Source organism: Electrona antarctica (assembly GCF_951216825.1).
Source record: "Electrona antarctica genome assembly, chromosome: 21".
NCBI classification, from domain to species: Eukaryota; Metazoa; Chordata; class Actinopteri; order Myctophiformes; family Myctophidae; genus Electrona; species Electrona antarctica.
This window is the reverse complement of record NC_136802.1, coordinates 34,929,062-35,073,240: the sequence shown is the minus strand read 5'-3', so window position 1 is coordinate 35,073,240 and position 144,179 is coordinate 34,929,062. Positions and strand designations below refer to the sequence as shown.

Below are 144,179 nucleotides of genomic sequence, written 5' to 3'. Positions count from 1 at the left end.
AGCATTGTCATCATAAAAATTTCTAAATGATGGAAAGAGCTTCTCGGTGAAAGTGTGTGTGAAGGTGTGCAGGTGTGTGTCAGGATCAGAGAATGACAGCTTTCCTCTGTTCCAGTCCAGCTGGACTCTGATCCTCTGAGGTTTCTGCTTCAACGAGAGATCAGTGATATCAGTGACTTTCCCGAATGCTCTGTATTTACCTTTAAAGAGCTCTAACCTCCAGTATTCACCACTGATTTCTCCCTTTCTTGGGTGAGACTCTGCTAACACACCCAGATCCCAGTTTGTATTGTCTCCAACCTCAACTTCCCAGCTGTGAACACCTGAGTTAAAGCCCTCAGAACCCAGGACATCATCAGGGTGGCCAAGCCAAAACAACAAAATAGTCTAAATAGTCAAACCTCTCCGTGTTGTTAGGAAGCAGCAGCCTCTCTTCATATTTCAAACGTCTCATGCTGGTCAGATCATCAGACACGCTGTTCCTTGTACGGGCAGTGTTGGGATCCAGAATGACCGGGGTGTAGGAGACAATGTCCTTCATCTTGTCCCATACTCTGAAGGCCAGGTTTCCCAGGTGTTTGGTGACGTCTATCAGCGCTCCCGAGAGCGGCGGTGGGTCCTGCAGGGTGAGCTGGACTCTTTCCATCGTGGTCTTGTAGTTCTGCAGGAACGAGACGTCGTGGTCGTCGGCTCGCAGCTGGTCCTCGGTGGCTTGGATTGCGTCTGAGAGGGACGCCATGTCTTTGCTCAGCCCATCTCTCCTCTTCTTTATCCCCTGGCTCTTCTGTGCCTCTTCAACCATCAGAATGGCAATCCTGGTCTCCTCTTCCTCTTGTAGGAACTGATGAAGTTTCTTAAACTGTTCCTTAATCTGCGTCTCTGTGTTCTGGGCCCGAACCTTGAGGTGATGTTCTGTTAGGTCATAATTAGTTTTAACTTCATCAAAGACCAGCCAGTTTCTGCTTTAAAGGCTTCAGTAATTCCTGGACTTTCTCTCTGCAACGCCCCGACGCTTCGCCCACAGGTAAGAACTTGTGTCCGGCGTGTTTTTCGGAATCACGACACACGAGACACGCCGGCTGTTCATCGCCCCGACAGAAGAGCCTGAGCTTCTCTCCGTGTTCGGCACAGAGATCCTCCGAGCTCTTCTCCAAGAAATTCTCACACAGGTTCTTTAACACCAAGTTTGTAGGAGGATTGTTACTGGAGGATGTTGTTTTACAAACAGGACATTCATGTGTTGGTCTTCCTGTCCACCATCGCTGCAGACAGCCTTTGCAGAAGCTATGGCTGCACGACAGCAGAACAGGATGTTTAAAGATGTCGCAGCACACAGGACAGGTGAGCTCCTCCTCTTGGCGAGTCAAACGAGAAGCCATGTTGTCTGCAGTCACACTCTTCTGACGTGGAATGTTCCCTGAGGCTGTTACAGCTGGAAGACAATTCAACATGATTAATAATTGATAGTAGCAACAGTAAGGCTACTTCTTCTAGTTATACAGTAGTCCACCTGCCCCGCCCCCGACTGCATGTCATGGTGTCAGAGGCAGCTTGTGTGTTGAACAATATCAAGTCCACTAAGCACTTTACAGCTTTACACCGAGTTGTTTATTAGAGATGTTTATAACCTAGGAGTGAGAATTATTATTACACAACTACTATACTTCTAGTATTAGCAATACTAGTATTAGTAATTAAGTAGTGCTAACAGCAGTAGGACTATTAGTTGAATTAGTTATGGTAGTAATAAAACTGTTTCTTTGCAGTAGCCTGGTAGTAGTAGAAGTAGTAATAGTTGTGTTGTAGTAGATGTAATAGTAGACTTTAGGCCTAGTTGTTCTGTTGTTTAATAAAGTATCAGATTATGTATTCTTACCTCAGATTGAAGCAGCTTTTACCAGACCTGTCCTTCCTGCCTGCCTGCCTGCCTGCCTGCCTGCCTGCCTGCCTGCCTGCCTGCCTGTCTGTCTGTCTGTCTGTCTGTCTGTCTGTCTGTCTGTCTGTCTGCCTGCCTGCCTGCCTGTCTGCCTGTCTTGAAGTTGATCTGGTAGACTGTTCAATTGATCCGTTTATTACTTGATCGACTGAAAGATAAATCAAATTAATGTAATTCTGATCAATAATTGTGATGATGTAAAATGTTGTTCTGTCAAGTCTGACTGACTCTCGTGACTGAACAAGGAACTACAGTATAGCACTTTTTCAGCAACGCCCTGTTTCACACGCAAGCATGGACGCACGCACGCACGCACGCACGCACGCACGCACGCATGCACGCACACAAACCAACAAACAAACAAACAAACAAACACAAAAGGGTGCAATACCTGTTTCTCTGTCACCATGGAATGGCCACACATGCAAAATATGCAAAATATTGTGACACTCTGGCTGGTCCATGTTGACTTTACTTTACTTGACTTTACTTGTTCATAGCTGTGGATAGCTATCCAAATAGAGATCAGTGATTAGTTGTTGTTGATAGGATAAAGTAATGTAGAATCATAGGAATTATTTTATAACCATGTAATACTGAATAAAGCTTGCTAATTATCTGTCAATGGTACTTTATTTGTTTATTTTGATGGGACATTGCATATAGAGGGTATATGATGGGACATTGCATATAGAGGGTATATGATGGGACATTGCATATAGAGGGTATATGATGGGACATTGCATATAGAGGGTATATGCTTTGTTTATTTTGATGGAACATTGCATATAGAGGGTATATGCATATAGAGGGTATATGCGGTATATTAACATTGCATATAGAGGGTATATGCATATAGAGGGTATATGCGGTATATTAACATTGCATATAGAGGGTATATGCACAGGCATGAAGTGAATGGGAAATCGAGTGGCAAAGTGACTTGGCAAAGTGAGTTTAATGTAGTTTAACGTTGTTTAATGCAATCAGATAGGACTATTCTGTTTGGATGTATGGGCTGTCAAGGCCAGAAAAGTAGTTTTTGCCACTCAGTAGGCGTTCCCGCATAACTTCCGGGTATGATGATGTCACGCGCATACCCTCTATTAATGGACATTAGCCTACATACAGTTGGGTGCCACCGATATTGTCCCTTATCATTTTAAAAAAATCCTCCAGTTTTATGAAATAAATATTTTCACGATTTTTCAAAAATAGCTTGTAGATCTGCTATTTTTCAATAGCTAAATTATAACAATGTTTAAAACACCAAAAGGGGTTCCCGCCCAAAATGGGTTAACTGTCCTTTTGCGCAGATCACTCAAACCTCAGCAAAAAGAAAAGGACAATATCGATGGCCTCCAACTGTATGAATGCAACGTAAATACACCAGATTCAGCAAAGTTGCTAGTTTACATGCTAAGGCCGCTCTCAAAACATAACAAAGCAGGCAGACAGTGAAGCACATTACACTAGGAAAGCATAAAATCATACAAACAAGAACAATGTACACCGGTATAAAGTGCATATGGTTTAGGAGCATTTGTGTAGGGCAATACAGGTGAGCTAGTTGGGAATAATAGTGATAGTAGATGGATAGATAGTATAGAATTTACATTTTCAATTTTCAAGAGTGTACCAGGCTTGTTTTTTCTTTTTTTTGCAACTGAATGGCTGGAGAATGGAAATGTAGAGTTTACATAGAACTTTCCTTAATGATTATATCTGGTTTCAGTATGTATTTTCTCTATTATTAAGGTTATTGTAGCGGCCAATTTGTATTGGTGGTGGGGAGGGGGCGGGACCGGGGTCGCAAGACATGGCCAAAGCATTTTCGGGGGTCCCCAGACAAAAATGTTGAGAACCCCTGGCTTAGGGTAGTGTTGTATATGAGAAGGATTTACCAGTAGTCCATTAAGGGGTTTTAATATACTTGTGTGGGTTAAAGGTGTTTATGTATTTATTGTATGCTATCTATGTATAGTTGTCTCCACCAGGCCGAAGGCATGGGGAGAGAGTATGTTTTGCACTCCGTCCGTGTGTGTGTGTGTGTGTGTGTGTGTGTGTGTGTGTGTGTGTGTGTGTGTGTGTGTGTGTGTGTGTCCGTCCGTCCTTCCGTCCGTCCGTTACCAGCTAATCTCCGGCACAGTTAACCCGGTCGATGCCAAACTTTGCACACACACTCCCTGGATGCCAACGATGAACCTCTGCCCCACATTTTCCAGAACGGCCTGTTATAGCGCCACCATGAGGCAGCTTTTCACATTTTGTACCTAAAACTGCACCGATCTGTGTGAAACGTTGCATGCACACTCCCTAGAGGCCAAGGACAAACCGTTGACCTGCATTTTCCGCATCTGCCTTTTATAGCGCCACCAGGAGGCCGACTTTTGTAAAACACATTTTTTGATATTACTCCTCCAGATTCTGTCCAAAAATCTCACAAATCGTTACACAGTATCTCTATGGTCATGTGCTCAAGTCGGATCTGTCCGATATTTCATATTCCATCCTAATTGGCTATAATTGGCTTTCACAGTTTGCAAGATTGCCCCGTTTTGAACAAAAGCCTCAAATCATGAACGCAGCATGCAATTTACGTGAAATCTTTCACACATTTTCTTACTAGGCTGAGGAATATATCCCACCCTTTTCACATTGGCCTGTTATAGCGCCACCAACAGGTTGATTTTTGCAAAACACATTTTTGGAACAAAATGCCTCAAAAACATGTTTATATTAATCCTAAACATTTTGCCAAACATCTCACAGTCCTATCCTCCTGGTGGAGACCTGTGCCCAGAAGGGCACTTTTTCTAGTTATTGTATGTTTTTGTATCCCTTGTAATGGTGCAGTTCAGGTTCGACTGTGTTTAAAAGGCTGCCAGTTATCTGTCTCACACCAAGACCAATTGGAGGTAGAAATAGGCCTAGTGACACACTACACACAGAGAGCTGCGTTCCACACACACACACGCGCGCACACACACACACACACACACACACACACACACACACACACACACACACACACACACACACACACACACACACACACACACACACACACACACACACACACACACACACACACACCACAGCGATTTGGAATGGAATCTCGGGCTGGCAGTGGTTGTGTCCAAAACACGCAGACACACCGCGGTGAGTGCCAGCCCTTTTCTTGAACCAAGTGAAATGTCAATTCCAAACTAAAGTCGCCGGCTCAGAGGACGTTCTGGCGGATGAGTCATCCGCACCGAAGGAGAAAGGGGAGTCAAAAAAGGAAAAGGCAAGGAAACTGCAACAGAAACGGCGCAAAGATGCATGTGTCACAAACATAAACGACGCGCTGCATTCTTCCAATTATCGCCAGTTCAGAGTTGAACTTCGGAATTTGAACCCGGCCGGAGGTCCCCGAAAACCAGCATCAACACATTTTTGATCAGCTCAAGTCCATCAAGGAATCTGAGAGTATCAACGAGGACCAGATTTGTGAGGTTCTCGAAAAAGCTGAGAAACTGCAACAGAAACGACGCAAAGATGCATGTGTCACAAACATCAACAACGCGCTGCTTTCTGACAAGGGTTATCGCCAGTTCAGAGTTGAACTTCGGAAGATGAACCTGGAGGTCCCCGAAAAACAGCATCGACGCATTTTTGATCAGCTCAAGTCCATCAAGGAATCTGAGAGTATCACCGAGGACCAGATTTGTCATGCTGTCAATGAAGCTAAGCATTTCTGCACATTGTGCGGACAACGTATAGGACGTACCGAAGAAGACAAAGGCACCGAAGGTACCGAAGAAGGCAAAGGCAAAGGAGTATAAAAGTCAACAGATGAGCGACTCCCATTGTTACGTGCGCAAGCAGAGCGCGCAAGTATTGTGGTCGGCTGGACCAGAAGTGGTATGTGTGTATCGTACGCCTGTTTAATTGGCTGTTGATGGTGACGTAATTAAGATATGTTTCAACGTTTGGTCAGTAAAAGCAACCTTTTTTGGCTTTTGATATTGACGTAAGTAAGATAGGTTTCGGGTTACATACATGTATGCATACATACGTTACCTTTTACCCAGCCAACATTGAAACATATCTTACATACTACATGCGTGGCGCTTTCGGTCCAGCAGACCACAGAATACTACTTCAGGTTATAAACACTTTATAAAAACTTTTTTTTGAGTGGTGCAAACCACTCCAATAACCAGCTTTGTCTGTATACGTGTTTGTATACGTGTTTGTGTCTGTGTATGTGTGTACCTGTACGTGGGACCCAAAAAAATGAGCATGGTTACTATGGTCACTGACATTACGTCAGACCACAGCTGATCAGGCTATATAAGACCTTGCACCACTCAGTTCACACGGGTGTGATTTTTGTTTTACATACGCCACCTTTTATATATATTCATATAAGTTGTGTGATATTCCTATAGAAATTTCTCTTATCTGTCCAAAGCTTTCTTTTAAAAAAACTTGTTTTAGTATTTCATTTGAATATTTGATATATATATTACTATAGGTATATAGTAAGTTAGAAGAGGTCAGCAGTACTTGCTATTATAGTTATAGTTGTTCTAATGTTTACATACTGTGACATACTGTTCGTCAAATGTGCTGCATTTAAGTTTGATAATAAAAATGTTTAATTGGCTGTTGATGGTGACGTAATTAAGATATGTTTCAATGTTTGGTCAGTAAAAGCAACCTTTATTGGCTTTTGATATTGACGTAAGTAAGATAGGTTTCGGGTTACATACATGTATGCATACATGTACGTTACCTTTTACCCAGCCAACATTGAAACATATCTTACATACTACATACATACCACTTTCGGTCCAGCAGACCACAGAATACTACTTCAGGTTATGTATACGTATTGTTACGGCCCTATGTGGCCTTGGTGTTGTTGTGATTTGTGTGTAATCCACTGTCAGTGTTTTTCAGTGCTACATGGTGATTGGAGGAGTGGCTTGTTTGGAGGCACACCTGGGCCTCATCTCATCAGCCAGCCACCAGCATAAAAGGCTGGGAGAAGCTCCTCGTCAGTTGTTACCATCCGTCACCGGTGCTGATCTTGTTGTAGGCTGTAGGCTGTGTGCCACAGTAGGCTATCTTGTTTCTAACCACTTTCTTGTGTTCCAAAGAGGGAAGCGATTGGTAAGGGTGTGCTGCCATTTCTTTTATTCCCCTTTTTGACTCCGTTTATGTTTAGTCAGGGAGCCTATAATTGTAATTTCTTTTTGGTGTAGTTTAGCTCCTTTTTCTTTCCAGTTAGGGGTTTTTGTTTGTTGTTTTGGCTTGGCCACCCTGATGATATACACGCTTGCCCCATGTTCTAATTATTGTTAAGCCTTCTTTTCTCAATAAATGTACACATTTTTGCCTGAATGGGTTTGTGATCCTTGTGATAGCCACATATATTACTCCTTTGGAGCCTATACCCAATATAGGGTCACAAGGTCGTAATATATTTGGGGGCTCGTCCGGGATCAGCAGCAGGTGTTAGCGGGTGTTCGGATGGTAAAATGGCACAAGTGATCACAAGTGATCCTACTTTTGAAAAGTTGAACATGTGCAGGACAGCAGACTTAAACATAGTTGCTGACCATTTGAGGGTACAGGCAGCTCGCCCTCATTTAAAAGCTGAGCTGAAGGCCATTGTGTTGGCACAGCTGGTGGCTAATGGGCTCATTGTGTTGCCGCCTGTGCCTGAACCTCCTCAGGTGGAGGGGGTTATGTGGGTGGTGGGGCTGACCAAGCTCAGGTCGAACCTCCTCAGGTGGAGGGGGGTGCTCAAAGTGGGGCAGTATCACCCATGTCCTTGGGGGGGATCTACACTAGACGGTGCACGTTTAAAGGTGCGCTTGGCTCGCCTTCGACTAGGTGCCAAAGACAATGCTTGCTGCTGTGTGGTTGCGAGGAAGGAGGAAGACCCTTATCTCCAGTGCTCAGAGACAGATGCCAACTCTCAGTCCCACAAACTTCAGAAGACCACTTCCAGGCTGAAGCCAAGGTATATGAAATGGAGCCAGGTAGACTGTGCTACTACTACCCCCCCCCCCAGCCTGGTCATGGCATTGCTGAGTCTGCTGACTGTCCAGATGAGTCCAAAGGTCAACCTCCACACGCTAAGTAAGCCTATCATTTTGAGCAAGTTGTCAGTTTGGTTACTTTAACATTTGTCATCTCCTTGTTCAGTCGGACACAGTCTGGTGTGGCTGTATGTGCAGAACCTGGTGGTTGTGTGAGATGGACAAGTTAACTTTGAATGACTTTGTGATATTCATCGTTTCCAACTGTTTTGCTTTGTATGATGTGTGTTCAAAGTGCCTCTGTTTAGTAAACCTAGGGGTTTATTTTTATGGGAGGAGGTGTTACGGCCCTATGTGGCCTTGGTGTTGTTGTGATTTGTGTGTAATCCACTGTCAGTGTTTTTCAGTGCTAAATGGTGATTGGAGGAGTGGCTTGTTTGGAGGCACACCTGGGCCTCATCTCATCAGCCAGCCACCAGCATAAAAGGCTGGGAGAAGCTCCTCGTCAGTTGTTACCATCCGTCACCTGTGCTGATCTTGTTGTAGGCTGTAGGCTGTGTGCCATATCTGCTTAGTGCTATATTCTTTATTTACTTAGTGTTTAAAGTACAGACCACAGTAGGCTATCTTGTGTCAAACCACTTTCTTGTGTTCCAAAGAGGGAAGCGATTGGTAAGGGTGTGCTGCCATTTCTTTTATTCCCCTTTTTGACTGTTTATGTTTAAGAGGACGATGTGGACGTTCTCGCTCCCTGACTGTCAGGCACTGGACCAGGAGTTCCACAAGCTTCCATCTTCTCTTCTTCTTCTGGTACCACTGTGCTCTGTACCACAGCACTGTTCAACAAACAATTTTTTTTCCGTCAACCACAGCAACCTTCAGCATCACTACATGGAACTATTCAACTGCTCTCGCTTTCTTCTTAAAGCAGAGGACCAGCACAAAGCCACCTCCCCAACACTAGAGCCATGCTCTAGAGAATGTATGGCATCAGAGGACCAGCCCAAGGCCACCTCCCCAACACCAGAGCCATGTTGCAGAGAATGTATGGCAGCAGAGAACCAGACCCCTCCAGCGCCTCCTACAATCACGTGCAGTCCAACAGGAGAGGACCCACACTCCACACCACCGCCTCCTTTACCGTGCTCACCAACCCCAAATCAGGTAAGGACATTAGAGCCCATTTTCTCATAACCCCAATGTATGACATAATTCATAATATAATCACAACAGAATTTGTTATAATAATGTTGCAATAGTGTGCAATCCATCTCTCTCAATTTTGCAATTAGAGCCCAAGACGATTTTTGAGTCCGAATGAAACCAATTGGAGGACATTTAACTTATTAAAAAAAAAAATGAAATTAAAATATTTTTCCCTTTCAGGGTAAGAAACTGCCGTTCTGGATATCGCTCCGAGCCAGCAGACAGCAGTGCACTCACGTGTTACAAGTATCAAGTGAAAAGGATGGCCTTCCAATGCACAGCTACTTGGCCAAACCCGGCATGCAATCTGGCCTTCCCAAACCCTCTGTTTTCCCTCTGCCTCCGTGGAGGACGTGGAGGGAAGGCACCATTAAGTCCAGCTTCAACTACCTGCTACTTGACCCCATGTCAGTTCTATACAGACACGTCTCTTAATGGTATCATTTTATTTTTTCAAGTTTTTATACCACAATTTTGTAACCCAGTGTCTATCTAATGTAATCCTGCAGGGCTCTACACTCCCTCTGCCAACTTGGGGAGACTTCATACTTCCTTCAGTGCATGAGGAGTCCACACCGCTTCTTAATGGTATCATTAAGTTTGTGTTTTTTGCGAGCTTTGCGTGAGATTTGTTTTTTTCTGTTTTGTTGTTTTGTTACCGTCAAAGATATTGAATTGTGGTTCGACTTGACTCAAGTGTCAGCCACGTGACTGTGCTCTCTGTGTTTTTTTTCCCCTATAGTCGCTGTAGTGAAGTCAGTAGGAGTTAAAGACAGAGCCAGAGGGATGAACAATAGGAAACTACTGTACAACAGGAGAGGACCTGCATCACCCAAGGCCACCTCCCCAACACTAGAGCCATGCTCCAGAGAATGTATGGCAGTAGAGAACCAGCCCAAGGCCACCTCCCCAACACGAGCCAAGATCCAGAGAATGTATGGCAGCAGAGGACCAGCCCAAGGCCACCTCCCCAACACTAGAGCCATGCTGCAGAGAATGTATGGTAGCAGAGGACCAGCCCAAGGCCACCTCCCCAACACTAGAGCCATGCTGCAGAGAATGTATGGCAGCAGAAGACCAGCCCAAGGCCACCTCCCCAACACTAGAGCCATGCTCCAGAGAATGTATGGCAGCAGAGGACCAGCCCAAGGCCACCTCCCCAACACTAGAGCCATGCTGCAGAGAATGTATGGCAGCAGAGGACCAGCCCAAGGCCACCTCCCCAACACTAGAGCCATGCTGCAGAGAATGTATGGCAGCAGAAGACCAGCCCAAGGCCACCTCCCCAACACTAGAGCCATGCTCCAGAGAATGTATGGCAGCAGAGGACCAGCCCAAGGCCACCTCCCCAACACCAGAGCCATGTTGCAGAGAATGTATGGCAGCAGAGAACCAGACCCCTCCAGCGCCTCCTACAATCACGTGCAGTCCAACAGGAGAGGACCCACACTCCACACCACCGCCTCCTTTACCGTGCTCACCAACCCAAATCAGGTAAGGACATACCCCAATGTATGACATAATTCACAATATAATCACAACAGAATTTGTTATAATAATGTTGCAACAGTGTGCAATCCATCTCTCTCAATTTTGCAATTAGAGCCCAAAACGATTTTTGAGTCAGAATGAAACCAATTGGAGGACATTTAACATATAAACAAAAAAATGAAATTAAAATATTTTTCCCTTTCAGGGTAAGAAACTGCCGTTCTGGATATCACTCCGCGAGCTCCGAGCCAGCAGACAGCAGTGCACTCACGTGTTACAAAAAGTATCAAGTAAAAAAGGATGGCCTTCCAATGCACAGCTACTTGGCCAAACCCGGCATGCAATCTGGCCTTCCCAAACCCTCTGCTGTTGAGATTCAATCTGGCCTTCCCAAACCCTCTGTTTTTGAGATTCAATCTGGCCTTCCCAAACCCTCTGTTGCTGAGATTCAATCTGGCCTTCCCAAACCCTCTGTTGTTGAGATTCAATCTGGCCTTCCCAAACCCTCTGTTGTTGAGATTCAATCTGGCCTTCCCAAACCCTCTGTTGTTGAGATTCAATCTGGCCTTCCCAAACCCTCTGTTGTTGAGATTCAATCTGGCCTTCCCAAACCCTCTGTTGTTGAGATTCAATCTGGCCTTCCCAAACCCTCTGTTGTTGAGATTCAATCTGGCCTTCCCAAACCTTCTGTTGTTGAGATTCAATTGCATTTGCAGGCCATCATGCATCCACATCCAAGACAGAGGTGCAACCTCTGCTGGGAGAGCTTTCAAACCCCTGCAGACCTTGCCCAACCCTATGTTTCCCACGGAGGACCACCGGCCGTGCTCGGACCTACCCAGCTCGCATTAACTGCAATGAGTGTTAACTGCAACCGTTCCTTCAGAAGCAGAAAAGCTCTAGGGATGCACATGGAAGTTATAATAAATTCTTTGGGTAAAAAAGAATAAAATAAACTGCCATTCTGGAGTCAGACTATGACAGCCCAGGAGTGCTTCAAGACGTTCGTCGGTGCCATATTTATGGTGCCGAAACATGGACAATGAATAAGGAGTTTAGGGATCGTCTTGAAGGAACATACACAAGACTCCTCATGCGTGTCCAGAACCTCTCATGGAAGGACCATCCCACTAAAGCTCAGATTTATGGAGGCACCCCCCCCCCCATCTCAGTTGTTGTGGCAGAAAGAAGACTCCGCTTTGCTGGACACTGCCACAGAGCAAAAGACCAGGTCATTTCGGATATTCTTCTGTGGAGACTACCCTGCCCATCAAGAGGAACAACTTAACAAGACCTGGCTCTCACATTTCCAGATGTTCTGAGTAGGGACACAGGACTGACTGTGAATGAACTTGGTGTGGCAATGACCTGTGGAAGCAGGTCTCTGCATTAATAAATGTTTTAACAAGCATATTGTACTGTTTTTAGCGTGCAAATAAATGAAACAAAACAAAACCATTCTCAGAGTCATTGTCCATGGTCTTATGCATATCAAACTGGGGGTCCTTGAAAATAAAAGGTTTGAGAACCCCTGCTGTATGTTCACAGGTGATGAGAAATTGAAAACCAATCAAAAGTTCGTATCAAAGAAAACAAACTAATAATGGATGGGTTGAAAATACTGCAGCAAAACATATGGTATGGAAGCGGGTGAGAAGACACAACCATCTTTATTCCAAGAGGAAATGGCTTCTGTGTATAGTGAGTGAGTTTTACTGAAGCAGCATGCCAGTGTGGAGTTTATTGACTGTGGACGCAAGATGTTTAAAGCTTTGATTAAAATTGATGCCGTTTATTTCTCTCTGCTGTCTGTTATTACATTGTTTGCGTGTGCACGACTGCATGTGTGCGTGCGATTGAGACGGACACAGAGAGAGAGAGAGAGAGAGAGAGAGAGAGAGGGGATGGAGGGAGGGAGGGATTGAGAGGGAGTTAAATAGAAAACTTGTGTGTACAGTACAAGAGTACATACATTGGAATACGACCACCAAAGACTATGAATCATCTGTATATTCCTGCACTATCTGCAGTTCTGCACCATATAAACATATACTTTTTAAGGTGCTCTTACTATCATTATTTTTGTTCAAATAAACCTATAGGCCTATTCCCATTGCTATATTAGCCCATGCACAGTACATCTTAGTCTATGTACTTTAACTTGAGATACAGTGTACTTGATATGTATTGTGTACTGCCTGTACTGTAGCATACTTTATAGATAGGCTACGAGAGACATCTCGGCGGCAGCAAGGTCAGCCTTGCTGCAGTAGGCACGCTATTCTGTCTCATATCTTATTGTCACGTCATTATGATCCAGCACTATATATGTTTCCTGTTTGTGTAATAAACTTGGTGAACCTTAGCGTGATACTGTCTCGTGTCCGTTAATTTGTTCTCCCGGGCCCGCCGCCGCAGTCGCCGTACCAAAGGAATACTTCAACTGGATTGTCACACACCACCCAGCCTGCACACACTACCTGTCTGTCAGAACCAGACGAGGGTCCAGTACTTAGAGATTACAACACCCATAGTATCAGTTCTACAGATTGTTTAATAACTGTTCACGATGCAACTCAGATTTGGACCCAAATACAGAACTGAGCAGGTGAAATGCAAGATGATTTAATTGCCAAACCTGCAGTATTTTTTATAATCAGTGTTTCTAGGCATAGTAATATTTGCAACAGGGTGGTGGGGTTTTTGGTCCAATAGCAGAACATAAAATATGCTTCCAAAGTGCGCAAAAAATAATCAAACCGATGGATGAGATGAGACCTACAGAACGTGGATCAAACAGGGTGAATATTGGTTGTAAATATTGTGTGGATATGGATGCTGGGTTTTTCACGCAACGTGGGGGGGGGGGGGGGGGTTCCAGGTGGTCCCCAGCTAAATGAGTTGGTAACCAAATGAACCCTTATAGATCTTGAACTCCTTGTAAAATGTTAAATGAATCCATTTCATGTTACGCAGTTAAGATTTGTTCTTTGAGTTATTCACTTTTATATACATTTCTGGCTTGTGACAAAATACAGCAGGAGTTTGTACACTACAGAGAACTTTTAACATAAAGTCCAGAACTTAAGGGTATGTGTTACGACCCCCTGTCTAGGGTAGGGGTAACCAACATAATAATGAGGAGACAGCTTTTACAAAAGATGGTTTGTTTTATTATCTCTCACTTTTTCTTTGGACAGAGACAAAAAATTGCATAATGGCTTCAGGGTGTCAGTTTACATTATATAAAACATGCTAACTAAGAAATAAAATTACCCCTAACTAAAAGTCCCTAATGTATGATAAACAAAAATACAATTACTAAACCTAACTAACCTAACTAAGAAAAATACAATAAATTAGGTCACAAAACAAAAGGGACTAAACACCCTTACAGGATACACAAGGACGGTGTAACATTAAATAGGGAAATATAAACAGACATGAATAACAATAGGGAATTGGACAATAACTAAGGAGCTGACAAACACTAAGGGTCACATAACTAAGAACTAACACAAAACAAAGATAACAAAATATAACTTACTCAGACAAACCAAAGACAAACTAACTCACAAAACTAACAAATGCAAACAAAAGAAAAGGGCAGCATGGGTGGAGGACAAGAGGAATGGAATCTCCGCTGCAAACATAAGCTGTCATCCTCACAGCAGTCAGGACAGACTGAGCACTTTTATAGACAGCAGGGCCATTACCCAGCTGCTGGGAACCAATGAGGGAAAAGGGGCAGGTCCAGGTAGGACCTGTCAATGATTGCAGCCACCTGCTTTCAATCGTCATCAGCACCACACTCTCCATTCACCTCCATTCATGACCTTAGAGAACACAAAAGGGAAACAATATAACACAGGCCACCAACATTTCCAACTCATCACAATTATCCCCAAATTAACTAAACACAATAATAACAATATTAATCATAAGGACAGCGGTCCGTAACACCCCCCACCCAAGAAAAAACCTCTCCCCCCCAAAGAAAGAAGCTTACTTCCAGGTTGGGCAAAAACATGAGAAAGGACATCTTCAAAGACATCACCAACTCCTTGTGACAAAATTCCAAGTTCAAATCCTGTATTAGTAATGATCACATAAGTCTTCGAGTCAAGTTTCTAATTCGTCTTAAGACGACCAGAGCATTATAATCAAAATCACAGATAATGGGCTAAAACCCACTCTGAAGAATTGCAAAACCAACCATAAACTGTTTTTCCAAAAAAATCAAATCAAAATGTTTTCAAACATCAAACAAGAATAGATATTGTTGGAGTAACAGATGGGATGGTCAATACCTGTTTCATCCTCCCACACTAGTACAACTGTGGCCCCACTGCCATTCACATCCGCCTCTAACTAGCTGGCGTCTGGAAGCTTGGGACAGGCGGGACAGGAGAGCTACCTAGGAGAACTTCACAGGACTCAAAAGCCAGTATGCTTATGTATGACATTACAGTACAGATCACAAAAGTCACGAAAGCAAAAACAAAAATCACAAAAGCAGAAGACTCCGACACACAAGCAATTAAAGGAACCTGCCGAGATCCCTTAAAACAAGAAACCGAGAGCAGACAAAGTTCAACATTTCAACGAATCCAACAGCACCAACGTGATCTAAATACAACATGAGGTAAAGACAAAGAAATCAGGTTTAGTGACATCACCTTTTCAAAAACTGTGGCACTGACTGCCCCCCCCCACAGATTCTAGATAACAAAAGAAAATTGATTATTTTCGATCAAATCAAACATTTCTGCTTGGGCCAAAGAATCCAAGTGCTGTGAACAAATAAACAGAATTTTCAGAAACTCAGAATTATGCAAGCCATAGAGCCAATATAGAGCTCTTAGGATGCAGCAATCACTTTCTGGTGAGCAAAACACAACAGACACGAACAAAACCACAGGAGCAGGTGATGCATATAAATTTAGGATAAGGGAAGGATTGAAGACCAATCAATCATCTGGACTCTGGAGGAGTACCGTGGAGGAGAATTTGTAAGAATGTAATAGAGTACAAATACTCAAGAAGTCAGAATTAAGGACTGTAAACCTTTTAAACCAGTGAATATTAACTTTATCTTTACTGTTATAATGTTAAACTTATAAATCTGTATTAATACCTTTTAAGGATAAATACTCTAGAGGAAAACTATAATACTAAAAGGGGAGACTTAGGCAGAGTAGAAGTAAGAGAGTATACCAGAATACCTTAGAATGAGTTTGACACCAGACACGGAAGAAGACAAGTCACACCAGAGCTAGGGATTTTCCATTTGATATATATTACAAATTACATCGGGAGAGAAATGGCAGGTCCGTACAGCGTTAAAACGATCTCTCCCTGACACATCATCAGTGACAACATTTTATACTACATAAGTCATAACATCCTTTGGACATGGGGAAGTAATGTATTTGAGTTCAGAGGGTAACCCAAAAGTGAATTATGGCGACACCTATTGCCGGGAGGCCTACTTGGGATACGTGGCAAATTATACTTCCGGTAAAATCCCGGAAGAGTGACCGAAGGGAATTGTAGTTCTTTAAGTAAATGTAGTTCACAGCCCAAGTTACTGACAACCAGCTAACGTAACTAGGAGACAATTTGTCTGCTCTAGCACCGTACCAAGGCCGAATAACATGTTTTTCACCAGAGGGGCAGATAATGCAAGACGTCCAACAGGAGAAAACAATCTTTTATCTTACTCGCTGACTGGGGGAGAGTGAGATTTAATACTATCTGTTTTACGCTGGGGCAGAAATGATATGTAAACTCAGTGGGATACAGGGCATGAAAAATACATAGTTATTGAGAACATGGAAACTACCATCCACCAAAAATAACAGATCTACAGATCTAATAACTCAAAATTATCCATCAGCAGGTATCAAAATAAAAATTAGTACCTCCGTACAACTGCAAAAAGAACAGAAAATGAATTGGTCACACTTCAGTCACTTAATCACAGTATTGGCTTTCACAGTATTGGCTCTTCATGTTCACTACGGACAAATGACATATGTGTGAGAATACTCAGAACAGATAAACCACCAAAGTAACCAAAATTCAATAGTACGTGGGGATATGCCAAATACCCTTTCACATGTATGAATTAATTACTAGAATTTAAGGCAACGCTTGAGCATTTCAATACCCAAATGTACAAACATATGAAAGAATAATCACTAAGGACAATTCAAGTGGAAAAGGTCACTATAAGGGTATTTCGAGTGGAGAAAAACAAAAATCAGCAATTACCAATAAACCGACTTCAATTTGAGGAGTGGGCCAACACAGACAAATAATGACATGTTCAAATAGAGCGGGAGGGATAACCAGGTTAAGTTTACAAATAACTTAATACTAGAAACAAGCAAAATGTGACAATACATTTCATGAATGCCTAAATGGCCAGACAAAATTTCAAAGCTCAGAACTTCATAACAAAAAAACAAAATTGAGGTACCACAACCTGCTGGACCGAATTCCACCCGAGATTGCCAACAGCGAGTGGGAACGAAAAGCCTCTTTATCAACATCAAAATCAGTCCTAATGGGAAGCAACAGTAACCCTCTGTCTAGGCTTGGTGGCAAAAGGATTTACTAGTTGATCAAAACACATGAACACATTATCAAGGTCACTTCATCACAGCCTTTCCCCGCTTGTGCACAGGTCAAAGCGCAAGCAGGAAATAAAACCGTGACGCCCGTACTCAACGACTGATCCAAAAATCGAACACAACGCCACCGCCTGGTAAAAACAGACACAAGTACCCACCAGTACAAAAGAGACCAGGGGCTAACGCAAAAACACAGAAATGCAAACCGGAGCACTCAACAAATTAATTTCCACTCCTAACACTAGAGCATCAGAAACATACAAAAACAAAAACGTATCTGAAAAAACACATCATTAAGAATGATACAAGTTGTATAGCTCCCATATCACATATAGGATTGTGATCAGCAACCTAACCTGACAGAGAGACAGTGCCTTTCAGAAGGAAGGGGCAAAAGCATTTCCCCATTTCCCTTGCCACCGGTGTCAGGGAAAATCAAGGAGGACAAAACTAAATTAACCCAACCCATTTGGCTTTTCCTTTGGACTCCGATTATCTTAGCGCTGCAGAGTGGGACACACCAACCTGAGGGTGACCCTCTAATGGCAATAACAACACTCACAAGTCTCCAAGGAGACAGTACAGAACAAGGTGGGTTTTAACACAGAACAATTCAAAAATGTCCCCACTCTGCCACCATAGGGTCACGGCAGACAGAGGGGGCAAAAACCCAGACAGATGTGTCAAAATAAATTCATTACGCACGCCACCACATTAACCACCGTATCTACTTTCTGCTCACCGAAGTAGACACGATACAATCAGAAAGGCAGGATTTCAAAGATCTGATGAATAGTCAACACTTTGCTCATGGAGCACTAATTATCAAGAAACAAAATTACACACATTTGATTGGCAGAACCAAACCACACTCAGAAACGTAGTATGTTTTTAACATCCTACTCTACACTCTGGTCAATAGACAAGACCACACAAACCTCCCGAGTCTTTCCCACTCATCTGCATTGCAATAACCAACACCACATGTTTCTTAGCCAATTACAGTGGTAGCAATGCCCCCAAATTATCACAAATACGAATTAACCTCTGTTCCTTTGTAATGAGGAACTAAAGAAATATGCTTACTGATGTCGAAGTTCGTTGCACCCTGCTGGGTGGTGGTAGAAGAATCTCCAACTCCTGCCAAGGCAGTGAGCTGGGCTGGGGGGGGCGGACGTCTCTCGAGCTCCATGGCCCTAGTACAAGATTGTAGCGCCTCCACATCCTTGAGACCCAGAGAATCGGAGACCCCCCCCCAGCAATGGCACTGGATATCATCGAACTCACGTCCAGAGGAGAGGAGGAGGACCCCCCATCAGAGTACGCCGGGGAATGTGAGGCTGTCCCCACACTCCCAGCCGGCCGCAGGGACATGGCACCTTCTCTGGTGTTACACTCTGCACGATACCTCTCGGAGAGTTTCTCAACAACACTGTCTCAACTCAGCCTTAACGGCACTTGACGAAACCTGGAATATTACAAATTTAAACCAGGCTCATAATTCTAAATTTGTAAAGTTATTTACTCAAGTGGGAAAAACTGGGGCTGAATCTATTGCCTCCTCTATATTCACAGAGAGATTAACAGTACTTTGTCACAACTCAAAACCCTATAACTAATCTGCCAAAACACAGAGAAACACACTACTAGTTGACTACTCACCAGACAAAAAACAAAACGAACCAAGCCAACCCAATGCAACCCTTCAACAAAAATCACTACCATCAAGAAAACACTCAAAGTATCAAATTCACACTAAGCCAAAAAACTAACAAATACGAATGGACCTAGTCAAGGGGGTAATTTAGATCGAAACAAACTACCAAATAATTTTTTGGGAAAAATTTGGAATACATTTATTTTTCTTCAAAAAAGATTCAGAATTATTAAATAATATCAAACAATGTCCTACATACTTTTACGAGCGGACGAGCCCCCAAATTATGTTACGACCCCCTGTCTAGGGTAGGGGGAACCAACATAATAATGAGGAGACAGCTTTTACAAAAGATGGTTTGTTTTATTATCTCTCACTTTTTCTTTGGACAGAGACAAAAAATTGCATAATGGCTTCAGGGTGTCAGTTTACATTATATAAAACATGCTAACTAAGAAATAAAATTACCCCTAACTAAAAGTCCCTAATGTATGATAAACAAAAATACAATTACTAAACCTAACTAACCTAACTAAGAAAAATACAATAAATTAGGTCACAAAACAAAAGGGACTAAACACCCTTACAGGATACACAAGGACGGTGTAACATTAAATAGGGAAATATAAACAGACATGAATAACAATAGGGAATTGGACAATAACTAAGGAGCTGACAAACACTAAGGGTCACATAACTAAGAACTAACACAAAACAAAGATAACAAAATATAACTTACTCAGACAAACCAAAGACAAACTAACTCACAAAACTAACAAATGCAAACAAAAGAAAAGGGCAGCATGGGTGGAGGACAAGAGGAATGGAATCTCCGCTGCAAACATAAGCTGTCGTCCTCACAGCAGTCAGGACAGACTGAGCACTTTTATAGACAGCAGGGCCATTACCCAGCTGCTGGGAACCAATGAGGGAAAAGGGGCAGGTCCAGGTAGGACCTGTCAATGATTGCAGCCACCTGCTTTCAATCGTCATCAGCACCACACTCTCCATTCACCTCCATTCATGACCTTAGAGAACACAAAAGGGAAACAATATAACACAGGCCACCAACATTTCCAACTCATCACAATTATCCCCAAATTAACTAAACACAATAATAACAATATTAATCATAAGGACAGCGGTCCGTAACAGTATGGGAAAAGTAATGCCCAGACCAGACATGGGATTGATGGGAACCAATTTATTTTTTCTAGGCACTTTTTCTTGGGTCACCACACGGCCTACTATAGCATCCCTCGATGAATTGGGGAACATTAGGACATAGCAGCTCACAACGGGGCAGCTCACGTCGTTGTAGATCGGCTATGACGTTTGATGATATTGCCGTCAAACATGTCTAGGAATCAGTTGACCCTGATGAAGGCCCATGCAGGCCGAAACGCGTTGGTCGTGTTTTTAACCCTTGTTTTTAATATTTAATGAATTAATGAAATAAAGGATTTTTTCTACTTCTACTGGACAGAGCTGCCTTGGACCCTCTTTTAAGTTCGCCACCTTATATCCCCTTCCACAGTGACATTGACTCAAGGTATAGAACTTTTTAAGAACTCTTGTGCTTTGCTATATGAAACCCTCTCCAAAGAGCACCTGTCTACAGTTTTCTCTACATACAGAACACAGTGAGAACATAGCAGCAGGTACCATGCGCAACTGAGGGTTTAAATACACACATGGATAACCAGACACAGGTGAACACAACTGACAATCAACACAGGGATAGGCTAGGGGACTAACAGGACACAGGTGGAGATAACTAATGATCACAGAGAGGTGAGGCAACACAGGTAACAGTAACTATAGGGCAGACAGGAAACACTAGGACCAAGACTTCAAAATAAATAAAGGAAAAAACGCAAGGAGACAGATCCTGCAGTGCATGCAAGGTACACAAACTCCACTTTAAGATTCTCACTACTAGAACTAGTAGCTAAATTGGCCATGGAGACTGTATAGTCAGAAGAAATATCTGTTTGTGCAAATTAGGCATGAAAGCTGTGTGTTGTTGAGATGTTGAAGTACAGGGACATTGAACTTAAGTTGAAGTGTAAGCTAATTTGATGTTAGAACTTCCCTGAAAAGCCCCGTTCAATACAACTGTCTCATCGATATTGTCCTTTATTAGTCCTTTACCCCCCACCTAGTGGTGGGGGTTGGAACTACAAGTTCACTTCGCAGAAGGCTGTATTATAGGCTATAGTGATTAGCCTACTGAAGTTGTATTAGTCTGAAACTACTCTAACATCTATCTATCTATCTATCTATCTATCTATCTATCTATCTATCTATCTATCTATCTATCTATCTATCTATCTATCTATCTATCTATCTATCTATCTATCTATCTATCTCTATGGTCTACTTAGGCATTACTGTACATTTATTTTACATTTAGTTTGTATTTTTAGGTTAATTTGACCCAGGACTTAGTGCAATGTTTAAACGTTAGCCTACACTGCTGGCCTGTAGCCTATACACACATACACATCTGCTAAGCAGGGATATATTGTAGCCCACAACAGGCTTACATTTGGACTGTTTCACATTTTACATTTTGAGTTGACTATAGTAAAGCGCGTGCGTGTGTGTGTGCCTCGCGCGCGCTGGAGGCTACAGTGCACTGAGTGCAGTAGGTCCGTTAAGAGCAGCCAGTCACCATGAAATGTGTATTCTTATGGTGGAGCAGGAGGAGCAGCGCACGCGCGCGCGCATAAACGCATGCGCGCGCGCACACACACACACACACACACACACACTCACACACACACACACACACACACACACACACACACACACACACACACACACACACACACACACACACACACACACACACACTTCAATTCAATTCAAAGGGCTTTATTGGCATGATAAAACATACGTTTACATTGCCAAAGCAGAAAGCACAATATACAACAATACAGCAATACAATCAAAACAAAAATGATGTAGGCCTACATTTGAAAGTCAGAATATTCAATAGATCAATTTCTATGTACCAAGATCACTGGATGCAGGTATAGTGCAGGAATATACACAGTGATTAGTCTTTAGGGTGGTTGTGTTCCGTTTGATATCCTTCTCCTATCACACACACACGCGCGCGCGTTGAGCCAAACCAACAAGCCGGAAAGTGTAGACCTCTCAAGAAAGAAAGAAAGAAAGAAAGAAAGAAAGAAAGAAAGAAAGAAAGAAAGAAAGAAAGAAAGAAAAAGTTGCATGGGCTACAATACAACATCAGCCTACTTTTATTGGGGCAATCTCTCGTCTCGAGTTTCCACCGACGCAAGGAAGGACAGACGACGCGTCAGTGGTTTGGAGATTGCAGCGCGCATAGCCATTATGCTGCTGGCGGTAGCCTACTATCTGAGCATTGATTGACGGATGACGGTAGGCTAGGAATAATAAGGTCCTATAAGGATATACAGTAGGGCTGTTATATATGCCTGGTTGATTTATATATCACAATTAACTCAGCGCACAAGGCGTCGCGGTCGCGGGAGTCGGGACACCAAATGAAAGCAACAAGAGTCTCTTCATGTGTGCATTGTCTGGACTGAACTGTATAGCCGCATGCTGTAGGCTGCTGTGCTGCATGTGTCACATCTGGAGAGAAGAGAGAGTGACGGGTGATCACCTCGAGAGCATGATGAGGATGATGATGATGATGACTATGGTCGTCGCGTGAGACCGGCGACCGCCGTGTTGGAGCTTGTTAGGGGGGGGGACAAACCACGTATCCTCTAAATGGATTTAAAAGATGATTGGTGGTGCTGAAGGAGGAGTGTGAGCTGATGATGGGAGACCAGCACCGGCGTCGCGGGGGGCGCAGCGGGAGGCTCGGCAGCCTGGCGACCGCGTCCAAGTCCCGGCTCTCCAAGGAGACCAATAAGCTCCGGCTGCGGGTGTTGTTCCTGGATGACAGCGAGCGCACGTTCGAAGTGGAGGTAAAAATACGAACAAGTGAGAAATAACGAGAGATTAGTGGTGATGTTTATGGGGCTGCGATATCAATTATCTTTAGCCTATTTTTTACTTTACTTTATTACTGTGTGTGTGTGTGTGTGTGTGTGTGTGTGTGTGTGTGTGTGTGTGTGTGTCTAATTGACTAATCAATTAGTTTGATGAACTCCAATTAGTCGATCAACTGTTATTCCCTATAGATCAGTTGAAGAGAATATTTATGCTAAAATTTCAAAGATAATTATGCAACATTTAAAAAAAAATGTGGTAAGCTTGCAGTGCTGCACTGTGAGCTTGTAGATCTGCTGTTTAAAATATAGCCAAGGTAACTTTAGGCTGGTGATGACCCCCTGTAAGCCCAGCTCCAAGGACCCTTGGGGGTCCCCGCGGACCCCACTTTGAGAACCACTGCATAGACGATTTACAAGCTCACACAGGCATTATGATGTGTGCTTGTAAGCCCTATCTCTTCCATTTTTTTCTCTTCCATTTTTCGGCAGACCGATTCAAATCAATATAGGCTATTAATTTATTTTTTTATATATATATAATCAATTAAACCGCTTTGTACTGAGCCTTTAATAAGCTATAAAAAAAATAAGCTATAAATAAATGAGAGAGAGAGAGAGAGAGAGAGAGAGAGAGAGAGTGTGTGTGTGTGTGTGTGTGTGTGTGTGTGTGTGTGTGTGTGTGTGTGTGTGTGTGTGTGTGTGTGTGTGTGTGTGTGTGTGTGTGCGTGCGTGCGTGCGTGCGTGCGTGCGTGCGTGCGTGCGTGCGTGTGAAGCACCTCCATTATCCGTACACATACTTTTTTTTTCATCTGCGGGACCCTTGCGGCCACTATTCGCATCTTTGTGTGTGTGTGTGTGTGCGTGCGTGCGTGCGTGCGTGCGTGCGTGCGTGCGTGCGTGCGTGCGTGCGTGCGTGCGTGTGTGTGTGTGTGTGTGTTGGAAAGATTATATTTTCTCCTCCTGACCCCAATCTTTTCCCCTCCTGCAGGGCAAAATGCCAATTAGCCCTCAAAAGAGGGTTAGATGGACGGCTGGCTTAATGGACAGTTGTATAAACAGACCTGTTTATGTCAGAACATCACATATACTGCTGTGTGACGCTGGCTACTGGATGTACATCATATCCAATCGGACTGTATTTAGCCGTGGTGGAAAAATAACTCACATTTTGTACTTGAGTAAAAGTACATCAACTGCAATATAGAAATAGGCCTACAAGTAAAAGGCCCGACTCACACCTTTACATCTAGCATACAACATTGATGCATGCTTGTTGTATGAGATGTATAGCGGATGCAAGCTCGCAATGCATTTCCAATGGGAGTCACATGGTTTGACACAACATTTGTGTTGTATGGCTTTCGGCTGTGTTTCGACTGCCCCCCTCCCCCTCATACAACACAAATGTTGTGTCAAACCATGTGACTCCCATTGGAAATGCATTGCGAGCTTGCATCAGCTATACATCTCATACAACAAGCATACATCAATCTGTTGTGCACGTGTGAGTCGGGCCAAAGTCCGGAATTCAAAATTGACTTTAGTAAAAGTACAAAAGTACTGGTATATCAAAATGTAGGCCCTCTTAAAGTACCAAAAGTAGAAAGTACTCTTTATGCAGAATATTATGTCTCATTTCAAGTTTTCAAATGTATAGAAAATAGAAATCTTTTGAACTAGCAGATCTACAACCTCACAATGCGTCGCATCGCGAATCAATGTGTGCTTGTAGATCGGCTATTTTCAAAAGGCCAAAATGTAAAGGTATAGGGCTGAAGTGGTTAATGTATGTTTTGTAATAGGCTACTAATCCAAATCTACAAAGTAACTATAGTAACTAAAGCTGTCAAAATAAATGTAGTGGAGTAAAAGTACAATATTTGCCTCTGAGATGTAGGGGAGTAGAAGTACTAGAAATTAGAAATACTCAAGTCAAGTACAAATACCTCAAAATGTAGCGTCGCGCCTGTCACAGACATGCACAGAGCAAGTTCAGTCAGGAAACAGTTGCCGTTCATTGGGCCGCCTCAGCATCACACTCATTCACATGATTCACCAACGTTCTTTATTTCTTACACTGCTTGGCACGCAGCGTCAAGGGTTGGATTGGGGGTAAACCCCTGTGAAATAATGACATGTCCAGTGGGTGTATACAGTTGTACATCATGTGACATACTAGCATCATGTCCAGCGGGTGTATGTTTTCATAAATGGTAAATGGTACATTTATATAGCACCAAACTCGCTTTACAATGTGCATTACATTCACCCATTCACACACCGATGGAGGTGGGAACCATGCAAGGCACCAAGCTGCTCATTGAGAGCAATTAGGGGTTCAGTGTCTTGCTCAAGGACACTTCAACACTTAACTCTGAGGCTTCATGCACACAAAAAGAACAACTGTTCTGTGCTCTGCCTGTGTTTCATGGCCGCCTCAATGCTTTTCCAATGGAAGTCACGTGGTTTGACCAAACACTTGTGTTTGATTGCCCACCCTCCCCCCAATCAAACACAAGTGTTTGGTCAAACCACGTGACTTCCATGAAACACAGGCAGAGCACAGAACAGTTGTTCTTTATGTGTGTATGAAGCCTGAGTATAAAACATGCTCTGAAAATGCATGGGGTGCACCAATATGTCCACTTAAAGGAGCATTCAGTGATTTGAGTGATTTGGAAAACCACCCAGTCCGCCCCTGTAACAAAATGTGCACATGCACGCTCTACAGTGGGGGGAAGTGCAACAGGCCAACAGCATGTGCACCAAGGCCCGCCCCCACTCGATCATGATTGGAGGCATCCTGATTGGATGAAGGCTTTGCCACCCGCCACCAAAACTGAAACTAGGGTTTTTTGACCGCAGGGGCTCACTGGGGACAGGGAGGAACTCCTTATATGGTCAGCACACTCTATAGTAGGGAGGATTATCCAGAAAAAAAGAACAAATAAGTGATATTTAGATTAAGTCAAATCACTGAATATACCTTTAACTGATGTTCTGCTGCATCTCGAGCTTGTGCATCTGCTACTTTTAATGCTTTTGTGTGGAGAAAAAAAAACACAAAACATTAAAATATGCAGATAAGAGGTTTCTGCCTGACAGCGATGCTATTATATCTAATCATCACTGATTCATGTCAGAAGTGTAACAGGGATTTAAAATTGCCCGCTGCAACATTTTGTGTAAATGGTCCATGTATTATTATAGTGCAATATACAGGCTCACATTCACACACTGATGGCGGAGGCAATCAGGCAAGGTACCAACCTGCTCATGAAGAGCAGTTATAGGTGCGTGCGTGTGTGTGTGTGTGCGTGCGTGCGTGCGTGCGTGCGTGCGTGCGTGCGTGCATGCGTGCGTGTGTGCGTGCGTGCGGGCATCCATGTATCTTTTATGAACTTGATAACCTTGTGGTCTAACTTAAGCGAGATCGTGTTTCCTGTGTGTGTGTGTGTGCACGTGTGTGTGTGTGTGTGTGTGTGTGTGTGTGTGTGTGTGTGACTGTGTGTGCGTTCATGTGTTGGGTATAGGAGATCAAGCTAAAAGAGGGTGTGGTTACTTGTCCGTGTTGATAGCCGGTTAGGTCTGTTTCTCTAATCGCACACAGCTGCTGTGTGTGCATCTCTCTGTGACACGCATACATGCGCACGCACGCACGCACGCACGCACACACACACACACACACACACACACACAGAGTTGCCCGCTGTGGTGATAAACACAGATGCAGGGTTGGTTGTCAGGGCTTGTCTGTGTCGCCATAGCAAAGGAAGCTTCACACACACGCCCATCTACCCCCATGACATGATAATTATCATGAGACAGTGACAGAGAGAATGGGGAAGAGGGAGAGAGGATAGAGAAGGATGGAGGACAAAGTATGTATAGGGCCAGATTGATATTGTAGAATCGTAGATGGTATATTGTGAATACGTATGCAGTGGTGCAAAGTAACAAAGTACAGTTACTTGCAATGCAAAAGTTGAAGCCATCGTTCTCACGATAATAAAAATCTAAATATATTTTAAAACAAATCTTGTTTAAAAAAGAAATCTGCCTAATGATGATGTCACTGGTGGACGGGTGTCCGAACTGCCCAAAGCCCTCCTATGAGACACAGACTGAGTAGGGAAAAAATGGTGGTGTTTTATCATGAACATTAGTGAGGACCAATTATATGAAGACATGCATGTTGAAAAGTGGTGAAGTGGTCCTTTAAGTACTGTAGGCCTACTGTAAGTTTGAGGTACTTTTACTTTACTAAAGCTGCTGTTGTCTCTCCTAATGGTAGGCTGCTACCACATGAATACAGCATGTGGACGAAATCATATCCAACGACAACGTTAAAGATGGAGTGTCACAATTCTTTTTTCATGTGTCTATGAGGTGACAGTACTTCATTAGACACCCTGGAGTCGTTTTTATGTGCAATGATGTATTCCCTTTGTATTTAGGGTTTCTTCCTGGAGGCTGAACCCTTGACAGTCAAACGTGCCAATGAAAAAAACAGTAATATAGTGACATCACATTATCAGCCCCTCCCCTAACCCCTCCCCCTTTATCATACAACTACAGCTGTGGGTGCGGCTTAAGTTCAGGTGGATCACCACACACCAGGCAAACCAGGCATACTTAATGAACTGGTGGGGGTGCCCACATAAAAACGACATTTTAACAAATACTGTACACTTTTTTGAAAAACGTATTCCTCCTTATATAACATTAAGACCTGATGATCATGTTTTAGGGTGGAAAAAAATCATGGCACTCCATCTTTAAACATGTTCAAGAGGCTAAATCTCATAAACGGTGGTCCGTGGGCTCAAATGCAGAGTAAATCATGGACATTGAAATGAAAAGGGTTGAAAAGCCCCGGCCTACTCAACTGTACAATTAACAGCCTTTCTAGTGGTTGTTCCATTGTCCCCCTCCTGTCACAACATCTCACCCACATCTTGCTGCTGTGTTCGCACATTGCACTTCGCCCAGCAAACGTGGGACTTTTATTGTCATTATTAGCCAGGTTTTGAAATAGTTTGGGGGCGTTTAATTATAATCTGTGGCAGGTATGTGTCTCTGATGTCTTGATGTAGTGGTCAGGTAGTTAGAAAAGTGCAGCTCAGTTTACTTTCCAGCTCATCTTGCAGACTACAGTGGGTGTTGTATAGTCTGTTGTTTTCTCTTGGGAGCCAGAGCTGCCTGTGACAGGACTGCATGACTGCATGCAGCCATGCACAGACAGTCAAGGATTGCCTTCACAATGCCTTCAACTTCACAATGCTCAGGTATTGTAATTGTGTATTCTTAGTTGAGAGCCAAATAAATGATAAATGGTGCATTTATATAGCGCCTTTATCCAAGGCGCTTTACAGAGATTGTGCATTACATTCACCCATTCACACACACATTCATACACCGATGTCAGCTGAAACCATGCAAGGCACCAACCAGCACGTCGGGAGCAATTAGGGGTTCAGTGTCTTGCTCAAGGACACTTCGACAGTAACTCTGAGGGAGCCCGGGTTCGAACTGGCAACCTCTTGTCCTTTTCTCACTCCTTTTCGCTGCTTCTCTTTGTCTCTCTGTCTCAGAATCAACTTCATTGTCACATTTAGAATGTAAAGAAAGGGGGGGGGGGGGGGGGGGTGATGAATTGTAAAGTATTGGAATCCAATTCAAGTGAGATTTGTGTTTAGTTATTGCATATCTTGTTGTATTATGGTTAAAACATTGAGAGCTTCTGCTCTCTGACAGTGCCTGCTGTGTTGTGGGGTAGCTGTGGAATTAAAGCCTGATCCGGTCAAAAGCCCGGGATCTATCTCTTTAATGGGTAGCCCCCGGTGAGGGCCGGTGGTCAGGCCTTGTTCAACAGTCTGATGCTATTCTAACGGTGTCTCTCTGTCTGTCTGTCTGTCTGTCTGTCTGTCTGTCTGTCTGTCTGTCTGTCTGTCTGTCTGTCTGTCTGTCTGTCTGTCTGTCTGTCTCTGTCTGTCTGTCTGTCTGTCTGTCTGTCTGTCTGTCTGTCTCTCTCTCTGTCTGTCTGTCTCTGTCTGTCTCTGTCTCTGTCTGTCTCTTTCTGTCTGTCTCTCTCTGTCTCTGTCTGTCTGTCTCTGTCTCTGTCTCTCTCTGTCTGTCTCTCTCTCTCTGTCTCTGTCTGTCTCTGTCTGTGTCTCTGTCTCCGTCTGTCTCTGTCTCTGCGGGTCCCTCCTTCAGCAGAGTGTCCTAGGAGGGGAGTTCTATAACAAGGTGTGTGGTCACCTCAAACTCCTGGAGAAGGAATACTTTGGACTGGAGTTCAGACATCACACTGGCAGCTATGTAAGGCACACGCACGCACGCACGCACGCACGCACGCACGCACGCACGCCCGCACGCACGCACGCATGCATGCACGCACGTGCACTTGTGACTAATAGCTGTGACTAATAGCTGTGTCTTTCAGGTGTGGTTACAGCTACTGAAGCCCCTGGCTAAACAGATCACATGTAAGTCAATATTCATGCAGCTAAAATATACATTTTATATTAATTAGATATACTTTATTAGTCAGAAATGTAAGCAGCAAGAGGTACAGTAAGTAAGACATTAAAGCTAAATGGATAACACAAAACAGTCCTGGGGACCACTTTTCTCTCTCTCTCTCTCTCTCTCTCTCTCTCAGACACCAGTGATCTATTCTTTAGGTTCATAGTGAAGTTTTTCCCTCCAGACCCTGGACAACTGAAGAGAAGCCTCACCAGGTAATACTGTGTGTGCGTGCGTGCGTGCGTCCGTGACTGCGTGCGTGCGTGACTGCATGCGCGTGTGTGTGTGTGTGTGTGTGTGAGAGTGTGTATGCGTGCGACGTGCGTGCGACGTGCCTGTATGGCAGCAATGTATCTAAAATATAGCTGAGTAGTTAGAACTGTAGTCAAAGTCAAACTAAACTCATTAAGTCAAATTGCATAATCATGTCGTTGTCAGTGGCACACCTGCTTCTACACCCCCTGGTGGCGGATCAACAGTAGAGCAGTGTATAGTGTAGTATGATGCTATTTCATGGTTTTACTACATTGTGTGACGTGTGTGTGTGTGTGCGCGTGCGTGCGTGCGTGCGTGCGTGCGTGCGTGCGTGCGTGCGTGCGTGCGTGTAGGTACCTGTTTACCCTGCAGATAAAACAGGACCTGTCTAACAGCAGCCTGACGTGTAATGATAACAGCGCCGCCCTGCTGGTTTCTCATTTACTGCAGTGTAAGTACAGACGTGCTCTCGTGCAGTAGGCCTAATATATACTTAGCTGATTGGAGACCCCCAGGGCTCTCTGCTAGGTCCCCTCCTAATTTCCCTCTACACTAAATACTAGTATACTACGGGTGTAACAATACATTTTAACAGCAATAGGAAAACGATATGCATCATGATCCATGGTTGACGATAGGATGCATGGACGATGGACCAATATTATTGGTTCAGTCATGGCGATATGATTGCATGATTTAAAATCAATTACAGTAAGTATTTAGCAAAACAAATAAATCTGTGTGTTTTTTTAAGGGAAGATGTACAGTATTATTGTAGATATAAACACAATGATTCTCTGGCAAATACATCGACAATGTAATATTTGAACACATGGACTAACTCGCCTCTTGACATGATTACACACATTTATATTATCAATAGACCAAGTGTAGCGATATGGATTGGAAAAGTAATGAAACCCCACTTTCTTTTTATTTCTTCTTAAGGCTCATTCGTAGTCTGGATTTTCGGTGGTGAGGTGACCACCGCACTACAACATGACGTCACGAGCCGTGGTTAAGAGCAAACCACCGCCACCGCCCCAGCCCTTCTCTCTGTTTTTACTCACCACTGCTCAACGTTATTTCAGCTCCGGTGGTCACCTCACCACCGGAGCGGTGGTCACCTCACCACCGAAAATCCAGACTATGAATGAGCCTTTAAAACGCAGTACTTAGTATCGATACAATTGATTATTTTCATTGCCAATACGATACGATGCGATACAAAGTCAAACGATGTGTTGCTTGTTTTCATATCGATGCAGCTGAATGGTTGAAATTAAAATCGATGCATCGCTACAGCACTATACGGCAACCTTCCCCGTGTTTCGTCACTAGTCCAATCCAGAAGAACACAGTTTGCCGGCCACTGCTACAGAGCTGACAATGAGGTTATATCTTCCCTTCTTCTCTGGAGTCCTGCCTCAAAGCAGACCAGAGGTAGAAAACTGTCGTTCCCTGATGTCATCGCTATAGGGACACATGCATCAGTAAGCAGGGGATGAAGGACCGGAAAGTGTGGCGTAGCATTGTGATCGACCGCGGTCGCAAAATGATGATGACAGCCCTACTAACAGTGGCGTGCACAGACATTTAGAGGGGCAGGTGCTCAAGTTAAAAAAGGGCACCTTGTGCAGCGCGTGGAACCGGCCGGTTGCCTTAATCCATTTTGGGCGGGAACCCGTTTTGGTGTTAGCATTATGTTTTTTTTGGGGTTTTTTTTCCAAAAGGGCACATTGCCAAAAGGGCAGGGGGTGCTCTAGCACCCCCTAGTGTCTATCTGTGCACGCCACTGCCTACTAAATAATCCATCCTGATGTGTATCCTACAGCAGAGCTAGGGGACTATGATGAGGACGAGGACTGTCATCACCTGGAGCTCAAACACTACGTCCCCAACCAGGAATATCTGGACCACAAGATCATGAAGTTACATAAGAAGCACAGGTGCTCCCTTCCTCCCACACACATTGATTGATTTGAATACTTGAATTGGCCGGAAATGTAAACAGCACGTTGTACAGTTAGACATTAATATGTGCCTTGATTTTTTTCCACACCCTAAAACATGATCATCAGGTATTACTATTTATTATATAGGGAGGAAGAATGTTTTCAAAATAGTGTAGAGTATTTGTTAAAATATCATTTTTATGTGGACATGCCCACCCGTTCATTAAGGGTGCGTTCGGAAATGCGCACCGGGAATGTGGTCAGTTTGTTGAGTGTGGTGCAGGCGGTGACGTCACAGTGTGCCTTATTTACGAACGACCACAGCTGTGACGCATTCACACCGCCGACACCGCACAACCCCAGCTTCAGGGTAGGGTCGCTCAGTGCGGGCACTCGGCACACCCGGTGCGCAGCGCACTGGATTTTCGAACGACAACGCACCGAGTGCACTGAATAAACGAACGACCAGTGCGTTCAGGGCGCATTTCCGAACGCACTCTAAGTATGCCCGGTTTGCCTGGTGGGTGATGATGGTGGGTGGTGACAGGGATGTGCACAGATAGACATCAAAGGGCGCTTCAGCCCCTGCCCTTTTACCTACAGTATACTATAAAAACAACTGCCCTTTCCAGACCACGGATGCAGCATTTACTATGGTGGAAGAAATGCAAAGGCCACTCCTTTCCATGCTTTTTTTACCCAAAGTCTCCTCAACTTGAAACTTAGAGCATATATGAATAGAGACGTCACCCGAGTCCTCCTCCCATCCACTTGCATTAAGTTGCTCAAAAGCGCATGAGGCGATTTCACTCCTCCTTCCTTGTAGGAACAGAGTGCATTCTGGGATTGATTGGGTCCAAGCACATGAATGCGCTGCCATTGCACTGAAACCGCGTTCACGTGTCATCATGAACGTGCGCAATGATAGTCGACGGACCAGCGCGTTCATGTGTTTGGCCCACGCTGCAATACCAAATTCGGCCACTATGTCCATTGCGCCTCAGGGTTTCCTCCGGGTGCCGTCTCTATTCATATATACTCTAAGACTTGAACACAGTATTTTGCGTTGAACAAATTTGTTTAGAAATCCATGTCGTTGCACCTCAGCCCCACTAGCTAAAGAGTGCTGGGGTTGCGCCCCGAAAATAGCTGATCTACAAGCTCTCAACGCGTCGCAGCGCGGCGCGTTGTGAGCTTGTAGATCTGCTATTTTCGCTAGCCCCTGCCCCTCTTAACACCCACTGCACGTCCCTGGGTGGTGAACTGGTGATCCACCTGAACTGAAGCCGCACTCACAGCTGTTTGTTGTTGACATGATGAAGGGGGGAGGGGTTAGGGGTTGAAAACATGGAGATAACGTGGAAGGTTTCCTCCTCCTCCTCCTCCACAGAGGGGCGACTCCGGCGGCGTCAGATGTCCAGCTGCTGGAGGTGGCCAGGAAGCTGGACATGTACGGCATCAGACCTCACCCTGCACACGACGGGGAGGGGATGAGGATCAGCCTGGCGGTCACACACTGTGGAGTACTGGTGTTCCAGGTACATCAAACCTTAACCCTGACACACTGACCCCCTTTGCACCGGTTGGTTCCCAATGGGAACCGGTTCAGTTCTTTTTGGTTCTTAGTCCATGAGCCAGAGCTCCAAAATTTGTGGGAAAAACTAGACCTATATTAAATTGTTTATAGGATCAATACAAGCAAATTAATACATGATAACCCTTCCACACTAGTAGCTTTTTCATACATAATGCCTCATTTGCATATTTAAAAATGTAAAATTTGTAATACAATAAATCATTGTCTTCGTGTAAGTACTCTACTCTTACTGAAGGTGCACATGTGTTACTCTAGTGTTTCTCAAACCTTTTTTGGGCCAGTGCCCAATGGGCTCTATGCAGCCAACACTTCCGCGTTCAGTTTGGGCCGCCGGAACGCTTCCGGTCGGCAATCAGGTCTATGAAAAGAAGCCAACCCCCAAGTCGCTTATAACAAGCGGACATGGCAACACCGGAGAAATCCATGAAGAACTCTCGTTTTTAAGACGTTTCTAACTCATGTCATCATGTCAACGTCGCAACACAAATAATACAAACTATGAAAAACTATGCCATCACATTATCAAATGAAATAGTGTTGTATAAAGTACTGAACTTTATTCCTACAAAATCACGACCATACGTTCAAAGTGAATGAGGAACGCGGAAGTGTTGGCTGCATAGAGCCCATTTGAGACGGTAGGAAGTGAAGTATAGGCGCTGTGTGTTCTGTTCTGTGCACGGCACGGGGTCCCTGACAGGGAAGTATAGGCGATGTGTGTTCTGTTCTGTGCACGGGGTCCCTGACAGGGAAGTGTAGGCGCTGTGTGTTCTGTTCTGTGCACGGCACGGGGTCCCTGACAGGGAAGTATAGGCGCTGTGTGTTCTGTTCTGTGCACGGCACGGGGTCCCTGACAGGGAAGTATAGGCGATGTGTGTTCTGTTCTGTGCACGGGGTCCCTGACAGGGAAGTATAGGCGTTGTGTGTTGTGTTCTGTGCACGGTACGGGGTCCCTGACAGGGAAGTATAGGCGCTGTGTGTTCTGTTCTGTGCACGGTCGGGGTCCCTGACAGGGAAGTATAGGCGCTGTGTGTTCTGTTCTGTGCACGGGGTCCCTGACAGGGAAGTATAGGCGCTGTGTGTTCTGTTCTGTGCACGGGGTCCCTGACAGGGAAGTATAGGCGATGTGTGTTCTGTTCTGTGCACGGGGTCCCTGACAGGGAAGTATAGGCGATGTGTGTTCTGTTCTGTGCACGGCACGGGGTCCCTGACAGGGAAGTATAGGCGCTGTGTGTTCTGTGCACGGCACGGGGTCCCTGACAGGGAAGTATAGGCGCTGTGTGTTCTGTTCTGTGCACGGGGTCCCTGACAGGGAAGTATAGGCGCTGTGTGTTCTGTTCTGTGCACGGCACGGGGTCCCTGACAGGGAAGTATAGGCGCTGTGTGTTCTGTTCTGTGCACGGGGTCCCTGACAGGGAAGTATAGGCGCTGTGTGTTCTGTTCTGTGCACGGCACGGGGTCCCTGACAGGGAAGTATAGGCGCTGTGTGTTCTGTGCACGGCACGGGGTCCCTGACAGGGAAGTATAGGCGCTGTGTGTTCTGTTCTGTGCACGGGGTCCCTGACAGGGAAGAGACTCTGTGAGAAGAGTGGTGGAGGCAGGCGGATATGAAAGTGTTTCCATTTTTGTATCAAGGAAAAAGGAAAGGTTTTAGTTGTTGTTTATGTTTGAGCACCTCTCTGATAATGGCACATTATGGGCCCTATTATGCGTGTCTTAAGTACCAGGTCTTATTACTTAACTTAAGACCTGGAGGCGTGATCAATGCCATTTGGCTATTCTGAGTGGCCAAACAGCATTGACCACGCCTCCAGGTCTTAAGTTAAGTCATAAGACCTGGTACTTAAGACACGCATAATAGGGCCCTATGGCTCTTATGATGTGTTTCATGAAACCATTAGTTGAGAGTTATAGAACGTCATTCAGCCCAGGATGCTATTGAGTGACTGAATGGACTAAATACGACTAATGGATTGGAGTGACGGGAAATATTATTATAATCCCAAAAGTACAAACTCTGGAATATCTACAAATGGATGAGATGGAGGAAACTGCACTGTACAAAAGTATTGGCATCAAACTGTACTTATAAAGTAGAAAGTACTCAAGACAGCAGATCTACAAGCTCACAATGCATCACATCGCAACGCATTGTGAGCTTGTAGATCGGCTATTCAAATGTCTATATAGGGCTGAAGTGGGTAATGTATGTTTTGTAATAATAATCAAAGTAACTAGTAACTAAAGTTTTCAAATAATTGTAGTGGAGTAAAAGTACCGGTACAATTTTTGCCTCCGAGATGTAGTGGAAGTATTGGAAATTGACGAGGTGTGGAAATCAGCAGTCAGTAGTGTAGTGCGTGTATGCATGAATGGAAGGTATGTGTGCATGTTGAATGTATTAACCCATTTAGGGCTGACGTCGAAATTTTTAAAATGTTTTCAAAATCCTGACAATTTTCTTTCTGTATCAGTAATATTTCATGTCAAGGACCCCAAAAATTATACGTAATATGCCGCCGACCTCCCCAGATGCAAAGATTTGAGTTAAAATGTTCACTCTGTAATAATATATATTCAAAGATTTGAGGCACATTTTCAAGATTTTTCAAAAATAGCAGACCTACAAGTTCATAGCGCGGCAAGAGCGGCACCAAGTGCCGCGCTAAGAGCTTGTAGATCTGCTATTTTAAAATAGCTAAAGTATAACATAATGCTTTAAAACACCAAAAGGGGTTCCCGCCCAAAATGTATTAACAGAAAAGGTGCATAGTGGGAGAAGCATAGATATATATAGAACTCTAGATGGCTCAAGGCGGAGTTTCTGACGTCGTTCACCCGGCAGCCATCTTACTTCGGGGCTACAGTACAGTATGTTCAATGGCAGCTCAAACAGAAACAGTCATAACTCGCTCAAATCTTGACGGATTTACAAACGGGTTGGTTTATTACAAAGGTTGTCAACGTGGCTATGATTCAGGACGCTTATCTGCTTAATTTTTTTTTATATGAACGTCGTATAAAAGCATATAAGTATGCGGACGTCTCTGACGTTTATAACAAACCAAACCGTTTGAAAATCGGTTGAAAATTGAGCAAGTTATGGTCATTTAAGAGTACATGCCCCATAGACACAATGTTATGTGGCCCGAGGTAAGATGGCCGCCACGTAACGACGTCGCTCTCCATTGGCCAACAGCGCGGGTGAGCTATCTAGAGTTCTATATATATCTATGGGGAGAAGTGCAAGAGAGCACTGAACACAACAGAGCTGAGGAAGGGACTGGGGAGACGGGCTTTTAAAGGGCGTTGCGTCGGCACCGGGCCCAGGTGCCGCCACTTGACTGATTGTGACATCCTAGCTCATGCTCCCCCAATCCACTGAAAGACAAGGAGAACAGAAATTAGGATAGCAAAGCAAAAAAAAACATAATCAACTAAACCAAAGTGTACTATAAATATTATTATATACTATATAACCCATTCTGGACGGGAACCCCTTTTGGTGTTTTAACTAAGCATTATGTTATACTTTAGCTATTGAAAAATAGCAGATCTACAAGCTCGTAGCGTGCCACCGAGTGGCGCGCTACGAGCTTGTAGGTCTGCTATTTTTGAAAAATCGTGAAAATGCGGCACAAATCTTTGACGTCAGGCCTAAATGGGATAATATATAGTATATCATATATAGAAAGCTACACCAGACCACATAATATAAGATACCATACTTCTAAATATACAGTATATACCATAATATAGTAGTACAATACAATATCCTACAGCATACCTATACAGGGGACCGTCACAATCTTTTTTTTTTATTTATTTTTATGATCAGTACTTTATTTGGACTTTTTACAAATACAGAAAACAGAAAACAGAACGAACACAAGCAACAACAACAACAACAGAATACGTATGCATGGACATTATGTATGAACACAGAAACATAATATAAAACAAGGATAGACAGGATAAACAAATAAAAATAAAAATAAATCAAATTAAAAGTTTAAATGAGTTTACACGACCAAACACGCAGCATCGTCAACCGTATCATATGTATACTAATACAGTAAGTAAACAATCAAAAGGGCATTGCCTGACCATGGATCACATCAAGGACCTGCAACATGACTGAGGAACACGTTCCACTTCCAATCATATTTATCCAACTGATTATTCATCTTAAAGGATAACCTCTCCAAAGCAGCCACAGTACCAAGCTGAGTGAACCATACATGTGCTGGAGGCAAAACCTCAGACTTCCATTCCTCACCGCCACCAGGGGGCGCCAAAAGTCCCAGACCGCCACCATATATATCTTTTTTCATTTTAGATATATATATTTTTTTTACCATGTTATAAAACACGAAAAACACGTCCTTGGCGCTCCAGGACATCATGAAAAAGAAGTTAAATAAGTCCTTGGCGACCATTGAGTTAACAATGATTTTTCTGCCCACCATTAATGCTGTATGAATCCAGTCAGCTAGAGGTGTGGGGAGGTGTTTTGGGACCGTCACCGTCTATACTGTGACTTCTGTCCCGTTTGTCTCTCTGGGCTTTCAGGGAAACACCAAGATCAACACGTTCAGCTGGGCCAAGGTACGGAAGCTCAGTTTCAAGCGCAAACACTTCCTCATCAAGCTGCACGACAAGATTGGGGTGAGCAGCTGTCAATACACACAACTAAATGACAACACATGCCTATAGACGGCATGTATGGCTATCAGGGCCGGATTAACACCTCTGAGGGCCCCTGGGCACTGAAGCTTGAAGGGCCCCCCCTTCACGCGCGCACAACATTTTTGCTGTTTTGGAGCCGTTTTGGGACAATTTTATGCCGTTATATTGGCCTATCTAGCGCATTGTTGCTGCTTTACACACAATTGGACTTTTCAGCTGCCCTTCTCACCAACAATAAAACACTAATCTTTTTAGACACTATTTATTTCATTCGGATTAGCAGGGAAATGTGGAGCCCCTGGTGCCCAAGGGCCCCTGGGCACGTGCCCAAAGTGCCCATATGGTAGATCCAGCCCTGATGGCTATACTGAAGAAAGAAAGAAAGAAAGAAAGAAAGAAAGAACACTTTATTGTTTAAGCTTGATATGAATATCTATGTGTGTACAAGCAGTTATGTTTACAGTGTGTGTGTGTATGTGTATGTGTGTGTGTGTGTGTGTGTGTGTGTGTGTGTGTGTGTGTGTGCGTGCGTGTGAGTTTAAAATGTAATTTTAACCATCCCCCCCCCCCCCCCCCCCCAGCGAAACTGGCATCCTATAATTTGTATAGTTTCAATATACATATAATTTATTTTTTGGATATTATAATGTTTAGGCTGATGCTGGGTTCTTGGTTTACATATGAAATACCATGTATTTTGTCACGGTGCGACTCAAGAGAAGTAGGACCCGAGTGCAGAACAGACAGGCTGCAGGAGCAGAGCCTGTAGAATTTCTCCTGATTTGTCTCGCTAAAAAAAGCCATTTTGATTGGGTCCAATATTTAGTTCAGTGACCACGGAGCTGTGTTCACATTCACTCTCCCATTGGAAATGAATAGACTACAACATTCTTCCAGCTCAGTGGCCTTGTGGTTAGAGTGTCCGCCCTGAGACTGGGAGGTCGGGGTTCAATCCCCGGCCGGGTCATACCAAAGAAGACTCTAAAAATGGGACCCAGTGCCTCCCTGCTTGACACTCAGCATCAAGGGTTGGATTGGGGGTAAGTCCCTGCGACATACCAGCGTCATGTCCAGGGGGTGTACTTGTACATCAAGCTGCCTCACGCTACAGAAACAGGAGATAGGCTCCTGCCCTATGGGCCTCATGGCTACAGAAACAGGAGATAGGCTCCTGCCCTATGGGCCTCATGGCTACAGAAACAGGAGATAGGCTCCTGCCCTATGGGCCTCATGGCTACAGAAACAGGAGATAGGCTCCTGACCTATGGGCCTCATGGCTCGGCAAGGCTACTTACTACAACATTCTTCCCGTGTCCGCCCACTTCGCCCACATACGGGAAGTAAAGCAAAGATCGCGATTCTTGCTATTCGCCTCTTGGACATAGGTAGCAACAAATAGAACAGACAGGAAACACTAGGAACATAACTACACCATAAAAGTACACAGTTCGTGACAGCATTTGATGTATTACCTCATGTTTACCTTGCTTACTGTGAATCGCTCAATATTTTAACCCATTTTGGGCCGAACCCCTTTTGGTGTTAGCATTATGTTATGCTTTAGCTATTGAAAAATAGCAGATCTACAAGCTCGTAGCGCGCCACCGAGTGGCGCGCTACGAGCTTGTAGGTCTGCTATTTTTGAAAAATCAAAGAACCACTGTCAGGATGTAGAAGACATTTTTTTAATCTGATCTCAGTTCAAAATGGGTTAATGTCTAAATTGTGAGTGTGTGTGTGTGTGTGTGTGTGTGTGTGTGTGCGTGTGTGCGTGCGTGTGTGTGTGCGCGCCACAGCCCTCTCACAAGGACATCGTGGAGTTCTCCATGGCGGGTCGTGATGTGTGCAAGTCCTTCTGGAAGGTGTGTGTGGAGTACCACGCCTTCTTCAGGCTGCCAGAGGAACCGCAGCCCCCACACACAACCATACTGTCCTGCAAGGGATCCAGCTTTAGATACAGGTGCACATGCACACACGCACGCGCGCACGCACGCACGCACGCACGCACGCACGCACGCACGCACACACGCACACACACACACACACACACACACACACACACACTACAGTGTATTCACTTAATGATACTGTTTTTCTTTAGATTTTTTTCTAATCAAAGTGATTGATTTGTGTGTGTGCGTGTGTGTCTGTGTGTGTGTGTGTGTGTGTGTGTGTGTGTGTGTGTGTGTGTGTGTGTGTGTGTGTGTGTCTGTGTGTGTGTGCGTGTGTGTGTCAGTGGACGCACGCAGAAGCAGCTGTTGGAGTGCATGGGGCCTGGAGGAGAGAGGAAGCACACTCAGTTTGAGAGGTGCGAACAACTCCCAAAAACATTAATTCAGTTCAATACGGGGCATAGCAGTGGCAGCTATGTTCTGGTTCCACTCAGATCCACTCATGTTTCCCATAGAGATTTCCAAAAAGCCTAGAATCAATGTGAATCATCATGACCATACCATATTTTTCTTCTTTTTTTTTTTTTTTTTCACTGTTCGAGGTTCTGTCTTTATTAACAGCAAATGAGCAAAACACCATAGCTTATCAAGGAATGAACACTCGTAACCAGAGCACACACAACAACAACAACCCAGTTTCCCTCCTGGCACATCCACATAACATCCCGTCACTTCCCTTCCCAGTCCCGGAAGTCCCACACCACAGTCACTCCTATAGGCTGAAGCCGTAGCAAGCCGCTACAACACTAGGCTATATCATTCTTCTCCATACCATATTTGATTATCGAATATTTAATTATATGATAGCTTATACTAGCCATATTTCATTTCATTTTCCACAGAATCAAATGTGTTATTGTCATGATTAACCAGAAGCCCGGGTGGCTTGATTCTAGGCTTAAATGTGAATTTGAGCGGAAGCTAAAATGGCCAACACTTGGTGGCGGGCTTTAGATTTGACAGCACTGGGTGTGTATTTAGGGGGCACTCAGGTGCAGTGATTCAGGTTAGACACAGGGAATGGTGGGAGCACACCGTTCTTACCAGCCAGCAGCCAGAAGCAGACAAAAGAACAGGATAATCGCTACATAGTATTATTATCACTGGTATGTTCATCTCATTGGTACAACTCTGTCAATAAATACAGCTAAACTGAGCTCTACGACTGGACATCCATCTGTCATGTTTCTGTGTGCACTGCTGCGTACGATCACTTCCACTGTGTGCACTGCTGCGTACGATCACTTCCACTGTATGCACTGCTGCGTACGATCACTTCCACCACCTGTGAAGTAATGTGCAACAAAGTTTGGAAGGTGAACGATTGCCGTTACAACTGCTATAGCCTTGAAGGCCTACAGTGTCCAGTCAATACCGCTGTGGTGTCTTTCTGTGTCCTTCTTTCTCCAGGACGGTTCGCCACGCAGACTACGACGCCAGACAGTCTCGCTCGTCTCCCGACCTCCTGACCGACGTGTCCAAACAAGTAATCACACCGTTTCTTTTTAAATCAAATACATAAATACACAGTAGAACATAAATGGTGGCTTAGGAAAGTGTTTTGTTAGAGACTTAACCCTTTTGGTGTTTTAAACATTGTTATAATTTAGCTATGGGAAAATAGCAGATCTACAAGCTCATAGCGCGCCACCGAGTGGCGCGCTACGAGCTTGTAGGTCTGCTATTTTTGAAAAATCGTTAAAATGTGGCGCAAATCATTGAATATATATTTCAGAGCGTCCCTGGAACTACATATTTTGAGATGGGGGTCCGTTGCCCAATAGAGATAATGCTGGGGGTCCTTGACATGAAAAAGGTTGAGCACCACTGACATAGGTTTTTCAGAAACATTTTAGGATTTAGAAGCCTTTTTTTGTATCGACCTCAGTCCAAAATGGGTTAATTTAAACCTGATAACATATACACTGGTATACCGTGTGTTCCTGTGCGTTCCCTCCACAGATGTACAACCATCCGTTCCACCGGCCCTGCAGAACTCGGGTGGTCCGCAGCCAGGACCCCCTGGACCCCCCTGGACGCACACACAACGACTATGTGGAGGTCCCCGCGGGGGTAGGGGCCAAACGCAGCCAATCGTCCGTCGAGGTGGCCCAGAAGCCCCTGCACCCGACCTCTGGCCACGAGGCCCGTCGTCCCCTGTCGCCGGCGTCCTTCGACCAGTCGTCTCCCGCGCCCAAGACGCGGCCCTCCGCCTCCACCTCGGCGATGGAGGAGGAGGGGCGAGCGCCGGGGAGGAGGCCGGGAGGGAGCGGAGTGGCGCAGCAGCGCCAGGCGCAGCGCCTCGCCGGCGTCTACGGCAACCGCTCCCGCCGCGCCAGGCCCCACCCCCAGCCGCACCCGGACGCCGCGCAGCAGCTGGTCCTCCTGTACCCCAACAGCCCCGCCTTCCAGTACCGCCCCGTCCTCCCCGTGTTCCCGCTGGCGCCGCCGCACTTCCCCCGACACTACGGCCACCTGCGGCACGACCACATGGCCGTGTCCTCCCTGGAGCGCTTCCCACAGCAGAGGCGGGACTACGAGCGGATGGAGGGCCTGGCCTGGCCACGCCACCCCTCCCTCCTCTACTCTCCGAGCTCCGGCCGCAGCACGTCCTCGCTCTCGCCGCTCCGGAGCCGGCGGCTCCGCCCCTCTGGCTCCGGGGGTGGGCCAGGATTGGCGTATCCGCCGGGGAGCGTCGGGGCGAGGCTATTGGACGCCGGCCGCCGGAGGGGCACAGAGGCGGGCCACTACAGCGACGACTCCCGCTTCCTGCCGGGGTTGCCGCGGCGCGCCGCCAGCCAATCGGACGTCAAGTTCCACGTGGCCCGCAGCTCCAACCCCGCCTTCGACCCCGCCTCCGAGTTCCGCCCCCTGGGCTACTACCCTCACCTGATGCGGCCCTCCCGCCCCACCTACCTCCCTCTGAACTCCTCCCTCTTGCCGGAGCGGCCCACGTCGCTGTGCGTCATAGGGGGGGCCGGGGGGTCGACGGGGAGCTACGACTCTGACCCGGAGGTCTTCTACTCGTACTACCACTCTCCACCCCCGCTGGGCGGAGTGGTACGGCCCAGCAGACGGGCCAGGATGAGGCACTCCTCCGGAAGCCTCCAACTGGACGAGGAGGAGGAGGAGGAGGAGGGGGGAGAGGGGAGGGACGACCGAGGAGAGGGAGGTGGAGGACGGGTGAGGATTACTCAAGTCAGGCTGTGAATGGAAGCGTTGCAACGCGGAAAATAAACAGACGTGTGTGTGTGGACAAAATAGAAGATCTACAAGCTCACAGTGCAACGCATTGCAAATCAAACTGAGCACACACAGATCCCAGTGCAGACTAATCTGGACACACACACACACACACACACACACACACACACACACACACACACACACACACACACACACACACACACACACACACACACACACACACACACACACACACACACACACACACACACACACACACACACACACACACACACACACACACGCTACAAACGGATGGGGTGGAGAATTCCCTCTTCTGACACGACGGACAAACGACACTCAAAACTCTTCTGTTGTGCCATGTTATGTATAACTTATGTTGATGTGCCAGTTCAGCGATGTAGCTTTTGTCAAACATCCCATACCAGGATGAAAAGTAACCTACATCATTCTGAAAATACTGAAGCTAACTCTCCCACAAGCTACTGGGAAGTGTAGTTAAGCTGGTGGTACCTGGCTACAGCCCAGCTCTGCACGGAAGTAGGCTATAGTATGAATTAACATGATGGTAATTCTGTGAGCAGTTAGTGCTCACAGGCAGATAGGAGAGCTTGTTTTGGTTCAAAACCCTGTGTACTGTATGTGCGAGGTTTTACAATTAAGCTATTTTTACAATACAAAGTTTTGACAAATATTTTCCATGCTTTTAAACGTTTTAGAGAATCGTCAAAAAAGACAAGGACCCCCTATTATGTTGAAAATACAGATATGCTTAAGATTTGAATTGAAATTAAACTTTATATATGGACAGAGAGAGAGAGAGAGAGATCTAAAAGCACACAATGCGTCACATTGCGACACATTGTGAGCTTGTAGATCGGATATTTTCAAATGGCCAAATTGCATATAGAACAGAAGTGGTTAGTGTATGTTTTGTAATACTAATCAAAATTTACAAAGTAACTAAAGTTTTCAAATAATTGTAGTTGAGTAAAAGTATAATAATTGGAAATACTCAACTCAAGTAAAGTACAAATACCTCAAAATTGTACTTAAGTACAGTAATTAAGTAAATATACTTAGTTACTTTCCACCTGCCGGTGTGAGCACAGAATTAGGGCGTGTGTTGTGTGTTCAATGGTTGCTGAGATTGCAAGTTTTAATAAAGTGCGTACGTGCGTGTGTGGATGTGATTTAACTATCTGTAAACTTATCAAGTCATTTATTTCGGCAACACAGTGTTTAAGTGGTTGTAATTGAGGCTTCTATCAACCAGCATATGTACTTTGAGTGGGCTGAACTCCTTTGTCAATACATGATGCTCTCATGGCAACGTGCCAGAGTTTCAAGTACTTGACGGATCACCAGCGTTGAAGCCGCAACTCCAGTGGCAGCTCTCTACTGGTGGGCCAATAGATCGCTGAAGTGGCATCCCCTCGATTCCCCTGGTTCACGGAAGTAATTTCTCTATGGAGAATAACATGGGGTCATCTTAAAATCGTTTCATATAAGCGTTGTGGTCCAAAAATAAACAAGCTGTCTCTGCGTTATTGTCAGGGAGGTGTCTCTGTATCGTTTGCGACAGTCAGTCACTCATATATGATAGTCTGTTTCTAGTGAAAATGTGACTAATTCAGTAGCAGTAACAGTTTTCAGTTGATTCTTCATATCCATATGAGTGAAACGGCCGGGATGACATGTTTATTTTTCAAACACAGTTCTTATATGAACTATGGGGATTACAATGCTAATAAAAGTACATGAACCCGTGGATTTGTGCCCTCTACCGATATTGACGTCATACTTCGGTGCTCTATGCACACCCATATTGGACTTTGTGTCCCTCCAGTCCAGATTGGCCAGTAGTACCCTACCCTACCAATATTTTAATGTTTTACAAACGTTAAATCTATAAGTTCTTCCTGAAGGTGGGGTGGACGGACGTTCAGTGACGTCATGGCGCAAAAGCGTGCCAAAAAAGTGACCGCAACGTTGCAGACCGCGCTCAAACGCCGCTTGAGCCAACCATAGCCAACAGTGGGTAATTACGGCAGACTTCCGGGTGCTTCAAACGCCACTGAGCAACTTCCATTGAAGTTGTCCCGTCTGAGTGGTCTATAGATTAGGCGTCCTAAATGGAGCTTATTTTGTTGTTGGAAAACACTACAAACTCTTCACACTTGGGGGCAGTGTTGAGCAGCTAGTGGAGAATATAAGTTTAGACTTAAAGAGTAGGTAGTGTGCCAGTACAGTACAGTGGGTGTGCCAGTACAGTGACAGTACAGTAGAGGGTACAGTCAAGGGACCCCCACACGGTAACTGTCATTACTCAACTGTTTCGGACACTGGGCGGTTTGCCGGAATCGGGCAGGCACCCTGTGGGTGCGTTCCTGTGGGTGCGTCCCCCTCCCACACACACAGTTACACCACTCACTTCACACGGGTGTGATTTTTACTTTACCGGACCATCTCCACTTTTCAATATGTTCTTTGTACTATGTACTTTTAATATTTTGAAACTTTAGTTACAGCTACTTAGTAGATTTGAATATTATTAGGCCTACAAAACATAGCCAACATTAACCACGACAGGTTGTGAGCTTGTATGCGTCATTTTCAAAAAGATTTTCTTTTTATATACATTGTGAAAACACGTGGCATTGGATATTCTGAGTTATTTTACTTTTGGTACTTTAAGTACGGTGCCAATACTTAAAGTAAGTATGTTGAAATTTGCTGCGATTTTCTAACAGTTTGCTTTGTTTCTAAACCTACTCCATGTTTACAGGACATCAACAATAAACCATACAACATTCACAGACATACACAGTACATTAACGACAAGAAAGAACAAAATGGGTATTATTTCAATCAATCTTAAATATTTATTCATAAAACTCTAAATCCCGCTAAAAAAAGAAAAACTGAATTTATTTAAAATCGTACATCTGTCATTTTTACAACTCCCCCCCCCCTTGACAAAAAAAGCACTTGTGGATCCCTTATGATGTATATTCATGTAATATATATAAAAAGATGAAAACATACAATGACCAAATGTTACAGTGTCTTTGGTACACAACAACACCAACACAACCTTCCACTACAGCTCCCTTTCATTGCAGTCACGCGGTTCCCATGGTTACGGAAAAGAGGAATAACTTTTGCAATTTTGAGGAAAAACAAACAAACCATTCCATTTGTACCAGTGCTGTACCTTTAGCTTAACTTCAAAGGACAACTTTAGTTTTTTTCAACCAAGGTTCAGGTTTTAGGTTGTTTTTAGACAAAGTAAAAGATGAGTATATATATTTTTTCATTTGCTGCTTTCTTTCGTTTTAGGGATTTTAGCTGTTTTTGACAGGGGGCGGGGGCATTCGAGCATGGGGCTAAATATGTATTTATTTACAATTTTTTTACAGTGATTTCTTTTTTTATTATTTACTATAGTCTACTATACCCCAAGAAATTAGAAAAATTAGAAAGAAATCTGGCCACAAAAGATCACGGGATCTACTGAATGTGTCAAACTGACATATTGAGCCTGACAGTGTGGCTTCCACCCCCTAGGCTACCTTCACATTCAGTAGATCCTGTGATCTTTTGTGGCCAGATGTAATTTCTTGGGGTCTAGTAGGACTATAATAAATAAATAACATTTTGTAAAAAAAAAATACATATTTAGCCCCATGCTCGAATGCCCCCTGTCAAAAACAGCTAAAATCCCTAAAATGAAAGAAAGCAGCAAATGAAAAAAAAATGAACACTCATCTTTTACTTTCTCTAAAAACAACCTAAAACATGAACCTTGGTTGAAAAAAACTAAAGTTGTCCTTTAACTACAACCCATTAAATAAAGTCATTTTTTTTTAAGCATCTCTTGTGTGCATTTCTGAACCTTACAGTTTGGCATGGTCTGTGTTCCAAATGATTCCACAACCAGGGAAAACCATGAGAATTCTACCCTCTATTACAGCATAAAAAAAAGGATTTGACACTAGCTATCTATGTTCTAAGTTTACTGAAATGGACCAATTAATAAAAACTCATACTGAAAAAAGTAGCTGAAATGAATCCCTAATTATATTTTGTTGAAAATAAGATACATTTTAGGGTTGGGATCCTTTTAGGATTTTAACAATTGCGGTTCCTTGACGTTTACATGTCGTGAGTGTACAAATGGAACCAAATGGACCCCCACACACACACCAGCTGACAGTGTTCCAAATGTGACAGAACCGATTACACTTCCTCAATGTTGGATTCGGTTCCTCTGCTTTCCTAATCAATATATCTTTGTAATTTGAAAATATTCATCTCATGTACTGTATATTATGCCTATATAACCATGGTGCAATTTCAGAAATAAGGGAGCCGTCATTCTAAAACAAAAGCAGTCGTGTCGATAACAAAACCAGTGGAATATTGGCATTGGAGAACAAAGCATAACGCTTCACACGGCGACGGCGCTTCGCGTTAACGCGTCGTGTTTGATTATTATTATTATTGTATTTTATTTCTAGAAGCGACGCCACTCGTACTACGCCGTAGAAATTAGGCTTTACGTCTCAAGTGCTACTGAACTGAAAAAATATACATACAGGTGAAGGCCACATCAGGACTTGACTTTCACTGCTGTTGAGAGGAAAGAAACACACCCCAAAACTCCCAATAGGCTCCATGCACACACGCCATTTTGGAAAGAACTTGGGGCCCCTCCCTACTTCCTTCACATGTGTTACCGATGATACTAATGACGGCTCTGTTCCATCCTGGTCAAACAGAGTCAGGGTGCTGACACTGGCTCACTGGAAACACTCTGCTACATCAGTGGGTCTCAAACGTGTCCTTGAGTGGGTTCCAAATGGCCCCGTACGGGCGTGTAACTCTTGAGTGTACACTCAGATATATGGGGGTCTGTGAAATTAAAAGGTTTGAGAACCACTGCACACTAAATGGAACAGAGCCTTAATTAGTATCATCGGTAACACCTGTGAAGGAAGTAGGGAAGGGGCCCGGAAGTAGGAAGAGTTCTTCTGTGTGCACAGAGCCCATTATTATGATTCGTATTTTTTTTCAAATCTGGTGACACCTATATACACACACATACACAACGGAGACTTGGCATGGTCCCATATAAATATTACGATTTAATAGAAAACGTGTATGGTCCCTTATTCAATTGATACATAAAAAAATAACTGCATAGTTTTGTGGGCCAATTAAGTGTTACTAAAAGGCCTGTGAAACCCATTTAGCACACTTTGAAAAACGTCAAAATGAATTCTGGTCGATTAGACAAGTATTATGTCTACTAGTCGAGCGGCGTTGTCGGGCAGAAAACTTGTATCTCGATATTCCAACTTTGTGTGTGTGCCATAAATTAAAACCATTTGTCATTTACACTGTGCCGTTTTGGACAAATTTGGAAGAATTTTGAAATGTTATTTCAAAATAATTAACAAGAGTTTGTGACTAAATAATAACTACATTGAATCCATTGAAACAGTTTTTTTTCTCCATTTCCTGAAACAAACGCTTTACTTTGGACGTACAATTGTTCCACCCGACGTTGACACCGTCAGCATAGAATAGTTTTCCTTATTGCTTTTCAAACGATGGGATGAGAATGTCGTCTGTTTTCACATAGTACGTTTGTGAAAACTGAAATATGGCTATTAACCCATTAACCCATTCTGGGCGGGAACCCCTTTTGGTGTTTTAAACATTGTTATAATTTAGCTATTGAAAAATAGCAGATCTACAAGCTCATAGCGCGCCACCGAGTGGCGCGCTACGAGCTTGTAGGTCTGCTATTTTTGAAAAATCGTGACAATATTTATTTCAGAAAACTGGAGGATTTAGAAGAATTCTTCAAATTTAGCAGATCTAAAAGCTCATAGCGCGTTGCTTTGTGCCGTACTATAAGCTTGTAGAACATTTTTTAACTCAAATCTTTTGCTACTGGGGGTCCCCGTGATAAAACATTCGTAGAATCGGCTTCAGCTCTTACTGGGTTAAAGGCATTACACAGACATCTTGGAAGGAACTAGGGTCTCCCAACAGCAGTGAACATTATATAGTGTATATATTACATGTAGTGTGCGTGTGTGTGTGTGTGTGTGTGTGTGTGTGTGTGTACAGCGAGGAGACATTGCACAGCAAGTCTCCTTTTTTTTCTTCCTCCACGCCCCCAAACCAGTCTTGGGCTTCAACTGTGACACACAGTCTCTCTCTCTCTCTCTCTCTCTCTCTCTCCCTCTCCCTCTCTCTCTCTCTCTTTTGATTTAATCTCTTTTCTTTCCATCCACCTTTCTCTCCATTCGTCCCTTCTTCAGTCTGTAGAGAATCTGAGAGGAGGCGAGACAAAGGAGACAAAAGCAGCAGCGAGTCAGAAGAGGATCGGTCATTGCTCGAAAAGACTAAAGGAGAGAGAGAGAGAGAGAGACAGAGAGAGAGAGAGAGAGAGACAGAGAGAGAGAGAGACAGAGAGAGAGAGACACACAGAGAGAGAGACACACAGAGAGAGAGAGAGAGAGAGAGAGAGAGAGAGAAATATCAAAGACACATACTTCCCACAGATAACAATCACCCAAGGACAGTTTGAAAACAACGCATGGATTAACCAATTTTGACCTGAGATCAGATTCTAAAAATGTCTTCTACATCCTGACAGTTTTCTGAAAAAGCTATGTTTCTATGTCAGTGGTTCTTCGATTTTTCAAAAATAGCAGACCTACAAGCTCGTAGCGCGCCACTCGGTGGCGCGCTACGAGCTTGTAGATCTGCTATTTTTCAATAGCTAAAGCATAACATAATGCTAACACCAAAAGGGGTTCCCGCCCAAAATGTGTTAAAACAAAAATAAAGTCTCACGACTGAACATTGCTAGCAGATTATCACAATTGTGTAAAATGATGTTTTTGTCATATTTTTCCTGCTGTTCTACATACCGTCAACCATGTGAAGAAATCACAGATTGAGGCTTTAACCTTTTGCTTTTATATGAAATAGCCAAGAGACTATGACTATGATGTGCTTCTGAACATAATATTGCTACTTTCACAATTTGGAATGCTCTAATCCAGTGATTTTCAAACCAGTGGTCCGGAGACCACCAGTGGTCCTTGACAGGGTCCCAGGTGGTCCCCATCTAAATGAGGGACAGTTGGTAACCAAATGGACCCTTACAAATCTTAACCCATTTAGGCCTGACCTCAAAATTTAAAAAAAATCTTCTAAATCCTCCAGTTTTCTGAAATAAATATTTTCACGGTTTAAAAAAAATAGCAGACCTACAAGCTCGTAGCGCACCACTCGGTGGCGCGCTACGAGCTTGCAGATCTGCTATTTTTCAATAGCTAAATTATAACATAATGTTTAAAACACCAAAAGGGGTTCCCGCCCAAAATGGGTTAACTCTTGAGAGCGTAAAATGAAACCAAATGGACCCTTACAGGTCCATTTGGTTTCATTTCACTCTCTCAAGAAAAGTTAAATTATTTATTTTATAACTTTTATTAACTACTTAATTAAAAAAAAAAAAAAAAAAACTTAAATAAAGTCTACGCAATTAGCATGTGAAATGATTCTTATTTTGATCGTTGTGCCCGTTATCCCTGCTATGGTACCACAACAATACAGCATGGAATTGTGGATAAAATATTATCCAACGATAACAAAATATTATATTTAAAAATATATTTATTTTATTTAATATATATACCGAGTCCATGGTTCAAATACAGAATAAATAATGGACGTTGATATGGAAACGGTTGAAAACCACTGCTCACTAATCCTTAAATAATAACCGAAAACATTCCATCTAGCATTGAGAAGGGTTTACATTTTGAATTGGTAGAAGTAAGACCATTAAACACAGAGGGCAGTATTATGCGTGTCTTAAGTACCAGGTCTTATTACTTAACTTAAGACCTGGAGGCGTGATCAATGCCATTTGGCTATTCTGAGTGGCCAAACAGCATTGACCACGCCTCCAGGTCTTAAGTTAAGTCATAAGACCTGGTACTTAAGACACGCATAATACTGCCCAGAGTGTCCAGTGGATATTGGGGGTGATCGACCGAGACTGACAGAGATGATAGCAAAAAGTCAAAATCCAAAAAAACAATCTCTGTCAGACTTGCCCGAGGCTAGGAGAAAATCAGAGAGAGAGAGAGAGAGAGAGAGAGAGAGAGAGATACATACTTCTGAAACCTGGCGATAATGTGTGTGACCATCCTATCCGTGATGCCCGGACAGACGTCCTCTGCCAATCGGATGTTGCGCTCCAACTCCTCGATGGCCAACCGCTGCTCAGAATGGTCCTTGTGCTGCTGTTTCAACTACACAGGAAGAGTGTGATAAATATGTTTACTCCTTTCTTTTACAGAACTGAAATAACAATTGGCTGTTCTTTTCGTTTAGATAATTTTTTGGGGGGGAATATTCTTTTAGCCTCCATTGACAGTGGAGAGAGACGGGGAAGGACACACAGCATTTATCCATTTATCTTGGATTATTATGAACGCGGATTGCGTTTTTGATCAAAACAAGCTTTATTCACGGCATGATCACAGTTACAGAATGTATGTTTCAGGTGAAATAAAAGAAGATAGGGGCGGGACACACACAACAAAAATAAAAAAGAACAGTGCTGGGTGAATTAAACGATTATTTAGTCCGACATTGAATGAGTTTGAGAAGCACTGAGGGAGAGAGAGGAGACTGGAGGGTAGAGGGACTTAATTAAGGAAGAGTAGATTGTGGTTGGTGTGTGCAGTATACAGACCTCAGTGAAGACAGGAGAGATGACGGTGGTCAGACTGGTAGATTTGCTCAGCTGCTCCTGAGCCTGCTGTGACGATGATGACCAGCCAGGAGCAAGAGGACAGGGAAAACAAGCGTTTTGATTGAAATGATGGTGATTTGGTGTAGGGGCGGCAACCAACCTATTTAGACCTGAGGTCGATTAAAAAAAAAAAATGACACGCACGCACGCGTATAGCTAACACCTAATGAGACACAGAGGTAGCTCCCCGTAGGGCATTAAGCAACTAGTCGACTAGTAAATCCACTAGTCAACCTTGTTGGTACTAGTTGACTAGTTAAGATTTTTTTTTATTTTGTAGGCCTCAAGATCAGGTAGATTATAGTTATAGTCACCAATGTACACAGTTTTTAAATGTACAAATATTTATTTCCCAAACCCGACTAGTCGACTAGTAAACTAGGCAACTAGTCTTTTTTTTTCTTCTTTTTTTTGCAGTGAAACAGTGAATTTAGCAGATCTACAAACAGTGTATTCTGAGCTTGCAGAGACAATTTTTACCATTTTTGCACAAGAAAACGTGCCCGATTATTCGATTAAATCGGAAATGATTGAATAATCACTAAGAAAATCAACGCAGCCCTACAAGCATGTCAGAATGGTACATGCACATACACACAAACACAGCCCTACAAGCATGTCAGAATGGTACATGCACATACACACAAACGCAGCCCTACAAGCATGTCAGAATGGTACATGCACATACACACAACCCTTCAAGCATGTCAGAATAGTACATGCACACACACAATAAACACTGTACTGACCGTTCCATTGAGGACCTTCCGTCCATCTGGTTTCTTCTTGCGGACCGTGGTGAAGGACCACTCTGGAGACTGACTGTTCTCCTTGTTACTGGACTCACTGGCGCGCACACACACACACACACACACACACACACACACACACACACACACACACACACACACACACACACACACACACACACACACACACACACACACACACACACACACACACACACACACACACACACACACACACACACACACTACAGTGAACATCAACAATAACATAATCCAGTGGTTCCAAAACTTTTTCATGTCAAGGACCCCCAAATTGACACTCATTATCCCACAGACCCCCCATTAGAACAGGGGTTCTCAACGTTTTTGGCCGGGGACCCCCGGAAATGCTTTGGCAACGTCTCGGGACCCCCGCCCCGCCCCCCTCCCGACCCCCAATATAAATTGACTGCTACAATAACCTTAAACCATTTTGGGCGGGAACCCCTTTTGGTGTTTTAAGCATTGTTATAATTTAGCTATTTAAAAATAGCAGATCTACAAGCTCATAGCGCGCCACCGAGTGGCGCGCTACGAGCTTGTAGGTCTGCTATTTTTGAAAAATCGTGAATAAAAAATAAAAAAAATAAATATTATTATTTATATTTTTTTTAATAATTTGGGGACCCCCTAAAATAATTTGGCGACCCCCCGAGGGGTCGCGACCCACGGGTTGAGAACCCCTGCATTAGAAGATGTATGCCAAGGAAGCCCCATTAAGAGAAGACTTTTACAGCTCTGGCAGTCATTTTCATTTCAAGGTACCTGTCGGAATCGTCTGAGCTGCTGTCGCTGTGTCCCTCGTCTTTCCAGCGCCTGTACCTGTCGATCAGCTCGCTGAGGTACGACGTCTTCTTACAGTGTTTGACGATGAACTTGTGTTTCAGCAGCTCTTTAGCTGTGGGCCTCTGTAAGGACACACGCGTTTAGTGAATGATGCGTCACTTTATGCTCTGTCTTTTTGTTATGTTGTTCTTTGTTTTTTTGTACCGCCCTTACCCCTTATGCCTGCATTGTTAGGAATGATTGACTATTTTGAAAAACATGTTAAAATAGCCGATCGACATTGACACGCTGTGAGCTTGTAGCTCGGCTATTTGAACCATTTCAAAAAATAATAATCAAAATAGTCAAAGATACTTAAAAAGATTATGCATAATTATGAGGTCTGTCAGACATGGGAGACAAATCCGTTCCTCCATATTTACTCTTCAAGGTTCAACATTGACTTTATAATTGGCTGTGTTTAATGAAATTATCTAATTAATAATTTGACTAGTCCCTCTCCCGACATTTCCACCAAAAAGCACTGAAAAAAAACTGCCTCCCAGAATTTGCAGTCACGTAGAATAGATAACTCTTACTGGAAACTAAATTAATCGAAGCCAGCGAGCCTTCTGCTTAACATGAAATGGAAATTAAAATATATATATAGATACAAAAAAAAAAAAAAAAAAATGACAAACATAATGACAACATCCTGTGCTGGACATTTAAGAGGCAGAAAGAAGTACATTTTTAAATGTAAATCTGTTTGACAGGCAGATTCTTTACATGGTTACAGTTCACCACCAGAGGGTGACAAAATGCAGATATTGTAAAGAAGGAACTGCCTGTGTGTAACATCCTGTTGAACGCAACAGTCTACAAACTCTCTCTCAACATCACACTTTCTCCCTCTCTCAATCGCTTTCCTTCTTGTGCGTCTGGTTTTCAAACTGGCACTGTGTGTGTGTGTGTGTGTGTGTGTGTGTGTGTGTGTGTGTGTGTGTGTGTGTGTGTGTGTGTGTGTGTGTGTTTTTGCAGGATTAATCTAAAGATCACAATCTCATTTCTAAATGTGTTACAAGTTGGCTGTCCAATTAATTTTAATTACTCTTATGCTTTTGCTACAAAAGAGACTTTAAGAGGTTTAGCACTTTGATGTTGTCTCTTTAAAGCCACTGAATGTACATGTAATATTCAGCAACTACAGACTAAAGACAAATATTGTCATGCAAACAATGAGAATCGTGATCTCAATTCTTCGAGATGCTCACATTTGAGCAAGAATCGTGCAGTACGCGCGTGTGTGTGTGTGTGTGCGCGTACGACCGTACGTGCATGCATGTGTGTTCTATCCTAACTTACGAATGCCGGGTCCTTGTTCAGGCAGGTTTCTGTGAACTCTTTAAAGCTCTTGGAGAAGTCTCCCGTCAGGGTGGGGGGGCTGGACTTGGGGATGTGGAACAGCACCCTCATTGGATGCATGTCCGAGTTGGGAGGCTCGCCTTTGGCCAGCTCTATGGCCGTTATGCCCAGGGACCAGATGTCAGCCTAGGAGAGAGAGAGAGAGAGAGAGAGAGAGAGAGAGAGAGGGACACACACGCACACATTGGCTGGGTTTCCCAAAGAAAATGTGGGTCGCACGTAACTTGAACAGGACTGCAGCGCATGCGCACATGCCCTCTCGGCCGCACACAGAAGGCTGCATGGCAGCCAATCGGGCACTATGGCTGGCTGGCTGGCTGGGTATGTATGAGCACGAAAACAGCATGGTTGTTTAACTCTGTCATTTCTCAACCGTTTCGGAGGCAGGGCGGCTCGCCGGAACCGACCCGGCCCCCTGGGCGAGTTCCTGGGGGTCTGGAGCTCCCCCCCCCCCCCCCCCCCCCCCGCCCGGGAACCCCCCCCCCGGGAACCCCCACACGGAGTTGCACCACTCACTTCACACGGGTGTGATTTTTATATTCTTTTATGATTCTTTGATTACCCGTGACAGCCCATTTAGTCTTCAGTCTTCAGGCTTCAGTCTACTCATTCGACCACGTCTATGCACATGCAGTTAATCGAAGTCAGGTGCGCTTGGAAGCGAAGCAAAACCCCCATTTTTTTGGGCGAAGTAGAATACCGTTTTTACCGTTTTCTTTCACACCTTCACACCTGCCAAGCGAAGCGCACTTTTCCGACAATTGTTTTAATGGCAGTTTTTTTATATATTTAGATATATTTATATATATATATATATTTTTTTAAGAGTGAAGAGAGCCTACCGTCAGCTGTCCAAATATTATTAAATTAAATTTCAGAGGCGAAGTGATGTCGGAAAGGTAAATGTAGGCCTATATGAAAACACTACTGTCCCATTATGAAGGTGAATTAAATAAAATAACATTCGATTGTGGGTTAATAAATATAGGCCTATACAAGGAGGTTAAATGGGAGGCTATTGTGCAGTCAATATACAAGCTAGTTAATTCAGCATTATTGTATTGACCAGACCAGTCAGGCCGGCCTGGTAGGCCTACCAGGCTGCACTTTGAAAGTTGCGCGGCACATCTATGCACGGAAAATCTATGTTCACAGTGAAAGGGACGTGTTGTTGAAGACTGCCCCTAAGAACCACCACACGCCCACTCGCTATATACGCAAGGTCCCTTTGGGAAACACAGCCGTTGTCTGTTGCCTCGCACCTCCTGTTATTACGGCACAAAAAGCATTATTCAACCCGTTCCCATGATATAGTTAATCGCAGTGGTTTTCAGTGGCTTGCACAGACATTTAGAGGGGCAGGTGCTCAAGTTAAAAAAGGGCACCTTGTGCAGCGCGTGGAACCGGCTGGTTGCCTTAATCCATTTTGGGCGGGAACCCCTTTTGGTGTTAGCATTATGTTATGCTTTAGCTATTGAAAAATAGCAGATCTACAAGCTCATAGCGCGCCACCGAGTGGCGCGCTATGAACTTGTAGGTCTGCTATTTTTTTTTTCTTTTTTTCAAAAGGGCACATTGCCAAAAGGGCAGGGGGTGCTCTAGCACCCCCTAGTGTCTATCTGTGCACGCCACTGGTGGTTTTTGTGACAATTACTAGTCAACTGAAATGTCATAATGGAGACACGGCCCTAGCAACACGGCGTACAAGCTAGCTGTTGGATGAACTTGAGTCAGCCTACCGACCATATGTCCACACACACGCACACACACCCCCCCCCCCCCCCCCCATATGCAAACAGGCACTCACAAGGAAACCTACAGACAGGTGCACAGTCTGCACACGCTTACGCACTCATGCCCACACACACTACTCTCTATCTCTGCCACACACACACACACACACACACACACACACACACACACACACACACACACACACACACACACACACACACACACACACACACACACACACACACACACACACACACACACACACACACACACACACACACACACACACACACACACACACACACACACACACACACACACACACCACTGTTGGACTGGCAAACTCAATAGCCATATGTCAGCCTAACACAAACACACACAGTGTGGACAGTATCATATTACATTACAAAGCCAAGTCGCCGTTTGACAGTTCCGAGCCTGCTCTATTACACCCAACAGCCATATGTCAACCACCCACGCACGCGCACACGTGCACGCGCACACGTGCACGCGCACACGCACTTTGAGAACCCCTGCTCAACAGCACCGATATACGGGTCCATTTTAACCTCTCTGGTCCAGATAAACAGTGAGGATTTCGGTGGTGGTGGTGGTACAGGTTGCTTGTAATAAGCCCGGTGGTGGTTTGCGGTGTCGGGGTGAAGCCGAGGTTGACAGGAAGGAATCCCTCAAGGAGAGAAAGCCTTGGGAGTCGGCAGCACCATTGAACTGCCAACAAGGGGGAAGAAATAAGAATGGTCCGACTGGACATCCATCAGGACACAGTGGCCAGGGGCATTTCCTCCCAGTGCTCTGCTCCAACCGTTGGGCCTTTTTTTTTAGCAATCAGAGGCCTCTTTTCCCACCAAAACAACTTTGGTTCGAGAACTTCTTGGTGCTTTCACGGAAACCCGGCTGCGGAACCGGCTTGCATTTCCTTTACACCAGGTTTTAACCCACTTAGACCGGAGGACGCATCTGTGTCACCTTATAGCTTTTTAAGTTTTAACCACTTTAACCGTTGAAAAATACTGTTAACTGTTGAAAAATAGAAGATCTACAAGCTCGTAGCGCGGCACTCTGTGATCTTTCAAAAGAAATAGCAGAGAGTGGCACAGAGTGCCGCGCTACGAGAATGTAGATCTGCTATTTTTCAAAAATGGAACAACATATTTTGAGATGGGGGTCGGCGGCCAAATACATATAATTCCACGGGTTCTTGACATGAAATAGTTTGAGCACCACTGATATAGAATTTTGTAGAATCTGGTCTCAGGTCTAAACGGGTTAAGCAGAACCATTGTAATTGGGGCAGGAGGCATACATTAACCCATTCAGGCCTGACGTCGAAATTTAAAAAAAAAAAGTTTTCTAAATCATGACAATTTTCGGAAAGATTTGAGGCACATTTTAACGATTTTTCAAAAATAGCAGACCTACAAGTTCATAGCGCGCCACTCGGTGGCGCGCTATGAGCTTGTAGATCTGCTATTTTTCAATAGCTAAATTATAACAATGTTTAAAACACCAAAAGGGGTTCCCGCCCCAAAATGGGTTAAGGGTTAAGCAGAACCATTGTAATTGGGGCAGGAGGCATACATTAATGGTTAGAGCAGTGGTTCCCAAACGTTTTAGCGCAAGACCCAAAAGACAAATTAGACGTTTGCTCGGGACCCAAACGGTCCAGGAATCACCGGACCGCACTTTGAGAACCACTGTCAAACACAGCTGTGTGTATGACACGTTTGTTCAATAAGCCTATCTCACAGAATTTCCCCGCCCCCCTTAATACGCCCCCTTTCGGGGTTAGTGGTGATAGCGTGACGTCACTCCATAGACGCTACATGTTAACAGAGGTAATTTAAGAAGTCTACAACTTTTGTTTTCTCAAGGTAAGGTTTGTTCTATCTGTTCGAGCTGATTTACCATCTTGTTTGCTTCATAATAATATTGGTCTGTCACATTTTTACATTAGAAAATGTACTTAGATTCTCCAGAGAAAAAAACGTGTAAATGCTAATGTTAAAGACACCACTATTTACCGGAAGTGGGCGTGGAAAGCGGGCTGTGAGATAGGCCTATATGCATGCGTGCGTGCGCACGCACGCACGCACGCATGCACACAGTGCCACTTTGAAAACCAAAGCCAGTTTGGGCACTTGGGGGTGTGGTTCACATTTTCAACACACTGACATTTGTATAATAACATGCATACATATGAGCACGTGTGTGTGTGTGCGTGTGTGTGTGTGTGTGTGTGTGTGTGTGTGTGTGAGCACTGTGGGCACGGTATAAGGGTAGGTTCAGTGCTGTAGTCTAGGTCTTTTTCAGACGGTATACCATAATTATTCCCTGCTCGGCATGCACACGTATAGGCTACTGTATGTACGCTCGCGTGTGGTCAATGGATGAAACGATTAGCAGAAGGTATACTTTTTTATTTTGCGTCTCTACACCACAGGGTATAGAGACATAAGGGCGCCGACAAAAAAAACCCGGCCACAACTCCCGGACACTTCTGGTCCGGGAGAATGTTGTCCTGCAGGCCAGCCCAAAGAAGACCATTGAAACTCATCTGTAGTTGGCCCTACTTTAACCCATTTAGGCCTGACGTCGAAATTTAAAAAACATCTTCTAAATCTTCCAGTTTTTTGAAATAAATATTTTCACGATTTTTCAAAAATAGCAGACCTACAAGCTCGTAGCGCCACTCGGTGGCGCGCTATGAGCTTGTAGATCTGTTATTTTTCAATAGCTAAATTATAACGTCCATAATGTTTAAAACACCAAAAGGGGTTAAAACAATTCACTGAAGACTATATTGATTTGAATAATGACCGAAATAATAAGGTCATGAATACGAGCGGCCGGAATTAGTTTTCTTTCGACGGGTGGCTGGCATCTCCCTTAGAGATAGGGTGAGAAATTCAGTCACACGAGAGAGACTCGGAGTAGAGTCGCTGCTTCTTCGCCTGGAAAGGAGCCAGCTTAGGAGGTTCAGGCATCTGGTTAGGATGCCTCCAGAGCGTCTCCCTAGGGAAGTCCTCAAGGATTAGATGGAGGGATTACATCGACTAACTGGCCTTGGAATGCCTCGGGATTCCCCAGGAGGAAGTTACTAATGTTGCTCTGGAGAGGAAAGTCTGGAGCTCTCTGGTGGAGATGTTGCCCCCGCGACCTGACTACGGATAAGTGGTTGAAGATGGATGGATGGATGGTTAGTAAAAAAAAAAAACAGTTAATTTTCCAGAAACAAATAGGCTATAAAACTAAACGCAAATGTCTCTGGGTATCGTAAATCTCAAGGGATGCAACCGTGACTTATATAACATGCGGCCACTTTAACTTTAAATTTCCGATGCTAGCACTTTTGACACACTGATGGAGTATATTATAGTATATTGTGGGTTCTATATTGACATGGCACATATATGACATTAAAAAGGTCTAATCAAACATATGGGACACTTTATTAGAACACACAAAAAAAATCACTACAGCCTCAGTAATCAACCAGTGAAATTAGGGCATTTTGTGATGCCTCTCATAGAGATTGCATTTACAGCTGCAGACAGTACACCGTTCTAACGGACCAGAAGCGCTGGCGCCGTCTCAATTGTGGGCGGGATTTTGTAGTCACCCGTGTGTGTCTACTCTATGTTGACATGTTTTAATATCAAGCTACATTCACACACACGTGGCCTTTGGAAAACACACACGCCACAATGAAAGTGCACTGCCCGCATGAGTCTCTACACACCGGTTGACACAGAAACCGCATCTAGGGACACATTACTTACACGTACGCACACACAATAGTGTGCACAATATTTCCAAAACAATCCAGACCAGGCAGGCAAACACACACACACACAGCTTATGACCTTGCCAAAGCTCAGCCTTGAAAACACACACACACGGACACACACACACACACGCACACACAGGCAGGCACACACGCACGCACGTCACAGGGAAAGCTTCTGTCTGTGCTTGTTTTGCGTCTGCTGCACTTAGAAACTGGCCTGACAGAGAATGTTCCTGAACTGCACAGTCAAATCCTTACTTCTCTTGCCAGGGAATGTGCCCATACACAGTCAAATCCTTACTTCTCCTGACAGGGAATGTGCCCATATACACAGTCAAATCCTTACTTCTCCTGGCAGGGAATGTGCCCATATACACAGTCAAATCCTTACTTCTCCTGACAGGGAATGTGCCCATGCACAGTCAAATCCTTACTTCTCTTGCCAGGGAATGTGCCCATACATACAGTCAAATCCTTACTTCTCCTGGCAGGGAATGTTAGCCTGGTTAATAAACCAGACCGAATCAGCCGTTGGCAAAAAAAAGTTGCCTACCAGCGGATTTCGGTCTGGCGAGGCTCAGTAGCACGCCTCTTTCCTACAATCGAGAACAGGTCGGACCAATCGGGACACGGTATGCAATATGGGCGGGCTTTGGTACAGTGACGTTCAATGCTTGAGACCTTTGACTGACAGTAGCTCTGACCAATTGCGTCAAAGAGAAAATGTTTGAACCCGCCCCCCGGGAAATGAAATCCAAGTGGAGCCAGCCCAGACTGATATACCGCGACAGTGTTGTGTGATATTAGTCTGGCTTATTAGCCAGGCTAAGGGAATGTGCCCATACATACAGTCAAATCCTTACTTCTCCTGACAGGGAATGTGCCCATACATACACAGTCAAATCCTTACTTCTCCTGACAGGGAATGTGCCCATACACACAGTCAAATCCTTACTTCTCCTAACAGGGAATGTGCCCATACACACAGTCAAATCTTTACTTCTCCTGGCAGGGAATGTGCCCATACACAGTCAAATCCTTACTTCTCCTGACAGGGAATGTGCCCATATACACAGTCAAATCCTTACTTCTCCTGGCAGGGAATGTGCCCATATACACAGTCAAATCCTTACTTCTCCTGACGGGGAATGTGCCCATATACACAGTCAAATCCTTACTTCTCCTGACAGGGAATGTGCCCATACACAGTCAAATCCTTACTTCTCCTGACAGGGAATGTGCCCATACACAGTCAAATCCTTACTCCTCCTGACGGGGAATGTGCCCATATACACAGTCAAATCCTTACTTCTCCTGACAGGGAATGTGCCCATATACACAGTCAAATCCTTACTTCTCCTGACAGGGAATGTGCCCAAACACAGTCAAATCCTTACTTCTCCTTGCAGGGAATGTGCCCATACACAGTCAAATCCTTACTCCTCCTGACGGGGAATGTGCCCATATACACAGTCAAATCCTTACTTCTCCTGACAGGGAATGTGCCCATACACAGTCAAATCCTTACTTCTCCTGACAGGGAATGTGCCCATACACAAAGTCAAATCCTTACTTCTCCTGGCAGGGAATGTGCCCATACACAGTCAAATCCTTACTTCTCCTGACAGGGAATGTGCCCATACATACACAGTCAAATCCTTACTTCTCCTGACAGGGAATGTGCCCATACATACACAGTCAAATCCTTACTTCTCCTGACAGGGAATGTGCCCATATACACAGTCAAATCCTTACTCCTCCTGACAGGGAATGTGCCCATACACAGTCAAATCCTTACTTCTCCTGACAGGGAATGTGCCCATACACAGTCAAATCCTTACTTCTCCTGACAGGGAATGTGCCCATACACAGTCAAATCCTTACTTCTCCTGACAGGGAATGTGCCCATACACAGTCAAATCCTTACTCCTCCTGACGGGGAATGTGCCCATACACAGTCAAATCCTTACTTCTCCTGACAGGGTATGTGCCCATACACAGTCAAATCCTTACTTCTCCTGACAGGGAATGTGCCCATACACACAGTCAAATCCTTACTTCTCCTGGCAGGGAATGTGCCCATACACAGTCAAATCCTTACTGCTCAATTAACCCATTCTGCACGGGAACCCCATTTGGTGTTAGCATTATGTTATACTTTAGCTATTGAAAAATAGCAGATCTACAAGCTCGTAGCGCGCTACGAGCTTGTAGGTCTGCTATTTTTGAAAACTCTGTCAGGATTTAGAAGACATTTTTAGAATCTGATCTCAGGTCAAAATGGGCTAACTCAAAAGGACCTTTTACACAGGTCTATTTAGTGCGAGGGTTGAATTAACACCGAGAACTTTTACTGTAGGATTTGAACAGCCACATTTATTGGCTCATATAATCTGCTGTCAGGCTGAAACAAACTATTAAAAAATATCAACTTTTCAGGAAAGAAAGGGGCTTTTAAAACAACACAATACTGCCAAAGTGTTACTTTGTACATTTGCAGATACTTGCATGCCACTGTGTCCTTATATTATCGTCACTTTCCCCGCATACTGAGCCTTGGAGTTGGGGATTTTTGGACATAGTCATGTTCAGGGTTAGGGTTAAAATGAAAACCTGGAGTTGGAGTTGGGTGTATTCACAGACAGTTTGAGGATCCAATGCAGTTAACACTTTAATTGCCCGGAACTATTTAATCCATTACATTCATGCGCCCAGTCGATTTATAAACACGGACACCTTTTCCGGACGGACTGGCCGGAAGTTCATGATGTTGTGTAGCAGCTAACAATAGCCACAGCACTTTAGAATCGATCGACAACAACGGGAGACAAGAATAAATCTATCGAGACTAGCGACTGGACCGCGGAGCGCCGTCTAACACAGGATCTTTTTTCAGAAAAAGACGGGATGATTTAGATCGCGATTTATGAACGTTTTAAGATTTTCGTTTTCATCAGCTAAACAGAGGAGGGAGTTTTTTGATGACGTCTCAGTCTTGCGCGTCACCGAGGAGAGCCCAGCAGGCGCGCCTGGGCTATACAGCCAGGCGATCTGTTCTCGTATCAATAAACTTCGTCTTTAGGACAATACTTCGTCCTGAGCATCGGGCGTTACTAATAGAAAGGACAAAGAACTTCGTCCTGGGCGATTAATCTGTTAAGAGGAATTAGTCAAAGGTTTTCATTGGTTCAATATTTGGGAAAAACCAACACACAGATGTAAGGGTGTTCAATAGCAACCTATGTTTCTATGTCATGGGTTCTCAAACCTTTTCATGTCAAGGACCCCCAGAATGATATGGATTTGGCCGCATATCCCCCCCATCTCAAAATATGTTGTTCCAGTAGGGAGCCCCGGAAGCAAAGATTTGAGTTAAACGTGATCGCTGTGGCCTGGGCCGGCTTAGCACCTTGGCTGGTAAATCCAGCATGACAGTGTGTTTGGGTTTGGGTCTTTGCTGTGTCTTCGCCCCCATCTCTCTCCCCGTTTTGTTTCCTCTCTACCTACTATACTTCTATCAATAAAGACAAAAAAGCTCCAAAAGGCCTGGGCCATGGCTCAGTGGTCCAGGCACCTTGGCTGGTAATCCAGTCTGGCAGTGTGCCGCGGGTTCGACTCCCGATCCCGACGGCCTTTACTGCATGTCTTCCCCCCATCTCTCTCCCCATTTCCTGTCAGCCTACTGTCTGTCCCTCCATAACAAATATAAAAATAAAAGGCAAAAGCCACAAAAATGTTTTTTTTAAAAAGCTCCAAAAATATATAAAGATTTTTTTTGCTGTGAAAGAATATATATATTAAAAAAAGAAATCACAAATTTTCATTTTTTTTTTTAAATAGCAGCTCTACAAGCTCATAGCGTGGTGGAACTACCTTGGAGTCATAGGCAGACTGCTGGATGACCTCGGGGGCCATCCAGAACGGAGTTCCCACAAACGTCTCCCTCTTTATCTGAGTGTCCGTCAGCTGGCCGGCCACGCCGAAGTCCGCCAGCTTCACCTGACCATGTTCCGACAGCAGCACGTTAGCAGCTGCGTGGAAAGGGGGGAGTGAGGGGGGAGTGAGGGAGACAGTGTTATCATCTAAACTCTAAACAATTATGTTTAGCCCATTTTGACCTGAGATCAGATTTTAAAAATGTCTTCTACATCCTGACAGTTTTCTGAAAAAGCTATGTTTCTATGTCAGTCGTTCTTCGATTTTTCAAAAATAGCAGACCTACAAGCTCGAGCTTGTAGATCAGCTTGTAGATCTGCTATTTATCAATAGCTAAAGCATAGCATAATGCTAACACCAAAAGGGGTTCCCGCCCAAAATGAGAGCTTAATTTCAAAGTACTGTACATTGTGCTAACTCCACAAAAAACATTGAAAAGTATGGGCATTTCAGTTTGTATAGTGAATTTGTGGAGTTTGGAGTGAGTATGGAGGTGCAAATCAGTCCACACATGTTTTATATGCCCTCCTAAAATGATTCATACATCATATTTGGGAGGTACTTGGACGAGGAGGGGCGGTGTTGACCCATTGAGTCAACACAGCTCTGTCACAAGTCCTAGCGTCTTTGTTGCAATACGGCCCTTCGTGGGCCTGTGTAGGTTTTATTGATTTTATTGTTATCGCTGAGATTGTTTTTATTGTTCCATTTTCATGTTTTTCTTTAAGTAATAAGTAGATATGCTAAAGGTTGTTGTAAATACAATTTTGGAAAGTGATAATTACCAGTGAATGTTGCATTGGCAAAAGGGTGTTAGGAGTTTAATACGTTTTATACTTCATCCTACTCCTTTTCGGACATTGTTGTAGTTTTTTCTTCTCGTTTCAGTTTTGTATTAATGCATTTGTTTTTAAATAATGTTTGAAATAAAACTAATTCATTCATTCATTCATCATCATTGCCATGTTGGCTTGTGGTTTTGCCAAAATTATTATTTATAATAATTGTATACGCATAAAGACCTAGCCCTAAATGGCCATTACAGGTATGTAACTCGGAGTGTACAAATGGAACCAAATGGACCCATAAGCTCCATTTGGTTCCATTTGTAAACACTCAAAAGTTTTTTATTTTATTTATTCATGAAATGACTGAAAAGAAATCATTCAATTAGTTATTTAATTCATCTTTTCTTTTATTCTTTTTTTATTTGTAGTTATTTATCTTTAAAACAAAGGGACCCATACAAATGTGTGACCACCAATGGGTTCCGACCAGTGTTGTTTTCGTCGACTAAAACTAAGACGAAAAATGTTCGTCGACTACCTTTTTTCACTGACGAAAACTAAATGGAAACTAAATGAAAACTAAGCTATGATGACTAAAACTAAGACTAAATATATTGACAATTTCGTCAACAAATAAAAACTAGACTAAAATGTTAGGGAGGGAATAATGGACAAGAGATCCAGTATAAGTCATTTACACTTGGTTGCATGCTGAAAATAGCAGATCTACAAGCTCACAACGCGTCGCGCTGCGACGCGTTGTGAGGCGTTGTGAGCTTGTAGATCTGCTATTTTCAGCACGTATAAAATCTGTCATTACGACAGCATCAAGGCCCACCAAAATACATTTTAGTCGACTAAATCAACTGTAGATTTAGTCCACTAAAATCTTATGACATTTAGTCGACTAAAACTAGACTAACACAAAAACATTCCAGGTGACTAAAATGTGACAAAAACTAAATTAAAACTATTCAAGAGACTATGACTAAAACTAAAATCAAAATTTGCTGCCAAAAACAACACTGGTTCCGACGCAGTGTGTTTTAGAGCAGAGCGTTCCCGACCATACGTAGTATACCGTTGATGTCTCTGACCCAGTGTCATTCAGGCCTGACGTCGAAATAAAATAAAAAAAAGTTTTCTAAATCATGACAATTTTCGGAAAGATTTGAGGCACATTTTAACGATTTTTCAAAAAATAGCAGACCTACAAGTTCATGAGCTTGTAGATCTGCTATTTTTCAATAGCTAAAGTTTAAAGGAGAATTCCATGCTAGAAGGCTTTTTTACCTTTCTTACCTTTCTTTGTAGTTGTTACGTCCCCACCAAAGAGGTCCAGCTGTTTCTTTGTGCAAAAACTCCTTATTGGCTATTTCCCCTACCACATAAGCCCTCAATGAATTGCATTGAATGGGAATTGAATGGGGCTATGGGGTGTTGTGCTAATTTGCTTATTTCCATCTAAATAAGTAGTAAAGTGTGCCGCTTGGGATATTATTTACATTATGAAGAGAGGATATATACAAAAAAAATGGAAATAAGCGAATTAGCACACCCCATAGCCCCATTCAATTCCCATTCAATTCAATGCAATTCATTGAGGGCTTATGGTAGGGGAAATAGCCAATAAGGAGCTTTTGCACAAAATAACACCTGGACCTCTTTGGTGGGGACGTAACGACTACAAAGAAAGGTAAGAAAGCCTTTTAGTATGGAATTCTCCTTTAACGTAACGCTTAAAACACCAATTCTGGGCGGGTTCCTCCCGCCCAGAATGGGTTAGAGCAGAGCCTTCCCGACCGTAGCGTACCTTTGATGTCTCTGTGGATCTTCTTCTCAGAGTGCAGGTAGTCCAGACCCTTCAGGATCTCCTTCAGCATGGTGGCGATCTGGAGCTCGTCGAACGGACCTGCTCTCAACTGCACACACACACACACACACACGATGTTAAGTCCTAACGTGATTTGTGAAAGGAGCACACAGCGGCGCTGATTCTTAACCCATTTAGGCCCGACGTCAATTTAAAAAAATGTCTTCGAAATTCTGACAGTTTTCTGAAATACATATGTTTCTATATCAGTGGTGCTCAATATTTCATGTCAAGGACCCCAAAAATTATGTGTAATAGGCCGCCGACCTCCCTCTGAAAATATGTTGTTCCAGGGACCTCCCCAGAAGAAAAGATTTGAGTTAAAAATGTTCGCTCTGAAAGAATATGTTCAAAGATTTGTGCCGCATTTTCAAGATTTAAAAAAAATAGCAGATCTACAAGAGTGCCGCGCTACGAGCTTGTAGATCTGCTATTTTTCAATAGCTAAAGTATAACATAATGCTTAAAACACCAACAGGGGTTCCCGCCCAGAATGGGTTAAGCAACATCTTAACTCATGTATTGCCAAGGATAACTTTTGATGATTTTCCCCCCAATGGACTCGACTGTTAAGGACGACGTTGACGATTTTCACTAGTTTATTTTATTGCAGACCAAAAGGTTATTTTGAGAGCAAATTGCCTTTATTGGCGGTATAATAACTGTATATGTTGTTTGCGGAACTCGGCTCCGCCTCGTCACTCGCCGTGCCAATAATCACGGCGAAGCACACCCTCTTGTGTAATTATTGCTTAAATAAACTCACCAAGTCCAACGCCGAACCACCGCCCAAATACTCCATAATGATCCATAGTTTACTGCCCTGAGAGAGAGAGACAGAGACAGAGAGAGGTTTTATTCTGTTTATTCATAAAGTTGCGCACATTTGTCCTAATAATCCAAAATAATCAAAGCCTATATAGCTCCCTTCTTACCAGAAATGGAAATAAAAAAATACGATATTTTAACATTTATTTCCCTGAACGGATATGACGAACACATGACAACTTCTTTTCTCTGGCTTTCGGGAGGTGTAGTTCCAGACTCTATATAGCATTCTGAGATTCTGACATAATTGTGTGGATTACGCAAGACTACCCTCTTACTCAACATTAATAAACAGGATTTCACTCCAGTTGCCAGAAGTGCTGTGCACTGGAGCAATTGTTTACCTCCTCCACTATGACCTCATACACACACACACACACACACACACACACACAGCATTCTGACATGATTCATGGTAAAACATGCACGCACGCACGCACGCACGCACGCACGCACGCACGCACTCACTGATTGCCAGTAAAAACAGGCCCAACAATAATTGGCACACTGTCCAGGTTAAGTGCTCTTGTAGACACTTGACTATCATCAAATAGTGAAAACCAAAAGCCTTTTCCTTATTATAGATTCGAGGCATTAATTAACATGGCTCTCTTATCCACTGCAGCTTACACTAATCTACTGACCAACAGGGGTAAAGTGGTCACGTCGTAAAAAGAGTGCCAAGATAAGAAGAATTTAGCCATTTTATCCAACAATTTAGAAGTGTGGATCAGAGTGAGCATGAACTCTAGTCCAGGGGTTCTCAACCCGTGGGTCGCGACCCCTCGGGGGGTCGCCAAATTATTTTAGGGGGTCCCCAAATTATTAATAGCGCTCATAGCGCTAGATCTGCTATTTTTCAATAGCTAAATTATAACAATGCTTAAAACACCAAAAGGGGTTCCCGCCCAAAATGGTTTAAGGTTATTGTAGCAGTCAATTTATATTGGGGGTCAGGAGGGGGCGGGGCGGGGGTCCCGAGACATTGCCAAAGCATTTCCGGGGGTCCCCGGCCAAAAACGTTGAGAACCCCTGCTCTAGTCAACAAACGGCAAGGTAAATAGTATTATTAGTCACTTAAGTCCAGTGCAAAGAGCACAATGTAGAGAAACTACTAGGATACCAACCAGGTGAACAAATAGGTAAATAAATCAAGTGCACGCTCACACACTTACCTTGAGATAGGAACCATAATACTTGGTGATGTAGGGACTGTCGCACTGGCTGAGGACTGTTATCTCCTGCTGAATGTCTTCGATCTCGTCCTCGGCCTCCTCCAAGTCGATGGTCTTAATGGCTACAACGCTCTGTGTACGATTATCTATTCCTTTGAACACCTAGGAGAGGGGGAGAGATGAGACGGGAAGAGATCTTACCGGTAGGTACTTACCGTTGCGTAATTCACCATTACAATTTAAGCATTTAGCGGACGCTCTTAATCCAGAGCGATTTACAGTAATCACGTCACCTACCTCTCCAAAAGATCCTTTTCCAATTCGATCCAACTTTGTGAATAATTCCTCTGGATCAATATGTGAACTCTGGGGAGGAGAGAGGACACACGAGGAGACAAATTGGCAATTAAAAAACATCACTCAAATACTCATTAACTGATAATGATTTACACTCAGTCATTAAGGTCCATCATTCCTCAACCCACAGTGACACACACACACACACACCCAGTAACACAGCCAGTAACGGATGCATGCATATATTTGACAGCAACATTATACACAAAGACATTAATAAAACGAAGTTTATAAATTGCAATACATAATTGTTTGAAATGTGGCAATGCCACACTTCCATATGACTTTAGGTTTTACAGGCCGTCCCACACACCGCACGCACGCACGCACGCGCGCGCGCGCACGCACGCACGCACGCACGCACGCACGCACACACACACACACACACACACACACACACACACACACACACACACACACACACACACACACACACACACACACACACACACACACACACACACACACACACACACACACACACACACACACACACACACACACACACACACACACACACACACACACACACACACACACACACACACACACACACACACACACACACACACACACACACACACACACACACACACACACACACACACCTTCTTTACTGTCCTCATAATTTCATACAGACCGTTCAACAACAGTCACCCATAATATGGTCCACTGTTAAACTCTGCTATCGATACTTAAGTTGACAACATTTACTGGGATATTTCACATTAAAATGCTTCTAGGGTAATTTTAATGACTTGATTCTTGGAAGACTAGCCGATGGGCAAATAGAAATCTAAATGAATCATCGAAAACAGTGTCCTCATTGACTCACACGGTACAGTGAGACAACTTATAAATCAGTCTTTTAGCACATACACAACCGTTTAAACAACAAAGTACAAACAAATGTAAGTGAAGATTTCTGCACTCATTGACAAATGATCTGTCAAAACCTCGGTAAGCAGTGGTGTTATGACTACATACATACAGTACATGCATGTGGCGTTTGCGTAAACATAATTGATACAATGACCATCAACTATTTCATCCGATAGATCTTCTGGTCACTTCATGTGTCCAGTACTGTATGTGTATACTGTATAGTATTCTATGTATTAAACTTCAGAACTTGTGTCGTGTGATACTATCGGGTTCATGTGTTCTCCGCCTCGCACGCAACTCAACCGAAACATCCCTCGCCACCCTTAGTTAGATGGAGACTCTTAACACAACCGTTGCCGGGATTCCTTCAAAATAGGAGCTCTGGGGAGCCGGAAAGACATGGCCGCTTTTACTCGGAAACCCACAACCCGGAAACAATCCACTAAAAAAAAAAGTTTACTTTACATTGCTAGCTTACATTGCGATCGTTTTAATTTATACGATATATGATCCAAAAAGCGTTCATATTTTGCGGGAGAGACGGATGAGGAGCAGAAATGAAGCGCCAGTATATCGATCCGTTCAACACCACGGAGAGCACCCTGGATTAGGAGAGACGAGTCATTCTTTCCGCCGCGCTAACAGCTAAATCAACGGTAAGCTAACAATTGCCTAGACTCGCCCAGGCGGTGGCGTAACCGTCTGGGCACCCGACTGGTAATCCAGTCGCAGTGTGCCGCGGGTTCGACTCCCGAGCCCGACACGGGCTTTACTGCATGTCTTCCCCCATCTCTCTCCCGTTTCCTGTCAGCCTGTCCCTTCAAAAAAACCAAAAAAGGCGTAAGCCGCAAAAAAATATCTTAAAAAAAAACAAAAACAATTGCCTAGACTCGAGTGTAGCATACGGTAGCCGAAAGGCGAACTGACAAAAAAAAAATCAGAATATTCTTATCTCGCCCCGTATCATTGAGGATGCGCTAGGTAGGACGTGTGAGGACGTCAGATGCACCCCTCGGTTCGAGTCCCTAAGACGTTTCCAGACGTCCTATGTACTACAGAATGTGTTAAAAGGACCACAGGGTTGGTCGACCGAAATCACAACAAGGACTCTGCAAAAAATCGATTCGGGATCGGACCCAAAAACCAGGGATACTCCAGGGAGTCTCTCTCCAGTCTCCAAAGAATGTCACACTGATCTGAAACAACCCTAACAGTGCGTTTTAACAGCGGACGAGCATCGACCCGCTATCGGGCGAAAAGATGAATTCTTTGTAGATTTTCGTGCAACGTTCCTCCGCCCACTTGGCCTGTTATCGGCGGTAGTTGCCAGGTCCCATAGACAAATAATGCACTTCCGGAAAATGTGTCTGTCACCCGCTGTTAAAACGTACTTTGAGGGCTAAATGGCTCCTCGACAAAGATTGGTGCAATCTCTCTGTAGTACATGATGTATTGACATATGAGCCTGAGAAGGATGCACTCATCATGCACGCACACACACACACACACGTTCAGATCCCTGTCATTGAGAGCAGTAATGAGGGAACCGTTTGCTGCATTGCCATCGTTGTCTCAGCAGGCAGCCGTTATGCAAGTCAGCACACACACACACACACACACACACACACACACACACACACACACACACACACACACACACACACACACACACACACACACACACACACACACACACACACACACACACACACACACACACACACACACACACACACACACACACACACACACACACACACACACACACACACACACACACACACAACAGAATCTTTCCCGTTGCTCTCGGACTCGGTAGAGGTAGCGCTGTTCTCAACACCAGCTTTCATGAACACACAACACAGCAATACACTGACCCGCACGCACGCACACATGCAAGCGACAGCAGTGTTTGCAAGTGTCTGTACACACACACCACAGAGTCGCCACACCCTGACAGTAAATACAGTGGTGAGTGTCTAATCATAATGCAGGCCTGGCAGAGAGAGAGAGAGAGAGAGAGAGAGAGAGAGAGAGAGCAGCAGCATGGCAAAGAGACTGGTTGAGCGAACGTGTGTGTGTGCGTGTGCGTGTGCGTGTGTGTGTGTGTGTGTGTGTGTGAGAGAGAGTTACAAAGAGAGCACAGAAGCTACAGAGAAAGACAAGAAGGAGGTTGAGAGGAAAAGTTTAAGAGAGGGAGGATCAGAAGTATGAGGTTTTTTATTTTATCCATGTATGTTTTGACCTTTCGTTACCCTGGGGAGGTTTCGCTGAGAACAAACTCCTCTTTTTCAATGGAACGCCCTGCACGAGCGCGCGCACACACACACACACACACACACACCCCCCCCCCCCCCCCAGTACAACCACAACCAGGAGGAGGAGTTAAGATGATGACACTGACTATCCAATTGATCACTGGAAGAAGTGAAAAAGAAGATAAAACTCCATGCCGAGCGTTCCATACCGATTTAACCGCCGTGCGGGTGAAACGGTAAATCTCTTCTTATTGTTCTATATATTATTATTATTTTGTCTGTTGTAGATGGAAAATAAGTCCACAGAATGTTGTCGCTCTGTGGCTTCCGCCTCGACCAGAACAGCGGTTGACCCCGCCTACTTATGTCACACCACAACGAGGCCAAATATCGCCACCATGTCGTTGTCACACCTGGACCCAATGAGGAAGTCCAGCAGGCCGTGTACACACGGTATGACCGTTATGATGTAATTGTTATTGGTCAACTGTAATGATGTCATTAACATTATGCCATGATAGCGGTTGACCTATTTTATGACTACTCTCCACACACACACACATATACACATATACACACATACAGTTTATATGACAATACCACTAGCGTGATATTGTGTGAAGCATTGTGAAAGGAATACAGTGGCGCTCAGGACACCTGAGGACATCAACCTTCTAGGAAGGCGGAATGTTTGCGTGTGCCATTTTTAAACCCTGAAGCCAAAAATAGCTACTATTTCCAGTGTGTGACACAGACACGCAACTAATCAGACAGGCATAGCTTTAAACCCAGCCCCTAAAACTGAATAACCAAACCTAACCCCAGTGGCTGTGCGCTGCGTCGGGGCCCAGATGCTGTGGGGACCCATGAAGGAAAGGGGAGATCCAATTTTCTCTGCCGAAAACCTGCGTGCGTCCTCGAGTTGCATGTGTGCGTGCCCATGTGGATCTGCTCAGAGCCAAAGCGGCCTCCTCCCTCCTCCTCCTCTCCGCCCGGTCTGGCAGTGAGTTGTGTTATTTAGCACCAACATTAGGACAAATGAAACGGCGAAGGTAGCCAATCTACATGCTGAAACGCGCTCCTCCCCTTGGGGGTCCTCCTCGGACCCCACTTATAGAGAACCAGTGCATTAGTCCGTGAGCCAGGGGGGTTGGTCTGTACCATCTGGCTGAATAAGGCTCATAGTGATTTTTGTGAAGGTATACATGTCTAGAGTTAGAAAATATGTGATAGCATTGCACCCGTGGTAGCTTTATGAGTGCTATCATGCATTTTATTTTATAACACTGGGCGAAAATTGCATGGATCAATATGAAAAGAAATTAGTAATACACCCCCCAAAAATGATAGAAAAGGTTTTTCCAATTGGTTCTGGTACCTCTAGGCATGCTTAAGAATATACTGAAAATATAGAAAAATATATGTTCTGGAAAGGCGTCATTTTCAAGATGGCGTCCAATATGGCTGCCAGGAGCTTAAAATGGCTATAACATCATTATTTGGGGGTTTAAGACTAAAGGAATGTGGCTGAATCAGTGAAAGTGATCAGTTAATTATAGGGATGTGCCGATGAGACATTTTGGCCGATATCGATATCCGATATAATTAATTGCTGTTATGGCCGATAACCAATATTACCAATGTCGATCTCATTCTGTATTGAAAGATTATAATTTTGTCTATTCTGAAAAATACATGTAACAGGGTGTCTGCACTGCAGGTTTAGGCAAGTCACATCTAACTTAAATACCTTTATAATATTGTGAGCTTGTAGATCTGTTCAAACTGTTACTTTGGGCTTGTTTATCTGTAAAGACAGACCGATTCATTAATTTCATTATTTTTTATTTTTTATTTATTCCAAACATGTTAAAATATAAATGAGAAAAGACAAAGGAAATAAACGTCCAAAAATAATAATAATAATAATGATCATTCATAATCCTTAAATTATGTTTATGTTCGAAAGTCGGGCAGATACTGGCACTGAGGAGGATATTGGAAGGGGTATGGGAGCGCAACCTGTCAGCGGTGATCACATTCATTGACTTCCAAAAGGCTTTCGACACCATCCACCGGGGGAAACTCATGAGTATTCTACGTGCCTACGGAGTTCCAGAAATGTTGGTCCAGATGATAGAGTCAAGCTACAGCCAGGACAGCCAGCGAGTCGAGGACTTCAAGTACCTCGGGGCCTGAACTGCCTCAACTGAATAGGATCTGAAGGTTCGGAGAGCACTTGCCTGGAAAGCCTTGCACGGGATGAGGAGAGTGTGGAAATCAGACATGGGAGAAGACCTTAAGAGGCGGCTGTTCATAGATACTGTCGAGACATGGACCCTCACAGTACAACAGGAAAAGTCCCTGTATGGAGTCTACACAAGAATGCTACGAATGGCACTAGGTGTCACATCAGAAATGTGGACCTCTTCTATGGGGACCTACCACGGGTCACGGACAAAGTCAGAGAGAGAAGGATGAGGCTGGCAGGGCACTGCGTCAGGTACCCAGAACTTGAGGCAAGTAAATTGACTATGGGAGCCAAACCCAGGGCAAAGCCAAGGGGGGGAAAGAAGCGTACCACCTATGTAGACGTGCTGCGGCGCGACAGCTTGGCTAACAACACTGCAGAGCTCAATAACCTGATGTTGGATAGGACATTGTGGAGGGCAGCGATCCAGGAATCCCGAGTTGGTGTTGGCTGGACCTCACTCTCGCAGTTACTATGTTCGAAAAAGGAGTAGGGAAAAGTTTATTGAAAAACGTAATCGGTCTGATTAATCAAACCGATGCCGATTAATCTAAAAACAACTCAAATCGTCCGATACCGATGTGTTTGCCGATTAATCTCCCATCACTAGTTAATTATGTATTGCCAAATCCAAAATGGTGTCCATACCACACCCAAAGTGATGTTCTATTGTACTGCATTATGTAAAAACATTACAATTACAAAATGAACAGAATAACTGTCACATAAAATCAATTTCTTATAAGTAGGTCAATCTTATGTGCTAAAGGTCAGGTCAATGTCTGTCTCATTAGCAGGTGTGTCCAAGCATGCAGCAGATACAGTATGGTCACTGGTTGACATGCACAGTATTCACCTTACCATTGATATGCAGCTGTTTGTTGTTGTAACCTACAGCAGGGGTATTCAACTAGATTGAACTGTAGAATGATGGTGTGTGGGGGGCCGCACAGCGTGCACGCTTTACTGAAAATGTGGGGGTTCTCAAAATGCATTTGTGCTCAAACACAAAGATGTATACATTTGTGCACAGTAATGAGCAGGATAATATGACTATACAGCTATATGTTACCATAGAATAGATGTAGACCTATTTGACAGTGCATAACATAATTGCCTTGACATTAACGACCTTCAATGGGACAGTCCTGTGCAACCTCATATCCATGTGCAAAGGCAAGATCAGAGCACAAAATACTTTGCTGGCAGGGAACTTCCCAGACTACCCTGATGTGCTGGGTGAGTTGGGTGTCACAATGTAACAATCTGTTGCTGCTGTTGTACCACGACAGTTGTACTCATATACAAGTGGAATGTGGCAGACCACCAAGCTCAATTTGAAAGTTCAGGTGATGTCACACAATTTGGATGGGAGATCCACATTTTGCTAAGGGTGACCTGACACCTGATGAGATGTTGAAGCTACAAATGAGAAGTGATGTTGATAATAAAGAGACGATGAGGTAGATCAGGATTTGGGTAAGATATTGCTGCCAATCAGGAGGGCTAGGGGGATGTGGTGGGTTGATTTTATGTTCCTGATTATGAGTTGAAGCTTACAGATATTGAATGTAGTTGCAAAAGATAAATATTATCAAATTTTCTTATGCTATTATTACAAATGTATAAGTATAAGTTGTTATAGAAATAGAAATAGTTGTTTCTGTTTCATTGACCAGACCTTTAACATGTGAGATTGACCTGATATAATGAGGCCTTTTTTGATTATGCCAATTACCAAAGTTTGGGCAACCAAGCTAAAATTGTCCCCAAATACAAATCAACAACAAAAACGTAATATGAAACAGCATTATTAGGTTTGGTATTGAACAGATAGAAGTGTCAAATGGACTAAAAGGTAATGGTGAACGGAAAGTTATCTTATGCATTACTTACACTGTACACTTACACTATATTTAGTTTATTGAATTTCATAAAACATTTCATTAGAATTTATGTTCTAAGATGGTTTTAAATATTTACAGTTATTTACAGAGGGAACCTTTGTGCTGCATCTTTCATGAAAACAGAAGTACGTCTCATGTAATATATAGTCCCTATATGTTGTCTCTCCTGTAATAGATAACATTTCTAGATGTGCTAATTTTAACAACTTTTCAGAGAAATATATAGTCTGAGCTGTATCCCAACCATTCTTCAAAGATATATGATCAATAATAGGAGAGAACCATCAGTTTGAAGTAGAATGCTCCATTCGGATTTTGAAAATTGAGTTTTGGCATGTGGTTATAAATGGAGTGATAACACACAGAAAGCTACCACAGATGCAATGCTATCACATTTTTCCTAGCACTAGGGATGTATACCTTCCCAAAAATCACTATGAGACTTATTCACCCCATCGGTACAGATGACCCCAGATTTGGGGTCCTGGCTCACGGCCTACATCACAGCAGTGGCATTTGCCGTGTCCAAAGTTTCACCAGCATACAAAATGCAACTCAGCTGAGAGGGGCCGATAGCCTTGACAACAGAGATAAGCCTTCTGCAGGGAAATGATACACAGTGCAGACGTGGGAATGTGCTTTTGCCACCGTTTCTATTTCCTCCTCAAGACGATACCAGCAAGTACTTATAGGATGTAAAGACGGGGTGCAGTGGCTTTTTGGGGCATTTTATTTTGAAGTTTCACTCTGAAAACGGAAAGCTGTGTGTTTTTGAACCAATCAGAACATCGCATCCCTTCAGGGTATGATGTTTGTTTACAAGGCACAGACAGAAGGGCAGCAAAGCTTGTCGAAAACTACTAAAAACTACACATCGCGGGTCCTGTGACGCGCCATCTTGAACCGGAAGTATGACCAGCTTCCTGTCCGTCGCTCAATCCGGTCCTAAACTAGCATGCAACATGCTAATATGCTAACCATAGTGACGCGCATGGATTTTATTGGCATCCTAAGATCATTCAATTCCGAGATAAACTCCGCTAAAGATCGCGGCCATTATGGGACTATGGAGAACAGATTATCATTATTTTCGTTTTTTTGTTTTCTCGACCGTTCCAAGATGGATGCCGGTTTTTGAGTCGCCGGGGCCCGTATCCAAGAGGCGTACACTCGCGTACAGTACAGTACAGTCTAACCCGGCTATACACGTGTATGGCAGGTGAGGTGTTTTTTCTAACCCATTTTTAGACGGGTATGGCGCGAAATGTGTTACGTTTAAAATGAGTAATACAATGTCTGGATGTCATCTTGAATGAGATTAAAAACCGTAGTTCTGTAATCATAACCAGCTGTGTTGGAGGAACGCACAGCGATGGGAATCAACCAGGAGATGAAATCGAGATACATTTTTATTCACGCGAAACTCGACACGTCATCACACAGCACGTTTCCGTTCAAAGGGAGTAATTACATTTTTGATATAAAAATACACAAAGATGGAAATGTTCCCATTGTTTTGACTGTTAGGTATGCCCATATGATGACCACGGATATGCTCTTAAAAGTGTGAAAAACCTATTTTTCATTTCGCTACAGTACGTCTTTAACACAAAAAGTAAAAGGAGAGAAATGTATTACAGTGCAATGGGCAACACAACTCCAGAGTCAATCTTCATAATACAATCTGATGAATGCTGCCTGCAGCCTGTACTTTAACCCTCTGGCTTTGCCGTAGTTCCAAGGATTCATTCAATGTAAACACTTCACTTTGGAGCAAACACCAGCGTCCCAGATTACGATTTGCTTTCAGTAGGTTCTAGTCACTCCCAGGTAAACAGCTTAACCCATTCTGGGCGGGAACCCCTTTTGGTGTTTTAACTAAGCATTATGTTATACTTTAGCTATTGAAAAATAGCAGATCTACAAACAGCTTAAAAACAACTAGGGCTTCTACATGATGATGCCACTGTACAACAACTGTGACCCTCTCTGCACAGCAGCCATATTGGCTCCGTAAGAATCGACTGAGGCAATATTGACGGAGCTACAACTACTGTGGCTTTAAACAGACATCAATTATGCTCGACTTGTCTTAAACCTCTCTTGACCCATTTAGACCCGAGGACGGATTCACAATTTACAATTTACAATTTAGGCATTTAGCAGACGCTCTTAATCCAGAGCGACTTACATTAAGCAATAACAAAAGCATGGCATACATCACATATATAAAAAGTAGTTATCATGAATCATGCGTAAACTAAGAACGTAACAGTGGAGTATCTATGTAAACTATACATACTATATAATATATTATACATGTGTACTATAAAGTGCTATGACTACATAAAGTGCAATTCTAGAGCTGTCTACGTAACAAGCTATAAGTCTGTTTAAAATACTATCTAAGTCTACATAATGTGCTAATGGGCTAGGCTAGGGCAAGTGCTACGGGCCATGGTGGAGTCTGAAGAGGTGGGTTTTCAGACTAAGATTGGGAAGATTGGGAGTGAGGCTGCAGTTCTACAAATGCCTTCTAAATCCTCCTGACAGCTATACGCAATTGGCCCGCCGACCCCCCCATCTGAAACCATCTTGTTCCAGGGACCCTCCAGAAGCAAAGATTTGAGTTAAAAACGTTTGCTCGGCCTGGGCCATAGCTTAATGGTCCAGGCACCTTGGCTGGTAATCCAGTCTGGCAGTGTGCCGCGTGTTCGACTCCCGATCCCGACGGCCTTTACTGCATGTCACCCCCCATCTCTCTCCCCATTTCCTGTCAGCCTACTGTCTGTCCCTCCCAAGGGGCCAGTGAGGCACTCCAACGTTGAAGCACTGGGCCCTAGTGGTAAGAGGAGGGACTACAGGTGGACCCGTGGATTCATGACCGGGAAACCCCATGCGCATTGGACCACCAAAATGTGGTGGTCCAATGCGGAAGTAGACGTTCTGAGACGGTCCTTCCGGGTGCTTCAAAACGCCACTGAGCAACTTCCACTGACATGAATAGCGGAGGGGGCGGAGCTTCGCGCCAGATCAGTCTCTATCCTTTTATATACTCTATGGTCCCTCCATAACAAATATAAAATAAAGGCGAAAGCCAAAAAAAAACAAAAAAAAAAAACGTTTGCTCTGAAAGAATATAATATTCAAAGATTTGCGCCACGTTTTCACAATTTAAAAGAAATAGCAAGCCATCAAGCTAACGAGCTTGTAGATCTGCTATTTTTCAAGGAGAACATAATGCTTAAAACACCTGAATGGGTTAACGTCTCTCTCTTTTTAAAGATATTTTTTTTGCGGCTTACGCCTTTTATTGGTTTTTTTGAAGGGACAGACAGTAGGCTGACAGGAAACGGGAGAGAGATGGGGGAAGACATGCAGTAAAGGCCGTGTCGGGCTCGGGAGTCGAACCCGCGGCACACTGCGACTGGATTACCAGTCGGGTGCCCAGACGGTTACGCCACCGCCTGGGCACGTCTCTCTCTTGTAGCAAAAAACATAAGAGTAACTCGAATGAATTGGACAGCCAGATTCCTGCTCAAATTTAGAAATGAGACGATGTCTGAATGTCTGAATCTAGATCGCAATCTTTATTCGATTCATTGTGCAGCACTATAGTGTAGCACAGGGGTTCTCAACCCGTGGGTCGCGACCCCTCGGGGGGTCGCCAAATTATTTTAGGGGGTCCCCAAATTATTAAAAAAAAAAAAAATTGTTTTAAAAAAAAAAAAAATCACGATTTTTCAAAAATAGCAGACCTACAAGCTCGTAGCGCGCCACTCGGTGGCGTGCTACGAGCTTGTAGATCTGCTATTTTTAAATAGCTAAATTATAACAATGCTTAAAACACCAAAAGGGGTTCCCGCCCTAAATGGTTTAAGGTTATTGTAGCAGTCAATTTATATTGGGGGTCGGGAGGGGGCGGGGCGGGGGTCCCGAGACGTTGCCAAAGCATTTTCGGGGGTCCCCGGCCAAAAACGTTGAGAACCCCTGGTGTAGCACAGTCAGTGGTTCTCAAACATTTTTAAGTGGTGCAACCACTTCCTTAAGTGACTATGTGTGTGGCTGGGTGGGTGCGTCCGAGCACGAAAACAGCATGGTTGTTTTTCACCACCTGTGCGCAACCTAACACACACACAAACACACGCACATATTAACTGTATATATGGTGATTTCGGGTGTGCCAGTACAGTACAGTACAGTGACAGTACAGTACAGTACAGTACAGTGGAGGGTACAGTAGAGGGACCCCCACACGGTAACTCTGTCATTTCTCAACCGTTTTGGACGTGGGGCGGCTCGCCGGAATCGGGCCGGCACCCTGGGTGCGTTCCTGTGGGTCTGGAACTCCCCCCCCCGGGGACCCCCAAACGGAGTTGCACCACTTACTTCACACGGGTGTGATTTTTTTAAAGACCCCCATAACTCTGACAGTGTACAAATGGAACCAAATGGGACCCTTTTACGCACCAGTAAGCGCATGCGGCCATTTTGACATGAGGGTACCTGCCTGGACCACACTTTGAGGTCCAGGTGTGTGTAGCAGTGTTTCCACTCGGTGAGGAAACATGCATTATATCAGCACCCTGACTCTGTTTGACCAGAATGGATTAATGGAACAGAGCCTTCATTAGTATCATTGGTAAGACCTGTGTCTTACATATGGCTGCTGTGTGCGCATACTGTAGAGCAGGGGCGCCCACACTTTTTTGACTTGAGAGCTACTTTCAAAATGCCCAGCTAAACGAGATCTACCCACCAAAAAAAAAGTGTCTTTCTCATTGCTGAAAAAATGGTTGAAAAAAGTACCTTTGGAATAGTGGCGCTGATGTTACATATAAGGTGAAAATGTATTTTTTTTTTTTTGGTATATAACTTTGTAATGCTACTGACGGTTTGTGTGCAACATTTGAGCTGACAGGCCATTATTATGTCAATCAATCAAGTCACCTTAATTCAAGTGATAGATTATATACATTTAGGGGCATGTCATGTGATCTACCTGCACAGCCTTTGTGATCTACTGGTAGATCACAATCTACCTTTTGGGCACCCCTGCTGTAGAGTCTACAGCAGGGGTGCCCAAAAGGTAGATCACAAAGGCTGTGCAGGTAGATCACATGACATGCCCCTAAATAGTATTTCATTTAAATATATTGAAGAAAAAAAACGATTAAAAAAAAAAAAGCATATCTCCCCCTCTATTTCCCATTCCAAGTGCATTTGTCTCATACTGTACAGAATGTAACACGAACTCTACTATTCCGAAGCCCCCTCAGGTACATATTTAAACTATTTTCAGCAATGGTATAATAATTGATTTGGTGGGTAGATCTTGCCGAGCTGGTCATTTTGAAAGTAGCTCTCAAGTCAAAAAGTGTGGGCACCCCTGGTCTACAGTATGCAGTATGCTCCGTCTCATTTTGATGAGGTCATCAGAAAGGGCACACTTTTGTTTTACTGAAAAGCTCGGTTTAACCCATTTTGGGCGGGAACCCCTTTTGGTGTTTCAAGCATTATGTTATACTTTAGCTATTGAAAAATAGCAGATCTACATGCGCATAGCGCGGCACCGAGTGCCGCGCTACGAGCTTGTAGATCTGCTATTTTTGAAAAATCGTGAAAATGTAGTGCAAATCTTTGAATATATATATATTCTTTCAGAGCCAACGTTTTTAACTCAAATCTTTGCTTCTGAGGGGTTCCTGGAACAACATATTTTCAGATGGGGGTCGGTGACCACATACGTATACATATAATTTTTGGGGTCCTTGACATGAAATATTTAGCACCACTGATATAGAAACATAGGTATTTCAGAACAACGCTCCACACGTCCCAAACTCTTCTCCCTTCTGGCCCCAAAACTGTGGAATGCACTCCCCGTTGCAATCAGAACTGCAGCATCACTCCCAATCTTCCGCCGTAGTCTGAAGACCCACCTTTTCAGACTCCATCATGGCCCATAGCACTTATCCTACCCCCTTAGATAGCACTTTAAGACTTAGATAGCATTTGAAACAGACTTATAGCATGTCATGTAGACAGCACAATAATTGCATTGTATGTAGTCATAGCACATCATAGTACATATGTATGGCATAGTATAGTATATGTATAGTTAATATGTATAGTGTCATTATATAGATATGTTATAGTTACGTTCTTAGCTTACGCATGTTTCTTGATAAATGCATTTTATATATGTGATGTATTCCCATACTTTTGTTCTTGCCTAATGTAAATCGCTCTGGATTAAGAGCGTCTGCTAAATGCCTAAATTGTAAATTGTAATTGTAAATTGTAGAAAACTGTCAGGATTTAGAAGATTTTTTTATTTAATTTCGACGTCAGGCCTAAATGGTAACTTATACAAGCTTTAACATATTCGAAACTTTTTCACAAGAATTTCATAAATAAATAGGAAACAAACTAAGAAAACCTAGAAATCTAAATAATGAAAATAGCAAATGTACAAAGCTCACATCGTGTGGCATTTGTAGATTGGCTATCACTATAGTTTGAGCCCTGGGGACTCGGGAGACATACAATTTCTCATTTTCTCGTTTGGTTCTCGAGCTAAACAGTTTGAAAATCAATGCAGTAGAGTAGACCAGTGATACTCAAACTCCGGCCCGCGGGCCCCTTCTGACCCCTGACCAAAACATCTTGAAAACGGCCATTAAAATAGCAGATTTTGCAAATGAAAGACAGATGTACGTGTAGACAGACCTATTTAACTACTGTATCATCAATGTTTAACCACTTGGTAGCTAAAGAGACAGAAAGCTGGGTAATCTATTTCCAGGTAGTGGTATATTGTGTATTGTTTAATTAATCCATTCTGGGCGGGAACCCCTTTTGGTGTTTTAAACATCGTTATAATTTAGCTATTGAAAAATAGCAGATCTACAAGCTCGTAGCGCGCCACCGAGTGGCACGCTACGAGCTTGTAGGTCTGCTATTTTTGAAAAATCGTTAAAATGTGGCGCAAATCATTGAATATATATTTCACCGCGAACATTTTTAACTAAAATATTTGCTTCTGGGGGGTCCCTCCCTGGAACTACATATTTTGAGATGGGGGTCCGTGGCCCAATAGAGATAATTCTGGGGGTCCTTGAAATGAAAAAGGTTGAGCACCAGGTTGAACATGGGTTTTTCAGAAAAAAATTAGGATTTAGAAGCCTTTTTTTTAAATCTGCCTCAGTCCTAAATGCAAATGGGTTAATTTTATTTTGCCATATAACTATTTTCACAAAATTTATTTTATGGAACAAGTCATTTGTGTTGAATGTGGGAAGCGACTGAAAAAGAGATGTGCTACAGCTATCTATAATGTTAACCCACTTCATAGCAGGCAGGCAAACAGACAGACAAAGATATGAGGAAATAAAAGCATGTAAAACAAGAGAATTTAAAGTATCATTAATGTTGTCATTTTACCAACTGGCCCCTTGCCATCTTTGTAATGTGGCCCACATGTCAAGCTATTTGAGTATCCAGGGCTGCACTAGATAACCTGCTATAACAAAACACTATTTGTGTGTAAAAGTCACCAGGTCTGTGTTTAATGTTTAAACAAGGGATACTACAGAGCCCTCACCGGGGAATGTAATTTAGCTTATCGGCTACGAACCATGGAGAGTCAGTAGGTTAAGGGTTTATTTATGGTCATACATACATACATACTGTACATGCCGGCTCCCTTTAAAGCGCCTTTCTGCCAAGTCTGGTTATACCTCTGAAACATTCATGCAATTACATAATAAATATTGATAAACCTTATTGCATATTGTGTGCTTTAGACCAGAGGTTCCCAACCACCGGTACGCGGACCGGTGCCGGGCCGCGGGACATGTGCCACTGGTACGCGAGACGAGAGAGGAATTCCAAGTTTTCCCGTCGTATAAAAATCCATTTTGAAAACACGACTGAGAAAAAGAGAAGAGGACAAACACCAGACCTGATGGCCGTTGCGCGTAGAGCACGACGCTCAGTCACCCATTGGAATGCAAATGCTTGCCTTTCAGGCTGCCTTTGTTTCCCACTCGTCTCTTTGAAAACGCTTCCGATTGTGCGGGGGGGGGAGACGGGGACGACAGGGACAACGACGACGGCGGTGAAAAGTTGACTCGTCCCGCCGTCCGTTCGAATGAAAATACAAAGGATTCGTCAGCGGACGCGTCACTGACTGTGACAATATAAAAGGTTGGGCACCCCTGCTTTAGCCATATCATTGAAGCCTCTTCCAAATAATGTTGCAGAGTTTTATGTTTAGACCTGCTCGTTTCAAAGTTAACCTCGTAGTCAAACTAGGCTATTTGTGGTAGGGCTGACCCAAAAAAATCGATTAATCGACGATCGATCGATATGCACGGGAATCGATCTTGAAATAAAAAATCGAATAGTCATTAAAAAAAAAAAGCGGCCGCTTTTGGTCCGCGAGCCGGCCCCATTTGGTCCGCGAGCCATACTGCATGCTGGCGCCTCGCAGACCTCGCAACGCCTCCTCCCCTCTCCCCCCTCACTCAAGTACGCCCCGCACCAATCCGATACCACATTTTATTTAATCACGTGATGCGCACAGCACGGTGAGACGAGGCCGCCGGTATTGAAAACGCGCATCTCCAGCCATAGGTGTGAACGGCTTTGCCGACGTGCGAATGGGGGACAATTTAAAACAAAGGCGGCTTGCTGTAGTTTGCGACTAACATAAATTTGCGCCGTGGGTGGAACGTTTGGTTACATTTTAAAATACAAGAGGGGAGCTAAATGCACTGCAGTGATCCAACTATTGCAACTTCAACGGGGGAGAGAGAGAGAGAGAGAGAGAGAGAGAGAGAGAGAGAGAGAGAGAGAGAGAGAGAGAGAGAGAGAGAGTCGCGTTAGAGAGAGAGAGGCAGAGAGAGAGAGATGCAGAGAGAGAGAGAGAGAGGAGGGGGGTCACGTTAGCAACAGGCTAAGCTCACAGCATATCGGTACGTTCGTTCTATAAACGGTAGATCCGCTCCCGTTTGGGGGCTGCTCCCAGCCCCTAAACGGTAGCGATCTACCCTTTAATAGAACGAACGTACGGTGCATTTGTTGCATGAAGCGTAGATCTGCGAGCTCGCAGCACGTCATGTCACAAACCGAAACAGCTCTCATTTGGTTTTGTAATTTTCCTCTCTCCGCAGTAGACTGCTGCTCTGTGCTGAGTGCTCTCGTTAGTTTTATTGTCCGTGGCCATGAAAAGTGCGTTCTCTCCCGAAGTTTGTTTGTTAGTTGCGGCCGCACAGGGCCTCACGGAGTCGCAGACGGCATTTTTTTATTAGTTGAAAAGGAACGGCTCCTCTCTCTCTCTACCAATATTATACTGCCATGTCTTAATACAGTGTTGCTTTTTACAAATACAATAAGCAAATGAAGAAGGTTGATCACAAAGTTAGTGTGCTACTTTGATGGGAATGCGACGCGATTAAGAATACCTGCCTGGGTGCTGTGCGAACAGTGAATCATTATATAGTTTCTTACCTTGTTGTGGCTCGTGCTGGTTTGAAAAAAGAAGAATTATAGGCATAATCCAATTATAATCCAAGGTTTGTTTGTCTGGAGGATGGAGATCCAACACTATGTCATATTATTAAAGTAGGCTAAGTAAACTTTAAGAAGAGCTGGTCAGTGAGAAGCTGCTCCGCTCGGCTAATTGATCTGACCTATATTTGCGCAACTGAGTGGCATTTGGCAGCACCTCGCTGCTGTCATAAAGCCTCGATTAAATGACGTTTTATTTCACTTAATTTTACGGCAAGATCAGGAAAATGCCTTTCCTTTACACTTGCGTGTGCTGTTTCCACGAAGCCTCTGAGTTTATTTCAATTATAAATGCAAAATGCTGTTCGTCCTGTGCTGCTTTGGATTATATATTTTTTATTTGAGAGGTAATGCCTGTGTCAGGCAGTTTTATTTAATGTTGACTTGTTACGGTCGGATGTTTATTGGGTCAAAGCAACAATTGTTGCTTATTGTTAAATAAAATAATTGAGACCAATCCAAGCATGCGTTTCTCTCTGCTATATCGTTGTTTTATTTATTTTACACCGGGGCTCCACCGGGCGCGTCAGCGTCGCGTCTCCGTCACCGTCAGGGAATGTTCCCTTTTTAATCAATGAAGGGTGGCTCCACTGCCCGCGTTGCGTGACATTAACGCGTGCATTACAATTGAACCGGTGCTTTTTTGACCTACGCGACGGAGACGCACCGCGTCCGGTGGAGCCCTGGCGTTAATTCATTGTGCGTCACTGCTCGCCGCGCAACCCCCCCCCCCCCCCCCCCCCCGTCCCGTCGGATGACGAAGCGTCGACGATCGATCGCTATTCGTTTCGAAGCGTCGATCATCAAAAGCGTGATCGAAGGTCAGCCCTAATTTGTGGTCACAATTATTACATAATCGCCTGACCACAAGTATTTGAGGAGTTAATTGCAATTGTTTTGCATAATTGTTGTCTCTGTCAGGTGGAAAGCTCATATGTCCAAAACTGTAACTTTTCAGGATTCAAATTTGTATTATTTTTATTAAAAGAGCATTCAGTGATTTGGGTGATTTGGACCCCCCCCCCCCCCCCCCCCCCCCGGTCCGCCCCTGCACGTTATTATTAATATGCATGTATTAATAATCATTTGGCTTCTGTTGTTAATGTGTTGTTAGGCCCTTAAACTCTGTACACTTTGATCTACAAGCTCACAATGCATTGCAACGCAGCATGCTGTGAGCTTGTAGAACTGCTATATCTAATGAATGTTTGTCCAGAAGAAGGATGCTAGGGTTCATGACGGTTATACTAATCCAAACGTATTATCGTGAATGAAATAGACATTTTATTGTTATATATTTCTGCACATTTCTTCAATTTTGTGTAAAAAAAACTCATGGATGAGTGCTCTATAAATAAGGTTTATTATTAGTTATTATGTTATTGCATGAATGGACTTGGCAACCAGACACATGGTGAGACTGTACCGTAGGGTCGTTAATGTTTAATCTCACTTATCGTGGATCACAATCAAGACTCCACGGCTCTCCAGGCCTGTGTGGGATCACATACGGGAAGTTACTGTAAAGTGTCTGCAACCCAAAGATAAACGCTGCGATAAAACTTAATGGTTTGTGTGATGCAAAATATGTCCCGGTAAACTTTTATTGAATAACAAACAACATTTCGACCCTTGCGGGTCTTCGTCAGGTCATACCCATAGACCAGGGGCTTTCAGCTGATTGTGAACCAGGGACCACCACCCTGACTTAGAATCAACCTGGGGACCACTATTGTGTTGGGTGGGGATAAATGGTAAATGGTGCATTTATATAGCGCCTGGCGCTTTACATAGATTGTGCATTACATTCACCCATCCACTCCACACACACATTCATACACCGATTGCAGCGGAAGCCATGCAAGGTACCAACCAGCACATCGGGAGCAATTTGGGGTTCAGTGTCTTGCCCAAGGACACTTCGACATGTAGACAGGAGGAGCCGGGATTCGAACCGCCGACCCATGGATCATTGGACAACCTGCTCTACCTCTTGAGCCACAGTCGCCCCGAATAGCAAGGGCTAAGATTAGTGCTTTTGTAAGTTAACACTTGCTATGCATCCCATGTGTATACATCCCACTGTTTCTCAACCGTTGACTACTACAGGGGTTCTCAACGTTTTTGGCCGGGGACCCCCGGAAATGCTTTGGCAATGTCTCGGGACCCCCGCCCCGCCCCCCAATATAAATTGACTGCTACAATAACCTTAAACCATTTTGGGCGGGAACCCCTTTTGGTGTTTTAAGCATTGTTATAATTTAGCTATTTAAAAATAGCAGATCTACAAGCTCATAGCGCGCCACCGAGTGGCGCGCTACGAGCTTGTAGGTCTGCTATTTTTGAAAAATCGTGAATTAAAAAAAAAAAAAAATCTTTTTTTTTTTTTTTTTTAATAATTTGGGGGACCCCCTAAAATAATTTGGCGACCCCCCGAGGGGTCGCGACCCACGGGTTGAGAACCCCTGTGCTATGCATCCCATGTGTGTACATCCCACTGTTTCTCAACCGTTGACTACTACTGTTAAAATGTCCTACTAATAACTCAACCAGACAATCCAGTGCACTTCCCCCTTCTTGAGATTCTGACTCCCTTTTTCTGTTGAATTTCTTGAACTCCAACTTGTCAGTAAATGTCTACATGGATGGACTCATCATAGGTCACCAGGTCATTCAGTTCACGGTTTCTCAACTAGTGGAAAGAACATTTAAAAGAAATCAACAAATCCTACATGCATGGTCAGGGAACACATGCAATACCTCCACGGACCACCAGTGGTCCACGGACCACCTGTTGAAAACCCATGGCATAGACCAGGGGTTCTCAACGTTTTTGGCCGGGGACCCCCAGAAATGCTTTGGCAATATCTCGGGACCCCCGCCCCGCCCCCTCCCGACCCCCAATATAAATTGACTGCTACAATAACCTTAAACCATTTTGGGCGGGAACCCCTTTTGGTGTTTTAAGCATTGTTATAATTTAGCTATTTAAAAATAGCAGATCTACAAGCTCATAGCGCGCCACCGAGTGGCGCGCTACGAGCTTGTAGGTGTGCTATTTTTGAAAAATCGTGATTTGGGGACCCGCTAAAATAATTTGGCGACCCCCCGAGGGGTCGCGACCCACGGGTTGAGAACGCCTGGCATAGACTGTAAAACAATATGGACAAAGCGTTTGGGTGGCCTAGAATGGGCAGTAAATGAAGCCTCTCTCATAGGGAGTAGGACCATAGTCATACCTGAGTCTGACGAAGACCTACAGTATGTCTATTATGTGTTAAATCAGTGGTTCTCAAAGTGGGGTGCGAGGACGCCCAGCCATCAAGGTGGGGGGGTTCAGGGGGTCCCCAGCAGCAAAATGCGTTCATACAGCATCACAATAATTGTAACCACTTTTATCCATTTACTTGTTGGCTATTCAAAAATCACACCCGTGTGAACTGAGTGGTGCAAATACCCCTCCCCCCTCTCTCTCATTAGCAGGCAACAGTGCAGCACTATCTCTCTCTCTCTGTTTCTGGCACAACAGCGCCCCTTTTGGTACTCATTGGTACTGGTGCTCACACACGGACATTGCTGTTCCTTGGAGTGGTTGCACCACTCAAAAAATAGCAGATGCACGAGCTCACTAAGCTAGGGCAATGGGACGAATATATCGCTAATCGTGGATTGGATGAGTCCAATCTGCGATTTTTTATTTTACATTTTGCAAAATAATACTCCTCCTTATCGGGCCTTATCGAAAATCCAACTCTTCAAATGTAGCCCAAGTAAACTTGTACAGTCTACACAGTGAAATAAAGTGAGCATACCATTCCCCTTGCCCCAGCAGCATAGGGGAAGTGTAACATGTTGTTTACGTGACGTCAGCTCAGTCCGGACCCAGTTTAATACAGTCACACCACAATGAGAATGCACACTGCCGTCTAGTGTCTCATCACAAAAAGTGACTGTAGATTAAGTGGAAGAGTAGCGACGTGCTACACTGTGGGACCCGTGAAGTTGGAGGGGGGGGGGGGGGGAGGGGGGGGGGGGGAGGGAAAAAAAGAACAGTAAGGAAAAGACAATGAGTGAAAAAGCAGTTAGCAACAAGCTAGGCTAACAACACCAGCATGGCAGCAAACATATTACAAGGCTACTGTCGGCAGACGATGGTTGGTAGGAAAAGTTAGGCCTATCGCCCAAGCTTGGAGCTCACATGCAGCGCATCACTTTGTGCCACCGTGCCACGCTGCAAGCTTCTACAGCTGTTATTTTTGAGAATTTTGGTGTTAAATGTTAATATAGTGTAAGCTGGAAAGGTCACAACACAGAGAGAGAGAGAGAGAGATGTTTTAGGAGGTCATTGAACTGACTGCCCTCTCGAATATGTAAACATTGGACTGCAGAGAAAAAAGTTGGACATGGATATGGAAACTTCCTGTGTCCGTGTTTGTGTTTGTAACAGAGAGAGAGAGACACAGAGAGAGAGAGCGTCTGTGTGAGTAATAGAGAGAGAGGTACCCAAATTTAAGATAGTCTCTTTGCATGTGTGTTTGTTGATGTGTGTGTGTGTGCGCGTGTGCGTGCGTGCGTGTGTGATCAAAACAGAGAGCCATGCATTCCCTTGCAACATTCAGAACAAATCTAAACAAAACAGTCGATCGGCCCATGCATGCAAGAGGGTGTTTGTGTTGTGTGTCTGTGTCTGCGCGTGTGCATGCGTGTTGTGCTCTACAGGTCAAAGGTGACAGCTGCAGAGAAGGAAATAATACACAGCAAATCCCCCAGCGACAGAGCCGTTACCGTGGGAAAAAAAACAACCCATCTTATCATAACCAAAACTAGCCTGTATTGATATCTGGTCTAGAGGGGCGTGTGCCGGTCGAGAACAGGTGGTGGATGCTATTGGTTCACCCATCTGAGCAACCGCCCCCGACGCCCTCCATTTTCCACACACACACACACACACACACACACACACACACACACACACACACACGCACGCACACAGAGTTTGACTTGGGAGGGTTGCCATACAATACATACAATACACCATACATAGTCACCTGGCTACCATCAGACCGCTGAACAAACGCTGAGCCCACACCTGTCGCCAGGCTGTCCTGATGACTCAGGCAACGACACAGGAGTATCTGTCTGTGTGTGACTGTGGGTGTACTCCTCTGCTGCTGCACTGTCACTATGTATACATTAGGGCATTCACTTCTAGTCATTTTTACTAGTTGACTAGTTGCCTAGTTTACTTTACTAGTTGACTAGTTGCCTAGTTTACTAGTCGACTAGTTGTTTAACCACCTATTATGTTGTTTGTTTGTTCTTTTAATAAATATGTGTACATTTAAAAACTGTGTACATTGGTGACTATAACTATAATCTACCTGATATTGAAGCCTACAAAATCGGGGGGAAAAAAAAATATATATATATATATATTTTTCTTTTTTTCTTATCAATTAGTCAACTAGTACCAGCAAGGTCGACTAGTGGATTTACTAGTCGACTAGTAAACTAGTCGACTTGTTGCTTAATGCCCTAGCATACATTAACCCATTTAGACCAGACGTCGAAATAGTTTTCTGAAATTCCTATGTTTCTGTATGTGGTGGTGCTCAATATTTCATGTCAAGGACCCCAGAAACTATCGGTATTTGGCCACCGACCCCCATCTGAAAATATGTTGTTCCAGGGACGCCCCCGGAAGCAACGATTTGAGTTAACAACGTTCGCTCTGAAAGAATATATATTCAAAGATTTGCGCCACATTTTCACAATTTTTCAAAAATAGCAGACCTACAAGTTCGTAGCGCGCCACTCGGTGGCGCGCTATGAGCTTGTAGATCTGCTATTTTTCAATAGCTAAAGCATAACATAATGCTTTAGGCTACACCAAAAGGGGTTCCCACCCAAAATGGGTTAAAGCAAAATAAAATATCACAAATAGCCAAAGTATATACTATAGATACTGTATTTAGGGCTGAGGTGGTAAATGTATGTTGTGTGTAGTAATAATCTAAATCTACAAAGTAACTTGTATTTGCCTAAGAGATGTAGTGGAGTAGAAGTAATTGGAAATTGACGAGTACAATTTTGAGTTATTTTTTTACTTTACTGAAATGCACTACTTACAGTAACTGTATTACTGTAAATTCTGTAATTAGTTACTTTCCAGTTTCCACCACTGACCACTGGTTGTTTTGTGGCGGAGATCGACTCAGCAATTGACATTTTCAATCACAGGCGGCCTCATCATGCTCTTGTATATTAACTGTTCGTTCATCTTGCGTTGACCCAACGCTGTGCCCTGTTAACGTTCCCGTTTGTGATGTCATCGCAGCAAACCACACAGAAACTCAGTGACCACGACAATGGCACAGAGGAAGTTCCACGCGGGATTAGTTACTTTCCAGTTTCCACCACTGGCCACTGGTTGGTTTTCTGGGGGAGATTGACTCAGCATTGACATTTTCAATCACATGGGCAGAGCGGCAGAGCCTGGCGGCCTCATGCTCTTGTATATTAACTGTCCATCTTGCGTTAACCCAACGCTGTGCCCTGTTAACGTTCCCGTTTGTGATGTCATCGCAGCAAACCACACAGAAACTCAGTGACCACGACAATGGCTCAGAGGAAGTTCCACGCGGGTCACGTGATCTGCCTGCGCGCGGCGGCGGCGGCGGCCGGAGGAGACAACAACTCATTTGACTGCCGAGACCAAGCCCAAACCTGCTATTCAGTCACTCAACAAAAGCAGCGGGGGACACGAACAAAGAATTGCGCACGTCAGCTCAACAACCTGTGTGCCTCAATGGGAGCTCTGCAATGAATTCTAAGTGACTTCAATCGCCACGATTTATGACGTAATGCGTAATACGCCATACAAGGCCTTTCATTCAATTTCAAATCATTTTGCTGTGGTTATAAAGAGGGGACGCATTAAAGCTTTGTAACTTTATTTTAATGACTACATTTTAATTTTGTCCAATCTGTATGGTAAAGAGTAGGTTAATACGATATAACTTATTATTAGACAATTGGAATGGTTGCATTTTGTCTCCCTGCCTTTCTATTGAGACATTTAGTGTCAAAGGTCATGTCTCACCTATACACAGGATCTGACATGCATTTCCAATGGTCAATATTCAATTTATCCCCTGAGCAAGCAGGCAGGCTCTTATTAGATCAATGGTAAAAATGTCAGCACTGGCGCAGGTGACCGCGTTCAAATCCAGGGTAGAAGAGGAACGGTGGCCCGGACGGTTAGCTCAACCGTCTGGGCACCTAGGTCTGCCAAGCCAGCCTGACGGCGTGCCGCGGGTTCGACTCCCGATCCCGACGGCCTTTGCCGCATTGTCTTCCCCCATCTCTCTCCCCATTTCCTGTCAGGACTACTTTCATCCATCCTATCAATAAAAGGCAGAAAATGCAACAAAGAAAATATTTAATATAAAAAAAAAAGAGGAACGTTGCCGTTAACATGACCTAATAATATAAATAAATAATACTTTTTCATTGATCGTGATCTCAAAGCTCAGCAAGATAATTCTAGATAAGCATCTCTTCCTGGTGTCATGACTAAGTGGACTAGACTAGCACCAAGAAGAAGCAGCAACAACAACAACAACAGCATAAACCTGATTTATTACTGGAAGCATTTAGCTATGAACAAGCAGCCGTGGCACCATGACAACAACAGAAGAACAAGTGATCATTAAAGACAGTACAAAATATAACTAAACCCGGAAACCACAAACCACCATGTTTTTATTTTGTTCCCCACACACGCAAGTACGCACACACACACACACACACACACACACACACACACACACACACACACACATGCGCACGCACACAGTCTCATGACTGTTCAGTTGGATGTTTACTTCCTCAAAACCTTGCATCAAACTTCCAACAGGCCATGACGTGAAAACTGTCACCTAAAATAGCAGATCTACAAGCTCAACACACTGAGGTGTGAGCTTGTTGTCTGCAGGCTTTTGACCACTTTAGTTTCAACCTCCTGTCCCCATCTTTAAGGCAATCATTTTCTAAAATCTTGAAAGAATATTCATAATTGTTCGGATTTTCTGTAATAACATTTAATAACAATAATGTAATAACAATAGCAATAGTAGCAGCAGTAGTAACAACAACAACTATTATTATTATCATTCATTGGGAAAAGAAAGTGCTGCTTTGCTCCCAAATAATCTGAAATAAATAATGGTCATAAATAACCATGGTCAAAGTATCACCACCAGGCTGCCACTCATAAAAATGGTGCATTTATATTTTATACTGCACCTTACAAATGCTTTACATTACAATGTGTATTACAATTACCCATTTCACACACACACACACACGCTGATGGCAGAGGAAAGTAGGAAACCATGCAACCTTCTGCAGTAAGGGTTTAAGAGTCACACAGCCAGGAAGAGCCGGGGATCGAACTGGAAACCTTCCGATTCCACGGCGGCCACTGACTCTATACCTCTTGAGCCACTGCATTGTGACAGCCCTAACTGCCGTGCTTGTTGCCTCATTTCCTCACTAGAGTCATGACATCAATCATCCATTCTGACCTCAGTGGGAACTAACTTCTTGCATTAAAACGTAGCTGACTGAGTGGGTGTTCTACACTGTTTGGTGAGAGAAGAAAGACCCCCATCATGACCTGCTGTCCTGGCTAAACATCTCGCTAGTTTATTGATTTAGCGTAATTTATTAGCTTGGTTCTTGTTGATATGAAGTCTCAACCCCAGCCATGACCTGCTGTGACCTTTAAACGAAACACGCACAAGCATGCACGCACGCACACACACACACCCCTGTTAACTCTGCTGGCAAACTACAAAACGAAGTATATTGACCGAATTATAATTTTTTAAAGGCAACACAAAAGTATTCCAAATGACATTTGGTGGTTTGCTGAACACCACCAAATTAAAAAGAAATTCTGGCGATTCAGGCCAGGTTCTGGTGATGTCTATATCCGGGTAAGACTCTGTTGAAAATCTGTACGACCACCAATGATTGTCGTTTCAACACCATGACGTCAAACAACAGCGCCGGACCAAACATGGCGGTTCATGTTCAAAGGGTATGAAACCATATAGGCCGATACCACATAACACGACAGGCTGCATAACACTGAACTTATAGTGCAGTGATGTGTAAGCAAAACAGCTGCAGCTAATCAAATTAATAATGGGGCTGTGTTAGATTTGAGGTGTGTCGATACTGTCTGACTGTCATGCGTGCACATTGGCATGCCCTTGGCTCTGGAGTCTGGACACACCTATGAAAATACAACAACACACCCATTATTATTCATTTGTTTGGTGCCACTTACTAGTCTGCCATGTTTTTCTGCCTGAACTGGAAAACAAACTATAAAATCAGTATATATCAAGTGAAACCTATATACAGGACATGCCCGAGTGGGCAAATACCAATTGAGAAATGCATGTTATTTATTATATTTGCATTCTTGATTGCTCCCATCAGTTCCATGCTGCCACTGTCTGGCTATTCTTGTTATTCATATTATTATTATTCAAACCTCTCTGCCTCTCTACCACCAAAATGAGTGTGCAAGTTAACATATTTCACCCGGGCCGAAACCCAATTTGAATCTACAATTAAATATGATCAATGAACGAAATAATATATTACGTAACGTGAATCAATGAATTCATGTATAATGTTTTCGGGGAGGATCTCATTGTCTGTAGTGTTTTACACACAATCAACAGGCAATGAATTTGAGAAGTTTATTAGAGGGGGGGGGGGGGGGCTGGTGGGGGGGGGGGGGGGGGCTGTTCACGTGTTGCGCCACCGGTACCCTCTAGATTAGTCTAAAAGGCAAACGGAAGTACAAATTTTAACATTCCAATTATGTTCAATGCAAAAAAAAAAAAACTATATATATATATATATATATATATAATTAATCACAGTTATAACTTATTTGTGTGAGTTAATCATCAACTTTAAATTGTAATCTTGACAGTAGATTGGATAAGCACTTGAGCTGCAGTGCCGGTACGACAAAAAGAACACCTTTAAGGTTGGACCCTGGACAGTACATACAATATTTATTATTATTATTAAAGAAACCTTTAAGGTTGGACCCTGGACAGTACATACAATATTTATTATTATTATTAAAGAAACCTTTAAGGTTGGACCCTGGACAGTACATACAATATGTATTATTATTATTAAAGAAACCTTTAAGGTTGGACCCTGGACAGTACATACAATATTTCACAGTATATCTTCTTCTATCTGACAGTAGCCTATTCATCATGTGCAGCTGTGCGGCTCATTGAAGCGTGTCAGAGCCTGTCTTTAGGGCGTCATAACACAGTCACGTGGACGGCGGACAGACGGTGTTGTCAGTCCATTGATCTCGATGTCTGGCGTTTGACTAGAGGTCGTCAGTTCATGCTTTGAGCCACAGGTATCAAACGACAGCACCTAGGGCTGCCACGGTTATGACAGTTAAAACCCATTTTGACCTGAGATCAGATTCTAAAAATGTCTTCTACATCCTGACAGTTTTCTGAAAAAGCTATGTTTCTATGTGAGTGGTTCTTCGATTATAAAAAAATAGCAGACCTACAAGGCTATGAGCTTGTAGATCTGCTATTTTTCAATAGCTAAAGCATAACATAATGCTAACACCAAAAGGGGTTCCCGCCCAAAATGGGTTAACTTGATGATCATTAACTGTCGCTAAAATAATTGCGATTAATTATTCAATTGTGATTTTGTCGTTGAATATTGGAACATTATGGATTAAAACATTTGAAAATATTTCAACCTGGTAATGATTATGACGATTATGCAAAAATAAATGTGATTATCTCAAATAATTGTGAATGGTGATTATTATGTAATAATAGTCTGTAACTTGCAGACAGCAGCATCACCAAATTTCAATCATGTAGGTGTTTGCGAATAGTAGATTTTTTTTACAGAGGTACACGACAACCTTTGCTATACTACGGCCCTCCAGGAAACATAAATGTGATGTTTTGAAGTGACTTTCGTTATGCAACACTTGCAGTGCAGAGCAGGAATTAAACTTTATAGACGTGAGCCTCTCTGAGACGTGCCATGTTGTGAGCATGTGTATGCCAGGGTGGAGGGAGGAGGAAATCCATTCCACTCCTCTCTGGAATAGTTTATGTCCAAAATGATGTGATTTTCCATGGAAAGGCGCACAGCTTTTATCAGTCTCGCCACCTCAGTTCCATTACAACACACAAATCCCAATTTTAGACCTAATTGTGTTTAGCATACATTGTAAATTTCAATGAATTTTACGGTTAAGTGTTTTTTTTTCTTTTCTCCCCACTATTCTGACTGTTAACAGCATTAAAAAGAAGCCAACTTTCAAGACGCTGAATGGATGGATGGATGAATAGCTCCTTTCTTTCTCTCCCTTCCAACTCTGTTTGTAGGTGTTCTGCGTGACGTCATACACCAGAAACCACTTCCTCCTCCGCAACGGCGAAACAAAGCAGGTGGCACACCGAAACGAGTGACCCTGTCGAATTCTGCGACCCCAGAGGTCTCTGTTCCATTGAGTATAGTTAAACTTGATTTTTGTTTACCTTATTTTAGTTTTTAAACGTATTCTCTTTTACTTAACTAAACGACAATACATTCATTGTCTAATGTAACAAAGAACAATACGAAAGAGGGCTTCGTGATTTTAGCATGACACATCCAAATATGGTGTTGTTATTGTGTGTGCCATATCATGTTAAAGAATACAGAGAACGAACTATTTCTACGTTTCATACACAAAACATCCTAGCATCACGTCAAAATGCAAATAAAAATCCATTATAACCAGATGCCAACATTGCCAACCAAATCTTTTCACAACGAAGCTACAATTCGATGGGTCACCAATTGGAGTGCAACACATTCAACATCCAAAACATGAAAGGATCGAGGCTTCAACTAGCAAATTAAAGTTCCCCTGAAAACACTGCACACACACACACACACACACACACACACACACACACACACACACACACACACACACACACACACACACACACACACACACACACACCTGTAACCTCACAACAACTGCTAAAGTCTGTGTTCCTCCTCGCCAGACGCATTTCAAAACTAACATCACTAAAAAACTAACAAGAAAAGTAGAATATGTCAACACAAAATACTAGACCTACAAGCTCACGGCGCGTTGTCTAGTACTGCGGCTGTAGTTTGCTTTTTGACACAGCTTCTGGTTGTGAATTCAAACCATCGCTGACTTCACTTGTGGCTCATTTTTACTTGACTCGTTCATCCCCTACCCGTGTGTCCCTCACTCATGCTGTAGTACATTATAGTTGTTCCACTGTCTGAAGTCCTAAAATAAACAAATGGGACCGTTTTGAAGCTCAAATCTTCCACCTTTTCAACTTACCTGCATACCAGGAACTTCCATGGTCTACTCCTTCTCTTCGACACCACACTTCGAATGGCTCCTTTCTCCCTCCTCCAGTGTTTTTGTTTTTATGTTGTATTAATTATTCGGTCCCCACGCCCTTCTTCTACAAACTCCACAACGCGATTATGATATTTAAAGAGATAATCGGTTCTGTTTTTGCTCGAGAAATGTCAAACTAATAAAACACAACACGTACGTATCCTTATCCGCAATACAAAGTGCTGCTCACATACACAGAGAGTGTGACGAGGTTTGGACACTGCCTACTTTTGGGGAGGAGCGTGAGAGAGAGAGAGAGAGAGAGAGAGAGAGAGAGAGATCTGTATTTTTTATATAATCTAGTTTATAGTTTGTTTGACACTTGATTTGGCAATGTATAAAGCTCCTTTGGATTGGATTGAATTGACATTTATAATTGTATTGATGAGAGAGAGAGAGTTGCTTTTTTATTTATTTGTTGTATCTGTATATCTAAACATGTCAGTGTACTATATATATACCGGTATATCTATTATGTGTACATATATACTATATAGTAATAGTACTATATAGTAATATAGTGGCCTGTCTTCTCTAGTGTGTTAGGCAGCCTATATAGGCCTAATTATATTGTAATAACACATTGTGTGTGTGTGTGTGTGTGTGTGTGTGTGTGTGTGTGTGTGTGTGTGTGTGTGTGTGTGTGTGTGTGTGTGTGTGTGTGTGTGTGTGTGTGTGTGTGTGTGTGTGTGTGTGTGTGTGTGTGTGTGTGTGTGTGTGTGTGTTTCTGTTGGTGACGACTAACGCCACTTTGTGGCTTTGTTGCGGTACTGTCACAGTGAGAAAGACTGAGTTTGATTGTTGGAAGCACTCAGTCAGGACTGACTCAGGCCTACCTACATTAAAAAGGTTGTGGACCAATTTCATATATTTTTGAGTGGTGCAACCACTCCTATAGACAGCTATGTGTGTGGCTGTGTCCCTGGGTCTGTCCCTGTGTCCCTGGCTGTGTCCGACGGAAATAGCATTATAGTGTTTGTTCACCACCAAGTGTCACTGTTGCACAGCCTAACACACAGACACACACAGGCCAGGGAGGAGGGCTTGTACAGTACAGTACAGTACAGTACAGTACAGTACAGTACAGTACAGTACAGTACAGTACAGTACAGTACAGTACAGTACAGTACAGTACAGTACAGTACTTCAGATGGGTCTGATTTTTTTGTTATAGTGGAGAGAATATTGGGGCTTTTTTCACCTCTCATACCAAATGTCTTGTAGCCTACCTTACAACTGTAATACAAATAATTAAAGTCAATCATGTACCACAGTCTAAGTCCAAATTTCATTCTGACCCCTCCACGAAAAGGCCTCGTTGTCCTGACCCCGTATCTATAATTTATACATTATGGATAAATAGTGTGGACTTAGACTGTTTTTCGTCTGTGGCATTCATAGCTATTCTTAATAATGAATGTGCAAAGGTGACTCCAGAGTCCAGACACTTGTTCAGACTAGTCAAAGACTACTTAAAACTCTCACATTGCAACGCATTTTTTATCTGCACAAAGACAGTCTGCCGACGAAAGATAATTTTCCACCATGCAAATTGCAGAACGCTCTGGTTTGCAGTGTTGCCAGGTCTGCTTATTATAAGCGACTTTGGGCTAGCTGCCCTGTAACATAGCTTAATATTCATAGTTGCCCGTTGCTTTATAGTTTGGGATTATTTCTGAAGTGTAGTTGCGTCGCGTCGCATCGATAAGGCGATATGGACGGCAAGCGACGGGAGCTTCTCGTCGGGAGTCTCCTGCCGCCACACGCTCGCGACTCTTTCAAACTGGCCGACAGCCGACCGTCGGCGCAATGTGGAGGTAGCTTAAAAGTAGAACGATTTAGGCTATACTGTTGTTAATAGCAGTGACTGTACTGACTACTGAGACAACAGGCTGAAAAACAAAGCCAAGTGACAACTGTGACAACAACATTTGCACACTATGCAACAATAACAAACTGGGAACATAATTATGCACATGATGTATGTGGGAGTGTCCAGATGTGAATAACTTTTGGTTCAGAGTTTCACAAGTATTATCTGAGGTAATGAAAACTGGGCACCTTGGAACAGTGGGTAGTGGGTACTAGGAAAATCTGGGCACCAAAGGGCACCCTGGTGCACCATATGGGGCCTGGTGCCGCCCTTTGGTGCGGCACCAGGCCTCGGAAGAGTGGGCACTAGGGAAATGTGAGCAGTAAAACAGAGTGGTCATTAGGGAAATGTGGGCACCAAAACAGCCACAAGAATGTGAATCCCTATACTGTCCTTCAAAACCGCTCTCAAAGAGCACACAGGTAGCTGCAATTCGAAACTGGCCCCAATAAAAAAAAAAAATCATTTGCTGCTTTCTTTCGTTTTATCGTTTTTAGCTATTTTTTACAGGGGGCTGGGTCATTTTTTTACAAAATGTTATAGCAATTTATTTGTTTTATTATTTACTATAGTTCTACTAGACCCCAGAAAATTACATCTGGCCACAAAAGATCACAGGATCTATTGAATGTGAAGGGGGAGGTGACAAACTGACATAATTGAGCCTACAACACATGTGGCAGCACCGCACCCATATAGTACCCCCTTCACATTCAGTAGATCCTGTGATATGTTGTGGCCAGATGTAACTTTGTGGGGTCTAGTAGGACTATAGTAAATCATAAATAAAAAAATCGCTATAATTTTTTGTAAAAAATATATACAGATTTAGGACCTAAAACATGAACCTTGGTTGAAAAAAAAACTAAAGTTGTCCTTTAAATGTTCTGATGAATTGAAATGGAGGATCCCAATGGAAACAAGCCTTAATTTAAAGGTAGGGTAAGTGATATTTTTTGGTTTAAAACAAAACGTTTTTTGTATAAAAAAAGGTTAAATCACTATATATTCTGATACCTATACTCATTGCTAAACTATAGTGTTTTATTTTATCTAGTATAGCCTACTTTTATGTGCTTATTCTGCAACCTGTTATTCATAAAGTTTTCAATCAATCAATCAATCAATCATCATATGAAATGAAGCACAGAAGCAGTGAAGATTAAGGCCTTGGGAGAAGAATTCAACAGAAGCCGATTGAGACGCACCCTCCATCCATCTATACTCTCCCCTCCCCGAGTCCCCGAGTCCCCGTGGCGGTGTGTCTCCTCCTCCTGCGCGTAGCCTCGGTCCCAGGCTCCCAGCCCCCAGCTCATCTGAGATACAGTCTTGGCTCATCTGCGAAGAGAAAATACTAGTCCCTCCTGCGCGCCATTCCAAATCTCCGCCTCCAACGCGTCAAGGGGTCAGCGTCACCTCCTCCTCCTCTCCCCGGCAAGCCGGAAGCACCGCGGCCTGGTGGCTGGGGGACGTCACGGCCTCAGAACATGGCGTTCCTGCGCTGTAGGAGAGACCCCTGCGGCTTCATCTGCCTCATCCTCACCTATTTCAGCGTGTTGTACGCGGACTACGTGGTGATCCAGTATGTCCTGCTGCCGGCCTACTCGGGAAGGTGACTGCCATGTTTATTCATCTGGTTTAAAAGGGCTCCCTCCCTTTGAATGGAATATACACCCCGACGCGCATCGGTGTCTGTGGGCATGTTGTTTATGTATCCATCACGCTCAGCCCCTACAATAAACCGACGCTCGTACATTTGTGCGCGCCTTATTGATGATATATTCTTCATGTGTGTTTATGTATTGTTGTTCTTTGGGTTTTTTAATGTTTGACTACAGACTGTTTTGTATTTCCAATAGAGACGAAATTAGATAAACAATAAGTAAAGACGCCTGCAGGGTTGGCCAGTAGGCTATAGCCTAACTGATGTAACTGCATGCTAATAACTAATAACTGTCTCCCAGTGTCAGTGATCAGATTATGAAATATAATAAACTATAATTAGCCCAGATTATGTTTCGAAACGTGTAATTCGATGAGGTTTGCGCGGTCTATTAAGGCAGCTCGTGTGTTTTCGACAGAGTAAGGTTTCAAAACACTGTCTGGTTGTAACTGTATATAAGCTGCAAGTCAACCTGCCGTCGGAGGATTGTGACGGAAGGTGTTTTCGTCATTTTCTCATGTGATCTTCTTGTCGGATCAAGACTATCATAGATCTATTGTATGCGTTTGACTTACTTTCGTAGGCTTAGGCTATATGTAGCCATGATTCACATGACGCTCGTCTGTCATGAGACAGTCATGTTTCAGGGCTAGTATATGCAAATCTGTGATAGTCCTTTTTTATCATCTCTCTGTATGTCTCCTCCTGTATTTAAATGTCCCTCCACCACCTTTCACTATACTTCATTCGATTCATTAGCCTACCTAATAATAATGATGTATTATAGGTAATTTATTAATTGTTTAATGTTTCCTCCTTTATTCCCGTCCAGCTTTTTTTTTAATTCAGTTTTATGACGCTTTCATAATTTTCCAATTTGTATCATGGAATCCCTTCATTTTCCTTTCACTGGCCCTTGGGTCATCTCTCTCTCTCTCTCTCTCTCTCTCTCTCTCTCTCTCTCTCTCTCTCTCTCTCTCTCTCTCTCTCTCTCTCTCTCTCTCTCTCTCTCTCTCTCTCTCTCTCTTCTTCCTCCATTGTGCCATTGATCAATTGAATGCATGTCTATTTGTTTGCTCATTTGTTTATGAATTCTTACTGCCTTTTTGTCCTTTTCTCAATAACTCAATCTCTCACTTCTCACCCCATCTCTCTCTAGACACACTCTGTATCTGTCTTGTCTGTCTGTCTGTCTGTCTGTATCTATCCATCTCTCAGCTCTCATGCTCTTCTCAAAATTATTTGATTCATTATTAAGCCTAAAAAAGTGTTTAGGTCAAATTTGACGTGTGTGTGTGTGTGTGTGTGTGTGTGTGTGTGTGTGTGTGTGTGTGTGTGTGTGTGTGTGTCAGTGTGTGGTGTACTCTCCATGCGTCAGTATTTAATGGGATACTACTGCTGCTGCTAGCCTGCCACTCCAAAGCTGTCTTCACTGACCCAGGTTAGTGTGTGTGTGTGTGTGTGTGTGCGTGCGTGCGCGTGCGCGCGTGTGCGTGCGTGCTACAGGTATATGCAATTGCTTGTGCATATCGTTGGAAATTGCCGATCTACAAGCTTGTACTGTAGATTAGCTATTTCCACAATTTGTGTGTGTGTGTGTGTGTGTGTGTGTGTGTGTGTGTGTGTGTGTGTGTGTGTGTGTGTGTGTGTGTGTGTGTGTGTGTGTGTGTGTGTGTGTGTGTGTGTGTGTGTGTGTGTGTGTGTGTGTGTGTGTGTGTGTGTGTGTGTGTGTGTGTGTGTGTGTGTGTGTGTGTGTGTGTGTGTGTGTGTGTGTGTGTGTGTGTGTGTGTGTGTGTGTGTGTGTACAGGTATGGTGCCTCTTCCAGAGACGGCCATGGACTTCTCAGACCTGCGGTCGCAGTCTTCCAGGATGAACGAACGGGTGAGTCTGTGCTTCGACAGACACTCAGTCAGCCGCCATGAGCTGCAAATCATGTATTTATACGACCGAATGGCTGGTGTGACTAGTTAGATATTCTTGTCTGTATTTATGGCTGTGTGCATGACTGTATGTATCCATGGAATAATGACTGTATTTCTTTTTAATGTTTTTTTGTGGCTTTCGCCTTTATTTTATATATTTTATGGAGGGACAGACAGTATGCTGACAGGAAATGGGGAGAGAGATGGGGGGAAGACATGCAGTAAAGGCCGCACACTGCCAGACTGGATTACCAGCCAAGGTGCCTGGACCACTGAGCCATGGCCCAGGCCTAATGACTGTATTTATGAAATAATCGCTATTTATGACCCAAGCCCAGGTTGAGCTGTTGGGGTTTTAAAGTGATGTTATTATTTGTGGTGCTGCTGTGCATATAGGCTGAGGGAGAGTGTCAGTGATGAAGCTCTTGTGAAATACAATTTCAAGAGGAAGGAAACCAAATTTCTTCCACAGTTTCCAGGGGAAGGAAACAGAACTCATTTTCTAAAACAGCCATTTCCGCTGCCACTGTTTTACCCGCCAGCACATCTTTCCAGCAGGCCAATATGACAGGTTGTTCCCCGCTGTGCTGCATGTGTATTACTAAGATATCGGTGTAACAACTTAACAACTTACCTGCCGTTGACAGAGATCTCCGTCATCTGGTCTTTTCAGTGGTTTATGATAGATCTTGTCAGGTCAGGTGATAAGAAGCGGCCTGCTCACTCCTCAGTCCTCATGCATTGAAGGAAACATGAGCTCAGTTCGGGGCTCTCCCCAGTTTGGCAGAGGGAGAGTAGCGCCCAGGATTACAGCTTAGGCAATCGGCACTGGGTGAAAAATGGGCTACAAAATCGTGGGATAAAAATGGAATAATCTTATTCTTGAAGCATGTTTTTAAATGTAAAATCATCAAATCAACATTGTTTTTGTTTTATAATTGACTAAATAAATGAGTTTGATTAATCACTTAAAGCAATTTATAAGCTCCCCAATGTCGCTGTTTCTGTTCTGGACAACTATACTCATCCGACAGTATTCCCTTTTTCTTATAGGCTACTTTTTGTTTTTGTAAACCACTTTTAAATTGACTAGTTAGACATCAGTGGTGTTCTTCCTAGGCCTGTAACAATTATTGCATAATCGTTTAATCAATTATTTTGCATAATCACCATAATCGTTGAAATATTGGTCATACATTTAAAAAAACTAAAAACGGCAGAAATGGCTGATCTACAAGGCTTCACTATGTGACACATTGTAAGCTTGTAGATCATTCATTATGTTCCAATGGCAAAAACACAATTAAATCATCGATGATTTAATTGACAATCTTCAACTTAAATGCTGTAATGGTGACAGCCCTAGTTCTTCCCTTTTAGGGCTGTGAAGGCTGGACGGTGTGCAGTCGCTGTGAGACCTACAGACCACCCAGAGCCCACCACTGCAGGGTGTGTCAGAGATGCATACGACGCATGGACCACCACTGTCCCTGGTACGACCACTGATCATCACCCTGTTGCCCATTACATTTATTTCTCCAACTCTGTTGTTCTCCTCCACATGGACTCCTCCACATCCCTATCCCGGGCCTGTCATAATAGGCAATACTGTTACTGTACTGTACTGTACTGTACTGTACTGTACTGTACTGTACTGTACTGTACTGTACTGTACTGTACTGTACTGTACTGTACTGTACTGTACTGTACAAGCCCACCTCCCTGGCCTGTGTGTGTCTGTGCCTGTGTGTTAGGCTGTGCAACAGTGACACTTGGTGGTGAACAAACGCTATTTCCGTGCTCGGACACAGGGACCCAGGGACACAGCCACACACATAGCTGTCTATAGGAGTGGTTGCACCACTCAAAAATAGTTGTAGTTGCATATGTGTGCACATACAGTACGTACGTATGCATGCGCACCTGTGTATATGTGTGTGTGTGGGGTTATTTGTATGTGCAAGAGCATGATGTGTGTGTGTGTGTGTGTCGCTTCCAGGATCAACAACTGTGTAGGAGAGTTGAACCAAAAGTATTTCATCCAGTTTCTCTTCTATACGGGTGAGTTCACATTCATAGCCTGCTGATTACTACTACTTCAAGAAGTCATGCTTGATTATGAATCCTCCTAGTAGTGCAGACAGTTAAAGACATAAACACAAAGAGGAACTCTGTCTTAAGTGAACACAAACCTGTGTTCATTTTTTTTTCATTGAACAAGGCAACCAGCATGACCGACGTATGTTGACCTCTCAGGTCTTCATCAGGGATTCGTATGCATATGTCATTACCTCAGTAACCAATAGGTCGACAATGTCCAAATGCTCAAATCCATTCCGATCACTTGCAAATAGCGTGCAGTCCGAGCAAAGCCCTATAGCCCAGTCCACACCAATGATTCGCAGTGCAAGGAGTTTCAACTCTCAAATCGGTGCAAAACTACAACGAGGCAATTCAGAGCGCTGCAATTTCTCTCCGCAACATATTGCAATGGTTTCTTTGCATCGCAATTCATTGGTGTAGACTGGGCTAAAGACGTCTCAACTGATAGCTCCTGTATCGCTCTCTCTCTCTCTGACTGTCTGTCTCTCTGCCCCTCTGTCTCTCTCTAGGCATGGCCAGCCTGTACTCCATGATACTGGTGGTGTCTGCGTGGGTGTGGAGGATACGAAACGAGAGAGAGGGAGACGCAGAGAAAGAAGGAGAAGAGACGCCCAGCAAGCACCTGATAGTGTGAGTAGGACGAAGACAGACTGAAGCCACCTTTACACGGCAGCGGCCTCTAGAGAAAACGGCGAAATAAAATATCAGATGTGCCTTCCATTTAGACGGCAACAGCATTATGTTGCGTCTCCGTGTAAAGGCAGAATGAAAAGTGAGAACACAATGGGACTTTTTTTTCTACAGACCGTTGCCGTGTAAAGGTGGCCTGTAATGCTGAAACATCTGACGTGGAAAACGGATCCACTGATACTGATACACTAAACCAGGGGTTCTCAACGTTTTTGGCCGGGGACCCCCGGAAATGCTTTGGCAATGTCTCGGGACCCCCGCCCCGCCCCCTCCCGACCCCCAATATAAATTGACTGCTACAATAACCTTAACCCATTTTGGGCGGGAACCCCTTTTGGTGTTTTAAGCATTGTTATAATTTAGCTATTGAAAAATAGCAGATCTACAAGCTCATAGCGCGCCACCGAGTGGCGCGCTACGAGCTTGTAGGTCTGCTATTTTTGAAAAATCATGAAAATAAAATTTAAAAAAAACTTTCTTTTTTTTTCTTTTTTTTTTATAATTTGGGGACCCCCTAAAATAATTTGGCGACCCCCCGAGGGGTCGCGACCCACGGGTTGAGAACCCCTGCACTAAACCACCGTTACACTGAAACAGTGAAGTGTTGAATCACTGAGACATTGAATCCTACAAAGAGTTTAGCCATTATGAACCTGAGTGACCCTATATTCTTGGATGAAAATAGCAGATCTGAACACTCACAACAAGTCACTCACAATGAGATGCGTTGTGAGCATGTAGATCGGATATTTCCGGAAAAGGAATATGACGTAGAGGAGAACAGGGGGAAAAGAGCAGGCCAAGTATAGAGCCCTGGGGGTCCCCATTGCCTAATCAACAAAGTATAGTTTAACCCTTAGAAGATGAAAGACGCCAATTGGCGTCTTCATCAGAATTCCGTAAATGATCAATGACGCCAATTGGCGTCTTCACAGTTTTTGATGAATCTAAACATATTAATATGCTCCGAAGCGCTGTTTAAATTCCTGAGCTTATATTCCAACTACATTACCCAGAAAACCCGTGTCACGTGACACACGTGTACGTGTTGCCATTGGAAGCTGGTCCCACCCCCTGTAAACAGTGGGGGCAGAGGGAGTCTTCATAGTTTTCATTGTTTTGCCTGTTTGCCGTCTCGCCCGAGCGATTTTCTAGCAGAAAAAGTTGAAAGCAGTACTATTTATTTGAGCGAGTTTTGTGGTAGTAGTATTGATCCATACGCGTCCCAGTCGCCTTCTCCAGGCGGAGTAGCCCTGGTCCAGTGCTTACAGCGAGACTCGCTGCTCCCTCCCTCCTTTTTTCATTGTCTCCCCATCGTCGTCCGATGAGCTATACCGGGAAACCATTGAAGAAGACGATCAACCCGGAATGTTTTGAGGTAATCTTATTGTAGAAAATGCCCTTCTATAGTGATCAGAAATCATAAGATGATCGCTACAAATAGATGCTTGGATAATTACTACTACTAGTCAGATCATGACGCCAGAATGACTCACCACGATGGCCCCCAGCCATTAGCCAGCACCGAAGGTGCTGGCTAATGGTGTTGGTCGGTGCATTGGTGCTGGCTAAGGGCTGGAGGGGGGGGTTGGTGTCGATCGGTTGGTTGGTGCAGTACAAATGTATCGTAGCAGGCATGCACGCATGGCAGTACAAGTATTTTATATTGTAGCGTGCCTTATAGGCGATCTGATCTTTAGAGTAATGTTCGCTCCTTTTATTTACTGTCTACAAAGACGGAGAACAAACATGCATCGTTTACTGAAGCAACGCGTGGTTATGATGACGTTGCTACAAGGATCGGAGGGGGGACGGGGAGTGAAGCTAACAGTAGCGTATTATATAAGATCTGTATGACGTTTCATTGACGTCTGAGCTTGCATGATAATTGCATTCATTGTATATTGTATACAATCATGATTGTACATTGTTTAGTGTGTCTCCGTGTGATGATGATGATGACGATGATGTCAGATAGCCTACGTCCCCCCCCCCCCCCAACTGGCTATTGGCCGGGCTGACTACAGCTAAATGTTTATTTTTATATATTTAGAACTGGCATCGGAGGAGGAGGATGATGATGATGATGATGATGATGAAGACGAAGAGTCAAGACTGCGATGGAGTTCTCCGACACTGAACCGGATGCATTCATTCATTTCAGTTGTTGTTTTTTTTTAAATTTAGCCTACACACACACACACCGTCAAGAACAACTGGAATGCAGTGGTTTGGGGACACTGGGGAGTTTGGGGACAACTGTTTTGTATGTAGGCCTATTTATTTTCTGTAATATTTATTATAATTGTATTATGTTAGTAGTCATAAAAAATAAAAGACAAGCTTTTACAATGAGTTAGACCTGTCATGGCTATTTTGTTCACTAGTCTGAGGTTTATGGTTTGACTAAGCGAGTTTCAACTGTGATTTACTCTGTAACGGTAGATGGTAAGAACCCAATTTTTTTGTTATAATACAGTATACATTCAAGTCTATATTTTGATACATATCATGGGCACAAAGTCATATCAAAACAATGTCCTTGGATGAGTTTTTTATCAAAACTGTTTCTTCACAACAGGTTTTTGAGATACATGCATGAATAGACACGGTACTGGTAAGACTATGTAAACATGGTATATATCAAAATGTGCGTTAGAATGTCTAATTTTACCCCAAAAAAGAATTGAGTTTATATGATGTTCCATTTCAGAGCTAGGGGGACTTTTAGCTGGATAGGTCAGATTGATCATGACTGACCATGCTATTTATAGATGGCAAAATATCTACAGTGGTACATGTGAGAAACTTTTTATTTTATTTTAATTGAACTAGACAACTCACCCTTTAAAATGAGATATTGCATGGCTATGTACGCCCAGCAGAAAAAAAGTTATTTAGAAAATAAAACTTCAACCGGTCATAACTTTTTTTGTTGTCCTAGAAACACTACCCAGTGTAAATGCAGGCTCTTTTAAATGGCTTCCAACACCACAACTAAACATTTTATCAACTCAGTTCATTTTTTTCCTGGAAGCAGACAAGCCAAGCTTTCTCTGAAGGTCTTTCGTTGTCACACATTCACAACAGAGAATTTTCAATAAATCATTCAAAAACGCCATTCTGCCATAGAGAAGTCTAAAAACTATATAGAAATCCATGAAACTCTCAAAGAGTTAAGTGGTTAAGAAGTGCTGCAGTCAATGCAGTGTTGATTTTCACAGCACATTTTGATTTAGTTTTAGTTGTAGTATTTTGAGTCAAATTGATTTTAGTTTGTCATATTTCAGTCATCTGTCTAGTTTTAGTCTCTTTTAATCTCTTCTCCACTAGTCGCTCTTTAACATTTTAGTCTAATTTTTATTTGATGAAATTGTCATCATAGCTTAGTTTTTATTACATTTTTCTTTACTTTTCCTCAGTGGAAAAACGAAAATCTTTTGTCATAGTTTTAGGCGACGAAATCAACACTGAGTGATGAGCTGAAATCTGTGTTTAGGATATGTTGTTTGATTTAAAAAAGTTGAATTGTATTTGTTGCATAAACAGCGCAGAAGTGATTTACCTCACTCTCTCCTCTCTCAGTGCTCACTACATCATACTGCTGGTGGAGTCCGTTCTGTTTGGAGTGTTTGTCATGGTCATTTTCTACGACCAGGTACACACACACACACGCACGCACGCACGCACGCACGCACGCACATGCAGATGAATAGGCTAGTAACCATGTTAACCACTGGTGACAGTTAGTACCTCACAGTAACCACTAGGTGTTACAAAGGGAATTACACGGCAGAATTCTGGCATGCCTTATCCATTGACAAAGACTCACTTTATTATTTATTCTGTTGACCATGCGTGCTATGCTTTGCGTGATTGTCAAGCAATTGGACCTGTCTCACCGTTACTAGGTCTAAAACTACAATTCCCTTGATGTTGAGTATGGCTTTTAGGACTGTTTGTGCATTTAGGACTGTTTGCATTTAGGACTGTTTGCATTAGGACTGTTTGCATTAGGACTGTTTGCATTAGGACTGTTTGCATTAGGACTGTTTGCATTTAGGACTGTTTGCATTTAGGACTGTTTGCATTTAGGAATGTTTGCATTAGGACTGTTTGCATTAGGACTGTTTGCATTTAGGACTGTTTGTGCATTTAGGACTGTTTGCATTAGGACTGTTTGCATTTAGGACTGTTTGCTGTTTGAATTTTTGTTCTGGCTTTGTTCAGCTCCAGTACCTCATCCAATCTGTTTTTGAGGGGGCGCTTTGTGTGTGCGTGTGTACCCCATAGCTATTATTTGATTTTTTCTGAGCACCCTATAGCTATGATTTGATTGGCTGAGCAATGTACGTATTGAGGATAAAAAGTGAGGACAGACAAGTGAGTACGCCAATTGTGATTGGCCGGAATGTGATGATGTATGATGACAAGAGCGTCCCTCACTTCACACGGGGGTGATCTTTGAGCCAATATGGGTGACCCGAATCCCTCAGGGCTCTTTCCGTTTTCTTTCATTGTTGTGAAAGATAGATTTAGCTGAAAATGGATTAGCCTGGAAACCAGACGACAAGACAGACGACAAGCTCACACCGCGTTGTGAGCTTGTCGATCTGCTACTTTCAGCAAAGCTCTACTTTGTCATCTCCCGGCTTACAGTTGTAAACAGAACAAAAAGGTTTAGTTAGAAATAATTTGAACCTATAACTATACTTAACCCTAACCTCAGTAAAACTACAGTATACCTAAGCTTAACCCTAAGCGCAGTAAAACTACAGTATACCTAAGCTTAAACCTAACCTCAGTAAAACTAAGCCTGCCCGGGAGCCAATCAGACACATTGTAAGGCTCCTGGGCCATGGAATGACCTCTGGTCCAGACTCAAATTGTCTGTCAGTCGAGTGACTGCTTTGTATTGTCCCGTCCATCCATGTTTGTATATATTTTTTGTATCGTGTGACATAACAGCCTCTTGGGTTCATTATTGTAAAAAAAAAAAAAGACATGCATCTCGATGTTTTTACTGGTTAAATTAACGTTATAATGCATTGGTTCTAAACATTTTGATATATCTTTGGTCAATAGCACAGCCCTAATAAGTAATCCAACACACTGACTATAATTGGTTATTGGTTCTCTCTCTCCCTCTCTCTCTCTCTCTCTCTCTAGCTGGTGTCTATAATAACAGATGAGACTCCCATTGAGCAGATGAAGCACCGGTTGATGATGAAGGACCGAGGATCTTCCTCTCCACCCTCCTCTTCCTCCCCGCAGCCCCCCCACCACGTCCCCCTGCACAAACGCAAGCCCAAGATCGCCCTGCTGAGAGAGGTGTTCGGACGAGGTGTGTGTGTGTGTGTGTGCGTGCGTGCGTGCGTGCGTGCGCGTGATGATAATTCTATTCATTAGCTCTTTAATTAATCAAATAATCCAAAACGTAAAAGAAAAATGCATATAATGGAATCGATGAAATACTTGTTATTTTACATTTCCTCGTACAATGGTGTAGTGCTAAAATAGACAATTTGTTTATGCCAAAAATAGGGATTGATTATTAATTGATTATTTCATTAAATTGTTGATTATCAATAATCTTTACCTTAAATTGATTAGTTCTATGAACTATAGCGGTTGTGCATTTTTCTGATGAAAAAGGCTAAGCTTTTTACTGTGTCTGTCTGTCTGTCTGTCTGTCTGTCTCTCTCTCTGTCGCTCAGGTTCAGTGTTCTGTTGGCTCCTCCCCCTCCACTCCAGCCCGCCGACTGTGGGCGGGATCACTTACTCAGCCCTCCCAGACTACGATGTCTAACTTTTCACCTGAGACATAACGTGTGTGTGTGTGTGTGTGTGTGTGTGTGTGTGTGTGTGTGTGTGTGTGTGTGTGTGTGTGTGTGTGTGTGTGTGTGTGTGTGTGTGTGTGTGTGTGTGTGTGTGTGTGTGTGTGTGTGTGTGTGTGTGTGTGTGTGTGTGTGTGTGTGTGTGTGTGTGTGTGTGTGTGACAAAACACAAAGACGCTAGTTACGTATTTGTGCAGGTGAGATTAAAAGACCCACAAACATCCAAATAGTTCACATGAAAACAAACAGAATATGAGATTGTACAAAACTAACACTTCTCATCTGAAGTACTCGAACATCACCAGGAAGTTGAAGGGCGTGGCCTAGGATGAATTTGTTCATGTTCATGTATTATTATTATTATTATTGGGAGAGTTACAGACCTGTAAGAGTCCATTTGGAAACCCCTCAAGGAACCCTGGGGGTCCCTGGACCCCACTCTGAGAACCACTGACATAAAGCGTCTTGGTTATCTAGATGCCACAACATCATGGAATATAAAAAACAACATTAGTTTGTTGTTCTGTTATTTATTGTTACTTGGGATACTTATAATCTCTGTGGGATTACAGTAGAAATCACCAAGTGAAACTTTAAAGTTTGTACTGTTTTTGGTTACAGAGTTAAAGCCACACTCCATAATCAGAACACAAAAGGTTAGCTCCATGAATGGAACTTCGGGAACATCCCTATTAGATTTTTTTTCCGTTGTACTTAAATTGATCAATTGAGCCCCTGATCTAATTACAGACAGTATATGCCGGGTAAAACATATAGGCCTACGTTATATATAAATATAGTATGTATATATTTAATGCATAATATTTATGAAGTGTTTTGCTTTTTTCTGCTTCAGTTTCAGTTGTCCAACCTCTTCCTTAAGACCCAATTACAAGCAATTCCAGAATGTGGCTTTAAATGTGTTTGTAAATGTTTACACATCACGTTACTTTCGTGAGTAGCCTTTTGAATTTATTATTTATTTTATTTTATTTGTGTGGGTGGTAGTGGGGGGGAGGGAGGTGGGGGGGGGGGGGCAGTTTAGTCTCAATAAGAAAAGTAAATACTTTTCATGGCATAATGAATAAGTGTGTGTTCTCATACTTATGAATGCGCACCCAAATATTTCTTATTTGACATTATATGCATGGAAAGAGGAAAATACAAATACAGACTTTTTGAAAGTTATTTTGGTACCATTTTAAGTCTTTATTTGATAGTTAAAGTAGTGAGAGAGAGAGTAGGGGAATGACATGCAGGGAATCGTCCCACCAGCTGGGAATCAAACCTTGAGCCGTTTTGCACCCAGGTGGTATATGTAGCCTACTGCTTGCTAATCGGGTCGACCCCATATTTGTGATTATTATTGAGACTAATCTGATTCCATGTAAATTATCTATTTCTATTGTATTTCTTTTTGGTTTTGTTCATATATTTATTTTTTGAAATACGATGAAGTGCAGTTTGTTGGTGCTGGTAACTAAACTGTTTACATACACGCATACATACACGCACGCACGCATGCATACACGCATGCATGCACGCACACTCACATGCATGCACGCACGCACACACAAACACACAAAAATATACTACTAAACACCCATAAACCTCAGTGAAGGGACACTCCTTTTCTTATTTATTTGATGAGTAAACTCAACCAATGGATGTCTGTTTTTAATGTCAACAGATGAAGTTGTCTCTGAATCTCAATGGATAGAAGGGTGTTTTCTATTGGAAAAAACATGTATTACTGTTATTATAACATTTTATATCACTTATTACTTTCAATTAAAAGTAATACAGGATGTTACAGTATTGCATTATGGGGCAAGAAATGTGTTGAATTACTTTTATGTTACTTGCACTACTTTGGTATAAAGTAATACTTGCAGTGCATTACTTATGCAATCTGTTACTTCCAACTTATACTGCTTTACTGTGGCAACATTCTAAACAACTGTTTGTCATGACGAAGAGGATGAATTGTAGAATGTTTTGCACAAAGTGAATTGATATTTTAACCTTCTATTTGTATTTAGTATTCAGTATTGTATTTTGTATTGTATTGTGTATTTTATAGTGTTCCAGTTCTCTCTCCTGATTGGATGAAATCGGCATCCTGACTTAAAAACACATTTTCTGCTTTCTAGAGAGCTGGAGAGATGGAAAGAAGTTACTTAACACACTATAGCTATTCAACAAAACATTATTGATGCCACAAGATGATTCTGGGAAACTGAGTCCCTGAGAGGATACAAGAAGACAACTTCATTCTGTACTGTTTTTTTTTCTTTATTTTCTTTTCCCTTTTATCCTAAAGGTGTATATACTTCCTCTAGATATCTATTATGTTTGTTTAGAGTTTACACTGAGTTGAAAGACGACTCAAATATAGAAGGGACATGTTGTGAAGAGTCCTTGATTTACATACACTGGAAAATAAACATTTGTATTTTGTACAATTTTAACCAAAAAGGGAAACGTGTGCTTGTTTACAGCAGGTTCAAGGTTCCTTTAATAGTTGCATCTTGTGCACGGGTACTCTACATCAGGGGTTCTCAACGTTTTTGGCCGGGGACCCCCGAAAATGCTTTGGCAACGTCTCGGGACCCCCGCCCGCCCCCTCCCGACCCCCAATATAAATTGACTGCTACAATAACCTTAAACCATTTTGGGCGGGAACCCCTTTTGGTGTTTTAAGCATTGTTATAATTTAGCTATTTAAAAATAGCAGATCTACAAGCTCATAGCGCGCCACCGAGTGGCGCGCTACGAGCTTGTAGGTCTGCTATTTTTGAAAAATCGTGAAAAAAACTTAAAACCCCCCCCCTTTTTTTTCTTTTCTTTAAAAAATAATTTCGGGACCCCCTAAAATAATTTGGCGACCCCCCGAGGGGTCGCGACCCACGGGTTGAGAACCCCTGCTCTACAGGAGCGTAACATGATTCCCTGTCTCCTAACGGGCACGTGTTCTAATTACGCTAAGGCTGAGCTCACACGGTTAATGCAGTGATTTTGGTTGTGAGTGTCATGGCCGCCCCCAATGCATTTCCAATGGAGGTCACATGGTCTGTTGTATGGCTTTCAGCTGTGTTTCGACTGCGCCCCTCCCCCTCATACAACACAATGTTGTGTCAAACCATGTGACCTCCATTGGAAATGCATTGGGGCGGCCATGACACTACACAACATTCATCCAACAAGCGCATTAACCGTGTGAGCTCAGCCGCTCACACGGTTAGTGCAATGCTCTATGCTCGTTGGGTAGTGTCATGGCCGCCCCAATGCATTTCCAATGGGAGTCACATGGTTTGACACAACATTGTGTTGTGTGAGGGGGAGGGGCGCAGTCGAAACACAGCTGAAAGCCATACATGACAAAAATCACTGCATTAACCGTGTGAGCTCAGCCTAATAAGCGCGCACCTTTCACCACGGCTATACGAGATTACATTTCGACATTATTTGAGTCATGAAACAGAATTGACGTTAACAAAACCGGAACTTGAACTTTCAAACTCAAGCTCCCCTCAAATAGTATTTGAAACGTTCAAATGGTCCATTAAGTAGCACGAGTGCTGCAGGGGAGCATCACCTAAAGTTGGTCTGTTTTGTAAACTATTGGCTCCTCATGGACCCCTGGCATTTTAGCTGGTTTTCCATCCTACCAGGATGTTCATATTATGGTCTCTTTGCAGTGGAATCAATATATGTTCTAGGATACAAAACCGGAGAACCTGGTACTGTTGACAACCAGTACTGGGTGAAAAATACATACAAAACTAGTACTACTGTAGGTGAGCTGCTGTACTATGAGGTGAACCATTAGTAGAGCTCCCCCTGGTCCACTATACGCAGTCAAATCTGGAGGTATTTTTAACAATCCGAGTAAAATTATACTGTGTAAACTTTTTGTAGGTTAACTGGTATACTGGTACAACATCCCCTACAGCCTACATGAATGTGTTTTTTTGATATTCGCGTGAGTGTCTGCCCACAAACGCTTTCTCCAAAATGAATGACACATGCACTCGGAGGAAATGCTGCTTTTGTATTGGAAATGTATATTTAAAAATGAATAGGCCTAATCTGTTTCTGATGGTGTTGCTGCATTCCAAAATAGTCTAGACCACGCTTCATATGTTTTGGGGCCGGTGCTTCAGTGGTTTTTTTTCTAACAGATTTCTTTGAAATATATAAATAACTGTTTCAAAGCATGACTTTAAATTAACAGTCTATACATTTTGCTGTGTAGGACCCCAGCACCAAAGGCTCTAGTAGTTCTAGTCCCCATAGCTGTAGGCTACTTGTGAGCCACTGATCTACTGTACAGTTTGGTAGGGATCTAAACACCTTTTAAAATGTTTTTTTTGGGACCAGCGTTAGCTCATGGCCCCGGTTGTGTCAGCTGTATGCGAACTTGTTTATCATTATCTGTAATGTTGAGGAGTGAATTTGGTCTTACTTTGTCTTATTTTGTTCATTTTGGGAGGGGAACACGTTTGTGAAAGGGTGGAATTAGAGGGGAGGTGTGTGCAACAGGTGTGCAACATGTAACAATGCAACATTACATCTTTGGGCACTGCTGTTATCCAACGCGACTGCACATGTATAATAAGTTGCTAGTTGGTCATATATGCATTATCTATTCTAGATAGCAGTGGCTCCCAAACCCTTTAGCTGAAGACCCACAAGAGAAATTAGATGTTTGCCCGGGACCAAAACTAGTGAAACTATATAGCTGATGTACAAGCTCACAAATTTGTTTTTTTGTTTTCTAATTTATGGAATTTCTTCATGAAATTACTGGAAAAACAATTTTGAATTGGCTTTTTTGGTAATGTTTTTTGAAAATAATTAAAATTACAAAATGTCAAAAACAAAACAAAATTAAAGGACCCATATAAAATGCAGACCGTCATGGATCATGGAGCGATCATATGGAACAGAATAATGCAGCAGTGGAAGAGGGTTATTTACACGTAAAGGGGGGGGGATGAAGAAAAACATTTTAAACATATTGTTTTGTTGTGCTGATGTGTGACAAATATCAGGGTTTTTGACTTGCCTGTTTATCATTCTGATAGATTTTCTTGTATTTGACTTAAGCGGTGTGTGCTTGTTTTGATTCACCCGGATGTGAGGGGTTGTCTTTAACCACAATTTAACCCCAAATCAGAATCTCCTCCACAATATACCCACCTGCTGTGAAATGAAATGAGTGCCCCTCCCCCTGTTGTGTTTTTTTTGTTTATATTCTTACTCAAGTTGACAGCATGAAGATATGTTTGTACAAATGAAGAGGGTTTTAAAATTAATGTTAAACACAACCGGTCAAAATGTAGGTTAACAACCTTTACCCGTGGCTTGTGGAAGCCTAGTTAAGTGCACTAGCCAACTTGTATATTGTGCTCCATTCCACGACTTGATTTGTAAAAAATATATATATATATATATATATCAAAGAACAAATAAAAAAAACACCTGATATGTCTTGGCGATTACTTCAAAATTACTGTCTGGCCAATAGAAGGACATTTTGATATTTCCATTGATAATTTATGATATACTAAAATTAAAAAGGGCTGTATTCAAGACTTTTTGTAAACCTCCCACACACAAATGACAAAATCTAGTTTTAAAACCAAATTGAATTCACTCCCATTTTAGCAGGTTCAGTCAGAAACATCCTACAAAAAAAGTAAAAAAATAAATAAGCTGGATTTACTGTAATTACAAATACAGGAGTAGTAGCTTTCACCTGACAGCAGGTGGCACTAAAAATGGATGGGCTGCAGAAAGCATAATCCATTGTTTCAAATGTCATGAATGAGTTCTTGACTGATTCTGCATTTTTGCAATTCAAGTTTCCTGTAGTCTGAGGTACTCTTAGCTCCCTCAGACAGACACTGTGTGTGTGTGTGTGTGTGTGTGTGTGTGTGTGTGTGTGTGTGTGTGTGTGTGTGTGTGTGTGTGTGTGTGTGTGTGTGACTGTGTGTGTGTGTGTATATATTTCTTGCATTAATACAAAACTAGACCTGTACGTGCCCGTCGCAGTCGGCCACCGGCCTACTTGGGAACGATGCAACTTGGGAACCTAATGATATACGTTGTCATAGAACCCGTCAGCCGGTGTCCCACATGGAGATCTGTGTATGTGCCTGTGTGTGAAGACTACACACTGAAAAGTGTATTTGTCAATCAATTCGGCCCACTGGCAGAGCCTGATTGGTTGAGCCTCAATTAGCTGAGGCAGAGGCTGGAAATTTCACAGGTGAAAGGAGTTGGCCTCATTATTAGGCCCACTGGCAGAGCCTGGCCCAGGTGAAAGGAGTTGGCCTCATTAGGCCCACTGGCAGAGCCTGAGCAGAGCCTTTTGTGGTGGTTCTGGAGAAGCGTGGGTCCGACCGACTCGATACCGGGCACTGCACTCCCTGTGGGGGTGCGGAACGCGTGTGTCGAATTTGAAGTCGATGGGTCAAACGGTTCGCGAGTTACGTGCATTACAACCGTACACACACACACACACACGCACGTATACGCACGCAGAGACGTGACGCATTTATAGTAGGATAAAATAAATGTTTAAATTTGTTAGAAATGACCAAACGTGTCTACCTGACACTGTTATGCAGGTTTCCTGTCCACAGTCCTCCTCTGAGACACAGAGTAGACATAAATAGTGCCTTATAATGAGCATTAGTGAGGACCAATTATATGAAGATTAACCTCGCCTCACCAGACTTTCCACCACCTCGGAGGAAAGCCTGGTCTCTGTTTCAAAAGTCTGTATGATCCTGTCGGGAGTTGCCGCCTGTTGTTCCTGCCTGTCGACTATCATCCGCTCCCGACAGGATCATATACCCAAATGAAATGGTGCCCAGGCTATATGAAGATAGGTAGAGAAATGGTGAAGTGTCCCTTTAACCCTGTACTATACTTCGTTGTACAAAGGTGGTGTACAAAAAACACATTGCAGTGCATTGTGAGCTTGTAGATCTGCTACTCTCATAACATTTAGCAAATAAAGTTATTTATAATAATAATATTGATTTGAAGTCATATATGGCCTGTATGATTTTTGATTTGATTTTTGACCAGACTATAATGCATAATAAACATGAATAACTAAGCTATCATAATGAGGTATATAGGCAACCACAATACAACAGTTGGACAATAATTGGGCCTATACAAAGCAGAGCAGTCTCGCAGCAGAGTCAAGATGACCCGATAGGTACCCCAGGCCCAGATGTACTCTTCTAGATCATGTTTGTCTGACACTGATATCATTTATCAACTCAGATCGATGGCTATTTGAAAAAAGCAGCTTCTCTGCATATTCATTTGAATGATTTGAACAAAGTGTTTGTCACAAACTCCAGTTAAAGGTTTTTCCGCCCTGTATGACCCCTCATGTGTGTTTTTAGAATGCGGTTGTCACTAAAGCCTTACAAACTGTACAAGTGAATGACTTTTTTCCCCTGTATGGTTTCTCATGTGTTGTTTTAGATTACACAATTGAATGCAGCTGTGGAGTTTCCCCTGTACGAGTCCTCATGTGTGGTTTTAGATCACTCTTTTTAATACAGCCGTGGCCACAAACTTCACAAATAAACGGCTTCTTTACTTGCCAGCCCATATAGCCCCATTGTGAACCCGGACATGTTGAGTACACCAAGGTTTTATGTTAGAAATGTTGAGTAGGGGTCCCCAGCATTTAGAAACTTCCGATTGCTTATATAACTTGCAAAGTCTTGCATATGTTGAGCAATTTTCATAACTGGCATAATATGTGACCATACCATTAACAACCCATAGAAGGCAATAATAACAATCTGTTATTAGCACCGCTTTTCAGTGAGCCAGCAAGCACAATAACTGCACCCTGATTCTGTTTGACTTTGGTGGAACAAAACCTTTAGCTTCATTATAGAATTATTCAGAGGTGCTATCGGGCCATATGCAGTAGGGCCTATGTCAGGGTTGTGTGTTAGCCCGTCTCCGGACCCCCCGGGTTGAGCTCCTTTGGACCGCTACCACGAAGGGTCCGGTCTCACCGGCGTCAAGCGACATGGGATGCAATCTGACTTTCCCTGTTTTACCTCTGTGCTGCGGTGTCGGTGTCACGCTGACATATTCCAAAATAAGCATATGAACGCTATAGGAGACAACGAACCTTCTGACCCCCCCCGCGAACGGCTCAGAAGCCGTTAAGTATTTTTAATTTTTAATGGAGGAGGCGCCTCCCTACGCGCCTCGTAGGCGCAGCTAGCCAACCGAGATGTCAACAAGGAGGGACCGAAGAGAGAATTTCAGAGCTGCCAAAATGGTCGTACAAACATTAAAAATACTTAACGGCTTCTGAGCCGTTCGCGGGGGGGGTCAGAAGGTTCGTTGTCTCCTATAGCGTTCATATGCTTATTTTGGAATATGTCAGCGTGACACCGACACCGCAGCACAGAGGTAAAACAGGGAAAGTCAGATTGCATCCCATGTCGCTTGACGCCGGTGAGACCGGACCCTTCGTGGTAGCGGTCCAAAGGAGCTCAACCCGGGGGGTCCGGAGACGGGCTAGGTTGTGTGTGTGCGCGCCTCAGTAGTTTGCCTTTCACTGGCCACAGTTACATGCACAAAATGTATTCAGAATGAATGACTTCATTCCGAACAGAGATTCATACTCAACTGTTTACATGGAACTTGAATAAAGGTATTCCTCATTCCTCATGTGTTTACATGCATGCTCATTCCGAATAACTTTGGACATGCGCAGTAAGTGGTTTGGGGTGTAAAAAACCTGCTCAAGACAAGTTTGACATTTGAGTTGACAGGGAAGTGAAGTGAATGTAGATGGACGCACGACAGCGTATCCTGGCTACTGCCATTTGTATTGACATTTTGTTTTTAGTTAAGCAGCAATTTGAACAGCTATTTTTTTTACTTCAGGCTAAAAAAAAGAGTCGGGTGAAACGTCACCAGTTATTGCGTTTAGCCGCGACAAACTTTCCCCGGCAAGTTGCGCCTCTTCCCCCACCGCCAAGAAAGAGCAGGAGAGAATGGATGAAAGTCCGAAGCCAAGACTGGTGGGAGCGTATAGTTCTTTTAGAATATACAGACGCCGAATGGAAAAATGACTTTCGGATGAAACGTGCGTCTTTTGTCAGACTCTGCACACTAATGGAGAGATATATGGCCCCTGACGAGGTTACGGTCAGAGCGCCCATTCCTCTAATGATGCGAGTGGCCATAGTGCTTTATAAATTAGGGAGCTGTGGGGAATACAGGCTAGTAGCAAATCAATTCGGCATACACAAAAGCACAGTCCATAAATTCACATACATGTTTTGCAAGGGGATTGGGTGGGCCGATTCGACAACTTGTCCGTGTCCCAAATGAGGAGGAGGCCATGGCAATAGCGGAGCGGTTCCAGGCAGCACACCGCATTCCCCAAATTATGGGGATTATAGATGGGACACACATCCCTATCCTCCCTCCCTCAGATGGGTACAAGCTGTGGTTGATGACAGGTGCTGGTAGGTAACCTCTCATAATCATTTAATAGGCTATAGGCCCAAAATAATTTGGAATGAAACTAACTATATACTGTATGTACCATGACGTTACACACAATAGCCTATAGGCTCTAAATATAACCAATGATATAATAGCCTATACATTTCCATCCCAACAACACATTCCCATATAGCCTAACATTTACAGCAGCAGTCAGTTGTCACAGCGGCCTGGCCGTCAGAACACTAAAATACATTAGCAGCATTTGGAAAATAAAATATAACTGCGGTGACCGCAGTCCATCTCAGAACATACAGATAGCTGTCCCTCGTAATCTTCCTCCTCCTCAACAACCTCGTCAACGCTATAGTAGCCTAGGCTAGGCCTACTACTAAATGATGTAGGCTGGCCTATTCTTTTTATTTTATTTGATTTGTGCCCACCAAAGAAATGAGATATTCGTTTCTGCTATAAACAACCTGCAGTTGACAGAATCGAATGGGCATTGCTCCCCGTGCGTAATTCGCGCTCCGCAGCACCCTTATTTCCCGCAAACACGCATATAAATTAGATGTGTGTAGTGTGTGTGTGTGTGTGTGTGTGTGTGTGTGTGTGTGCACGTGCGTGCGCGCGTGCGTGCGTGCATAGTAAGCAAGCGTGTGTGTGCGTCCGTCCGTCCGTCCGTCTGTTACCAGCTATGATTAATGCTATGATGTTAAAGCAGGACAATGTAACTTTCCTCTTCTACCCCGGATTTGAACCTGGTTTCCTGCGCAAGTGCAGAAATGTTACTAGTTATGTGTCCACACACATTTTGTTTAAACTAAACATTATTCTGGAAATTTGGATTGAACAATGAGAATTGTCCTCTCTGTTCGATCCTCCAGTGCTCCAGTCCAGTGTCAGCTTGTATTATTGTGCCCATGTGCTGCTGTTTCTCTTCCTGTTTATGTTTAACGTCACAGCATGGACATGCGCAAAATAATTAATGTATTCCAAACGGGGAAGCGTTCGGAATAAGGTGTTTATATGGTAGCTCTATACCGATGCAAACGGTATATACCACCCCTTCAGACCCGAATGAAAATTCATTCGGAATGGGATATTCTATTCCAATTGAGGTGTTTACATGAGCATTTTTATTCTCATGACTGGAATGAATCCATTCATTCCGAATGAATGTCTGCATGTAAATGTGGCCACTGGCCACATTTACATGCAGACACTGGCCGCGGTTACATGCAGGCTGATCATTCCGAATAAATACTTCCGAATAAAATACATCCGAAGTAATGTTTTTTGCTGCGTGTTTACATGGGAAATGGTCATTCCGAATGAGCGTTTACAAGGAGATGTGATATAAGACATGATACATGTTAATTCACGTGATGGACACGTGTTGGACACATAAAATATAGGCAGTTCATTCATTATGTGAAAGACGATACTTTGAAATCCCATCATTTCATTCTGCAGTAGCTTTGAGGCTGCTGTTTGGATAGGGGCGGGCGTATATGTTTACCGTATTTTATTCCCCACCCGCTGCGGCTCCCCTTCTCCGCTGGGAAGGTGATCATCTCGTTTTTATTTGTACTTTATTATCTACACTACAGCACGGCCAGGGCACGCACACTGATTATTATTGTATCAAGCGTCGCTCGTTATTTTTGAGAGGAGAGAGAGAGAGAGAGAGAGACTGTTGAACACACACACACACACACACATCGCATTTATCAAGTTTTCGCTGTGCGCCTCACAAGGCTATTGGGTTTATTTGTGATTCGTTTTTGCACAATGCACGTACATTGTGTAAGTAAGCGCTGATCTACAGGCTGACAACGTGTCCCAATTAAACTGCAAAGCCGTTATGTTTCATGACGTTTTGGTTGCAACTTGGAATAGGCAAGTTATAGCCTATAAAAGTTTAAAGGGATAGGATGGACATTATAGCGATAATAGCGTATTCTTGAGACTGTGTGTGTGTGTGTGTGTGTGTGTGTGTGTGTGTGTGTGTGTGTGTGTGTGAGTGAGAGAGATTACTGAACAGCGGACTGACGGAATTTCGTCCTCTCTCTCCTCCGTCTTTCTGTGAGTCCCCCATGCACTTAGCCTACAGTAGCATGAAGCATCCAGATACATATAGGCTGGCTATATAACCTATAGGCCCATCAAACATGTTTGAAAATTATCAGAGTGATCATCAACTCGGGACGGTTGGATCTTTGAACACTCACAGATCAGGGGGATCATCATCACCACTGCTGCTGCAGCCTGCTCCACGTTTTTTTTGTGTGTAGGCTATTTCGGATCTGCAAAATGCACGAAATAACGCGCTCTATGTGCAAACTCCTCGGCGCGCCTTGGATATGAGCGCCTTGGAGTTGGAGCGCCTTGGAAATGAGCATGCTCAGAAAGACCAGAATGAATTTACATCCGAAGCAGTGTATACATGAGTCCAACTTTCGGCCAATCGCATTCAACATCGGAATAATCCGGCCAGTGACATCGGAATGGTTTTTAAATCGCATCGAGCATTTTCATTCGGATTTACGTTTTTGTAGGTGTTTACATGACAACGTTTAATAGGATTTAACTTCTATTCGGAATTAAGAGGGGTTGAAAGACCTCATGTAAACGTACCCATTCATTCGGAATGAATGTCTGCATGTAAATGTGGCCAGTGTGTTAGGTCCTGCAGGGAGAGTGGTGGCAATCAGGGATTGGAGGCAGCTGGCCATGCAGGGCCTCCAGCTCCAGATACTATTATACAAGTAAGCGGGAAGCGAACGAATCTGTTGTGGCAGTCTGACATAGCCTGGTTAATAAACCAGACCGAATCAGCCGTTGGCAAAAAAAACCAGCGGATTACGGTCTGGCGAGGCTCAGTAGCACGCCTCTTTCCTACAGCAGAGAACAGGTCGGACCAATCGGGACACGGTATGCAATATAGGCGGGCTTTGGTACAGTGACGTTCAATGCTTGAGACCTTTGACTGACAGTAGCTCTGACCAATTGCGTCAAAGAGAAAATGTTCCCCGGGAAATTAAATCCAAGTGGAGCCAGCCCAGACTGATATACCGCGACAGTGTTGTGTGATATTAGTCTGGCTTATTAGCCAGGCTAAGTCTGACACACACACACACACACACACACACACACACACACATACACACACACACACACACACACACACACACACACACACACACACACACACACACACACACAGACCTCTGTATCGTTCCAATTTCAGTTGCCCTCTGGTGGCGGGCGGGTGGTGTTACAGCGTGACACACAGACACACAGACAGACAGTTTTGGCCAGCTTATATAGTTAGTGCTCACTTCGTTCGCAAAAAAGACCCACACTTCCTCAATTCAATTCTTCATTCTTCTAATTTTTGCCAGGTGCAAAGCAGCCTGGCTTACAATACATTTGCACACACCATACTGACGACCGTAAAGATCGACGACTCTAAACACGACCTATAAGTCATGATTGGCTGAACGGACTAAAAACCTCTGAACGCCACAACGTGGCAACAGCAGCTAATGCCGCAATGTTATGAGCTAACTGGAGCTACAGGAAAGCCATAACAAAACACAGTGAGTGAACCAACAAAAGAACATGGGCAACGCTACAATTAAGAGCTTGTTGCACCTTGCAGTCACGAGTAATTTTCTTGTTTTAATAAACTTTTTTGCATTTTATCCCTCGATATTTCCCTTTTGTTATGGTCTGGGGGCTGTGCCATAACCCTTTTGCATGCAGAGATCATAACAAACATCGCCTTCTGCTTTGAAAACTCAACCCTATTCCTGATAGCATCCATATAAAGAATGGTCCACCCAAAGTCTTGGCATTGGATGTAGTGATTTAAGAAAATGTAAATGCATGTACAATGTAGATGTCACCAGACATAGAGGTAGGCAAATATGTCATATTACGACCCAGGTCGCAGTTAACTATGAAATTGTGCATTTCCCCTCAGTCAGTCAGTCAGTCAGTCAGTCACGACCCATATATGGTCATGCCTCGTGACATCACGTGATGTCATCAATATTAAGCGCTCACCCTGCAGTCTGCTGTCACCCAGGCGGATGCGTGCACGTAACCTCGCAACCTTTTTCTTTATCCTTGATGACTATTTCTATGTATTTGATGTATTACCATGTGTTCTTGCTTAAAATCGCTAAATCGTAAATTGCTCTGTATTAAGAGCTTCTGCTAAATGCCTAAATTGATAGTCACAGAGGCAAAATTAGAGGTCCACCACAAGAGGGTGCTGTCACTCCTGTTGAACGTTTATCAGCTTTAGCATGGCAGCCCAAGTTTGACCAGTTCCTCTTTAAAGGAGCATTCAGTGATTTGGGAGATTTGGAAAACCACCCAGTCCGCCCAAGGGGGCAGGCAGGCTTTCCAACGTTGAAGCTCTGGGTCCTAGTGGTAGGAGGAGGGACTACAGGCGGACCCGTGGATTCATGACCGGGAAACCCCGTGCAGCTGGGCTTTAACGTTGAGCGCTCGGTTGCCCTACGTCACTCAGGACCTCAAAGTTGAGGTCCTGGGAGGGACTTCCGGCAGTCTTCCGGGTGCTTCAAAACGCCACTGAGCAACTTCCACTGACATGAATAGCTGGGGGGGCGGAGCTTCGCGCCAGTTCAGTCTCTATTATATATATACTCTATGAGTCCGCCCCGGTAACAAAATGTGCACATGCACGCTCTACAGTGGGGGGAAGTGCAACAGGCCAACAGCATGTGCACCAAGGCCCGCCCCCACTCGATCATGATTGGAGGAAGGCCCCTCTCATCCTGATTGGATGAAGGCTTTGCCACCCAAAGCCCAAACTGAAACTAGGGTTTTTTGACCCCAGGGGCTCACTGGGGACAGGGAGGAACTCCTTATATGGTCTACTCTATAGTAGGGAGAATTATCCAGAAAAAAAGAAAAAATAAGTGATATTTGAATTAAGTCAAATCACTGAATATACCTTTAAGCTATACTGTAGGTGAAAGAACACAATGTTATGTCATAACGCCTGAGGACGTTTTTGCATAGTTTGACATTTTGAAATTTGTGAATGTCAGAAATGGATTCAGCATCCTCAACATCGGCCAAGCAGTTTCTGAAATATTGTCCATATAGTATTATGCTAATGAAAGCTTATTATGCTTTTGTTTAATGTGTTTAATTCTCTGTTTTAAAATAATTAAAAATAAACAAAAAGCATTTATCCGGGACCTGATGACGAGGCCGTCGCGTTATGATGACGAAACCGGAAATCAAGTCATCATTTGGGCTGCTAGGGCTTCTGGGAAATTGAGCCCAATGCAAGTGGACGGGGGGTTTGTTTGGACTACAACTTGCTCTGCACTTTGGTTTCGTTTCGCATTGTCATGGCTGCTGGTGCATCTGATCATAACAAGACGAACGACCATTTTGTACCGGATTTTCGTGGTTGAAAGCTGCAAATACTTCAGCGTATGCTCCAAAGTAACAATGTCGGCAGCGTTGGATATTTGATTAAAAGGCGGGTTCCGCGGGGTATGGCGACTTCTGAATATGATGTCTCGCGGCCTGTCGGATGCGCTTGACTGCCGTGCAACAATGCCAGACACACCGCTTGTGAGCTATGGGAATTTTCTGGTGGATTTCCCTGTCGTTTTTGTTGAGTTTTGTTGAGTTCTTCAAACTGACCAAAACTAAAATATTACAAAGAAATCTAAATTTGCACCTAGGGACGAACGGACAACTTCAGGGTGCTCGGTGGAGCAGGCTGAAACACACTCTAACACGGACTCTGCTGCACGCATTCGGAAGGGCCACTTCACAACTTACCTGTTCGAGTCAAGCCTTTTCTGTCGACTCGAGTTCTGAGCACACATGTGCCGAAGGCCTGACCTGAAATTCTCCACTTCTCAACATATGGTGAGGGAACCCCTGTCGGTGTTTTAAGCATTATGTCATTTAGCTATTGAAAAATAGCAGATCTACAAGGTCATAGCGCGGCACTCGTGCGCTACGAGCTTGAAGATCTGCTATTTTTGAAAAATCGTGAAAATGTGGCGCAAATCCCCTGGGGGTCCACATAGCCCGAATTGAGAAGCACTGGAATACATTCTAAACATTTGAATTCAGTCAGCTTTTACAATTGACATTTTAAATGTGAAAACAGTCTCTTCCTGGTGTCTAGTCGTGTTCAAACGATTGTGATGTTGCATTATCTACTTTTACTGGGGACCCCCTGGAAATCCCACAAGGGCCCCTGGGGGGCCACGGACTTGAGTTCTGAGTGCGACACATGTGTCGCAGGCCTATAAAGTCATGTAAAGTTCCCGCTCTGGAGGTTCTGCATGTGGGTAAGTTGTGCTGCGCATGTGCAAAGCCCCCCCCCCCCCCCCCCCCCCCATCTCTGGGAAGGGACCATGTTGAGATCCTGAGAACTTGTGTCATATATGACGAAGGTTAGTGACCAAATTCTCCACTTCTCAACATACGAAAATCAGCAATTAATAGCTTTGGAACTGAAATACACAGTGCGTGTGTGTGTACACAGTGTGTGTGTGTGTGTGTGTGTGTGTGTGTGTGTGTGTGTGTGTGTGTGTGTGTGTGTGTGTGTGTTTCTATGTGCAGGGCGTTGCTGAAAATGAGCACCTGTGCTCAGCTACTTCCCTGGGTAAATAAATAATAAAAAATCACACCCGTGTGAACTGAGTGGTGCAACTCCCCTCTCCCCTCTCTCTCATTAGCAGGCAACAGTGCAGCACTAGCTCTCTCTGTTTCTGGCACAACAGCGCCCCTACTGGTACTCATTGGTACTCGTGCTCATAGTCACATAGGTCAGGGGTTCTCAACCCGTGGGCTGCGACCCCTCGGGGGGTCGCCAAATTATTTTAGGGGGTCCCCAAATTATTATTTATTTTTTTTTCACGATTTTTCAAAAATAGCAGACCTACAAGCTCGTAGCGCGCCACTCGGTGGCGCGCTATGAGCTTGTAGATCTGCTATTTTTCAATAGCTAAATTATAACAATGCTTAAAACACCAAAAAGGGGTTCCCGCCCAAAATGGTTTAAGGTTATTGTAGCAGTCAATTTATATTGGGGGTCGGGAGGGGGCGGGGCGGGGGTCCCGAGACATTGCCAAGGCATTTCCGGGGGTCCCCGGCCAAAAACGCTGAGAACCCCTGACATAGGTGAACGTCACATAGTTAGGTGAACGTCACGGGCTGCGTTCGAATTGCTAGGGTTGTTCCCTACTCCCTACTCCCCATACGGGGACCCAGACTCAGTGGACTCAAATAGTGATTAATTCGGACAATACTCCCTGTATGGGGAGCACCGACTCTGACGTCAATATCGGTAGAGGGCGCTATAGGTCCGCGGGTTCATGTACTTTTTATTTGCATTGTAATCCCCCATAGGGTTCAGATCGCCTCATAAAGAACTGTATGAAAAATAAACAAATCATCCCGGCCGTTTCACTCATTTGGATATGAAGAATCAACTGACTACAAAAAAACAGTCAAAACGCTGCTGCTGAAATGATGATAAAAAGGTTATTCTTTTAAAATAACATAGGCCTATGATTATTATCAATACATTAATATTATATCCATTATCCAGCAATATGAAAACAGTGCACCACCTTGACAATATGAAAATATCAGCAGCATGATTATGAACCCCCGCTAATCCTGGGGGGCGGGGGGGGGATACGGAAAAAATAGCCGATCTATAAGCAACGCGACGTCCGTATTGTGAGCTTGTAGATCGGGTACTTTTGGTAAAGAATTACCAAAAGTAGCTGATCTACAAGCTCTGCTCACATTACAATACGGACGTTAACAGAAACAGCAGTCCAATAAATTACTGCTTACATAATGAAGTTGTAATGTATTTAGCGCAATTCAATGAAATAATGTTAGGTAACATATATTTTTTAATGTCAGGAATTAATTAATATTAATAAAACATATGTTCGGAGACACAATTAATGTCTCACATGCATGTACAAAATATATATTGGACTTTAGCACATAGCTTTACAACCTCACCAACCTTAATCCAAAAACTATTCAAATATAAGGCCTTCTACACGACAGCAAGCAACTCATTCCTCTCCTAACGTCATGCGCTGGGCCTGGGTGATATGAATGAATCAGATTAGTAATACTATTGCAAATGCAAATGAATTGTTTTATTATAAATAAATAAAACAAAACAATTGCAAATAAATGCACAGATCATTTGTCTCGAGATCTGTAGCTTCGAGATCCGCCAGGGAAGAAAAGAGAGGGGAAACGAAAGTTTAAAAAGTACATTTGTGTTGATTTCTTTCGCTGGTTCAACTTCTGCCTCTTCTGAGTTGGAGCGCAATAAGCGCATGCATGCAGAAGCAGCGCACATGCGCGCAAACGCGTGCATGTGCGTTCAAGAGCGAGCTTGCGCAATGCATTATGGGGCAGATTTGCTTCGCTGTGTTTTTGTAGTGACCATCGGATGGTCCCTACAATTCCCGGTGCATTGTGGGATACTTCAGTCCACTACATTAGGGTGCAAAAATGCTCACTACATATTCGGACACTATAACAAAATGGCGGAACCCCAAAGTAGTGCACTATATGGGGCATAGGGAATGAATTCGAACGCAGCCACGGACATTGCTGTTCCTTGGAGTGGTTGCACCACTCAAAAAGAAGAAGAAGAAGTAGGCTTGTATGGAGTTTCAGACCTTACAGGTTCAGTTTTATGATATTAGGTTGCCATGTAGTGGCCAAAATGATGTACTGCTTATAGGGACATTAATGTGGTGACATCCAACAAATCTGAACTATAAGGCAGAGAAGTGGCAACCTCTTAACCGTGGGCTGTTTAAAGCCCAGCCTTTAATGATGCCATTCTCCCCTGGTGGCTAATAGTCTACCTTCAGGTATAGTGTGACAAATAAAGACACAAAATGTACTGCACTGTCATTATTGCTGACCTCGCTGGCCTCCTATATAGTGTGTCCATAGAATTACTGTTAGATGTGAAGATATAGGTTCTTGGTTTACTTATGATCTTAGATCTCAACCCGTTTTTCTTTTTAACTGAATGGCTGGAAAATGGAAATGAAGAGTTTACATATGTGCATGCATAAACTTTCCTTATATTCCTCCATTATATCTGGTTTCAGTATTCATCTATGATATATTTTCTCCGTTATTGGTTATTTTTGCAGTCAGTTTGTATTGGCGGTGGGGAGGGGGGGGGGGGGGGGGGGGGGGCGAGACATGGCCAAAGCATTTCCGGGGGTCCCCAGCCAAAAACATTGAGAACCCCTAGATGACTATTTCTATGTATTCAATGTATTACCATGTGTCCATTGTTCTTTCTTACTCTGGATTAAGAGTGTCTGCTAAATGCCTGAATTGTAAATTGTAACTGGCTGATGATCAACGCCACATAATATAGGCTACAAAATTAAGATGCAGTTCATTATCTTATAGTGATAGTTTCTTATAGTATGGGTAAGGGGGGGGGGGGGGGGGGTTGGGGGGATAAAGTGCCCCTCGGGGCACAGGTCTCCACCAGGGCAGGTCAGGTTGTGGCCTCCTGGTGGCGCTATAATAGGCCAATGTGAAAAGGGTGGGATATATTCCTCAGCCTAGTAGGAAAGTCCGTGAAAGATTTCGCGTAAATTGCACGCTGCGTTCACGATTTGAGGCTTTTTGTTCAAAACGGGCCAATCCTGCAAACTTTGAAAGCCAATGTTAGCCAATTAGGGTGGAATATGAAATATTGGACAGATCCGGCTTGAACACATAACTATAGAGATAGTGTGTAACGATTTGCGGGACTTTTGGACAGAATCTGGAGGAGTAATATAAAAAAAATGTTTTTCAAAAGTCGGCTATAACAGACCCTATAACAGATTTAGCCTGGCTAATAAGCCAGACTAATATCACACAACACTGTCGCGGTAATCCGCTGGTAGGCAACTTTTTTTTGCCAACGGCTGATTCGGTCTGGTTTATTAACCAGGCTATAACAGATTAGCTATAAACAGACGGAAGGACGGACACACGGACACACACACGGACGGAGTGACCATCAGTGAGTCATGATCAGACCATCAGGTGTGGATGGATGGATGGATGAATGAATGGATGAATGGATGGATGGATGGATGAATGGATGGATGGATGGATGGATGGATGGATGGATGGATGGATGGATGAATGGATGGATGGATGGATGGATGGATGGATACATTGGTTAATTGATTTGAGTGTAGACATGATTGGTTGAATAGTCTATAAGTGATCTATTATTACAATCGCATTATGGGCAGCAAGATACAATCAAGTATCAAATATATATGACTACTACTTTTTTTTTTTTTTTTTTTAATCTACAGACTACAAGTTTACAACATGTTGCACATTCATTGCCTCCCAAGACACAACAGCATTAAAAACATCATGCATGTAATCGGCCAATCAGAGGCAGTAACTAGGACGTGCAGCTAGCCAGTCGCGGACGGTGCTGGAGGCGGGACATGGGAAGTGAGGAAGAGAGAATTTCAGAGAAGCCAAAACTCAAAAAAATAAATAAAAATACTTAACGGCAACGCGGATAAACGGTGCTTCGCACACGTTCCCGCGTTCTCCTACTGCTGCATCAACGCTCAAGCGACCGCGCGGGTCTCCGTGAACAGACAGTAGGTAAAGCTGCGTCCTATGGAGAGTGGAATAACTAGCGAGGGACCCTAGGGTACCGACGTCCAAAATTCAGAAAAGGTAACTGACACACACACACACACACACACACACACACACACACACACACACGGCTATATCTTGCTCCACCCCTTAACCCTAATCCCAAAACTAATTTACAATTTTTTACTATTTAAAAAAATAGCCGATCTACAAGCTCACAATGTCTCGATGTAGATCGGCTAGTCGAACTATTATAAAATGTTTTTCAAAATAGTAAAAAATGGCAAATTAGTTTAGGCATAAGGGATAAGGGTGGCGCAAGATGGAACCCACAGCGCCTTAAACATCAGCCACAGGTTACAGACATAATGCACGGTAGATTCACATGAGCCTTCAATCGAAAAGCCATGTTTCATTATGGGCCCAAATATAGGCCCAAATATAACAGCAATAGAGCAATAACTCACACTAGTAGGCTACAACACAAGCAGCAGCAAAGCAAAAAAAGGGTTCCTCGCTACCTTGAGCGGTCTTGTAGTTGACTTCATCAGTTGTGTAAGTGATGGCCAGGGTCAAACGCATTGGATAGAGATAGTTCATGATGAGCCCTCCAGCGCTGGCTCCAGTCATCTCTGTCCTCCATCTGGCTAGCTGGACAGTACTTTCCAGCCCTGCATTGTATGTTGCAGGACCACATTGGAAGCAAGTGTGTTTCATTGTGCTTGTCATTATGCTAGACATCCTCTGTTGCAAACAAAAGGCTACTTTTTATAATGTAAGTGTTGTAATAATAATCAAAATCTAATTATCTCAAATAATTAGAGTGGAGTATATGATATTTGGATCAAAGATGTAGTGGAGTAGAGGTAAAAGTGTTGGAAATTGGAAATACCTCAAACTTGTACTTACTTATTGTACATATATTTCCAGCACTGGTCTTGATCTTGTTTGTTGTATATGATTGTTGATGTTTTTGTTCTCACCCTGTAGGCTACAGCACTTCGGACCATTTCAATTGTTGTACACGTGCTTCATGAATCACGTTTGATTTGATTTAATTTGATGAATGTGATCTACACAAAGCAGCACTGTATTGATGACGGGGCAGAGAACTCACCACCATGCTTGCTGAGTGAGTGTGCCTGTCTTCATGTCTGGAGCAGAGCCATAGAGGAAGACAGAGTTACGACATTGAGGGGGCAGAAAACTCAGCGCTCGAGCGCTGTTCATGCAGCCTGGATGGAGAGTGACAAGCTGGAGTTGGAAATACATTGTTTTCAACGAGGGCGGCGCAAATAAGAGCTATTTTAGGCCATGTGTGCAACATGACAACTGTATTGTACGGTGACAACTAAGGTCTCTGTAATGTTTATGTTGTACTATTACTAAAAAACAATCTAAAATAAAGGGATTCAAGATCATTAATTAAAGCTGGGCTGTTGCCTGAGTCCAGTGCATTCTGCCAACTTCCGGTACAGGACTTTCACTGTTCGCTATGCTCTTCACCAATAGAAATCTATGTAGGAGGCCGGGCCGCCATTGGACTGAAGCCCCATGAAGTGAACAGAGTTCTCCTAACTCTGTCTTACTCTATGGCCCTTTCTGAAACCAGTCCCTTGACTTGAAGTGCTCTCAGGAGGTTCCCTCGTCAGAAAGTGCCCCTCCAGCTGAATCAAGTTCCCTGGATTAGGGTGCTGGGTATACAAAACTGTTTGGAAATACACTCGCCCTCCTTGTGCAGAAACAGGAAACCATTCGTTGCCATGGTTACCATCACGCAATTGTGTTACCTGTTATTTTGTTTGTACAGTTATATTGCATTGCATGTGTGTTTGTGACATGTGGATTTCATTAATATGGAAAAAGGAAATACAGCGTGACTGTCAAAAATGACATGTCATATACATCCATGGTGTTTATAAATCATTGTGTTAAAAGTTGTTGTGTGGTTTCATAACTTTCATTTATAGTTTTTTCACGGTGGGGTAAATAAAGAGCCCTTGTGAACATCAGTTGGAGCGTTGTCTATTCTGCATCAGATGAAGATTGTTTAGGAGGAGTTTATTTATAATTTATTTGTGGTGGTACTTACATTTGTAGGTCGCGGTTTCCATGCGGACAGAGAACAGGGCTGCACAAGGCAATCGAGTCGGCACCATAGGCCCAATCCCAATTGCCTCCCTCAATCCCTGAGCCCTGAACCCTCATTGACTTTAGTGACGTCAGCTGTAAGTGCTTGAGGGTGAGAGGTTGCAAGGGCTCCAAATTGTTGTGAAAGGAATGGGACAGCACTTTGAAGATGAGTCCGCCATTACTTTGCATCACTTTATAAAAACTGTCCTTATTCACAGCCAGTGCCTACATGACATGTCTATCATGTCTATTTTAGTATTTAAGCTGATCGTTTTATTATTAGTTTCATAAATACACTTTCCTGTGTGATAGGGGTTGTAATATTCATATATAATAATATTCATTATACATTGCATTTCCATATTCTTTTACTTTGCTCATTAGTCATTTCTCATCATGTTTCCCTTATTATTATTATTGTTATTAAATATATAGCCTATCCTTCCATTCCGTCTCCCTTTGAGAACAGTGAGAAAGCACTATTGTGTTTGTTGACATTCTAACCGCGATACATAACTAATTTGCATACTTAAATGATTGACGTTCGGAGGATCCCCCTCATTCCCCTGGTAACGCTATGAACTGTGGGTAATTTCTTTGCCAAAGTCAGCTAAAGTCAGCATTGATGCTGACTTTGGCACATAAAGGGGCGGGGCTGAGCCCTCACTGACTTACCGATTTCAAATGGGACATCCCTCAAGCCCTCGCAGACTTCACATGAACGCGCAGCTAAGTCAGTAAGGGCTCATTGAGTCAGCAAGGGAGTGGATTGGGATTGGGCCATAGAGTATCCCCCTTTCTGAAACCAGCTCCTCGCCACTCGCTCTACACACTTGCCCTCGATATGCGCGTTCACGCGAGGCTGCTCCATATTAAGTGTCGTCCGAAACCAAGCAGCCTTGAGTGGAAGTGGCTTATAAAGCCCTCAAGAGCGAGTCTGTGACAGACTTATAGCATGTCATGTAGACAGCACAATAATTGCATTGTATGTAGTCATAGCACATCATAGTACATATGTATAGCATAGTATAGTATATATGTATATTTAATATGTATAGTGTCATTATATAGATATGTTCTAGTTACGTTCTTAGCTTACGCATGTTTCTTGATAAATGCATTTTATATATGTGATGTATTCCCATACTTTTGTTCTTGCCTAATGTAAATCGCTCTGGATTAAGAGCGTCTGCTAAATGCCTAAATTGTAAATTGTAAATTGTGCCGATCTAGACGTGCCTGCCCCCTTGATCTAGACTCGATTGCCTTGTGCAGCCCTGTTCTCTGTCCGCATGGAAACCGCGACCTACAAATGTAAGTACCATCACAAATAAATGATAAATAAACTCCTCCTAAACAATCTTCATCTGATGCAGAATAGACAACACTCCAACTGATGTTCACAAGGGCTCTTTATTTACCCCACCGTGAAAAAACTATAAATGAAAGTTATGAAACCACACAAACAAAACAACTTTTAACACAATGATTTATAAACACCATGGATGTATATGACATGTCATTTTTGACAGTCAAGCTGTATTTCCTTTTTCCATATTAATGAAATCCACATGTCACAAACACACATGCAATGCAATATAACTGTACAAACAAAATAACAGGTAACACAATTGCGTGATGGTAACCATGGCAACGGATGGTGTCTGTTTCCTGTTTCTGCACAAGGAGGGCGAGTGTATTTCCAAACAGTTTTTTATACCCAGCACCCTAATCAAGGGAACTTGATTCAGCTGGAGGGCCACTTTCTGAGGGAACCTCCCGAGAGCACTTCAAGTCAAGGGACTGGTCTGGGCCATATAGGTCGGCACAGACTCGCTCTTGAGGGCTTTATAAGCCACTTCCACTCAAGGCTGCTTGGTTTCGGATGACACAATATGGCGCAGCCTCGCGTGAACGCGCATATCGAGGGCAAGTGTTTAGAGCGAGTGGCGAGGAGCTGGTTTCAGAAATGTTTTAAAGCATTATGTTATACTTTAGCTATTGAAAAATAGCAGATCTACAAGCTCATAGCGCGCCACCGAGTGGCTCGCTACGAGCTTGTAGGTCTGCTATTTTTGAAAAATCATAAAAATGCGGCACAAATCTTTGAATATATATTCTTTCAGAAGACTTTTTTTTTTTTTTATGGGTTAAGGTCTTCTCCCATATGTGATTTCCACACTCTCGGGCAATTACATATATTTTTGGGGGTCCTTGACATGAAACTTTTTGAACACAACTGACATAGAAACATAGGTTTCTCAATTTCCCAATTTTTTTGTAGCTCTCTCTCTCTCTCTCTCTCTTTCTCATCCCTCTCTTTCTCTTTGTCTCTCTGCCTCCCTCTACGCACGCACACACACGCACGCACGCACACACACACACACACAGCCTCATGGATCCATCATATTTAGCCTTATATTGTGAACCATGAACAGAAATGATTGAGTGATAGAGTGACTACTGAGAGGTCGTATGATCCGAGGGCATGCCATGGTGTGTTTGGCTGTTTATGTATGAGGGACTGTTACACAGCCCTTCCACGGGATGAGGAGAGTGTGGAAATCACATATGAGAGAAGACCTTAAATGGGGATTGGAAAAAATCAGATTCCATGTGAGTTGTACGTGACCTGTCTGCAGTTAGACTTATTTAGACTTATTTAAACGAATCAGATTTCAATCTGGATGTGGCACAGATCTGATTCAGATCTGAATGGGGCCTAAGGGAAATGTGTTCTGCACTGACCCCCCCCCCCCCCTAGTGTCCAAGTTCACTTACTGTACAAGTGAGTAGACCTACAGTGCATTCTGTTGTACATAAAATGATCCAAGGAAGATTTTTAGTTCAAATGGTTTAAAAGAAAACATTACATATTCTGATAGTAAGCATTGTCATAGACTAGAGTGTTTGTTCAGTAACAGGGGTTTCTCTGTATCTCCAGCTGTTTAATAAACTGAAAATATGTTTTCCGGTGGATGACAAATTCACCCCATCAGAAAGGAGTACCTTGATTGGATGTACAGTATTCCAATTCCACTGTTGTTTATCCAGTGTGATTAATATATTATTTTAAAGGTTATTGCAATTTGATCTGTGACTTTTGCAGAACCCAATGTTTTTTATTCAGAGGTTGGTTTCAAATGAAATCATTTTTATTATCTCGGTATAAGCACATCAATATGAATCTGCGTTCTTATTCAGACTGGTTATCTTAGCACTTCATCGTGGATTCCTTGGGTGAAATTCCCACAGTAAAATTGAAGTTTTAACACTTCACATATGTGTTGACATGTAGAGAAATTCTTCATTGAGATCCACCTTTTGTTAAATGCACTTTGTCTGTCCAAACAGAATAACACACACTTGACTTAACCATAATTTTATTTTAATTGGCAAATTGATCATTTTCAGTGTTATGGAACAATTTAACCATCAATTGATTTTAGACTGTAAAGAGTCTGCACAGAGCTCCACGACCACCAGCGACCACCAATCAATCAACATCTGCCCAGGGATGGAGGCTTGAAGACGGGGCAGATGTGTATGTATATATATATCTATATATCTCCGGCCTATACCTTAGGCAGATGGACGTCCGTTTCCGTATCCGCTCAATACCGGATTTTCTACCTGCAAAGTGAACTGGTACTCCCTGCACATAGACGCAAGTCATGCAAGCCGAAGGGAGAGAAACACTTCTCCTCTCTCCAGTCTGTGTGTATGGTGGTGGTGGTAGATTATTAACAAGGGATCGCATCGCTGACTGACATAAACACAGTTACAATTCAGAAGCACTTCATTAAGAAAACACTAATCTGCCCCATTCTGATGTTATATAATGTTTTGATTGTTTTCCTCTTGGACATGCGTTTGTGCACGGGCACAGTGGCAGCTTTATTTAATATAGTATTTTGATAGCTCCGGACCGTCCCGGCCTACTTTCACCCCTGCTGGAGAGCATATCCCTTACAAATAGGACGCTGGACCAAAATGGCATGTCTCCAGACAAAAAAAAAATTGCGATGAAAATTAAGAGGCTATAGATCTATAAAGAACTACACACATCATATTAGATTATTATCATCTTTACTGTGCTATTGCCAACAATTCAACCAACTGCAACCAACTGCAAACCACTTCACCTGTGGGCAGTGGGCCACAGGTGTATTGCATAATGCAATTTGCAACTTGCATTCAACTGCATGTGGCATATTATCAAATTATTCTGTTGTGTCTTGTGTGAGATCTTAATTTTATTGCATATTAAAATAATAGGCCTAACTATAGATTTAGGATAGGGCAGGGGTGGGAAACTTTGATGATGGAGAGGGACACTCCAGAGGACCACAATGTATAGTCAAAAATAGCTTATCTACAAGCTCAAACTGCGACGCGTTTTGAGCTTGTAGATCTGCTATCTTTGCTATTTTATAATTGGAATCCTGAAATATGTTTAGCTATTTCTGAATTGGAATCCTGAAAATTAACATTTGTATTTAATTTCAAATACATTTATATGTTCCTTCCTACTGTATGTTAACTGTATGAACTTAAATGCAAATACATGGGACATAAAAAAGACTAGATAGTATAGTCATTAAGTAATTAAAGTGGGTCATGTTTGCATGTTTGGTATTGTAACAGCTGAAATCAATAATATATCAGTATTCCGATATTAACCTGTGGGCCGCGAAGGTGCCACATGTGGCCCCCACCTAAAGTGCGGCAGGTAGATATGAGTAAATAAAGCATGTGATACTGTGGTATCGATCATTCTCATGTTCATATTCTTCCTATTACTTATGTAAGGAGGAAGAGGATGTATGTTGTTGCTTTGTCTGTTCACAGTGCATTATGTCATTATACTGCATGTCATGCTGTTTACAAGTTTGTCCACCAGGGGATGCTCATGTAACACACTTCTAGGTTTGCTCATGATCAGTTTTAGCTGTCAGCAGTAGTCTCTAGTCTCGAGACAGACTGTTGACTGGCAAGTGGCAAAGAGGGCGCTGTTTTTCCTTTATTGTTTGACGATGGGTTCTCAGATTGTGTTAGCAGTGACAGTGGTGACCCTGCTGATGTTCTACATAAAAGAGAACCAGAAAACCACAAGGTGAGTCTTACACCCACGCATGCATAGGCTACTAACATACACACAAATTGCCCTGCCTATAGTCCAGAAGACTATACAATAGTCTTCTGGAGAATGGAGATATATTATATCTCGTTTGGTCAGGGGGACTGAGAACAAAATGCTAGATGTTAGACTGAACACATGTTTTGCATATATTTTCCAGTGGCCCCGGCCTCAGTGCCTGCAGGAACCCCTGAAGATGATGGAGAGGTGAGTATTATGATTATTTCCGATTCTTCATTGTTCTTTGCTCTGGTGTAACGTGTGCGCTATTGTGATGTTTTCACTCTGCATTAATTGTTTTTGTGTTGCTTTGAATGAAAACATGTTTGACGAGGCTCTTTCATGGCCAAATCCCTCTTGAAAACGGTTAGTGTGTGTATTAATACACGTTGGCACACTTGAAGGGTTTTTTTTTTTTTTTTGCCAATAAAGTATTTTATCTATGTTAAAATGTCAGTTTAGTTACCGTAGCAGCCTGTCTCCTGCTGCTGCTGTTGAATGCGTTTGTGTTCATGGTAACCAATGGAAGCTTCCTCTACTACACACAACACATTGTGGAGAGAACATTCTTCATTTTCAGGACTTTTGTCTTTATTTCAAAAGGCACAAAGAAACAAACATTACATTATCTCATCAATTCAACTGTTTAAAACTGTATGAATAGTTAAGTCACAACCGTCGACTTTACAGTAATGAAGGTGCATTCAGTTCCAATGCGCTTTTGAAATCAATGGACTTTGAATGGGTTTCATGCCTTCATAATGGACTATATGTACAGTATACCAACTTCAATGAGGTGTTCATCCAACAATAGAGATAAGTAACACAAAGAAAAGGATACAATACAAAGTAAAGTTGCTTAACTGTGATTTAAAAAAAATACTTTAAATCTTAAAAAACATAATCAAAGAACAAAAACATGGTAATATATCAAATACATAAAAATTGTTATCATGAATCATACGTAAGCAAACAACCTAACAGTGGAATATCTATATAATGAAGCTATGCGTATACACTATAGAGTGCTACTGTATGTCTGCATAAAATGCTATCCAAGTTACATAAGTTGAGCCTATGCAAAGGAACAATAACCTCCTATGTACACTATGGCTTACTGCTCATAACAAACACTGTTCTGTAAAGATTATATAAACAAAACACATATCATGAAATGGAGGGATTACACATTAGCTTGAATGACAATGCAAGATTATTCATATTAATACCCTAATCGCATAAAATATGTAAAAGTAACAATTGTATAGCAACCACTGACTATAGCCCTTCATCAAGTTGACTATTTTAATTCTCCTACACAACTATTTACGTGTTGCTGTTGCCTGCTTGGGATATTAATTCTCGGGCATGGTCCCATAATCTTCTACAGAGGAACCACAGAGAGCATCCTGACTGGATGCGTCACTGCCTGCATAGGCGGCGGTTGAGCCTGACGTTTGGGACGGCTAATATTTGTAGTATTATACAGCGCCAGCATGGATGACTGACCGTGACATTAAATTAATTGATTCAACCATGCTCCCATAACAAGCTAAATAACAACGCAACAAGGCTTCCGTTTCAAAATCACATCTTCTGTCTGTCCTCGATTAGCTTTGGTCTGTGTGGACTGGGAGGAATTATTTCTATTTACGACCACAAACACCAGGAAAAGTACAGTAGGCTACTTGTTCTTCTGTCTGTCTGTTCCTGTCAATCTTTTTTTTCTTTTTTTGCCCCTTTTTCTCCCCAATTTCTATTTACAACCACAAACACCAGGTAAAGTACAGTAGGCTACTTGTTCTAATGTCTGTCTGTTCCTGTCAATCATTTTTTCTTTTCATTTTATCCCCTTTTTTGGCCCTTTTTCTCCCCAATTTACTCATTATGCCAATGTATTGCCCCCAACACAGATTTCTGTACATTGTCACAAGCTCACCTGGAGCTCCTACCGGGAGGATGTAGAGCCTTCATCTGACTCCTCTCACCCAACACTCCCTGCTGACAGGAAGGAATACTCTGTAGGATTATGTGCAGTGACTATATATACATATATAACCCTCTCCGCCCGGCTTCTCTACCCCGAACATGGGCCAAATGTGTTTGTGTAGATACTCGACAAAGCCAGATGCATTGTGGTGGATTCGAACCCCCAAAGACTCCGCAATGGTGGGCACACATACTTTACTGTGCCACACAAGCGTCTCAAGTGTCTATGGGGCCTGGACTCCAGTCTCAGCACTGGGTCCAGCTTCAACAACTACTTGTTGATCTATCTCTTCATACTGGTGGTATTCTGTCTCCTCACTGGGTCCAGCAGCTTCAACAACTACCTGTTGATCTATCTCTTCATAATCTGAGTCTTCTGCCTCTTCAATGGGGCCAGATTCAACAACTACTTGTTCATCTATCACGTCATACTCGAGGCCAGATTCAGAATCAGAACCAACAACATTATAATACTCGATATCAATGTTCTCATTTCTGGCATTATAATGAACCGTCGCAGTGTCCCACACTCCTGCATTATGTCTTCTGGTGGCCTGGAGAAACACAGAAACACCCAACGTTAAGTCACTGAATCACATCTGGCTGAGAACCCTCCTATCTCTCTATTGTTTGTTTGTATATGAAGACACTTGAACTCTGGTTTAACTGTCATTTACATTCCAGTCTTGTGTTGTGTAAAGATGTATTACCTTCCAGAGACTATAGAGGGCAATGGGTACCAGCATCAACAGCAGCACCAACAGCAGCACCACCACAGTGATTGTAACTCTGCTGCTGTTGTCCTCAGGTGTCGGAGGGACTGTAGGAGGGACTGTGGGAAAAAAAACATCACCAAATAAACCTTCATGTTTGATTGAATCATGCCTGACGGAGATTCATATTGTGAGTTTAACCCATTTAGACCTGAGGCCGATTAAAAAAGGGCTTCTAAATGCTAACAGTTTTCTGAAAAACCTGTGTTTCTATGTCAGTGGTGCTCAACCTTTTTCATGTCAAGGACCCCCAGAATTATCTGTATTTGGCCCAAAATATGTTGTTCCAGGGACCCCCCCCCCCCCCCGCCGCCAGAAGCAAAGATTTGAGTTAAGAAAATTCACTCTGAAAGAATATATATATTCAAAGAATTGAGCCACATTTTCAAGATGTATCAAAAATAGCAGACCTGCAAGCTCGTAGCTCGTAAACCATTCTGGGTTCCCGCCCAGAATGGTTTAAAGGTAATTTCATTCAGGTTACCTGTGACGGTGAGAGAGAGGATGTCGCTCTCAGAGGAGACATTGTGAGAAAACACCTTGGTGTGTTTTATAACAACGTCGACGTGATAAGCACAGCTGTAATTCCCTTGGTGGCCGGGGCCTGCTTCGAAGAACAGGAAGTTGGCAGAGTGATTGACAGCTGGCTGGGTGTGGTTGTGTGTGCTGTTGGCTCCAGTGAAGGTGAGGTGGAAGGAGCCGTCTGGGTACTGTGGCAGGATGGAGCAGCTGATGCTGAAGTTGGAACCTTCCAACACCTGCTGCCCCTGCTGCTGGCCCTCAGAAACCCCGTTTAGAGACACCTGCTGCCCCTGCTGCTGGCCCTCAGAAACCCCGTTTAGAGTGGGGAAGACGCTGATGTTTGGCTTAAACAGAAGATCTGTAACAAGACACGAGTGATTGAATTATAGTACAGCAGATATTTACATACAGTATAGAGTAGCCAATGAGATG

The 144,179-nt window shown here is 43.3% G+C and overlaps 5 protein-coding genes and 1 pseudogene across 10 annotated transcripts in view; 3 read left to right on the top strand and 3 right to left on the bottom strand.

Annotated features, from left to right (window-relative positions):
* The window catches only part of LOC306913707 (nuclear factor 7, ovary-like), a 2,047-nt pseudogene extending 119 nt beyond the window's left edge, over window positions 1-1,928 (bottom strand). Inside the window, exons 1-2 of the transcript XR_013792479.1 lie at window positions 1,877-1,928; window positions 1-1,432 (exon numbers count right to left, since the gene is read on the bottom strand). The exon at window positions 1-1,432 is cut by the window's left edge and continues 119 nt beyond it. The product of XR_013792479.1 is annotated as a nuclear factor 7, ovary-like (transcript). The remainder of the gene's footprint in view (window positions 1,433-1,876) is intronic.
* A 6,496-nt stretch (window positions 1,929-8,424) lies between these two features.
* On the top strand, window positions 8,425-12,023 carry LOC306914086 (uncharacterized protein). 3 transcript variants are annotated; one of them, XM_079490989.1, is made up of 5 exons: window positions 8,425-9,138; window positions 9,361-9,587; window positions 9,690-9,768; window positions 9,923-10,674; window positions 10,877-12,023. In XM_079490989.1, the coding sequence occupies exons 4-5, from the start codon at window positions 10,118-10,120 to the stop codon at window positions 11,619-11,621; spliced, it is 1,302 nt and encodes a 433-aa protein (XP_079347115.1). In that variant the 5' UTR covers window positions 8,425-9,138; window positions 9,361-9,587; window positions 9,690-9,768; window positions 9,923-10,117; the 3' UTR covers window positions 11,622-12,023. The 3 variants fall into 3 exon arrangements, with proteins under 3 accessions (XP_079347115.1, XP_079347114.1, XP_079347116.1); XM_079490988.1 differs by having other exon boundaries at window positions 9,666-9,768; XM_079490990.1 differs by lacking the exon at window positions 8,425-9,138 and having other exon boundaries at window positions 9,573-9,768.
* Window positions 12,024-22,784: 10,761 nt separating this feature from the next.
* LOC306914358 (FERM domain-containing protein 7-like) lies at window positions 22,785-43,147 on the top strand (the record flags this gene model as incomplete). The annotated part of the gene is made up of 12 exons (XM_079491353.1): window positions 22,785-22,934; window positions 29,178-29,282; window positions 29,407-29,449; window positions 29,626-29,704; window positions 30,098-30,195; window positions 31,579-31,693; window positions 33,090-33,237; window positions 37,869-37,964; window positions 39,782-39,945; window positions 40,222-40,293; window positions 41,348-41,423; window positions 41,900-43,147. The coding sequence occupies 12 exons, from the start codon at window positions 22,785-22,787 to the stop codon at window positions 43,145-43,147; spliced, it is 2,394 nt and encodes a 797-aa protein (XP_079347479.1).
* A 2,868-nt stretch (window positions 43,148-46,015) lies between these two features.
* stk26 (serine/threonine protein kinase 26) lies at window positions 46,016-99,063 on the bottom strand. Of its 3 annotated transcripts, XR_013788690.1 has the most exons (13): window positions 98,816-99,063; window positions 69,416-69,484; window positions 69,119-69,280; window positions 67,882-67,938; window positions 67,056-67,164; window positions 64,392-64,549; window positions 54,917-55,102; window positions 53,552-53,694; window positions 52,748-52,844; window positions 51,939-52,004; window positions 51,356-51,492; window positions 49,426-49,494; window positions 46,016-49,387 (listed from the first exon to the last, which is right to left on the bottom strand). XR_013788690.1 is itself a non-coding variant. In XM_079491539.1 (12 exons), exons 1-12 carry the CDS (start codon window positions 98,834-98,836, stop codon window positions 49,479-49,481), a joined length of 1,221 nt encoding a protein of 406 aa, XP_079347665.1. In that variant the 5' UTR covers window positions 98,837-99,063; the 3' UTR covers window positions 46,016-49,478. The 3 variants fall into 3 exon arrangements, 2 of the variants coding, with proteins under 2 accessions (XP_079347665.1, XP_079347666.1); XM_079491539.1 differs by having other exon boundaries at window positions 46,016-49,494; XM_079491540.1 differs by having other exon boundaries at window positions 46,016-49,494; window positions 51,939-52,001.
* Window positions 99,064-102,197: 3,134 nt separating this feature from the next.
* Window positions 102,198-113,060, top strand: LOC306914177 (palmitoyltransferase ZDHHC3). The gene is made up of 9 exons (XM_079491121.1): window positions 102,198-102,363; window positions 103,767-103,855; window positions 104,223-104,296; window positions 105,718-105,830; window positions 106,337-106,398; window positions 106,950-107,070; window positions 110,716-110,788; window positions 112,300-112,474; window positions 112,848-113,060. The coding sequence occupies exons 1-9, from the start codon at window positions 102,239-102,241 to the stop codon at window positions 112,937-112,939; spliced, it is 924 nt and encodes a 307-aa protein (XP_079347247.1). The 5' UTR covers window positions 102,198-102,238; the 3' UTR covers window positions 112,940-113,060.
* Window positions 113,061-142,562: 29,502 nt separating this feature from the next.
* Window positions 142,563-144,179, bottom strand: part of LOC306914357 (scavenger receptor cysteine-rich type 1 protein M130-like) — a gene marked incomplete at its 5' end in the record, with an annotated part of 6,334 nt that continues 4,717 nt past the window's right edge. The window contains 3 exons of the mRNA XM_079491352.1: window positions 142,563-143,006; window positions 143,163-143,284; window positions 143,710-144,105. Of these exons, the coding sequence (XP_079347478.1) occupies window positions 142,677-143,006; window positions 143,163-143,284; window positions 143,710-144,105 (848 nt within the window). The 3' untranslated portion in view covers window positions 142,563-142,676. The remainder of the gene's footprint in view (window positions 143,007-143,162; window positions 143,285-143,709; window positions 144,106-144,179) is intronic.

What these genes read in the sequence shown, in the direction of transcription:
- LOC306914086 (XM_079490989.1), top strand. Translation starts at nt 10,118, where the DNA reads ATGGCAGCAGAGGACCAGCCCAAGGCCACCTCCCCAACACTAGAGCCA. An exon ending in TGCTCACCAACCCAAATCAG is followed by an intron (nt 10,675 to 10,876) that starts GTAAGGACATAC and finishes TTTCCCTTTCAG; the next exon opens with GGTAAGAAACTGCCGTTCTG.
- stk26 (XM_079491539.1), bottom strand. Translation starts at nt 98,836, where the DNA reads ATGGAAGTTCCTGGTATGCAG. An exon ending in GTGGTTCGGCGTTGGACTTG is followed by an intron (nt 67,165 to 67,881) that starts GTGAGTTTATTT and finishes GTGTGTGTGCAG; the next exon opens with TTGAGAGCAGGTCCGTTCGA. An exon ending in GGAAGGTCCTCAATGGAACG is followed by an intron (nt 52,005 to 52,747) that starts GTCAGTACAGTG and finishes TCATCGTCACAG; the next exon opens with CAGGCTCAGGAGCAGCTGAG.
- LOC306914177 (XM_079491121.1), top strand. Translation starts at nt 102,239, where the DNA reads ATGGCGTTCCTGCGCTGTAGGAGAGACCCCTGCGGCTTCATCTGCCTC. An exon ending in CTGCCGGCCTACTCGGGAAG is followed by an intron (nt 102,364 to 103,766) that starts GTGACTGCCATG and finishes TGTGTGTGTCAG; the next exon opens with TGTGTGGTGTACTCTCCATG. An exon ending in TGGTCATTTTCTACGACCAG is followed by an intron (nt 110,789 to 112,299) that starts GTACACACACAC and finishes CTCTCTCTCTAG; the next exon opens with CTGGTGTCTATAATAACAGA.